Source organism: Nicotiana tomentosiformis, chromosome 5, assembly GCF_000390325.3.
Source record: "Nicotiana tomentosiformis chromosome 5, ASM39032v3, whole genome shotgun sequence".
NCBI classification, from domain to species: Eukaryota; Viridiplantae; Streptophyta; class Magnoliopsida; order Solanales; family Solanaceae; genus Nicotiana; species Nicotiana tomentosiformis.
In genome coordinates, this window is record NC_090816.1 from 6,124,351 (window position 1) to 6,268,529 (window position 144,179).

General features: G+C 36.8%; 8 protein-coding genes and 1 long non-coding RNA gene across 11 annotated transcripts; 4 read left to right on the forward strand and 5 right to left on the reverse strand.

Annotated features, from left to right (window-relative positions):
- The first annotated feature begins 21,564 nt into the window (after positions 1–21,564).
- LOC104091041 (chaperone protein dnaJ 20, chloroplastic-like) lies at positions 21,565–24,584 on the forward strand. The gene is made up of 2 exons (XM_009596291.4): positions 21,565–22,067; positions 24,234–24,584. Exons 1-2 carry the CDS (start codon positions 21,615–21,617, stop codon positions 24,375–24,377), a joined length of 597 nt encoding a protein of 198 aa, XP_009594586.1. The 5' UTR covers positions 21,565–21,614; the 3' UTR covers positions 24,378–24,584.
- Positions 24,585–25,846: 1,262 nt separating this feature from the next.
- Positions 25,847–33,099, reverse strand: LOC104091042 (uncharacterized). The gene is made up of 3 exons (XM_009596292.4): positions 32,008–33,099; positions 27,301–28,399; positions 25,847–27,022 (listed from the first exon to the last, which is right to left on the reverse strand). The coding sequence occupies exons 1-3, from the start codon at positions 32,083–32,085 to the stop codon at positions 26,538–26,540; spliced, it is 1,662 nt and encodes a 553-aa protein (XP_009594587.1). The 5' UTR covers positions 32,086–33,099; the 3' UTR covers positions 25,847–26,537.
- Positions 33,100–36,144: 3,045 nt separating this feature from the next.
- On the forward strand, positions 36,145–38,986 carry LOC104091043 (glycine-rich RNA-binding protein 2, mitochondrial-like). Its single transcript, XM_009596296.4, has 5 exons — positions 36,145–36,277; positions 37,587–37,738; positions 37,843–37,911; positions 38,462–38,568; positions 38,706–38,986. Exons 2-5 carry the CDS (start codon positions 37,609–37,611, stop codon positions 38,832–38,834), a joined length of 435 nt encoding a protein of 144 aa, XP_009594591.1. The 5' UTR covers positions 36,145–36,277; positions 37,587–37,608; the 3' UTR covers positions 38,835–38,986.
- Positions 38,987–42,748: 3,762 nt separating this feature from the next.
- LOC138910757 (uncharacterized) lies at positions 42,749–49,135 on the reverse strand. 2 transcript variants are annotated; one of them, XR_011415890.1, is made up of 5 exons: positions 49,013–49,134; positions 46,658–46,720; positions 44,775–44,883; positions 43,527–44,445; positions 42,749–43,435 (listed from the first exon to the last, which is right to left on the reverse strand). It is a non-coding gene; the product is annotated as an uncharacterized lncRNA (long non-coding RNA). The 2 variants fall into 2 exon arrangements; XR_011415891.1 differs by lacking the exon at positions 46,658–46,720 and having other exon boundaries at positions 49,013–49,135.
- A 1,022-nt stretch (positions 49,136–50,157) lies between these two features.
- LOC104091044 (DNA repair protein RAD50) lies at positions 50,158–85,074 on the forward strand. Of its 2 annotated transcripts, XM_070201936.1 has the most exons (27): positions 50,158–50,457; positions 51,712–51,798; positions 52,027–52,194; positions 58,045–58,220; positions 59,505–59,619; positions 60,641–60,869; positions 61,084–61,262; positions 61,349–61,519; positions 62,747–62,851; positions 62,932–63,039; positions 63,119–63,330; positions 63,518–63,610; positions 65,570–65,697; positions 66,242–66,356; positions 68,050–68,179; positions 68,280–68,489; positions 69,970–70,178; positions 70,372–70,573; positions 80,995–81,164; positions 81,238–81,562; positions 82,114–82,239; positions 82,334–82,386; positions 83,570–83,720; positions 84,078–84,140; positions 84,342–84,475; positions 84,566–84,694; positions 84,832–85,074. In XM_070201936.1, exons 1-27 carry the CDS (start codon positions 50,335–50,337, stop codon positions 84,869–84,871), a joined length of 3,951 nt encoding a protein of 1,316 aa, XP_070058037.1. In that variant the 5' UTR covers positions 50,158–50,334; the 3' UTR covers positions 84,872–85,074. The 2 variants fall into 2 exon arrangements, with proteins under 2 accessions (XP_070058037.1, XP_070058038.1); XM_070201937.1 differs by lacking the exons at positions 65,570–65,697; positions 66,242–66,356.
- A 1,331-nt stretch (positions 85,075–86,405) lies between these two features.
- On the reverse strand, positions 86,406–89,706 carry LOC104100929 (serine hydroxymethyltransferase 4). The gene is made up of 4 exons (XM_009608297.4): positions 88,949–89,706; positions 87,726–88,116; positions 87,531–87,632; positions 86,406–86,907 (listed from the first exon to the last, which is right to left on the reverse strand). The coding sequence occupies exons 1-4, from the start codon at positions 89,624–89,626 to the stop codon at positions 86,663–86,665; spliced, it is 1,416 nt and encodes a 471-aa protein (XP_009606592.1). The 5' UTR covers positions 89,627–89,706; the 3' UTR covers positions 86,406–86,662.
- Positions 89,707–104,502: 14,796 nt separating this feature from the next.
- On the reverse strand, positions 104,503–104,877 carry LOC138891876 (uncharacterized). The gene has a single exon (XM_070175558.1). The coding sequence runs from the start codon at positions 104,875–104,877 to the stop codon at positions 104,503–104,505; it is 375 nt and encodes a 124-aa protein (XP_070031659.1).
- A 3,700-nt stretch (positions 104,878–108,577) lies between these two features.
- On the reverse strand, positions 108,578–109,317 carry LOC138891877 (uncharacterized). Its single transcript, XM_070175559.1, has 2 exons — positions 109,273–109,317; positions 108,578–108,973 (listed from the first exon to the last, which is right to left on the reverse strand). Exons 1-2 carry the CDS (start codon positions 109,315–109,317, stop codon positions 108,578–108,580), a joined length of 441 nt encoding a protein of 146 aa, XP_070031660.1.
- Positions 109,318–121,130: 11,813 nt separating this feature from the next.
- LOC104100928 (adenosylhomocysteinase-like) lies at positions 121,131–123,894 on the forward strand. Its single transcript, XM_009608296.4, has 2 exons — positions 121,131–121,949; positions 122,788–123,894. The coding sequence occupies exons 1-2, from the start codon at positions 121,239–121,241 to the stop codon at positions 123,532–123,534; spliced, it is 1,458 nt and encodes a 485-aa protein (XP_009606591.1). The 5' UTR covers positions 121,131–121,238; the 3' UTR covers positions 123,535–123,894.
- The last annotated feature ends 20,285 nt before the right edge of the window (positions 123,895–144,179 follow it).

A 144,179-nucleotide genomic window follows, 5' to 3' on the forward strand; every position in this document is an offset into this window, starting at 1 on the left:
GTCCGTGTGGATTATAACGCTTGGGCTGTAGGAGCCCCTCTGGAGTCTGCACATCCCCAGTGAGCACAATTGATTATATATATGTATATGGATCGGGTTGCACGCCGCAACGAGCCTTATGGCTATATATATGTGGATCAGGCGCAACGGGCCTGATGGTCATATGTGGATCGGGTTGCACGCCGCAATAGGTATTGTACAATGCTGAGTGATTGAGTGTGCTGAGCATTGAGCATAGTTAGAGGGAATGCGAGACAGTGAGATTGAGTACTCTGAGAGTGTGAGAACATGAGCTCATCATTGAGATGCATTGCATTTGACATGCATACCTGAGATACATGCATAGAGATGCATTTCCTTCTGCTACCCGATTTTGGTGACATTTATGATTTTACCTGTATCTTGACATGTAGGCATAGAAACGTACTTTCCTCGTGCTATTTGAAAATGAAACATCTTACTTGTTATTGAAATGAGTTTTGGGAAAAATCACAGTTTTCAAACTTACTCGTATTTTGGCATTTTCAGTAAAAGATTTGGGTTTTCACTGAGATACTTGAAAAGAAATGCCTATTTTTCTGGAAATGTGAACGAACTGAGCATTTTATTTCAACCTAAGGTTAGGTTTGTTACTTATTCAATACATGGGGTCGGTTGTACTCATACTGCACTTCTACACCTTGCGTGCAGATGTTGGTTGTTGATGTTGCTGTGTTCGATGGGAGCTGGATTTGAAGATGTACCAGCGTCCCGGTTGTAGTTGCCTCTTGTTCATGGTAGCCTTAGATCTATAAAACTCTGTTAATGTATTTTTCAAACAGATGATGTATTTACTTCATTTCAGCTTTGTAAAATCTATTCTTAGTAGCTCATGATTTGTACTATCAGTCCTTGGGAAATGTATAAGATTTAGATAATTTCTTTACTTAACTGTCTTATTAAATATCATTGGAATTAGATAGTTGTTAATTGGCTTACCTAGCGGGTTGGGCTAGATACCATCACGACTAGATGGATTTTGGGTCGTGACAAGTTGGTATGAGAGCTCTAGGTTCATAGGTTCTACAAGTCATGAGCAAATATCTAGTGGTGTCTTGCGGATCGGTATGATGACGTCCATACCTATCTTCGAGAGGCTACAGGACATTTAGGACATACTTCCCATCTTTCTTTACATATCGAGCAGTATTGATTCAGCTTGAAGCGTAACTCTTTGAATTCCTTCCACTCATTCGTATGCGCATGTGAGCGCTCGATATCGGTTGTGCGCCAGCAGCTTGTGATTCCATGGTTGAGGAGCAAGATGTGATTTTGGCATGCTGATGATGGGCCAGTCTGGAGGACTTGAGGCCGGGTTTTGATGGTAGCTTGAGCACGGAGATTTTGATTGTGTGAGCACGTGCTTTTGGGACTTATAGGTCTGTTGGTGTCCCTATTAGTGGAATTTGTGATTGGATAACTATGTGGTGAGTATGATGAGACTGCGAGATGTGTTCAGATTGTTCGAATACGACGATAAGAGTTTACTTGAGATGTAGCAAGGACTATGGGGTGTATGGCTTCTGTCTTGATTAGGCGTATGGTCTCGAGTTATAGGTATATTGAGGGATCTCTCATGTTGTTTAGTTATAGAGCAAAATAGATTCTCTTGTCTTGTTGATGAGTTCAGAATCGAGAAGATTAAGTGATTGCATAGTAGTCGTAACTGTGGAAAGGTATAGAGAGATGTCAGTTTGAGGCAAAATAGGTGGGTTATCTCCTGCGAGGTGTCCTTAGGTTGTGTGATCCCTATGATGTTTTGTAGAGAGTTCTATTTTACCGGTGAATGATATATGTTGCAATTTGAGTTTGGATCGCTTGTGGAAGTTGGCTTAACCATCACGAGGATGAACGTGAGAATTGCAGATGATTTTAGGTACTAGATGGCTTGTGTTGCATGAGCGGATGAAGGATTTAGTGGAATCTCATTGTGGTATTATGGTAGTAATGGGGTATGGTTATTGTAAGTAATCAGATATTTTATTCCATGGCTTTGAGCCAAGTGGGGGAGGCTGCTATCGACGAGTTGATTGCACGGTTATGTGTTGTATTGGTTTCGATTCGGGGTATACTGGTGAATCAGTTATGACTTGCAGAGGTCGAGATCGGGGATGACTCGGGTAAAGGAATTTCTGGATACAGGTTGTATTACACTCTATGGCTATATGGGAATCATAAAATAATTGAGTGGTTATTCACGAAGGATGTAGTGTACATGGAGTAGGAATTTGCTCAGTTGCTTAGGAGTGTGGCTTACTCCCTTGGGTGTTGGTGTGCTAATGGGGCATAGGTCGTTCGGTCCGTTTGGACGGTTTAATTGAGATTTGAGTAGAGTGGATGACTCTCGAGAATGGTTCTAATGGATTCAAGATTTATATGTAGCGATTTGGAATTTTCAAGATTTGTATATGGCTAAAAACTAAGAGTTACATTGGATGGTGTCGAGACCTGTGGCATTTTCATTCAATTGTGGATTATGTATTTCAGCATCAAGAAGGTGAATGAAACAGTTTTAGGTTCATATAAGGTCTCTTTAGAGTGGGTGTCGCGGTTGTGGTGTTCTGGGGTGCTTAAGAGGGAAGTCAGCAGCTTATGGGCCTTAGGGCATTGTGGTTTTATACTAGGGTCTCTTGTGTGGTGAATTTTGGTTAACGATCGTGGTGTTCCAGCAAAGAGAAGTATCAATGCATGATAGATGGTGTGTTGTGTGGGATAGAGATTTTCATGTGCAAGGTCACAGATCAGTTTTGAAGGGAAGGACATAAATACTTAGGCAACATGGACGATTACAGATGAATAGATGAATAATATTACTTCATTGGTATTGCGGCACTCTCCTGGTTGATTGACTGTTGATTTTCAGATATTGCTATGTGGCACGGAAGAATCAGAGAAATATTCCTCGTGGGATGATTGTGTATGAGAGATGTGTCAGACATTCAGGCGGTGGAGTTGGGACCAGATGTGGTTATTTGTGTGTTCTATGGATTTAGAGACTAGGAGCTCTCAGGAGCAGATTGTTTCGTGGTTGTGGACTGTGAAAATGAGGCCAAAGCTAGTTAGAGGATGATAAAATTTGTTACGACTCAGTCATTGTGGACTTTTGGAGGGTTATTTATCTATTTGTGGGTGACCAGAGTTGATTTGGAGTCCATTGGTAGTCCCAATGAGGATTGTATATTCTACACCAGGTCGGATTGGTTGGCTCCATACTGCTATGGTTAAGGGATGTGACATTCGGTTATTGTAGAGCTTATTCGTGTTCTGACATGATATGTAAGTTACCCTTCTATGCTACGAGGAGTTGTGATTCGTTGGTTATATGCACACATGGTGCGGTTCTATTGGGGCCTTATAGCAGAATTTGAGCGAGATGAGTATTTGGGTATTGCATGATTGATTGCGTATTGGTTATGTTATTTCAGGTTTTGTGTGGCATTGTGTCATTTGCTTCTCCATGATTATGGTAATGCATTTTGAGTACTTGATGTCGGATTGTGCGTGGTTATTGATTTTGAGCATGGTGGCTGAGGTATTTCATATGGATAAGTGTTTGGATGGGGTCACGCATTGCAGTGGAGTTGTGTTAAGGTATGAACCTTATGTTAGGTTCGTGTGTTATAGTTCTACGGTGTGTGATGGACTTTCAGCATTTCGTTGTGGCGGTACTTGTTAAGCTTGCGGGGTAGTTATCTCGTTTGGGTCATTTTCTATGTTTGAATACATCTGAATTGTTGTGTATTGGTGCGCGGATTGCACGGTTCGTGGCTCAGGGTAGTATTGGTGTGGCATGTTAGTAGAGTAGCTGGTATTTGATAAAATGAGGTCGTCGGATCTAGGATGGGTGCTATCAGATAAGGTCGACTTGTTGATCTGATGAATGGTTATCAATTCTGCATGTTTCTTTCATCATTCTCAGTGTACGAAGGTTTAGAACGAGGCTTTGTTTGATACGGCTTTTGGTACAGCTTGTTCAGACTTATACAGTGTGTAGGTTGCGAGATTCAGATCTTATAAGAAATTTCGGATGTTGGAAATTGGATTCTAAGGCTTGTGCGCTAGGTTGAATTGAGAAAATTTCAGTTATGTTGTGTTATCAGACCTGTATGGGATAGGGTGACGTGGGATCACCCCGGGGTATATGCATGGTAAGGTTATACGGTTGTTGATAGTTTTGGGAACAACTTTTGGCACGTTCGAGGACGAATGTGTATTTAAGTGGGGGAGAATGTAACGACCCAACTGGTCGTTTTGAGCATTTGCACTTCGCTCGATAGTTTACGGGCATGAGTAGCTTCGTATGATATATTATGACTTATGTGAATCGTCCGTTTTGGTTTTCAGGTTATTCGGAATCGAATTAGAAGAGTGGATTTCATGGTTGAAGCTTTAAATTGGAAAAGTTGACCAAGTTTGACTTTTTTGAATTTGAACTTGGAACGGGGTTTGGATGGTTCCGATAGGTTCGTATGGTGATTTTGGACGCGGGCATATGCCCGGATTTGCATTTGGATGTTTTTAGAAGGTTTCGGCACAAGTTGGCAAAATTGAAAATTAGAAGGTTTGAAAAGTTCAAAAGTTAAATCGGAAGTTGACTTTGAGGATATCGGATTCGGATTGTGGTTCCGGGAATTAGAATAGCTTCGTTGTGTTATTCGAGATTTGTGTGCAAAATTTGGGTTCATTTCGGGTTGATTTGCTATGTTTCGGCACGTTTTATTGAAGTTGAAAAATTCAAAGTTCATAGATTTTGATTTGAGGTGTGATTCGTCGTCTTGATATTTTTATGTGTGTTTTGAGGCCTCGAGTAGGTCTGTATTGTGTTATGAAACTTGTTGGTATGTTCGGACGGGATCCCGAGGGGCTCGGGTGAGTTTCGGACGAGGTTCGAATCATTTTATTACATTTTTGGATTTTTGCTAAGCTGCTGGTTCTGGTGTGATCGCACCTACGGATGGTTTGCGCAGGTGGGATGGTCGCAGAAGCGATAGTGGAGTCGCAGAAGCGTGAAAGGGAGTTGGGGGTGAGGATCGCAGGTGCGGGTGCTTGGACGCACTTGCGCAACCGCATATGCGGTTCAAGTGCATAGAAGCGCGATCGCAGAAGCGGCTTAAATACCGCAGGTACGAGGGATTGTTGGGTCATGTTGTTTTCACATAAGTGAAGTTTTACCGCAAAGGCGGTGGTCGCAAATGCAACGAATTATCGAGGGTTTTGGTTCTTTCTTCATTTTGGGAGTTATGGAGCTCAGATTGAGGCGATTTTTGAAGCAATTTTTTTTCTTGTGGACTGGGGTAAGTGTTCTCTACTCATTTTTTGATTTTATATCATGAATCTATCTTCATTTTTGGCATTTTATTGAGAGTTTCAAAAAAGAAATTGGGGGCTTTAGCCTAAAGTTTCATAATATGAATATTTGAGTTTTGAACATCGAATTGGAGTCGGATTTGGGTGAAACTAGTATGGTTGGACTCGTAATTGAGTGATTGTTGGATTTTGCGAGTTTTGTTGGGTTCCGAGGTGTGGGACCGGGTGTATCATTTGAAATTGTTTTCTTGGGCTTTATTTGATGTATTTGAGTTGCTTTTGGCTAGTTTTGAGTCGTTCGGAGGTCGCTACGTGCGAGAAGGCATCTTTGGAGCATCGCTTGGCTTGCTCGGCATTGGTATTGGCTTGTTCGAGGTAAGTAATTATTCTAATCTTGGGGCTGAGGGTATGAAACCCCGAAATACGTATTATGTGATTGGTATTGAGGTGATGCACATGCTAAGTGACGGGTGTGTGGGTGTGCACCATGTGAATTGAGACTCTGTTGTTTCCATGGCACTGTATAGTGGTACTACTTTGTTGATGTCTGTGTTTTCACCATGTGATAAAGTAATTAAGTTGTCAATCATGCTAGATATCATGTTTAGGCTTTATGACGATACTGTTAGGACCCATAGTGGTCGTTTCTTGCTGTCATTTCACTGATTTCATTGATATTTCGTACTCAGTCATATTCATGCATTCATATCATATCTCAGTCTCAGTTGTTATTTATTGATACATCATATCATTGTTGTCGAGCTAGTTTTATGACATTGTGAGCCCGTGAGTGAGACTGGAGAGATTGATGACTGAGTGAGGTTGGGGGCCTGTTTGTGAGGATATTGATACTATAGCACGTGAGTTGTTCGTGCAGCACGTGAATTGTCCGTGCGGACCCAGATATTGATACTATAGCACGTGAGTAGTCTGTGCAGCACGTGAGTTGTCCGTGCGGATCTAGATATTGATATTATGGCACGTGAGTTGTACGTGCAACACGTGAGTTGTCTGTGCGGATTATAGTGCTTGGGCTGTAGGAACCCCTCTCGAGTCTGCACACCCCCAGTGACCACAGTTGATTATATATATGTATATGGATTGGGTTGCACGCCGCAATGAGCCTTATGGCTATATATATGTGTGGATCAGGTGCAACGGGCCTTATGGTCATATGTGGATCGGGTTGCACGCCGCAACAGGTATTGTACAATGCTGAATGATTGAGTGTACTGAGCATTGAGCATAGTGAGAGGGAATGCGAGACAATGAGATTGAGTACTCTGAGAGTGTGAGTACATGATCTCATCATTGAGATGCATTGTATTTGACATGCATACCTGAGATACATGCATAGAGATGCATTTCCTTCTGCTACCCGGTTTTGGTGACATTTATGATTTTACATGTATCTTGACATGTAGGCATAGAAACGTACTTTCCTCTTGCTATTTGAAAATGAAACATCTTACTTGTTATTGAAGGAGTTTTGGGAAAAATCACAGTTTTCAAACTTACTCGTATTTTGGCATTTTCAGTAAAAGATTTGGGTTTTCACTGAGATACTTGAAAAGAAATGCCTATTTTTCTTGAACTGTGAATGAACTGAGCATTTTATTTCTGAGATACCTCTTTTATTACTTGTACTATGTTGTTATAAACTGTTATGGAATATTGGTATTGGACCTGACCTTTGTGTTAGCTCGTCACTACTTTCAACCTAAGGTTAGGTTTGTTACTTATTGAGTACATGGTGTCGGTTGTACTCATACTGTACTTCTGCACCTTGCGTGCAGATGTTGGCTGTTGATGTTGTTGTGTTCGATGGGAGCTGGATTTGAAGATGTACCTGCATCCCGGTTGTAGCTGCCTCTTGTTCATGGTAGCCTTAGATCTATAAAACTCTGTTAATGTATTTTTCAAACAAATGATGTATTTACTTCATTTCAGCTTTGTAAACTCTATTCTTAGAAGCTCATGATTTGTACTACCAGTCCTTGGGAAATGTATAAGATTCAGATAATTTATTTACTTAACTGTCTTATTAAATATCATTGGAATTGGATAGTTGTTAATTGGCTTACCTAGTGGGTTGAGTTAGGTGCCATCACGACTAGTTGAATTTTGGGTCGTGACACCACCAAAAATGGAGACATACAAATATTACTTTTTGTTGGTGTCCCCACTGAAAATAGCGACATACAAATATAACGTTTGGTGGCGACTTTTAGGCTTACATACAAATATTACCTTTTGGGGTCACCACTGAAAATAGCGACATACAAATATAACCTTTGGTAGCGACTTTTAGGCTCGCCATTGAGAATGGCAACATACAAATTACTTTTGTTGCGTCACAGCTGAAATGGCGATGCCACTTTAAAGAGCGACCTAAAGTTGTACTTTTGGTGGCGATGCAATAGATTGCCACGAATATTATTCTTTAAAATATTATTATTTGATAAAAGATATTGGTTAATTCAAATTATTTTCATTTTGATATTTTACATATAATTTTTGTGAAGATATTGGTCATATTTTAGTTTTATTTTACTATTAATATATTGTTTACAGTTCACTAAACACACCTCCGATATAAGGTAGATTTATGAACAACAAAGTATATATTTACAACCAATTGAGTGAAATTAACTCAATTTGTGATTATTATGATTAAGTGTGATGACCCGATAGGTCATTTACAGTTTTACCATGTATTTCTATGTTTTGAGACCTCGAATATCTCTGTTTATCCTTTCTCGATTTGCGTGCACAGTCTGTGTCCTTTATTCGGAAGGTTTTTATGAGAAAATTGATGAAAATATGAAAGCGTGTCTTAAAACTCATTTGAGTTGGCTACGGTCAATATTTTGTGTAAACGGACCGGTGTCAGTATTTTGACGGTCCCGGTAGGTACGTATCGTAATTTGGGACTTGGACGTATACCCGGAATCGAATTCGGAAGTCCCTAACTTGATTTAACGTAATTTATTGAAAACTAAAAATTTAAAGGTTTAAAGAATTTTTAAGTTTACCGTAGGTTGACTTTGTTGCTACCGGGTTCGTATTACGATTTCGGAACTTGGTATAGGTTTATTTCAGTATTTATGACTTGTCTACAAAATTTAGTACAAAATGAAGTTGATTTGACGTGATTCGGACGTCCGGTTGAAAAATTGCATGTTCTTAAGTTTCATTAAAAATTTCATTCGTTTTGGTGTCCGTTTCGTAATTCTAGGTGTTATTTTGGTGTTTTGATCGCGCGAGCGAGTTCGTATGATATTTTGGACTTGTGTGCATGTTTGGATTGGAGCCCCGAGACCTGGGGTGAGTTTCGGACGCGTGGTGGAGTGTTGAAAAACTTAGGACTTTGCATGTTCTGGTGCAAAGGCCTCAGACGTCGCAATTGCGAGGTCAGGGTCGCATTTGCGATAGTAGAGGGCCTCTGTCAGGTTCGCATTTGCGAACTATTCCTTCACAATTGCGAAAAGGGGCTGGGACAACAGGGATCGCAATTTGTGAAGCTCTAGTGTTCGCATTTGCGAACAAATCATCGCAAATCCGATGACAGCAGAGATGTTGGCTTCTTCGCATTTGCGAACCCCTAGTCGCAGTTGCAAAATCTGCGCCTCGACAAAAGAGGAGAAAATGGGATTTAGCTCATTTCTTTCAAACTCTCAACCCTAAACACTCTAGAGGCGATTTTTCCAAGAGTTTTTCTTCCTAAATTCATTGGTAAGCAACTTTAATCTTTTTTTTTTCAATTACCCATTACATTTCATAAGTTTTCAACATCAAATGTAGGCTTTTCATTGTAGAAATTAGGGATTTGGGTAGGATTAGGGGTTTTGTAGATTTGGGTTTTAGACCTCACATTGAGGTTGGATTTCAAAACTAATTACATAATCGAGCTCGGGGGTAAATGGGTAATTGAGTTTTGGTCCGAATCTCTGGTTTTGACCAAGCAAGCTCAGGGTTGACTTTTGTTGACTTTTCGGGAAAAATGTAAAGATCTTAACTTTATGTATTGTAATTGATTTTCCTAGGATTATTTGATGTTATTGAGTCGATTTTGGTTAGATTCGATTGGTTTGGATGCGGATTTTAAAGGAAAAACCCCGTTTGAGCTTTGATTTGCTTGCGGAGCGAGGTAAGTATGGGGTCTAACCTTGATTTGAGGGAATAGGATCCCTTGAGTTATGTGTTATGTGAATTACATGTGTAGCATCATATATGCGAGGTGGCTAGTGTATATACGCCGTCAAAGTAATTGTTTTCATGCTTTTCCGTATTCCATTAATTATTTTATTCCATGTCCTAATTGTTACATGCTTTAATTGTCTCCTATGCCTTAACTTGCTACTTGTCATTTTTTATCCTCGTATTAAAATGTTAGTTTAGCTTCTTCCATACTTCCATGAGTAATTGCTATGTTCCTTAATTGTCTTACTTGTACACTTTAACCGTCATATATTTGGCATATATTGTTGCTCAGTTATAATTGTAGCATTTTTTGATTTGGTACAAGATTCCTTTATGGTTTTGTTTTCATATTCGTTAATCGTAGAGATTCTTGTGATTTGAGTTGCTGAGTTAATTACATTTATTGATTTTGTTATGGATCGGGTTGCACGCCGCAACGAGTGAAATAAGAGAGGATTGATATTGATATGGTAGGATCGGGTTACACGCCGCAACGTATTTTATATGTGATTTTGATATGGTGAAATAAGGAAGGAATATGATATTGATTCTGATTATATGGTGGGATCAGGTTGCGCGCCGCAACGAATTTTACATGTTATTATTGATATTGATATGGTGAAATAAGAAAGGATTGTGTTTGTATGGTGGGATCAGGTTGCACGCCGCAACGGGTGAAATAAAGGAGGATTGTATTTGTACGGTGGGATCGTGTCGCGCGCCGCAACGGGTTGTGTGTCTTGAATTCATTGTTGTACTGTGTTAGCTTTCGATGCTTTCATACGAGATTCTGAGTACTGCTGTTGTTGGCTTTACTGATTTCGATGGTTGAGTTTATTTTCATAAGTTAACGGCCTTACTTTTCCTGCGTTTCTTTTCTGTTATTATTATTATTATTATTATACTGCGTACAGATTATTGTAAGTGACCCGCCTTAGCGTCGTCACTACTTCGTCGAGGTTAGGCTCGACACTTACAGAGTACATGAGGTTGGTTGTACTCATACTACACTCTGCACTTTATGTCCAGATTTTGGAGTCGGTCCCACCGGCGGTCAGTAGATTGCTCGGATTGACCATCGGACAGAAACCTGAGGTACATCTGCTCGGCGTTCGCAACCTTGAAGTCCCCTTCTACCTTATCCTAACTGTTTCTTTCTTTTTCAAACAGTTTTACTTTCATTCAGACCATTATCTGTATTATTCTAGTCGCTCGTGCACTTGTGACACTAGTTCTGGGATTGTATCTAGATGTTGCGGTTATTATGGTTTTCATACTCTATTTCAGATTTATTTCAGTTATTTCGACTTTTTCATTATTATTTAATTTGAACTGTTAAAAATGAATAAAAATTATTCTAACGTTGGCTTGTCCGGCAAGTAAAATGTTAGGCATCATCACGATCCCGAGGGTAGGAATTCCGGATCGTGACATTAAGTTTCGTCTAGGCTTGATTTAATTTGTTAACTAAATACAAATATGTTATAAGAAATTACTAAAATTCAGAATTCGATATTCAACCCGACTTGATTTTTTACATTCTTAAATTCACTCGCTTGTTGGGTTAAGTAGTGAGAGATATGTGTGATTAAATTATGCTCGTAAAATATATTTATTGCCTTTGTTATTAAAATTATTGCATATAATACAACATACAAGTCTAGCTAGCAGATACGAATCAAAATAATTGATAAATTAAGGAAATCATTGCTTCAATACAATTAGCAAAGGTTAAGGTTTAGTTATATACAAATCTCGAAATGTTCAGTTCTCATGGCTTTTGAGAAGTTAGAAAGTTACACTATGATTTACAAATAATACTTTATAAAGAACTAAGCATAATTAATAATTTTTAATGATAACGACTTAGAATAATATCTTAAAATCTTTAATAAAACTAGGGATTAAGATAATGTTTTTTGGGAATTAATAATTTTATGATTAGTGTACGATAAGGGTATGAGATACTAAATTTAATTAGGTGAATCTTATTAAATTAATAATTGTCATATCTTTGATTTAATCAATGACCAATTATAGCAAAAACGGCAAAAAACTTCCAACGATTAATAAAAGACAAGACTAAACTATTCTTTAAGAAATGACCAGTCATAGTAAATTATTAACTCTTTAGAAATGACCAATCATGTGTATTATTAGATCCTATGAGGCTTTCAGAATTTGGAGTGAATGTACAGATTAATTGTATCAGTGACAAATATGGCATTTAATGTCTTTGATTTTAATTTTACAAATATGGATTTACCGTCAATAATTGTGGTGGTACCGATAGGATTACCTTAACAAAAAGTCTCGGGTTCGAGCCTTGAAAATAAAAATAAAAAATCTTGGTAGGAGGCGGTTATCTTTTTAATTCAGTAATTATTATAATGTATTCTTATATATTATACTAAAAAACTGACAAATTTCGTGAGCAAAGCAGTGACAAACAATGGGCAGATGAAATGAACCCAAGAAGATAATTGAGTTTTTGCTTCTTCTTCTTTTTTTTCTAATGAAATCATACTATAACATGCTTTTCATTCTAATATTGCTGCAAACAAAAATTATGTTACTTATTCCATTGGCCACCTCAAGTTAAAAATCTTGCTTTAGAAAATGATATCTGACTTTTGAGGTATTTGTTAAGGGTCCACAGGAATCACATATTGAATTTTATTTTAAGATTAGAATCAAAAGAAGTTGCATTAATCAGTGTGAAGATGGATTATATATAACTCTTTGTACAATTGTGTTTCTTTTTAGTATATTTTCGTAAGTACAAAGTGATACGTAAGAGGTATTATCTAATATGTATTTATTAATATGTTGAGAAATTTTCTAATAAAAGAATTACACAATCTATTTAGATTATTTTTAGAATAGTTTATCTACCTAAATTAACAAATTTTGTTTAAAAAATTTAAAGATTTATTAACAAATTCTATTTAACATATTTCGAGATATATGAAATCTAAAACATATAACCAAATTGTTATAAAATGAAAATTGTAAAGTAAAGACAAGTATAGAGAGAAACTGGTATATTATTCAAACTTCAAACTTATGTACATAATGAACTGAAAACTCCTCTATTTATAGAAGAAAGGAAGCAGCTGCGAGGCTTTTCACGAAGCAGCTGCAAGGCTTTTCTTTAGCTGCTTGTAAGCTGTCTGCATGAGCTGCTTGCAACCTGCCTGTTTAATAAGAAGCTGCTGCAAATCATTTCATTGAGCTGCTTGCAACCTGTCTGCATCAGCTGCTTGTAGATAAACTTCAACAAAGTACTAAATGAACATCCACAATATAATTATTTTCATAACACTCCCCCTTGGATGTTCATTAAAAGGTATTGTGCCTCGTTAAAACCATACTAGGAAAAACCCAGTGGGAAAAATCCTAGTGAAGGAAAAAGAGTACACATATTTAGTAATACGCATTTCTAGCTGCCTCATTAAAAACCTTATAAGGAAAACTCTGTGGGAAAAAATTTTAGTAAGGAAAAAAGAGTACATCGCGTATTTTACTCCCCCTCATGAAAACCTTATTTCAAATATTTGAGTCTCCGCATTCCAATCTTGTATACCATCTTCTCAAAAGTTGAAGTTGGCAAAGATTTAGTGAATAAATCTGCCGGATTGTCACTTGAACGGATTTGATGCACATCAATGTCATCATTTTTCTGAAGATCGTGTGTGTAGAATAATTTTGGTGAAATGTGCTTCGTTCTATCTCCTTTTATAAATCCTCCCTTCAATTGGGCTATGCATGCAGCATTGTCTTCATATAAAATTGTGGATCTTTTATCACACTCCAAACCATATTTTTCTTGAATAAAATGAATCATTGATCTCAACCATACGCATTCCCTACTTGCTTCATGAATAGTTATTATCTCAGCATGATTTGAAGAAGTAGCAATAATTGACTGCTTTGTGGCGCCATGATATGACAGTACCTCCACATGTAAACATGTACCCGATTTGAGATCGAGCTTTATGGGATCAGATAAATAACCTGCATCTGCATAACCAACAAGATCTGCACTACCTTTGTTAGCATAAAACAAACCCATATCAAGAGTTCCCTTTAAATATCGCAAAATATGCTTAATCCCATTCCAATATCTCCGAGTAGGAGAAGAGCTATATCTTGCTAGTAAATTAACAGAAAATGCTATGTCAGGCCTTGTAGTATTAGCAAGATACATAAGCGCACAAATTGCAAGGGTGTTTCAGGACCAAGGAGTTCCTCATCCTCTTCTGGAGGTCGGAACGGGTCCTTATTTACTTCAAGTGATCAAACAACCATTGGTGTACTCAATGGGTACGCTTTGTCCATGTAAAAGCGTTTTAAGACCCATTCTGTATAGGCAGATTGATGCATAAAGATCTCGTTTGCTAAATGTTCAATTTGCAATCTAAGACAAAGTTTTATTTTTCCAAGATCTTTCATCTCAAATTCTTTCTTAAGATATTCAATTGCCTTTTGGAGCTCTTCTGGAGTTCCAACAAGATTTATGTCATCAACATAAATAACAAGTATAACAAATTCTGATGTCATTTTCTTTATAAAAATACATGGATAAATAACATCATTTATGTAACCCTCTTTCAGTAAATATTCACTAAGGCGATTATACCATATGCGCCCAGATTGCTTTAAACCGTACAAAGATCTTTGTAATCTGATTGAATATATTTCCCGAGATTTCGAATATGCTTCAGGCATTTTAAATCCTTCAGGGATTTTCATGTAAATCTCATTATCAAGTGACCCGTACAGATAAGCTGTAACTACATCCATCATATGTATTTCAAGTCTTGCACGTAAGGCTAAACTGATGAGATATCGAAATGTTATGGCATCCATAACTGGTGAATATGTTTCTTCATAATCGACTCCGGGTCGTTGTGAGAATCCTTGTGCGACAAGGCGAGCCTTGTATCTTTAAACTTCATTTTGGTCATTCCTTTTTCGTACAAAAATCTATTTATGACCAACTGGTTTTATACCAGCAGGTGTTTGGACTACTGGTCCAAAGACTTCTCTTTTAGCAAGTGCGTTCAATTCTGATTGAATTGCTGCTTGCCATTTTGGCCAACCAGATCTTTGTTGACATTCTTCGACAGATCGGGATTCACAATCCTCACTATCTTGCATAATGTTAAGTGCAACATTATATGCAAAACAATTATCCACCACTATTTCAGATCGATTTAAATTAATCCCATCACCAATAGAACTTATTAAAAGTTCTTCACTCACTTGATTCTCGGGTTCATTGATTTCTTCAGGAATCTCAGAACTAATCAAATCTTGGGTCTCTTTAGGAGATCCCTTCATAATATCATTTTGATCATTTGTCAATTTTCTTTTTCTAGGATTTCGATCCTTAGAACCCGAAGGCCTACCACGCTTCAGGTGTGTTTTAGGTTCACTAATTCTTATGCTAGTAGATGGTCCTGCTGGGACATCAATTTGTATAGGCACATTCTCTATCGGGATATGTGACTTAGTTATCCTTTTGAAATCAGTAAACGCGTCTGGCATTTGATTTGCTATATTTTGTAAATAGATGATCTTCTGGACCTCCTGATTACATATAGGGGTACGCGGATCAAAATGAGATAATGATGAAACTTTTCACACAATTTCTCTTTTGATTTCCTTTTTCTCTCCCCCTAATTGTGGGAAATTTGTTTCATCAAATCGACAATCTGTAAATCGAGCAGTAAATAAATCTCCCATCAATGGTTCAAGATAGCGAATAATAGAGGGTGATTCAAACCCAATATATATTACTAACCTTCTTTGGGGGCCCATCTTATTGTGCTGTGGTGGTGTTACTGGCACATATACAATATATCCAAAAATTTGTAGATGGGCAATATTTGGTTAATGACCAAAAACAAATTATGACGGAGAATATTTATTATAATATGTTGGTCTGAGACGAATAAGTGATGTTGCGTGCAAGATAGCATGGCCCCAAACAGTAGTGGATAATTTTATTTTCATAAGTAGTGGTCTTGCTATCAATTGCAGTCGTTTAATAAATGACTCTGTAAGGCCATTTTGAGTATGAACATAAGCTACAGGATGTTCAACTTTTATTCCAACTGATAGACATTAATTATCAAAAGCATGAGATGAGAATTCTCCAGCATTATCAAGGCGAATAGCCTTTATAGGATAATCTGAGAATTGTGCCCTTAATCGAATTATTTGGGATAATAACTTTGCAAACGCCATGTTGCGAGATGATAGTAGGCAAACATGAGACCATCTTGAAGATGCATCTATTAGAACCATAAAATATCTAAACAGCCCAATTGGTGGGTGACCACATATATCCCCATGTATACATTCTAAAAAGGTAGGGGACTCAATGCCAACCTTCATTGATAATGGTCTGGTGATCATTTTGCCTTGATAACAAGCATCACAAGAAAATTCATCATTTGTAAGAATCTTCAGGTTCTTTAATGGATGCACACTCGAATTTTCAGTAATTCGTCTCATTATTATTGATCCAGGATGGCCCAAACGGCCATGCCAAAGCACAAAAGTATTTGAATCAGTAAACTTCTGGTTTACATTAGAGTGTGCTTCAACTGTACTAATCTTTGAATAGTATAAGCCAGAAGATAAAGTTGGTAACTTTTCTACAATGCATTTATGGCCAGAAATATTCTTTGCAATACAAAGATATTCCATGTTTATTTCATCTATTGTCTCAACATGATACCCATTTCGGCGGATATCTATAAAACTCAACAAGTTTCTTCGTGACTTGGAGGAGAATAATGCATTGTCTATCATAAGTTTTGTTTCCTTAGACATAAATACAATAGCTCTTCCGGAGCCTTCAATCAAACTTATATTACCAGAAATTATAGAAATATTTGATTTTTCCTTATGCAAATAAGAAAAGTATTTCTGATCTTTGAATATGGCATGAGTTGTTCCACTATCAATTACACAAATATCTTCATGATTGGTCTTTGATCCAAACATAATTTGAGGATTATCCATATTCTTCAAAATGACAAAAATAAAATAAATATGATAGTAAACATTATTATCAAAGCATAACTTTTATTTATGTACAACAATTACATAACCATACTATCTACTACAAACAACAAAAATTAAAATATTTACATTTCTACAGATTCACTACCGATCACATGACTTGTTTCTCCTTCTGGGAGTACAAAATAATCAGCTACATCCAAATGCATGAAGTCTAAATTATCTTCAGAAATAAAATTTGCTTCAGCATTTTTCTCTGTCTTCTTCAGGGAGGCTTGATACAACTCAACTAGGTGCTTTGGCGTACGACATGTACGTGACCAGTGCCCTTTTTCTCCACATCTATAGCATGCATTTTCTGGCTTTGCTTCTTGCACCGCTTCATGCTTTTATTCCTTCCTTTTCCACTGCTGGTGGTGAGGAGGGTTCTTTGGTGCATTGTTATTACCACGATTAGAGTTTCCTCCCCGACCACGGCCATGACTACGACTGGGGCCACATCCTCTTCCATGCTTAGCTTGGTAGAAGTTCGTCTCATTCACTTCAGGGAATGGACAAGAACCAGTAGGTCGGCTTTCATGGTTTTTCATTAATAGCTCATTATGTTGCTCGGCTACAAGAAGATGTGAGATAAGTTCAAAATACTTTTTAAATTTTATCTCTCGATATTGCTGCTGCATGAGCATATTCAAGGCATGACAAGTGGTAAAAGTTCTCTCCAACATATCATGATCAGTAATATTATCACCACATAGTTTCAATTGGAAAATAATTCTGAACATAGCAGAATTATACTCACTGATAGATTTAAAATCTTGTAGCCTTAGATGAGTCCAATCATAACATGCATGTGGAAGAATGACCATCTTCAGGTGGTCATATCTATCTTTCAAATTATTACACATTATAACTGGATCTTTAACAGTAAGATATTCCATTTTCAGGCCCTCATCAAGGTGATGGCGTAGGAATATCATTGCTTTGGCACGGTCTTGGTTTGATGCCTGATTTTTATCTTTGATGGTGTCTGCCAGACCCATCGCATCAAGATGAATTTCGGCATCAAGCACCCAAGACATGTAGCTTTTGTCTGATATATCCAGGGTTACAAACTCAAGTTTAGAAAGATTTGACATTATTTAGAAAAAGAAAGTTCGTACCTCTAATACTTTCAAAGTATTTTCTCGAGATGGCAGAGTCTCGTGCTGATAATATGTTATAAAATAAAAACTGTAAAGTAAAGACAAGTATAGAGAGAAACTGATATATTATTCAAATTTCAAACGTATGTACATAATGAACTGAAAACTCCTCTATTTATAGAAAAAAGGAAGCAGCTGCGAGGCTTTTCACGAAGCAGCTGCAAGGCTTTTCTTTAGCTGCTTGTAAGCTGTCTGCATGAGCTGCTTGCAACCTGCCTGTTTAATAAGAAGCTGCTACAAATCATTTCATTGAGCTGCTTGCAACCTGTCTGCATCAGCTGCTTGTAGATAAACTTCAACAGAGTACTAAATGGATAATCTTCTTCAGGAAGATTATCTATAGCGGAGTAATAAATGAACATCCACAATATAATTATTTTCATAACACAAACTAATTAAAATCTTGTTTATAGATAACAAAGTTGTTATTTACAAACAAATAAACAACCAAAAGAATTATGAACTAAAACTAAATTTCGTAAAACTAAAATAATACAAATAATTTAATAAGGAGAGTTATAAGCCATCAAGATTATTTCAATGATGAGAAGAACTGATATAAATAAGAAGAAAAAAAGTACTGATAATTAGTCGTGAAACATGCATTTCAAGGAAGAAGACGTTAAATGAAGATTAGACAACAAATTTTTAATGTGACGACTTATTTTATACTGGATTTTAGAATATATCCTAAAGTTCATATGGATTGGCAGTTGGCTACAACTTTATCACGTTAAAGAAATGAAAATGTGTACGTTCCGCTCAACTATTTTATTTTTTATTACTACTTTATTTTTAATACTTAATGATTACGATTTCAAATTAATTAATGCGAATAATAATCAGTTTCTAAATAATGCCAATTAATTCCTTCACTCGAATAATTTCAAAAATGTTAACCAAAGAGATGCTGAAACAAGATCGTGTACACCGTCAGTATAAAACTTACACCATAGGTAGGTCGGAACTTAAAAAAGCGACATATATATATAGCATTACTTTTGGTGGCAACTAAATTGGTTGTCACGAATATTATCACAAATATTTTGATTTTCGATGGTGCTATAATACTAACGAACATGAACTTGAGGACGCCAAGAAGATTTTTCTTCTGAAGTATAACTTTTCTCATAGAAAATATTGGCTAATTCAAATTATTTCTATTTTTATTTACATATAATTTTTATAATTTTTTATGTGCCAAGTTTTAGACCAATGTGAGTGTACATCCACCCATGTTGCAAAATTATTATTATTATTGTATCATTATAAGATTTGTGGCGACTAAAACTTGACATAAAAAATAAAAAAAATTGTGCCACTATAAATTTTATAGTAGTACGATCTTTAATGGCGACTTTAACGGTCGCCACGAATATTATTACCTAAAAGTCTAAAACTTTGTCTCCTTTCATACTCTAACATTAACAAACATGGACGTGAGTTATTGACGCCAAGTATATTTTTCTTTAAAGTATTACTTTTTTTCATAGAAAATATTGGCTAATTCAATCAATTTTTTACACATAATTTTTGTGAAAATCTTCCGCCAAGGCAAACACCAATGTGAATATGCATCCGCTCCTATTGTATTGTTAGTATTGTTTTATTAGCTTTTCTGGCAAATAAACCTGCCACGAATAGTAAAAAGATACGGCACAGAATGGATTCAAGGCAGTTTTATATATATATATATATATATATATATATATATATATATATATATATATATATATATATCATTTTTAAGTTATGAAGTTATTGGTACTGAAATATATTTGTTTGGCTTCTGAGAAGCTAGAGAGTTACGAAGTTACACTATGATTTTCAAATAGTACTATATAAGAACTGACCATAATTAATAATTTTTAATGATAATGACTTAGAATATATAGTATCTTAAATTCTTTAATAGAACTAGGGATTAAGATAATGTTTTTCTCCTAAATGGACAAGATAAAGATATCAAACAAAACTCCATGCAAAAGGGGGGCTAGTTGTTACGCAACTTTGGGCATTAAAAATTTTATGATTATTGTACGATAAGGGTATGAGATACTAATTATTAAGTAAATCTTATTAAACTAATTGCCATATCTTTGATTCAAGACTTTTTAATTTTATTTTATTTTATTTACGATGTTGAATTCTCACGAAAAAGATGTATTTTTCTTCAACTACTCCTTCAAGCTGTCAGTTCTATTGTAAAATAGTCGATTTGGCTAAACTTTCAAAAATTATTTATTTATTTATTTAAAAAGTGTTTCTTGTCAAAAATGAGTTTAAGAAAAGTACTTTAGATCCGTAGTTATATGTGTTTGATCAATTTTCATAGAAGTACTTTAGAAAGGTAACAAGGACTAACCTTGAAGTTTGATCAACTTGTCTTTTTTCCTTTAGATATATTTTCTTCCCACTAACGCTAATATTAATTTTGTTTAGTGTTGATTTAATTAAATGACCGATTTATATTTGATTTCGGTTCATTTTTTGGAAACCCCTTAAGTATAATACCAGGGACGAGTCCTCTAAAGTTCATCTAGGGACAAGACAACATATCCTCATAAAGCACTAGCCAATTATAGCCAAACATTACTTTAAAATCTGGAATTAGTTACTAACTTCATCGTTAATCTATCACTAAATCGCTCGTAGCTAAATAAGATTAGCAACGAATTTTGTTATTTAGGTACAGAATTTATTCGTCGCTAATTCTTATTTTAGCCATGTATAAAATGGCAAAAAACTTCCAACGAATATATAAATAAAAGATAAGAGTAAACTATTCTTATAAAAGAACTTTCAACGAATAATAAAAGAGAAGCCTAAACTATTCTTACTTTAAAGGAAGATAACCATTTTAGAAACACGTGGAGAATAATCGAATTCATAAAGTATAATTAACACTGAGTGGAGGAAAGTCCCATAGATAGTTTGCCATATTGTCTTAACGTGCTCTCTATCCTCACAACGTAAGGGTAAGGTCTTCGTATACACTATTCTTCTCAGATTCCACGGTATGAGATAATATTGGGTATGTTGTTGTTGTTGACATGATCTTACATAGTATTCGTGAGACGAATACCATGTAAGATTAGGTTTTTGAGCTATTTCGAACATTAATTCGGAGGCTTGAAGCATAAGCCTTGTGAGACAAGAGTTTTGCACGTCTACCCAAAATATTTTATAGCTCCTAAAATATTCTCAACTATAGCTCTCAAAATATTGGTCATAAAAAAAATTTAAAATTTGTTACAATTGTTTTCAATTATACACCTTTAATATTCTTTTTTTTAAAATTTCGAGGCAAAATCTGTAGCCGCTAATCTTTGGGTGCGCACTAGGTAATTTGCTTACTGTATCATAACTCGTCAATCACACAGGAGATTGAAATCGCACTAAGCAAGTCCGGTGTAACGAGCTCTGACTAAGAGCCTGCTAGTGATGGGAATCGATCCCGGGTCAGTCAACTCTTTGCGAACCTATACCCTTAATATAAATAAATAATAGTAGTAGTAATTCTTTTGATAGTAATAACCTAATTTATTATATTTTATATTTATTATTTTCTTAATGGACGTTGAAAAAAAAAATGAAACGGAAGGATTAAAAATTGTTCCAGGAAGGTTCTCCATCACCAACTTAAATTTGGAAAAAATCCATTTCTGACTTCTTCTTTTTCTCCTTTTAAAAATGACACAATTACCCTTCTTTTCTCCGTTGTATATCCAGATCCTTATATATATATATATATATATATATATCCAAAAACACTCAGAAATTTCATAATATCCAAAAACTTCAATTTCCTTTCGAAAGAGAGAAATGTGCTGCAACTCCTATGGCTTAATCCCTATTTCCTCACCACCACCCCCCTCTATCTCCCCCTCCTCCCTACACCCCCGTATATATTTCCCAAATTGCCCCTCAAATTCCCAAGTTTTGAGAACCAAATTTGGTTCCTTGAAAGCAAAATCGAAGCTTAACGACGTTGTTTCGTATGTTGAGCTTGATAATAAGAGCTTTTACGATCTGCTTGGTATACCAGAAACGGGGACTTTATTGGAAATTAAGCAGGCGTACAAGCAATTAGCGAGAAAGTACCACCCGGATGTTTCGCCTCCGGATCGGGTCGAGGAGTATACACAGAGATTTATTCGGGTTCAGGAAGCTTATGAGACTTTATCGGATCCTAGAATGAGGGATATGTATGATAAAGATATGGCTAAAGGCCTTCACTTTGCGTTCTCTGCTCGTAGGCGTTACCAAAGCGATGAGGTTAGTAGTTCAGTAACTTTTGTTCAAACTATGTAATTTGTATTATGAAATTCACTAAAATTTATGAGAATATTTAGCTTGGAACCCAGTCAATTGGTTTGTTTATTATTGTATAGTACTTCCTCCGGTCCACAATAAGTGATGAATTTGACTTGGCACACCCATTAAGGAAATACTAAATTGTAGACACTTTTTAGGGATATGTAGTTGGAAAAACAAATTTAATTTTTTCTTGATTATATAAATGGACATTTATTTTGAACCAAAATAAAAAGACAAATTAGTTGCTTATTGTGGACGGAAGGGAGTAATTAACTTGAATAGCAGTAGGAATACATAAAATTCAAATCCCTGGATCCGGCCTCTGAGTAGAAGCTCACAGGCCACTTTTCGGCTTGTCTTTAAAAAAAATAACCACTGTCGTGGAGTTTCACTGGTATAATTTGAAACTTCAGGGCAATGAATATTTTTTTAATTATAGGTACTGAAAAGTAGCTATTTATGAAATTTACCCTACCCTGCCCCGTTTGCCATCCCTAGGCAAATATGAAGATTCATCCGGGGATGACTTGTTGCTTGTATGAATTTTTCTTATGCACTGATGTTATATGGTTTTTTTTTTTTCACAATCATGGCACTTAAAAGTTAAAAGGCATTTACAGTTAACTTCTTACAAGTTACATGTTATAATAGGTTAAATTACATCGGAATTGTAAATGTTCTTTATGCTACTAGTCGCATAAGTTAAATCCATAATGACATAATTATCCGCATCTTAAAGGCTGACATGCTAAAGATAAGAATTTGCTGGTTTGACAAGAATCTTAGTATATTCGGCTAAATCTTGAGATTTTCTTGAGAAAAAAAAGTGTAACGATAAGTCCAGAATATTGTAACACTTACTGTGGAACTGTCACATCATGATGCCTGAGGCACAGTAAGTCCTAGAATGATCATGGTTGGGATCAAGTTATGGGTCTGCCCCATATGCTGGGGGGGGGGGGGGGGGGGGTTTACTGGTTTGCTTACGGGTTCGGTAGAAATTTGTAGTTTTGATCCAGATATTATATTTGTCTAAAAAAGTTCACTTAATATGTATAAATAATTTATCCAGAACCCAGTAAGTTGCCTTTTCTAGAAACATAACTCATAAACTCAAAATCCTAGTTCCGCCTCGGCGCGATCTGGTGAACAATACAACAGAAAAGAAATGTTCTCGGTCAATCCAAAGAATTTAGTAATTGCAGAAAATTACATGCGTCTTGTTGAGTATGATAGAACTGCTCGTAATTAGGAAGAGATGGTTTCGTTATTGGTATTTCTCATATGTATACTTTGATTTTAGATGGTGTTATTTTCTGTCACTGTTGACGTTTGTAATCGATGGCGTTCCCACTGCCTTCCTCTATTTTGGACTACATGAATGTTGTCATAATAGATGTCATTGACTGAGTACGAGATATCCTAATGTTTCATAGATTATAGTTATGCCTCAATTAGTGGAATAAAAAAAAAATCGTCTAAACAGGGCTTTCCAATTTGTCACTCTTGGATAACTAGTTTCACTTGAAGTACCAAATGTGGTTTTCCAATTTGTCATTCTTGGATAACTAGTTTCACTTGAAGTACCAAATGTGGTTTTCCAATCTGTCATTCTTGGATAACTAGTTTCACTTGAAGTACCAAATGTGGTTTTCCAATCTGTCATTCTTGGATAACTAGTTTCACTTGAAGTACCAAATGGGGTTTTCCAATCTGTCATTCTTTTTACTCCTTTCCTCTGTTTTTGTCTTCCCCTCAAACCTGAGACTACTTCCCTAGTAAACTTCCGTGGCTTCAAGAAACTTTAAAATGCAGTGCTCTTTGCTCAGATTCCGTTGCATTAGTGATCACATTGTTTGGCCTTTATGTATCATACTTCTGCCATTATTTCTAAACTACTCTTAGTCCCGATTTATCTCATTGAAACTTGTCCTTTTCATGTGCATCTCGGGAACATTAATTTAACTACTGCCGGGAGTAGTGGGCTAATCTTTTATTTAGAATCACTCTGTTTCTTTCAGATTCATGTAGCTGACCTGTTTGCTAGTATGATCGAATGACATATGTTTTGTTCTTGGGTTCTTGTTATCCTTCTGCTAATTTGGTTCTTTCTTGTGCGTTTAGTCAATGGAGGAGAAAGGCGAGTGGAAAAATCGTTGGCAGTCTCAGTTATCAGAGCTAAAGAGAAGAAGCATGCACAAGGACTCTGGCAACAGTATGTCTTGGGGAGCACGAATGCGCCGGCAAAGGAATGAAGCTTCATCTTAATCGATAATAATCAATACATTTTCCTATTATTTTGTATATATGGGATCTTTTTCTCCTTTTTCCTCTCGTTTTAGTGCTAACCATATATGAATCACCTAAATAGGCAGTGGATTTTGTACATAGTAATGTGAATCAAGAATTTCATCTTCAGTAATATACTCCTGCTTCAGAAAAGGCAGTATTTTATTTATGTTAAGCAAGTTTGGCGGCTTTCCTTCTTGTTGGCTATATGTTTGTATCATTTGCCAGAAAAGAAAAACTGTCTACCAATTCTCTCAGAATTGGGTGAAACCACATGATGCTGTGAAAGGTCCTAGGGTGGAGCTATAGTTTTACTTACGGGTTCAGCAGAATTGGAAGCAAAGCATATAAAATAAAATTATCAAGAATCCAAAAAAAATGTATTTTTTAGAATCCAAAACTCATAAACTCGAAATTTTGGCTCCACGTTTTGATAGTATTTCTTGGAGATGATGAATTGGGAGTAAAGGAAGATGTCAATTCTTGATCATTTTCATTATCATCTTGTATGACTCAATCTAGTGTTCAGCTGTAAGGCATATTATTCTGTAAATAAAGACCACATTACAGAATGTGGCGCTTGGGCTATTTTGGTTTCTCATATCTTCCTATTTATTTAATAACTCAAGAAAGAGACACCCACAATTTGCTTTTGAGTTATTGGTTTGTTGACTTGTTCCCTAAAGAGAACCAAAATATGTTACTTTCTGCAACTTGTCCTGTGATATTTCTCCATATGGATCGATGGAAAGTTGTACACTTGTTGCCTAGCCTAAGGACTGAGAGTTATCTTTAAAATCTTGGACATATCTTTGTTATAATTTTCAGCCCACTCTTTTGGACCTTTCTTATTCTGAAAACTGCATAGAAGAATAAGAAACTTCAAGTTTGTGGTCCACTCTCTAGTTTTGAGGAGGGGCCTTTGTATTTCAGTAAGTGCGGACCATATGATAGTGATTGTTAGCAATTTCTTCTTTTGTACTCCTCGTTTCAAAAAGATTGACTTAGTTTGACTTTGCACAAACTTTAATAAAATAATGAACACTTCTAAGTAACATTTATTATTGTAAAACTTTTAAAACTTGTGCTCTGAAATATGTCATAACATTAGTATGGCTATAGTGCCAATATTTTTGAAACAGGGTGAGTAATAAAAAAATGAAGCGTTGCCTTTGGCAACTATCTCGCAGTCAGCCATATAACTCGAGCAACAAAGGTTTGAGCAGGACTACTGGGCTCTAAATACAACATTTGTACACAAAACATATAAAACTAAGAAAAAAATATATTTCAAGAACTAAATTTAAATACTAAAAGAAAACCTAAACAAGAGAGGGCCTACCTCTAATATACATCCCATAATTTTCATCTAATTAACTTGAAATCTGATGTTAAATGGTATTTTTTTAGATAGTGGAAATCGAATATAAACAAGAAGACCTTGCATCTCAGTGAATCAAATGAATGCAACTACCTCTTTTCTTTTGTTTGTGCTTTTTATCCCATCTATCTTACAACTATAGTAATACTATGTTACAAATCAAAATTGTGGAGTTGTGAAGACCACAAAAGCTAGTTCTTTTACACTCAATTAGAAAGAGCATCCAAGCTTTTAAGCAAATAGAATAAACTTGCATAAGCTTATGCATCTTCCTAGACACACTATCCCGCCGTTCCATCTGTGGGGTTATCAAACATGGCAATAAGTTGCCCCTCCGTCTAAGCTACTGCAACGTACAGTCGTGGTGATTGATAATTCTAGAAGATCTTTTTTCCTTTGGGAAGTTACAGGGGCAAAACAATCAACCCATTGATAATGTAAAGACCCGACAGATTCTTCCAATGTATCATTTTTTGGGTCCGATGGAATTCATAGGTATAGAAGAAGCCGAGATCAATATTTTTGAATCGATGTCAGAACAAACTGCCACCAGCAAGACCACCAGGGCTAGAGGGGTGAGAAAGAATCCAATCAAAACCTAGTGCGGGCCTCTAGAAGCCAGATGACCAGGGCTAGAGGGGTGAGAAAGAATCCAATCAAAACCTAGTGCGGGCCTCTAGAAGCCAGATGCTTGCTCCTGCACAGCTGGCAGAGCTTCGTCCTTGGAAACTCATCTTGTCAGATCATGTTAATAGCATTCAATAAGGTATAACATATGGCAGAGCACAAACATCAGCAGCCTCTATTTGCAAAGCTTCAGACCATACCCAATGTTCCTTATTGACTTCATCTGGACACGTCTCAGCTTTCTTAGCCGGAGTTCTTTTGCTTCCCAACAACCATTCCTGGTCATCAAACCCAGACCAATCGTCCACCTTAGGAACTGCGAGTATCTGGCTTAAAAACTTGGAATCGGGATGAGGAGATCTTTTAGATGCTTCGGCTATTTGATCAGCACCAGGAATGATGGATGAAGCCTTTGCCTCAGCACTGAATAATGGCAGGCCTTCTATACCACCATTCACCTTGTGCTTCTTGTTTTCCACTTTAACATCAGTAGCAACTTCCTGTTTACTGGAGGAAAACAGGTCTGCTTTTGGGTGTGTGTCAAATGTCTTTCCATTCTGTGTTGGCTGCTGAGAGGATGACGGCCGTAGCAATTTAGCAGGCCTGAGTTCACTCTCTGTACAGCAGAACAGAAAAGCAACACTAATCAGCCAAACCAAAAAGTTAAATAGAGCTGAACACGCTTGTTTTAGTTCAAGCAATTTGCATTAAAAATACATCAAATATGGTGGCTACAAATTCCCTAACAGACTACTGCACCCAAAATCAAAAGAACTCTATCAAGGCAATCTATTTCAGATACATAACTCACATAGCTTTGACGCATCCACAGGGTAGGATGTAAAGTCAATACAAGAGAAAATAGCAGGCTGTTAGTAGTTTTTTTAAACTCACCATGCAGGAAACCATTAGTTTCAACATCCTTCCTCTTTCTGTTAATTCCCACGTTGACTGTACCAGCAATGCTTTCCTTGGATATAAGTGGAAGTTTATTGTTAGTAAGACCAACAAAGTCATTCTTATTGATATCTCTTGATGTATCCTCCTGGCTTTTCTTGTGTTCACTTTTGCCCTTTGCCTTCTCTTCCTTTTTCTTCTCTTTTTCCTTGTCTTTCTGCTTTCCATGACTTTTCTTTTCCCTATCTTTATCCTTGTTTTTCTCTCTTGGTTTGTCATCACGTCTTTCTTTAGGTTTTTGTTTTTCCTCTCTTGACTTCTCAACATTTTCTTCCAATGGCCTGGGGATTCCTTCAAATTTGCTTTTTGCCATTGTAGAAAGGCTGGGAGGTATTGCATTAGCTCCAATTTTAAGTTCACCCCTGAAAGCTTGCCCATCCATCTTATTGTTAACAAATCCTTTCTCTTTGTTCTTTTCCTTGTGTTGAGCCAAATTTCCAGAATCCTTGATGCGCACCCTGCCTGTCTCTTCATCCCTTTTGCACTCAACTGGAAATCTCTCCGCCAACTGACTTTGAGCACCCTTCTCTGCATCTCTGATCCTCCTGTCCAACTCTTGCACAAATTTTGAATCCTCTGTCTCAACAGCAGAGAGGCCAAGCTGGATGTGAAACTGATCGGGGTGCTTGCTTTTCTCTGAGCTGATGTTTCTATCCCTATCTCTGAGCTGATGTTCATCTCTCCCTTTATCTGGGCTGATGTTTCTATCCCTATCTCTGAGCTGATGTTCATCTCTCCCTTTATCTGAGCTAATGTGTCTATCTTTATGTTCATCTCTCTCGTGAAGTTTCCCTCCAGTAGAAGGCCCAGGTAGAGCGGCAACTCTAGCCTCCTCAGAGATGCTGCTTTTCTCTTTATCCCTGTCCTTGTCCTTCTTTTTGTCCTTGTGCTTTTCCTTCTTGTCCCTGTGTTTATCCTTTTTCTCTTTCTTTTCTCTGTGTTTCCCATCACTTTTGTCTTTATCCCTTTTTTCTTTACCTTCTCTCTTTTCCTTGTCTTTCTTTTCCTTTTTATGTTTTTTCTCCTTCCTTTTCTCCTACACATATGAAAAGGAACTGTTAGTTTATACCAAACAGGTCGATTACAATTTTTTTTTGGTTTGACAAGTAGGTCAAGTACAACTAGTTAAAAGATCCTTATGCAAAAGGAGGAAAATCCAAAACATGTCAAATCTAGCACAATATTATAAATAGCTGATATAGTGCCAAAATTGGGAAAACCAAATGAGGAACTCAAGTTCAGGTGGAAATCCTAGATCTATCTGGTGAATGCTCAAGAACAAAAGTTTCCAATAGTTGAAGAGAAAAAAAAAAATCAACCACCAGTTAAGAACTTAAATGATCATCATAGCAAACAAAACACTGAGTAGTCACATAGTATTAAATTTGTATGGTAAACATTGTTTATTAGTAAGAAAAGCAAAACATTGAACAAATACATACAATCAAGTAAACAAAACACTGAGTAATCACATAGTATTAAATTTGTATGGTAAACATTGTTTATTAGTAAGAAAAGCAAAACATTGAACAAATACATACAATCAAGTAAACAAAACACTGAGTAGTCACATAGTATTAAATTTGTATGGTAAACATTGTTTATTAGTAAGAAAAGCAAAACATTGAACAAATACATACAATCACTTTTACTAAACCTGGTGCCCCAATATGTTACGCTATAACGAAGTGCAGAACAGGACATAAGGAAAACACACTATTAAAAGGCAATCACATCTCACCACGGCTCCAGCTTAATTAGCAGGATCCAAAAGCAATATACAGGTTTTGCTTCTTGAATATGAGTTTAGGCATCATGGAGGAAACATTTAAAAATCAAATAGTTCCTAATCAGTCTCCTTTCGGAGAGTTATCGTCATAGAAGAAGTCCATAATTAACTTCTACAGTCTCCAGCTCGTGTCATGTGAAATGCCTTTATAATGAATGATGTTCCATATTGGGTTCAGCTACAAAATTATAACAGCAACAGAAAATATCCATGACAAAAAGAGCCCTCATCGTCTACTTCAGATCACGGGAATCACTAATGAACTTATTCCAGCATAATGATTTCACCAAACGGAGGCTGTACAGAAGACCATTCATACACCTGATAAAAAGTGTGACATGCGAAACCAGCTTCTAAACAGATTCCTCAAAAACAAGAAATCAACCACCTTACTTTAGACAAAAGAGGGACGACAAGCAAGCAATTTCACGACTGAAGAATCAACACAAAAAGCCAGACAGTTCAATCCATCAACAAGTTGGCATATCTTACATTTTATTTTATTTTGAAAAGGAGGGACGACAAGCAAGCAATTTCATGACTCAACAATCAACACAAAAAGCAAGACAGTTCAATCCATCAACAAGTTGGCATATCTCACATTAGTCACTTTCCTATGCCAATCTGAACTAGAGAACCTATATGAATGGAAATTCCCATAAGGACATCATGACCAAAGGTCATCCTCATCTTGGTATAGCATATACAATGCTAACAAATAAATGAAAAAATATCAACAATAAAACAAATATGTTCACATGCATTACAGAATAATATGGGCACAAGTATTACCAAAGGCAATAGCATAATGTAGCCGACTCGTAACAAGTCAACTTCACATTTTCAGAGGACACAATCACCTCAAATAACTCTGCCTGTTTGAGCTTGCTCACATTACTAGTTTGAAGCCCGATTAAAGGATGAGGGCTCCAAGTGGTTGACAACCATCTTAAAACTAGTCAATTTATGATGAACTCACAAAATAGAATACGTTGGGACGTACTCAATTTGACAGTGTTACATCGGACTTAGGTGTGATGAAAAATGGGCAAGTGGTTCCATCACATCGCTGCCAAGATGAGGGAATATGAGTAATGGTTCATATGAATTTGGGTAAAGTAGTTACTCCCGCCACATCAGCTCCCGATGTGGTGCAAGATAGAGAAAGAGTTCTAGCATCATGAACGGATGAGGGCAAAGAAGCTTGAGTTCGTGAGCCACACAATAAAACTTTGGGGGAAAAGTAATTGCACGTACACTTGGTGGCACTATAAAAGTGAAGTGAATCAGTTCGGATTTATATCTCGTACATTTACAAAAGTAGGCTATATTGTTGCTAAGAAGATTGATAAAAATTTGTAAGAAGAGGAAAAAGGATCTATAAGTGGTGTTCGGTGTTCCTTGACCATGAAAAAGCACGTAATAGAGTGCCAAGAAAAGTTTTTTTGGTGGGTGGTTGAAAAGAAAGGAATTGACACTAAATATATAAATGTCGTGTAGATATGTATGAAGAAGTAGTCACTAGTGTGAGAACAATTGTATGAGATACAAAGGAGTTCCCCATAATCGTGGGTTTACACCAAGAATCAACATTCAGGCCATACTTGTTTATCCAAGTTATGTATGAGCTAACGAACAATATTTTTCTTTATGATAGAGTCAAAGGTGTATGATATTTGCAGACGGTGTTAATTAACAAAACTACGAAAAACACACACTTGCTTACCCTAGTTATTAGATGAGCTAACAATATAGAGGATAAGGTCCCATGGTGTATGATATTTGCATACGCTATTGTGTTAATTAACAAATGAGAAGGTGTCAACCAAAAGCTTGAACTATGGAGAAGCACTCTAGAAAGCAAGGGTTTTAAAATAAAGGGAAGTAAGATTAAATATATGCTCTTCAAGTTTAGCCAACATTAGAAAAGTAAAGCTAAAACAACCAAACTAAGAGGGCAAGTTTGGACCTTTTCCCAAGTAAATATAGTCCTACTATCGTAAAACAACCAAATTTTCCCTGTCTCCACATTTATCTTCTCCCACAAATCTAGCAATTTCTCAAAAGGTGAACTTCTATGGATATAATCCTACAAATACACTACTCTAAATAGATTCAGATGATAATTAACTTACAATGCCCCAAACTAAGATTCTGTAACTCAAAATAATTCAACTGAAACCACAGCCATGGCCAAATACCCTTTGCTAATAACAAATATACGTAATCCAGCTGAAGTATTGATGGGAAGGAGTCATCAACTCCAAATAAAGGATGGAAAGCATGACAAGCAACCAGCAACTTCCACCAAAAGGATGGAGTATAGTGCATCCAAAGGAAGAAAATTAACATACCATTCAATTGGGTTCAATTAAAAACAAATGTTACTTGTCATCATGTTCTAGAGATTTCGCCTTAGATAACTAAAGATCTCTAAAGCAATCTACTTACGCATCACATCTTATACTAATCAGATCAAAACGGAAAGCAGATCCCTTTATTTTTCCTTTTACACAAATATAAACTATTTTTTCGGCAGTGCTTTTAGAATGTCTTCTTCTGATAGATTAAGACAATTGCTTTTAGAAATGTTGTCTCCCAATATAAAAGATAATCACACTAGTCGGCTCAGAAGCATCCATACTTTTAAATTTCCAATCAATTAATTGACATTAAGTACCATATGAAAGAAAACATCTTTTGGAACAACCCTTGCATCACAATCCACGGCCAATAATCTCCAAATAATATGTTACTGGTCAGCATTATTAGAACATCAGAACATGCCATTTGGCACTGCTTCGGATTATTAGAACACATCCACAAAAAGTGATAATAATATAAGTTGAACAGACCTCTTTCAATAAGTCACCCTCCTCTGGTCTAAGCTTCTTTTCATATCCCCGTGGTGGAAACGGAAAGCAGCGCGACATTGCACAAAATTTTACTCCGAGATAATAATAATACTCCAATTAATTTCTCACAACAGTGTTGTTCCAGTAACGGAACGAACCAGAAATTATACTCTTGTCCATGCACCATGTCCCCACATTCCTTTCAAACTTCAGTTTGCTTCCATTTAATACCTCACTCACTCAATCAACCCAAAATCCACTAATTTAGACTTGCAAAATCCACTAAATTAAACTCGCTCTTCACTTCAAATTTCACAAACAAGAGTCAAAAACACAGTATTTCACAACTCTGTCAAGGCAAAACTGCTAATAACTCTATTAATATCTACAGTCCTCTTCCATTGCTCAAATCCCCTGCCAATTTGCTCGCATTAATGGGCGATCAGTGGATCAATTGCTACTATTGAACTCTTCAAAACCCTAATTAGATGAATATATCCCAGCAATTGAGCTCAATCACTTAGAGTAGGCGATCCGATTTGAAAACCCTAGAAAATTCCACAATGTCTCAGTAACCAATAAGAGTACCAAGCCAAAACAAAAGTGCGTTGAAATTCGAAGGAATCAAAGTGGAAAATTCCACACTTTTTTTGTTCGTTTTATCAAAAAGGCGAATCCAGAGAAAAACCGAAATACCAAAAATGCCGATAAAAATCCCCAAAGTACCCAAAAATAGGTAACTTCAAGCTGAAATCAGAATCAATAAAATCAGATTCAAAAATCTTCTTCTTTTTTTTTCTTTTAGTGAGTGTATATATAAATATATATTTACCTTGCCCGCTACAAAGTGAAGAACATTGTAGGAGGGACAAGATCTCAAATATAAATAACCATAAAAATGGTTAATAATCGATTTTGCAACTCGAGAATCAACTTTTTGTGTTTATTTTTGTGATTTAAGTAAGAGTTTGTGAGAAGAAAAATGGGGTTTTTTGGTTTTTCGTTCTGCGCTGTTTGGTTTTTATGGGGTTCGGAAAATACACGCAAGGGAAAAAGAAAGAGAGAAAAGGGTGAGGGCGTAAAGCCTCACATATATTGAGAGGAAAAAATATGTTTTTGTATAAAGGAGGATGAGAGAGAAAGGGATTTCTCACTCTTACTTCTATGACCGTTGGATGAATTCTCTCTCTCCATTAAATTTGTCTAAGCAATGTAGTATGTGATATAACGGTTTGTCATAATGCAAGTATTAATGGTTATTTTTACGGCTTGAACCCGTGATCTATAAGTCACACGAAAATAACTATATCGTTGTTAAAAGGCTTCGCTCCGAATAACGGATTTGTTAAATAGAGGTAAGATTATGATTTTCTCCTAAAGGTTCATGTTATCGTGACACTTTTTTACTACTTCATACTATCACTGTATAATTATCGCCACCAAGCACTACCGCCAATCATCGCGACACTAGTTATCACCGTACAACCACCATATCCAAACTATATCACCATCGACTAATTACTACCGTCGTCAGTTATTTTATTGCACAATTATCATTATTAACCACCATCACTAATACTTCTATGTCAGCCACCATTGTATAACCATCACAACCAATACCACTAGCGATTGCCATCAATTACTTTTATCAAATCTTCATTGTACAACTATCATTGCTAAATTTGATTTCTAATCACCTATATCTTCGGTTACTACCACGAATCACCTCAACGCCAGTTATTACCATCAACCGTTATTGCACAACTATCACTTATTGTCATTACTGCGCGATCATCGCCAACTATCTCAGCACAATCGCTAGCCTTCTTCACTAACCATGAATATCGCCTCACAACCATTATCAACGACCATTGTTACCATCACTAGCTTCTATATTTTACTTCATCAAGCAAATAGTTTTTACAAAATCATACAATCTAGACTACTTTCCATAGGTCAAAAACAAATTTGACTTTTTTATGTGTACAAAAAATCTTTTTACCCTTAGGTAATAAGAGCAAATCTAGCCAATATTAGTAATGGCAACGGTAGATCTTACACCAACTACTAGATGGGGGCAAAAAGTTGGACCATTTTGCTAAGTCCAAAAGGGCAAATTTGATATTTTTCCCTTAGTAGATTATAAATTTTCAAAACAACTAATTTTTTGAAATTTAAATAAATTAAACGTCGAAAAATAACACATATGTCTTTGATTGTGTTGAAGTTAGTCAATTCGATAAGCAATTTCTAAACTTATGAAAAACATGTTGAAATGTCAAATCCTATATGTATATTATGTTGCTTACGTCTGTATCTTTAGCATTAACATAGGATGTAAGAATCAAATAAATTAGTTGAACATTGGGCAATGTTATGGTTTTCCAAAAAGTTATTTGGGTGATCATTAGGATATGGAGTTGGATGAGAATCTTCCGTCCTTGATTAGATATCATATATTCAAGTCATATGTACGTAAAAAAATCATGATAGGAAGTATTATCCCCTTAAATGAGTCGAACGTACAAATTCATATTAAGCGGTCAATATATACTGAATATCCCTTGATTAGAAAAAGTTATTTAAAAGGTTTAGACAAATCGTTATCCCAATATCATTATAGTATTTGACTTTTCGTTTACCATGGGTAAACTTCAAGAGTGTTGACATACGAGACAGAGAGAATAGTAACTTAATGGAGGTCTATGCATCGAGAGTGAGATTAGTATTCAATAAATTATGTTGGAGGAGATCAGAAAAGACTATGAGATTTCTAATTCAAATTCGTAAATAACATATTAGGTAATTTATTCTCATATATCCAAATTTTAATGGACAAAATTACCTGGTATATATGCTAAGTTGAAGTAGTAAATCGATAGTGAAATAATCAAAGTGGAGGTCTATGCATCGAGATTAGATATCACATATTCAAGTCATATATACGGAAAAAAATCATGATAGGAAGTATTGTCCCCTTAAATGAGTCGAACGTACAAATTCATATTAATCGATCAATATATACCGAATATCCCTTGATTAGAAAAAGTTATTTGAGAGGTTTAGACAAATCGTCATCCCAATATCATTATATTATTTGACTTTTCGTTTACCATGGGTAAACTTCAAGAGTGTTGACATACGAGACAGAGAGAATAGAAACTTAATGGAGGTCTATGCATCGAGAGTGAGATTAGTGTTCAATAAATTATGTTGGATGAGATCAGAAAAGACCATGAGATTTCTAATTCAAATTCGTAAATAACATATTAGGTAATTTATTCTCATATATCCAAATTTTAATGGACAAAATTACCCGGTATATATGCTAAGTTGAAGTAGTAAATCGATAGTGAAATAATCAAAGTGGAGGTCTATGCATCGAGATTAGATATCACATATTCAAGTCATATATACGGAAAAAAATCATGATAGGAAGTATTGTCCCCTTAAATGAGTCGAACGTACAAATTCATATTAATCGATCAATATATACCGAATATCTCTTGATTAGAAAAAGTTATTTGAGAGGTTTAGACAAATCGTCATCCCAATATCATTATATTATTTGACTTTTCGTTTACCATGGATAGACTTCAAGAGTGTTGACACGGAGAATAGTAACTTAATGGAGGTCTATGCATCGAGAGTGAGATTAGTGTTTAATAAATTAAGTTGGAGGAGATAAGTAAAACCATGAGATTTCTAATTCAAATTCGTAAATAACATATTAGGTAATTTATTCTCATATATCCAAATTTTAATGGACAAAATTACCTGGTATATATGCTAAGTTGAAGTAGTAAATCGATAGTGAAATAATCAAAATGGCTCGAACACGTCATAAAAAAACTGCTTAATGGATGCAAAAGCAGAGCTAGTATTTACAGTTTATGAGTTCTTAATTCGTCATAAATTCTTATCTCGTCTTTGTGATTGGATTCACAATTATATATTTTTACATATTTTATAAAAAATTTAATACAAATATATTGTCTAAACTAAAATGACTAGGTTCGTCCAAATCTAAAGGTATTGAGAACCGCATATTTTGTACATTAATACCGTGGCTACCCTTAGCATACCCAACGTCGCAAAACGTACAACACCTCGAAGCAGTCACGAGGCTATAAAAATGCCAAAGATAATTTTTCTCAAAGATCACCGTCTTTATATCCTTTTCTGTATCTGCATTGAGAAGTGGCTTAAACCCTAGCCGCTCCTCATTTGTTTCTCTCTCCTTAAACCCTCAAAAACTCTCTTTCATCAGGTATATCTATTTTAAACTGGATACAATCCTTCTTTTCCCGTTTCTTTATTCAATTTTTTGTTACAATTAGTTTTTTGATCTAGCATTTCTAGTTGTGTTGTCCTGTGAAAGAGTTTTTGTGAGGCTCTTACTTTTAATAATTATGGATGTTTTATCTTTAACCCTTTGTTCTGATCCTAATTTGATAACTTTTGTTTGAAGTTGTAGTCTACATGTTATGTTTTTGTTATGATTGGTGTAGCTTCTTTGCTTATTGTTTGTATGCTAGGTCAATATTAGTTAGAGGTGGAGACAGGATTTGAAGCTTATGTTCTAGTCCGTTAAAGCTATTGGGTTCTAAATTAATAATTTATAATATATTCAATGGATTTCTTAAAACAAATATAGAGTTGTACCAAAGCTACCTGGTTTGGTCGAATCCGCAACTTCAAGGCTAGTTCCGCCCCGGATATTAGTGTTTATTTGCCGTGATTTCTTTCATATTTTTGCCAAAAGTCCTTGCATGCTGTAGCTTAATTTTTTTTTTGTAAATTAGAATAAAAGCATTTTCTTTGAAATTTTGAGGAAATGATCTCTTATGCCCACTTACAATACGAACAAGATCCCCCGTGTTGTTTACAAATCTCTCGTGTTACTTTTTACTAATCTCCTTTGAAAAAGGTCACATTACTGAAATAAAATTTGTAATGTACAAATCAACATCTGCTTTGAATTTTGTGTATTCTTTGAATTAATACATTAGGCAAGATCACACATCTGCTTCGACTTCAGTGACTTCTTTGAATTAATGTTAGCAGAGGTTGGATCCTTAATTTAAACTTGATGGTTTAAGCTCTTGAAAAACTTGAGACTGAACTTTTTTTACATTTAAAATTATGGTTTAATATATATTACTTGTTTAAGTTTAATGATTTTCACATATATATCAATGTTCTGTGTTGATCGTAGCTAGTAAGCTACATCTGTCCAGATATGTGGGGAATAGAACATCACACAACCTGTGGTTTGGTTTTCTCAGGATTCATTGTTGCTGCATATCAGGAACTAGAAAAAATCAAGTTTCCACAATTGGTGCCTATAATTCTGACTTTGTTCGAATTACTGAATAATTGTTCATGGTTCTACTTTTTGTAATTTTGATGACTTATGCTCTTTAAATCAACTGGCGTGATAATTTCATACAGTCTGAACGCATGATTTACTGATATCTTATCTGACATTCTTAAAGTGATTGTGTCTCCCTGGGTTTTCATTTTTTGATACTCCAATAGCTGGATTTGATGCCATGACTTAAATTTTGTGTGTGTAGATTTGTCAATTTATCTGCATAAATGGCTTTCTACAACAAACTCGGTGGTCTTTTGAGGCAGAGCATTTCTGGAAATGCAGTAAGTGCAACATCACCAATGCCGTCAATGCTTGATGCCGTCCGTTGCATGTCGACGAAGCTTTTCGTTGGTGGTATGTTTCGACTGGTCTTTTAAAGTTCTTACTGGGTTGTAGTTACCAACTGGTAATTTTGTGCAACGTGTATATATTTGCTTATTCATCCATATATTTTGTAGGTCTTTCCTGGGGAACTGATGATCAGTCACTGAGAGATGCCTTTGCTACCTTTGGTGATGTTGTTGATGGTAAGCTCCAGAGGCAGATGTCCGCTGCTTGATTTTCAATAATTTTCTTATCTCTGCTGACATAGTTTGAATAAACATAACGAAAAGCAAGCGCGCATAAATAAGGTGGTATCATTGTACTTTGTAAGGATCAGTAGATCATGCCCTGTGTGTCTGTTTATACTCATTGTAGTGTGGTTTTTATGTATAAGTTTATAGGTTTAAGTTCTCAATCAAGATCATAATGATGGAAATTTGATAGGTTTCAGCAGCTCTTGAACGGGTTTTTTTTCATAATCTTTTTTTGGGTAAATTGAGCAGTTCAGATTTGTTAATCATTAGTTAGTTGTTGCTTACCTAGTGATTGGGCAGGGAGCCTTGCAGTACTATGGTTTATTGTGAATTTGTTCTGTCAGGCAAGTTATTACCTCTCTTTCTTGGTCGAGATGGGGTAGGATTGTTAAGTTTGGAGTTGCAATAGTAGTTTTGGTTCCTCTGAACTGTTACTGTTAACTTGCTGCTCAGTTTATGCTTGTTTGAATACTTAGAACTGTGGTTTTTTTTGGTCCAGCGAGGGTAATCGTTGACAGAGATTCTGGCAGATCAAGGGGATTTGGATTTGTGAACTTCTCAGATGATGAAAGTGCCAATGAGGCTATCAAAGCAATGGATGGTCAGGTAAATTTCATTAGGGGAATATCAGAAGACTTGGTCTTAGTCTTATGTTTACTTCATCAGTCGTTGCTGCATATTCTTATTTGCGTTAACTGCTTTACTTTATCCGTCATGGCTGATCGTACGTTATGTCCTTGCAGGAACTCCAGGGAAGGAATATTCGTGTTAGTATTGCCCAAGAGAGAGCTCCTCGAAGTGGTGGTTTTGGCGGCTCCGGTGGTGGATTTGGTGGCGGCTATGGTCAAGCTAGAGACAATGATGGATACTAAGTCACTTTTATTTTTGCTAAGCTGTCAATGTGTGCATGATAACGTTTATCTAAGTAGAGGACCTGGTGGGATAGCTTTGTTGAGTTTATCTATATTGAGACTTCTTTTCGTGCAAGGTTTTGGTATCAATAATTTTTCCTGATTTATGACTAGTCTTTAGTCTTCTCTGTGCTACTTATTGTTTACTGTATGTAAGCATACATCGTCATGTATTGACGAAAGAATGGATGCAATTTGCAAATTTTTGAATCTTAGACATGTAGCCATCTATGGAAAATTTCACCTCTGAAATGCTGTGAAAATGATGCTTATTAGAAGACTATTTTCATCTTGGGAAATCTGTACGCTAGTAAATTGCAGAATTGTTGAAAACGGATGAATTAGCATGTTTAATGAGATACGGTAAATATACCTCTGTACTTTCAAAAAAGGTTTAAATATATACTTCATTATACTATGAGTCCAAATATACCTCTACTGTTATACTTTGGGTTTAAATATACCCCTCATTTAAACGGAGGGATGTGTCATCGTGTCAATTCTAAATATTTCCTAATTAATTAAAAAAAATGCATACCCATACCCGAAATATTTGTAAAAAATGCTTTTAAAAAATTGGAAAAATTGAAAAATATTTTTCTATAAAAACTGGGGAAAAAATCAACAAAATAATTTCGTTTTTCTAAAACTAATGCATCTGTAGTCCACTGCTTTAGGAAAGTCTTTTTTTCAGTTTTTAAAACAAAATCTTTTTTTTTGTTCATTTTTTACAAAACAATTGCTTTAAAAAAAAAGCTGAAAATTATTTTTGTAAAAACTGAAATAAAAAATCAACAAAATATTTTTGTTTTTTTAAAACTAATACACATGTAGTCCACTGCTTTAGGAATGTCTTTTTTTTCAGTTTTTACAAAAAAATAATTTTCAGCTTTTTTTAAAGCAATTATTTTGTAAAAAATGAAGAAAAAAAAGATTTTGTTTTAAAAACTGAAAAAAGGATTTTCCTAAAGCAGTGGACTACATGTGCATTAGTTTTAAAAAACGAAAATATTTTGTTGAATTTTTTTTTCTAGTTTTTTTAAAGCAATTTTTACAAATATTTCGGGTATGGGTATGTATTTTTTAATTAATTATGAGATATTTAGAATTGACCAACAGGACGATGACACATATCCCTCCATTTAAATAACGGTTATATTTGAACCCAAAGTATAGCGACAGAGGTATATTTGGACTCATAGTATAACGAAGGGTATATTTAATTTTTTTTCGAAAGTAGAGGGATATATTTGACACTTTACCGAATGAGATATTACCACTATATTTTTCCTTTTTCATAGCTCCCAAATAAACATAATTGAATAAGAGAAAGTAGAAGCAAGAAGTCTCGTGGTGTACAACAAACTTAAATTCTAAATGGTGTAATTGATAAGATGAAGCAACTATGTTCTATGTCAAGCTTTCTTGTCTTTAGGGATCTTAATCTTGATTAAAAGACAAAACTAACAAATTGCAGTGAGGAGAGGATGTTCGTGAAGAAGATCTGTTAATTCGGGAAGACACGCTCAAGGATATGAACTCAACTCTTTTACTTGAAATATACACTATTAGAGGGTCTACGTCTCATAAGAATAATAAAGTTGGTCGCATTATCGCCCATCGCAAAGGTGGATCTAGGATTTTCAAAATATGAGTGCACATTAAAGAAAAGAAGAAGTATTAAGTGAGAATTGATCTTCGTTCCTTTGCGTAAATAATGAAGTATTCAATTAAGTGCATCATGCAGTCTTTGTAGAGCATGATTGCCAACAGAAAATATTAGACCGATTATATAAAATACATACATAAAATACCTAATTTGACGGAAAGATCATAAGTTTATGTACCACATAAATTACCCTATAGATCCGCCCTTAGCCTCTTGGCTAGGAACTATATGGTCACTATTGCCTACGCATATCTATAGGCATGCTAATTCAATAGCTAACATGTTAAGCAATTTGACCTTTAGTTACGAGCCTTATTTTGAATGGCATGAACTTGTTTTTCTAGGATTTTTTCGCGCCTTGTGATATTATTGGGGTTTCATTTACTCGCTTGATTTTGAACTTGTTTTTCTTTGTTGCTTTATTTCTCTTTCAAAAGGAAAAACACATATGAAATATGTTAACCACGTATTCATTGTCAATCATATTTTTTCCAAATTATCTTGAAAAATTCAGAGCCATTTATTTTTCCAGTATTATTTTTTTCTTCAAAGTTTTGAAAATAAAGGTGATTTTATTGTTTGCATATCAAACAAACACAACTTCATAACTTTAACAAAAAGTTTGGAGCTTGTTTTTTCATAATAAACGGGACTCAATGTTTCTTATTTCTATAAGTTTTATTTTTGTTTCTCGAGATTTGACCAATATTCTAACGGCAAAGGGTCTGATATGCCCCTCTACTATCGTCAATAGTTTAAATAAGCCATCTGTTATACTATTAGAACATTAAAACCCTTGTCGTCTTACTATTAAACACAAATACTCTTATTTTAACATATGTGCCACGTGGCAATACCAAACTCATCCGGTTAGTTTTAATAGAGATCCGACCCGAACTCATCGCCCGACCCTAAAATACTAGACCCTTCACCCTTATTAATGTGTGAATCCTAATTTGTTCACTCATTTTTGGTTCCAGCAATAGAAGCCCTCTGTCCCTCCCTCTATTCCACAACTGAAATGCTATAACTTCTCATTCTATTTCTTTGTTCTTCTTCGTTTATCTGATAGTCTTGGTTCAATGTCTAGTTCTAGTATTACATCGAGAAGGAGGTGCTATTGTGGGAAGATTGCGAACAACTTCACTTTGACGACTACAAATAACCCCGGAAGGATATTCTACAAGTGTATTAAACCTAAAGTAAGTTTGAATTTTGCTTGTGATTCATTACTCGTCGATGCATTTAAAATTTTATTTTTTCTACTCTTTAACATAATTATTGATTATACTTGTAAGAATGAGTCATGTGGATATTGAAAATGGCAAGACGAAGCCCTCCGGGACAAAGCGTTGATAGTAACCAACGATTTCAAGTCTAAAATAGATGCTGCTAATGTCAAAATCAAGACGTTGAATATGTTGTTGGATGCGTGCACGCTTGAAAGGGACAAATTGATGGAAAAAGTTAATGTTTTAGAGGCTATAAATGATGTTAAAGTGAATAAAGCATGGGAGATGGAAGTGAAAGTGATGCAGATAAATATGTTCATTATGGTTGCATTTGCACCGTTAATTAGATTTGTTGTGGCATTGTTGATGAAATAAATTTTGCATTTTGTGTAGTGCAGTAGGGTTTATTTTCATAAATGTTTTGTGTTGGTCAGCTTGGTTGTAGTACCTTACATGGCATGTTAATGTCGATTTTAACAGAATATGGCACAAATATGGTCAGCTTGGTTGTAATACCTTTCATTTTTTTATTTATTGTGTTGGTCAACTTGATTGTAATCACTAATTATAGTACTTCATATGGCATATTAATGCTCAACTTAACAGAATAATGTGGATTTTAACATTAAAAAAATGGGCAGTTGTGGCTCTAATGTAGTAAAAAATAGGGCAGTTCACTAACAGTCAAAATCTGGCATCCACTCTAATGCAGTAAATTCATTCTATGATGCAAAATTATAGAACATGAAGTTCTGAATATAGAACAGCTTTAGAACAAAATAATGACCCTGATGCGGTAAAAAAACTAGGCAGTTCATTAACAGTAAAAATATGGGCATCTACTCTAATGCAGTAATTACAGAACATGAAGTTCTGAATATAGAACAGCTTTAGAACAAAAAATGACTCTAGCGCAGAAAAAATGGGCAGTCAAACCACTGACAGTAAATAACTGAGCAGTAGCTTCACTAACATTAAACAGTCAGTAACAGTCAATGCTATAATTACATATCAGAAGTGCTGTTAATGCAGTAATTACATATCACCAAAAATAGTAAAGATAGTAGGTCAAACTGATGATTGGATGTTATACTGTAATCCCAAAAACTAACACAACCTAAATCATACTATGACATCCAATTTAGTTACCAGTACCAATATTAACAGAACATTAAATAGGAGACTATCATTAAGTTTGTAGTAATTACATCCCAACATAAATACAAAACTACATAGAACAACTTGATCATTTTCTTTTTCTTATCTTCGGCTTCCCAATTTTCTGTTGCCTTTGTTTTTCTAACTGATTTGAAGTTGTAGCTGTTTTACCCTTCCACATTAGGCCTGCTGTGAATATGAAATATTTGTGAGCTCACTAACACCAGTTTGATCGCCAGTAAAGTTGATTGATCTTGTCCCATATGATAAGTTTACTTGCTGCCTCAGTTGAAGTCTTGTCTTGACATCTGATATCACTATTGGCCTAACCACATTTTTATCTATTTGGAACCATACTTGATTGACCAACTCTAGGTGTAGGCATGAAGCTAAATCCACTTTCCTAACTTGATTGTGTCATTTATATTGTTGAACAGTGTATTTCATCTTCTGTTTCATAACCTAACAAAGTTCTTGTCCTTTTCAAAGGTTGTTTTCCCTTGCTTAGTTACTTTCCCTTTGGTTGCTGTTAAAAACCAAAGTTAGAAAACATAAATAAATACAAGTTCAGCAAATGTGTAAATTGTAGATTACTTGAGCACAAGTTATTCCATTATGGTTTAGTTGTCCACGTTTGCCACAAGTCATGACTCTACCTTTTAGGGATTGTGACCACACTCCTTGCCTTTTAACTGCCTTATCTTTCTGCCTATCCCTCTTAACTTCTGGCCTGCCAGCCAACTTCACCAACTCTGGGGGTTCTATTACTTGTGATGGGTCAATTTTTTTTTAAAGTTCTCCTCTAACATGTTGGGGGCTTGTGTCTATAAGTAAGTAGAAATGCCCCCTTACTGTACCACCAGTGCATCTCTGTCAAAGAGTCATCCCTGTTGTGAAGTATAACTCTAATAGCACGAGGACATGGGATTCCTGTACGGTCTCATGCCCTGCATGTGCACTTCTTCATGCTTAAGTTGACGCAATGCTTGCCAGACCCTTCACTAACTTCATATCCTCCTTCTCCATTGGAATTAACTTTACACACTTGAGCAATCTCCATAAATTCATTGTATAGTTTCAGGCTCTTTGGACTGAACTCATTGCTCCATGTCCTAGCTTCAACTTCATATTTTGCCATCATGTTCATAACTTTGAGTCTAATATCTTTCAACATCTTAATGATTGGCTTTTGCCTTGCTTCCAAAAACCATGAATTGAAGGATTCGGTCAGATTGTTATGAACTGACTGATTTTTGCAAACTGTATCTAGTTAAGCTCTGCATCAAGATTGTGGTGGGTACTTCAATAAACTCCTTGCTGCATCCTTGTTCAACTCTCCTAGCTTACTTAGTTGGACTTTGGAGTCTTCTTCATAAGTGCACTATGAACACCACCAAAGTAATTTTTTGCTTTTTTCGGTATTGTATGTCTTGCACTAGTTAGCCTCGATATGTCTAACACAAAACCTATGATGTGCTTGTGGTAGAACAGTTTTAATTGCCTCAATTAATCCCTATAACAAATTCAAAAACACATGCAGTTAGAAATTGACAGAAACAAAAACTGGACAACATACAGTAAAGACAAAAACAGAAAATTGTACAGAAATAGATGATAGAAAACTGGACAACAATAGAAGTAGAAAAAAAATCAGAATGACAACAGAAACATTACTGAAGACTGGACAATAATAGAAATAGCAAAAAAAAAAAAAAAAAAGAGATCGACAGAAGTAGATAACACAAATATTTCTTAAGACTGTACAACAATAGAAATAGCAAAAAAGAAAAGATAAAGACTGGACAGAAGTAGATAATAATAGAAAAAAATCAAAAATATTACATTTTGCATGTATGACATGAAGGTGATTCCTTCTCCTTCCTTAAGGTCTAGAGATCTCTGAAGCAACTGTATGAACCAGTTCCAAGAATGATTGTCTCCTTATCAACAACTGCCCATGCCAAAAGATAAAAATGGTTTTGTGCATCCTGTCCAACAACAACTAGCAATTGACCCTTGGCTTTCCCTTTTAAAAATGTGCCATCTACACCAATAAATGGTCTTAACCCTAATTTGAAACCCATATTCATAGCTTTGAAACAAACATACATCCTCAAGAATCTTCTTTTCCCATTTTCAAGTGCATTTTTTGAAATGTTAATCACTACATCACTTTCTGGATTACTCTCTCTCAATCCAATGGTATAAGCACCGAGTTTGTTGTACTCGTCTACAAAACTCCCATATAAAGTCTCCAATATCATTTTTTTACACTCTTGCACTTTCCATGACTCACATTTAACTCAAAAAATTATTTTTCAAATCAAGTACTATCTCCCTTACCTTATACTTAGGATTATCTTATAGCCTTCCCTTAAAGTAATGTGCAATAGTATTGAAATCAGCAGTACTATTATCATATGCAGTGCCACCATCTTTGAATATTAAACAAACAAAGGGACAGCCCACAATGCATCTGTACCTAACCCTCATTGTGCCACTCTTCCTCTGTTTTAAGACTTTCTTGTTGGCTAGAGCATACAACTTCATAAACTTCCTAGCTTCTGGTATGTCCTTAAAGGCCATGTATTTATATATCTCTTTGTAATTATTCAGATTTTCAGTTACGTTTTTTTTTTTTGTGTTTGGAGTGAATGTAATTCTTTAGAATCATATCCCTCAGAATCAGAACTAGAGTCAAATCCTAATTCACTTAAGCTACAGTCAGTACCAGCCTAATCTAAACAAGTATATGATTCGCTATAATGTACAATACTGGGAATACAATCAATAGGAGGATCACATTCATCCACATCATATAGGTTCACTGCATTATATTAATTAGAAAGCAAGGATATCGACTGTCTAATCCCCACATCCCCTCCAACCCCATACAATTTACCATAATATCTATCAACGATAAGTTGTTGAACCCCTACAAACCCTATCTCACTTGTGAATTCATTGACAATATCTATATAAGAAAGCAAGTTTGAATCATACCCTAACCAAGTGTGCAGTTGATTCTTTGTGCACACAATTTCAGGAAGTGTAACCCATTCACCTTCATAATTGGATATTAAATCAATTAAGACCATCTCTAATAATCTAGCAAATAAGAACGGTTAGCAAACAGCAAAAGAACCAATATAAGCTGAAAGTAAAAAAAAAAAAGGAATAAATATAGGCAGAAAATAACATGGGAGCCATCCCTTCATAAAGAATTCACAAAGTGAGCAAACATGCACTAAAGTCCAACCACCAGAATAGTTTAATGAAGCAATTGCATTCAAGGGGCCCACATTTAGGACCACCTTAGCTAATAAACAAAGAAAAAGCACTAAATCTCCGTCAATATCACGATAAAATAATGGCATTTTCCCATTAAGACAAAAAACAAATCATAATCCACTTAAGAAACCACCTATAAGAAAAAACCCTAAACTAGAAGACAATAAATCCACCTTGATATATACCCCATACGAATTTATTAGCATAACTGAAGCATGCAACCACTACAAATCGGGATCACCTCAAAACGGAAGCATGCAACAACTACAAGAAGACAAACTATAAAGTATATATTACATAAAAATGACGGATAAAGATTAGATGTAGTCTAAACCGAAACTCTAAACCACAAAAAAAGGAATAATATAACAAATAATCAGCAAAATCGATCAACAAATACAAAAATCAAGCAATTTAATGAAGAAAAGACTAACCTTTAGAGCAAGATCATATGAAATCGGCAGTTTGGAGTCACCACTACCGCCGGTCTCTTAAAGCTACGAGAGAGTGAAAAGAAAAAGGAAAAATTGAACTTAGGTATGTGACAGTCGATATTTTAGATAATGGTCTAGTATTTTAGTGTCGGGTAATGGGTTTGGATCGGATTTATATTAAAACTAACCGGATGAGTTTGGTGTTGCCACGTGACCCATATGTTAAAATAAGTGTATTTGTGTTTAATGGTATAACGACAGGGGCTTAATGCTCTAATGGTATAACATATGGCTTATTTAAACTATTGATGATAGTAGAGGGGCATATTGGGCCCTTTGCCGATATTTTAAAATATATTTTGGGAGAAGGTACAGATTTGTCCTTTTACTATTGTTTATATTTGGCCTCCGTTGTACTTTTCGTCCACTCCAGCCCCTACCGTTAACAAACTTTTCAGATTTATCCTTAACCCTAACGGCCATCCAATGTTGCAGGCGACCCCTCAAATTTTTGTCCATGTTAGCTGCCAAGTCATATGGTCCCACTAAATTAAAACTCCTAAAGGCGTAAACTTGACACAAAAGATGTTCTCCTCCCTTTCCTTTCCCCTTCCCCTTCTCTTTCTCAGTTTATTTGTGAAATCTATACGTAGTTTAAAAGTCTTTGATGCCCTTATTTTAAAACTTCCTGCTCTCTTAAATATTACTCTAGTTCTTTACTCTAAAAATTTTATTTTCATATTTATTTTAGTTATATATTTTGCTCACTTGGAACTCTATTTTTTCCAAGTTGTTTGTGTGAATTCAAGGTATATTTATGGGTTAAAATTAAGTAATTACTGATTTACTTCTTCTTTGTTTGATCTTGTATTTTTATGATATTAGCCAAATACGGGGATTGACATTTGAAACATGAATTTTCGGCATAACTTCGATTTGCTTACCTCCAATGAACAGAAGAGAAAAAAAGTCAAAATCACGTGGAAGTGAGTCTTATGAGAACCATCATTCAAAGGTTTGAATACTCCAAATAGTTTGCGTCATACTGCTCAAACATCAAGCAGAGAAACGTCTAAGTTCCCCAAACTGAATATGTTTTTTTTTGGGTTGCTTAATATGATTTTTGGCATATTTTGAGGAGCATGTTCCAGTACATAATTACGAATGTTATCACACACTTTTGCATACCATGAGAGAGTTTGAAGAAAATTAGCCCTACTAAGTGAAGACTTAGATTCATCATGACCTCGAAATGCTAATCCTTGAGTTATAAGAGCCTTACTACATTAACTGCAGTAATTAAGCGGATCCAATACTCATGCTTAAGTTGATTAGATTGCCTCTCAAATGAAGATTGAATAGACCGTTGTTGCCGCAAATCTTGGCATTTCTTTTTTGACTCATTGTGAATGCTACTCGACCCATGTTTATCAAAACTTTTCTTTTTATACCAATTCTTAAACCCTATACTTGAAAATATATCACCTCCACCTTGATGAATATTATTATCTTTAAATAGATAACAATACATACAATAGGCTGCATCTTTACTTACACTGTACTCCAACCAATCATGATATTCATAATCAAACCATTTAGGATTAAATCGACGCATTGATCCAGAAAAATTTATTTTAGGAAAGTTATGAAGCCGATGTTGACAAGGATTTTGTCGAAGGTATTCTCTTCTAATAACATTATGATGATTTGGATGGAAGTCCAAGATCTGAGTTCTTTCCCCCGGGTCAAACTTTAAAGAATCCAAATCAAATTCATTAGAAGATGGTACTTCTATATGGTTGATATTCTCTTCCTAGATAGGTTGAGTATGAGAAGCCAAATTTGATTTTGGTGCTTTAGTAAAATATCTCTTCACTGAATTTTGAGACTGAATTAAAAAGTAGGGATGTAGTTAGAAAAATTGATATATGATTGTTGTATCGAACTAAGCTTAAAGAAGTGTTAGCCAAAGACTTAAGTGCTCAATCTAATATTCATATAATTCACCGAAGACTTCAATTCTAAAGTTTATCAGCAATTATCACCAAAGATCGAGTCAAATTGTTAGCTTTGTTAGATTTTTATTAATCATTGTAACATATGCAACATAAGAGAATAAAATATCAGCAATTATCACCAAAGATCGAGTCAAAAATATCTCAATTCTAAAAAAAACACAATTATTTTCCATAAGTTTATCAAAGCAAATGCAGTAGAAAACTCAATAATTTACATTATTAAAGTCTACATATTCAAGAATCAAAAAACAACAAACAAGAGTCATTAACCTAAATTAAGAATAACCAATAAAATACTATAAAATTCTGAAAAAGTTAGAAAGAACAAGGAATTTACATGGGATGCCAATGCCACGACAGAAGAATAGCAAGCAGGGATTGAAGAGAGAGAGGGAGTGGAGTGAGCAGTGAGGCAACGAAGAGAGAGATAGATTTAGGGATTTTAACCCAAAGTCAGTCACGTTTTTTTGGGGGAAAACATATTAAAAGAGACGAAATGAAACGACGTCGTTTCGTTTCGTTTAAAATTTAAAAAAATAAGTTTGAGGTAAAAAGAATTAGATTGCAGCTGACGGGAATTGAACCTGCAATCTTCTACAAAATGTGAACACCCTTGACCACTAAGCCAATCTTTTGGCTTGTGTCAAGGGGGTTCAACATATTATATCTATACGTAAATAAAAAAATTACCCCTATATAAATAATGCAATTTTCTAACGAAGGGTGTTCGTCCGCCGCCCTAAATCCGCCCCCGGTAAAATCTCTAAGATCACCAATAATAAGTTTAAAGATTTTGACCCAACCTATTGCTACTTGGACTGGCATAGAAGAATCAATTGTTAAGCTTTTGGATTGTCTTCAACGGAAAGATATCCGGTATTCTTTTGCTAAAAGTTTGGACACAAATCTTTCGCTAATTCAAGTGTTATTAAATGTTATTTTATGCGTATAACAACCATTCACTATAAAAGTCAAAAAATATTAGAACAAACAATGTTGTTATAGAAAATTTTTTAATATAATTTTCAAATATCTAAATTTTAATTTTAAAATTCTACGTCGAGCTAATCTAATTTAACTTGAAAGATCGGATGTTATATATAAATTGAAACCGCGTAAGTAGTACGTACCACCAAAATGAACCCAAAAAGGCGAAAGTTTGAGGTTTTATTAAGAGCCCGTTTGGACATAAGAAAATTTTTCCTTTTTTTTCAAAATAATTTCATTTTTTTTCGAAATCAACGTTTGTTCATAAAATTTCAAATTTTCACTTGAAGATGCATTTTGAAAAACTCCAAAAAGTTATTTTTCAAAATTTTCACTCAAATCACTCACAAAATTTCAAAAACAATCCAAAGTTATATTCATGTATAAACACAACTCTAAATTTCAAATACCATTTTGACTTTTTTTTTTTTTTATTTTTTTTTGCCCTATTTTGGAATTTTACAATTATGTCCAAACGCCCGCTAAACCCTTTCTCTCCCTCCCTTTTCCCTCTTTATTAAAACCCCAAGTCCCCAACTGACCAAAAATTTCCTTTTCCCTTTTTCAACAACAAAATTTTCATTTCAACTTCTCGGCATAGCAAAATCTCCACTATAAAAACTGTACTACACGAAACTCCGGCTGCAATCGCAGCTGCAGAAGTAAACAAAGATGAGCACTGTAGATAAAATGCTTATAAAAGGCATACGGAGCTTTGACCCTGAGAACAAAAACGTCATCACTTTTTTCAGGCCATTAACGCTCATCGTCGGCCCTAATGGCGCTGGAAAAACCGTAAATCGCTACTCTTAACTCACTCTATTTACGTACTTGAATTGGTATTTTTTTTCCATGTCAGTGTAATTTCTGCATAAAATGTTTGTTCATTAGGTTTTATTCGTCGCATGATTTTGTTGCTCAACTCCATTCCTGTATTTTCTTTTTTAATTCTATTTTTGATTTTATTTTAGTGTAAGTTAAGTTCTATGCACCTGTGGTGTAAAAAAGTTTTATAGGAATGTATATTTTTAGGTGCTTCCAAAAATATAGCCTACAAAATGTATATATTTTTGTATATATGTGTATTATATGCATTTTATACACGTTTCGGTTAGTGAATGCAATTAGTTTCAGCCTCTGAAGTTTTTGGCACCATGAGCAAAGTGGTTGTTGGATTTTCAGTTCTGTTTGGTGCCTTGTTTGCATTCATGGTCTAGGGAAGAGGCAGTGCTATATATGAGTTGTTATTTCTTTTACGTTTTCCATTTCTTTTGTGTTCAGTTGTCGATCGGTTTCTTTCCTTGTTAATGCGAGGCAATGTGTTCATATTAGTTATTTATGGAATAAGGAATACTATCTTATTCCTTGTAACATCAAAGTTTGTCATTTGCAAGGATTAATTGTGCCTTACCCCATCAGTATTGGATTAGTTGTATTATTTGTACTAATATTATTTGGCTCGTCTATATAGCTAAAATCAAAAGTTATTTATAGATGAAATACAAATTAAAGGTTTTGCTTGAATCTAGGTGAAGATCAGGTTGGGCACTTCGTCTCGATTAGGCGCTTTAGTGCAAGCTATATTTGGAAAATATGTATCAATTGTTAACTAATCTTTATTGGTGAATTTTTTAGTGATTAGCTATAAGAAATTATATTTAGGTAAGAAAATGTGATCATTAAAAAATTTAAGCATGTTTTCTACTTTATAATTTGGTTTAATTATAATATTTCAATTTTTTGAATCAGAAAGAAAGTTTTCAATTCTTTGTTCAACTAGTTGTTGTTTGCGCTTGTAATTACTTATTCATGCATTGAGTATATATTTTAAGTTTTTCTTCATTAGCGCCTTACTTCGCTAAAGTCCACAACTTAATTGTCCTTTGCATTTATCAGAACTTTTCTATGATTTTCAATTTGGATATCTCTGGGTAGACTCCAGTTGAGTAGTTGAAGATGACCATCATCTGATAAAAAAAAATGTTTTCCGTAGGCAGAGTAATTTGTATATTCGTTTCTTTTATAATTATTTTTTCTTGCTGTGAGCAGACTATAATTGAGTGCTTGAAGGTTGCCTGCACTGGTGAGATGCCACCAAATGCTCGCTCTGGTCATAGCTTCATCCATGACCCTAAGGTGCTCATCTCCTTTGACTTACTTGAGAAGGAGTACATAAAATTTTTAATGACCGAGTTCCAATATCACTAGTCAACCAAAAGTTTAAAATCATGTTTAAAGTAGCAGTTTATCCAAAAAACCAGTCAATGATCCCATAGCTGATATGAACCGGATAGTTTGTTTTAGTTATCTTATGTTTATGTTATTTAAAGTTGTTATTAATACCTGAATCCTGTGGTGGTGAAGGTGGCTGGAGAGACAGAGACAAAGGGGCAGATAAAGCTGCGGTTCAAGACAGCAGCAGGGAAAGATGTGGTGTGCATTAGGTCTTTTCAGCTAACTCAAAAGGCAACAAAGATGGAGTACAAGGCCATTGAGAGCGTACTACAGACTATCAATCCTCACACTGGAGAGGTATCACTAATTTATATGATGCTTTTTTTGGTCAATTTTTTTTTTGTCCATGGATTCTTGATTTTGATATTTTCTCTGATTTGGAGATGAACTAACAGGATAGTAGAGTTAGCCAAGGTTATATGGCTGGTGAATACGTAAATTTGACCTTCAAGGGCAATGATAGTTATCTTTGTGTTCATATAGATCAAATAAGAATGTTGAGGTACACATATATACATGTGATGAGGATATATAAAGACAATCGAATGCATGATTTGCTAGCGATAATGTTCTAAAAATAACTAATAAATAAAATATTGATCAAAGGGTTGGCTCTATTAAATTTGTACGTGAAATTGATAACAATCTTATAAAGTTTTTCATCAGTTTAATTCGTTGAAGGAAGGACTTAAGCCTGTCAACATTGGGGTTGAAGTGAGGGTAATTTTGCACACAGGGAGGAGTTGTAATGAGTCATAGAGCTCTCAAGCATATCTTTATTTCTTGGCATTGGTACACCATCCTTTTCTTTTCCTTTTTCGTTCTCACAGGGGCAATTGTAATTTGTATTTTTGTACAATCTATGAAAAAAGACTATTTGTGAGCCAGATTAAATTTTCTCCTTTGTTTCCCTCTCCTCTTATATTTGTCCTGTGATATTGTTTGTCATTTCTGTTAATTTACAGCATGTATATAGTGTAGTATTGTCCCACATTGGTAGAGGAGTAGTATGTCCTTGTATAGTATAGCTATAAATAAGGACCTCTTGTGTAGTATTATTCATTCATTCAATATATCAATAACATATTTTCTCCCGTGCCTTCTCACATGGTATCAGAGCAATTGTGAGAGACTTATCGCTGTGCATAAATTCCAGCGATTCCGGGAAAGAGAAATCAGTATTTTTTTAAGGTTGTTTTCTATCTGCTTCATTTCTGTCAGTGTTGTGCAAAATCCAACACTACCACAAGAGTCGTCACTGTCCGGCGACCAAACCCCAGTGAACAACTCCGGCAGAAGCAGCCTCACGCGCCTCCACGCGCCACCAAAAGCTCACGCGCGTGAGCTCACGCGCCGGCGCGTACGACCACTTCCGGCCATTTTTTGAAAATCTTCCTTCAGAACAGTTGGGTCGCCTGGTAATTCCGATCCTACCCCTACTGTTTTCATTTCATTCCGACAACTTTGAGTTTTTTCCGGCAGCTACAGTACTATTCAGACAGCTACAGTAGATTCCGGCAGCTACAGTTTTCAGTAATCTGTTTCTGTGTTTCCGTACACTGTTTCAGTGGATTACAATTGATTCTTTCTCCTATTTGGCAATAATTTGCAACAATGTCTTTGGGATTTGATGCTTTTGGGTCTAGAAACATGAGTTCTGGAAACTCTAGTGCTATTATTACCTCGGAACCTTTAATGGGAGGTTCAAACTACTTAGCTTGGGCTTCATCTGTCGATTTATGGTGTAGAGGTCAAGGTGTTCAAGATCATCTAATCAAACAGTCTAGCGATGGAGATGAAAAGGCAATAGCACTTTGGGCAAAAATCGATGCTCAGTTATGTAGCATCTTGTGGCGATCTATTGATTCCAAGTTGATGCCCTTGTTTCGTCCATTCCAGACATGTTATTTGGTTTGGGCAAAGGCACGCACCTTATACACTAATGACATATCTCGCTTCTATGATGTGATATCACGGATGACAAACTTAAAGAAGCAGGAATTGGATATGTCTACTTACTTGGGTCAAGTACAGGCAGTCATAGAGGAATTTGAGAAGTTGATGCCAGTTTCGGCTAGTGTGGAAAAATAACAAGAGCAGCGACAAAAGATGTTTCTCGTTTTTACCCTCGCTGGACTTCCTAATGATCTTGATTCAGTACGCGACCAGATTTTGGCTAGTTCGTCTGTCCCGACAGTTGATGAATTATTCTCTCGATTACTCCGCCTTGCTGCAGCACCAAGTCCAACAGTGATCTCATCACAGATACTTGATTCCTCTGTTCTTGCATCCCAGACAATGGATGTTCGGGCATCTCAAACTATGGAGCATAGACGAGGAGGAGGTAGTTTTGGAAGATCTAGACCCAAGTGTTCTTATTGTCACAAACTTGGATACACTCGTGAAATGTGTTATTCCTTACATGGTCGTCCACCCAAAAATGCTTACATTGCTCAGACCGAGACTCCAGGTAACCAAGGATTTTCTTTATCTAAAGAAGAATATAATGAGCTCCTTCAGTATCGAGCAAGTAAGCAGACATCTCCACAAGTAGCCTCAGTTGCTCAGACTGATACTTCTGTTTCTGGTAATTCTTTTGCTTGTGTTTCCCAGTCTAGCACTCTTGGCCCATGGGTCATGGACTCCGGCGCTTCTGATCACATCTCTGGTAATATATCACTTTTGTCAAATATTGTATATTCACAGTCTCTTCCCACTGTTACTTTAGCCAATGGATGTCAAACTAAGGCAAAAGGAGTTGGACAAGCTAATCCCTTGTCTTCTATCACCCTAGATTCCGTTCTTTATGTCCCTGGCCGTCCTTTTAGTCTTGCATCTGTTAGTCGTTTGACTCGTGCCCTCCATTGTGGTATATATTTTATTGACGATTCTTTTATTATGCAGGACCGCAGTACGGGACAGACAATTGGTACAGGACGTGAATCAGAAGGCCTTTACTACCTTAACTCACTCAGTCCTTCCACAACATGTCTAGTTACAGATCCTCCAGATCTAATCCACAGACGTTTAGGACATCCGAGTTTATCCAAACTTCAGAAGATGGTGCCTAGTTTATCTAGTTTGTCTACATTAGATTGTGAGTCGTGTCAACTTGGGAAACATACCCGAGCCTCCTTTTCGCGTAGTGTTGAGAGTCATGCAGAGTCTGTCTTCTCCTTAGTTCATTCTGATATATGGGGTCCTAGTAGAGTCAGTTCATCCTTGGGATTTCGTTACTTTGTCAGTTTCATTGATGATTATTCAAGATGTACTTGGCTTTTCTTAATGAAAGATCGTTCTGAGTTATTTTCTATATTCCAGAGTTTCTGTGCTGAAATCAAAAACCAATTTGGTGTTTCTATTCGCATTTTTCGCAGTGATAATGCCTTAGAATATTTATCTTCTCAATTTCAGCAGTTTATGACTTCTAAGGGAATTATTCATCAGACATCTTGTCCTTATACCCCTCAGCAAAATGGGGTTGCTGAGAGAAAGAATAGGCACCTTATTGAGACTGCTCGCACACTTCTAATTGAATCTCGTGTTCCGTTGCGTTTTTGGGGCGATGCAGTTCTCACAGCTTGTTATTTGATTAATCGGATGCCTTCATCTCCCATCAAGAATCAGATTCCGCATTCAGTATTGTTTCCCCAGTCACCCTTATACTCTCTTCCACCTCGTGTTTTTGGGAGCACGTGTTTTGTTCATAACTTAGCCCCTGGGAAAGATAAGTTAGCTCCCCGTGCTCTCAAGTGTGTCTTCCTTGGTTATTCTCGTGTTCAGAAGGGATATCGTTGTTATTCTCCAGATCTTCGTAGGTACCTTATGTCAGCTGACGTCACATTTTTTGAGTCTAAACCTTTCTTTACCTCGGCTGACCACCATGATATATCTGAGGTCTTACCTATACCGACCTTTGAGGAGTTTACTATAGCTCCTCCTCCACCTTCGACCACAGAGGTTTCATCCATACCAACCGTTGAGGAGTCTAGTGTTGTTCCCCCTAGTTCCCCGGCCACAGGAACACCAGTCTTGACTTATCATCGTCGTTTGCGTCCTCCATCAGGCCCAACTGGTTCTCGTCCTGCACCTGACCCTGCTCCTGCTGCGGACCCTGCTCCTAGTACACCGATTGCACTTCGGAAAGGTATACTGACCACACTTAATCCTAATCCTCATTATGTCGGTTTGAGCTATCATCGTCTGTCATCTCCCCATTATGCTTTTATATCTTCTTTGTCCTCGGTTTCCATCCCTAAGTCTACAGGTGAAGCGTTGTCTCATCCAGGATGGCGACAAGCTATGAGTGACGAGATGTCTGCTTTATACAAGTGGTACTTGGGAGCTTGTTCCTCTTCCCTCAGGTAAATCTACTGTTGGTTGTCGTTGGGTTTATGCAGTCAAAGTTGGTCCCGATGGACAGATTGATCGACTTAAGGCCCGTCTTGTTGCCAAAGGATATACTCAGATATTTGGGCTCGATTACAGTGATACCTTCTCTCCCGTGGCTAAAGTGGCTTCAGTCCGCCTTTTTCTATCCATGGCTGCGGTTCGTCATTGGCCCCTCTATCAGCTGGACATTAAAAATGCCTTTCTTCACGGTGATCTTGAGGATGAGGTTTATATGGAGCAACCACCTGGTTTTGTTGCTCAGGGGGAGTCTCGTGGCCTTGTATGTCGCTTGCGTCGGTCACTTTATGGTCTAAAGCAGTCTCCTCGTGCCTGGTTTGGTAAGTTCAGCATGGTTATCCAGGAGTTTGGCATGATTCGTAGTGAAGATGATCACTCTGTGTTTTATCGGCACTCTGCTTCAAGTCTCTGTATTTATCTGGTAGTCTATGTTGATGATATTGTTATTACTGGCAATGATCAGGATGGTATTACCAATCTGAAGCAACATCTCTTCCAGCACTTCCAAACTAAGGATCTAGGCAGATTGAAGTACTTTCTGGGTATTGAGGTTGCCCAGTCTAGCTCAAGTATTGTTATTTCTCAAAGAAAATATGCTTTAGACATTCTTGAAGAGACCGGGATGATAGGTTGCAGACCTGTTGACACTCCGATGGATCCGAATTCTAAACTTATGCCAGGACAGGGGGAGCCGCTTAGCCATCCTGCAAGCTATAGGCGGCTGGTTGGAAAATTAAATTATCTCACAGTGACTAGACCTGACATTTCCTATCCTGTGAGTGTTGTAAGTCAGTTTATGAATTCTCCCTGTGATAGTCATTGGGATGCAGTTGTCCGCATTATTCGATATATAAAATCGGCTCCAGGCAAAGGGTTACTCTTTGAGGATCGAGGTCATGAGCAGATCATTGGATACTCAGATGCTGATTGGGCAGGATCACCTTCTGATAGACGTTCTACGTCTGGATATTGTGTTTTAGTAGGAGGAAATTTGGTGTCCTGGAAGAGCAAGAAACAGAATGTAGTTGCTCGGTCTAGTGCAGAAGCAGAATATCGAGCAATGGCTATGGCAACATGTGAGCTAGTCTGGACCAAACAATTGCTCAAGGAGTTGAAATTTGGTGAAATCAGTCGGATGGAACTTGTGTGCGATAATCAAGCTGCCCTTCATATTGCATCAAATCCGGTGTTCCATGAGAGAACTAAACACATTGAGATTGATTGTCACTTCGTCAGAGAAAAGATACTTTCAGGAGAGATTGCTACAAAGTTTGTGAGGTCAAATGATCAACTTGCAGATATTTTCACCAAGTCTCTCACTGGTCCTCGTATTAGTTATATATGTAACAAGCTCGGTACATATGATTTGTATGCACCGGCTTGAGGGGGAGTGTTAATTTACAGCATGTATATAGTGTAGTATTGTCCCACATTGGTAGAGGAGTAGTATGTCCTTGTATAGTATAGCTATAAATAAGGACCTCTTGTGTAGTATTATTCATTCATTCAATATATCAATAACATATTTTCTCCCGTGCCTTCTCACAATTTCCTGTTTGAAGCATACTGCATCATATCCAACTATAGCTCTTAGGATTTTGCTTACTGATAAAAAAAAAAGCTCTTAGATTTGCTTAGGGTGATAGGAGAGGCTTAGACTTCTATTCAAGCAGTAAGAACTAATGGTTTGGCAGGGAAAAAGTTTCTTTCCTGAATTCTTAGCTTATTTACTTGCAGAAAGTTTGCCTAAGCTATAGATGTGCCGATATGGACCGAGAAATCCCTGCTCTCATGGGTGTCTCAAAGGCCATTCTTGAAAATGTGATCTTTGTTCACCAAGATGAGGCAAACTGGCCATTGCAAGATCCTTCTACACTGAAAAAGAAGTTTGATGATATTTTCTCCGCTACTAGGTAATTCATGTTTTCAATAATGGATATTTCATTCATTATCAATAGAGTTTGTGTTGGAAAGATGTATTCTTCTGTATCATCCGGTATAGTTATATTCTTTCTTGAATATGCATGAAATTTTAGCCTATCATCATTTTACTCGGTCAAGAACATTGAAAAGAAGACTAGTCCCTGCGGCCCTGCCTCAGCCTTCTAACGTTCTTCTTTTTGCATTTACTCCATGTTGTTATGATCATCATAAACTTTTAACCGGGGAAAGGTATCAAGGGGGCAAGAATCACATATCCACCAGTTAGTACGCTCTCTTTACGCAAAAGATGCACAAAATCTGGAATAGAATCGTCAGTCTTCCCCCGTTTAATGCTGTTTGAATCTAATCCAAGTTCATCTGTATGAATTTCCGCAAGTTGCTGGAGATACCAATGCTTAGAATTCTCTGGGTAGGATTCTTTTGGATTCCTGAATTTGACACTATTTAAGCTGCATTCTTGGTCCACAGTTCTCAAGTTAGAATATCTAAGGTTTAGTGGGTTTACCTGGACCCGTGCATGTCTCAGTGCTGTCAAAACTTACTAGCTTGGTCTCTACAAAAGAAGGGTATTTGTTAACCACTTATTGAGCATCATCGTCAGGATTTGAAATTAGTATGAGATTTTGAGCTTGATACCAGAATCATGACATCTGGAGTAAGCTTTTCACTAAGTTTGGTGCTTAATGAGTACGTAGAATGATTATCTCGGAAACATTTTGCTTTTATGGTTATTTTTAATAAAAAATTAAACGCGTCTTTCTTGCTGCTGATTCAAAGCTTAGTTCATCATCCTATAGTGGAACAACCCATTTTTATCTTTAAACACATAAGTCGTTGAGCATCTGCCCAAAATGTCGTTGTTTCTTGAGAGTTGAGATGCTGTCTGATTGTGATGCTCAAGTCTGTCAAGATATAACTGCATCTCTCTGTGTGTTAGGGGTCTTTTGATTAGGATTATGGTGTAAATAGGTAGGTGATTTCCATGCAATGGCAATTTCTGATGTGCAGTGGTTTAGCTGGCTTTACATAGGGAATATGGGTTTTCTGGTACAAGGGAGTAGGGACAAAGTTTTTCTTGCATTTTTTTTTTTCAATTTTTCTTGCTTGGTGTATATTTGTTTGGTTTCTATCCAAATGCTAAAAAGTTGATTACTCAATGTTCAGAGTTGTTTAGTCCTTGAGATATCGAGCTAATGGGCACACTTACATTTTTCCTTCTGTAAGTTAAATTGTACTTTATTTTTACTGTTTAGGTACACAAAGGCGTTGGAAGTTATTAAAAAGCTTCACAAGGATCAAGCTCAAGAAATAAAGACATATAAGTTGAAACTGGAGAATCTTCAGACATTGAAAGATGCTGCTTACAAGGTTCTGAAGTGACCTCTATTGAAAAATGTGTTTTTTTCCTCTCTTCTCCTTTTTATTCACTCAGGCAGTTGTCCAAAGTCCAAACTTCTAGAAGCTATCACTTAAATCAGTTTTTTCCTTGTTCCTAGTTCAATAGAGTTGATAAAACTTATGCTTGTTGATCAGTTGATGTTGCATATTACTCATTAATTTATGATGTTAGATCCTGTTGCTTGAAAATGGAGGAACTATAATTGAATTTTAGGCGCGATAATTTAGCAAAACAAAGAGAAATTCACCCCACTTTGTCATTAAAAATAAATAAATTTCCTACCAAGAAGAATTTCAAGAGAAATTTCCTATCCTAAAAACCAAGAGGCATTCATTGTGGATATTTGAGCATGGTTGATAAGTTATCGAGATCAGTCCCCACTTTTGGAAATGCCATTTGGCAGATCTTTTGTTGAAGGCCTGTTAATAAGCACCACCATCTTCATGACTGCGCTGTCATATATTGATACTGCCGTCCACTCCATAAAAAGATTTCTAATGAACAGGAATACCTCTGCCTGTTATGTCAGTTTTTTTTGTGAATGATCTGCTTGTTATGTCAAAACTTTGCTTCTGTCTTTCAGCTCGTGGCAAGTGGGCCTGTTCCCTGCTCCTCCTCTTACTCTGCTGTGAGCAGATAGATTCTTCTCCTTATTACCCCAAGGGATCGTTGTTCCTGTATGTGTAAACTAGAAACAAGAAGGATTGTAGAGAGCCAGCGTAAAAGCTTTTGACTGAAGTTTTCTTTAATGCTTAATCTTGGTTTTGAGTTTTGTTGTGGCTTCGAAATGTACATACACTTTTATATTTTCTGTGATCTTCCAGATATTAATACCATGATGTTTTGATCATAGTTGTTTTCTAACCATAGAGCAATGTGAACCTGTAATTCTGATATCAATACTGTTTTTGACTTTAGTTGAGGACTGCACTAGTTAAACGAATGCTACATTTTAAAACGATAGTAATTTGATCTTGTCTTTTAATCTAGTTGCGGGAAAGCATCGCCCAAGATAAAGAGAAAACAGAGTCACTGAAAAGTCAGATGGAGGAGCTTGAAAAAGAGATTCAGACTCTAGAGAGTAAGATCCACCATGCTGAAGCAACTTTAAAGGACCTTCATCAATTGCAGCGAGAGATAGCCACCAAAACTGCTGAAAGGAAAACATTGTTCAAGGAACAGGAAAAACAGTATGCTGCACTTACAGAGGAGAATGAAGGTTTACTGAAAGGAATATACTGATATATATTTATTCTTTCGGCACAGAAGCGATGCACAAATCATATTAGACATTTAGACATCAAGCTGAACATCATTCATGTTGTTAATATCCTGAAGTAAATTCTTATTTTGTGTATGTGTGCATGTTTGCCCACTGAAGTACTTTTTGTAAAAATTGATATTTTCAAATATTTTCACTTTTGAATTGCTAGACACTGATGAAGAGCTGAGTGAATGGAAAACAAAGTTTGATGAAAGGATAGCGCTTCTGGAATCGAAAATTAGCAAGTTGGAGAGGGAAATGAATGACTCAGAGACAAAGAGTTCCCTTCTCAAGCAGTCCATAACAGACTATATCGTGGAGATCAGCAAGCTTCAAGCTGAGGCTGAAGTAATTTCCCTCGGCCTATGTGCTGGTTGATTTCTTAAAGTTCTCCCGCGTCTTGCTTACCTTTCTTTTAAATTTTTGTGCCTTAGGCTCTTGCGGTGTTAAAGAATGAAAGAGACGTCACTATCAGGAAGCTTTTTGACAGACATAACTTAGGTGCTGTTCCAAGTGGGCCGCTCAGTGATGATGTCGCATTGAATTTAATGAATCGTATAAAACTACGATTAGCACATCTTGATAAGGATTTACAAGATAAAAAGGTGGTTCTTTCACTGTACCAGACTATATATACATATATTTAGACATGCTATGTTGTTTTAACTTGTCAGTTTAAGATTTATTTTACTTTGATTCAGCTATGTTGCGAGGCTTAATGCCCTTCTCTTTTGTTTCATTTCTGTTATTCATGTTTCTATCCAATGGCATATACTTGTGTCTTTAAGTGTGTAAGTCTTGCTGCTGTGTGAGTATCAAGTCTTCCTTAATATGATGTTCAGGTTTGGAAGTATTTATTGAATTTATCTTGTTTGTCATTAATTTTTCGCTTTAAACTTAAAATAGTCATCGTTGGGTCTATTATTAGATTTATCTTGCGTCCAACCCTGCATTCCAGGAAAGGGCCAAACATGTCAAGATTGATTGTCACTTCATTCATGAGAAAATCCATTCTGAACTTGTCTTCCCTTGCTTTGTTTGTTCAGATAGCCAGTTAGCATACTAGTTTACCGAGGAACTGTTAGTTATGAGAATCGAGCATCTACGTGGAAAACTTGAGTCTTTAACCTATTTGCTCGTCGAGATTATGTCCAGATTCATTATACCTATGTGTGTCGGATATCTAAAATTCTCATATTAAACAGGATCCTTGTAGATAAGTTAATATACCTTATTAAAGTAGTAAACTCCTGTACAAGGAGCTGGAGCTCTTTTATATTAAGTTTGACCATCAGGACAAACAGTTTTTCTCTTCTCTCGCTTCTCATTTTGTCAATTCTGATTCTTTTCTTGGGTAAGAGTCATGAGACCCTTACTCTCAATGTTCTTAGGTTTGTGATTACCAGTCAACTTCTGTTTTTCTGTCTCAAACAGCAGCATGTATTTTGGAAAACCCACTTTAATTTGGACCGCTAGATCCGCAATGGGATACCAGCTGGATTGTTGGATCCCTATGCCATGTCCAGCTACTTAGTCTAGTTGACTTCTCTATATCTGCTGCCGCAGATTCTCTTGAGTGTCGAATTATACTTGGCTCTAAAAATGTTCCCTTCAATGAGACTACTTTATGTATCTGATAAAATGGATATCGCGAGACATAGATATCAGCGTTTAACTGTAAAAATTAGGTGCTTCATGCTCTCAACTTTGTAATTACTTTCTCTGAAACATAGAAAAGCAATACCTGACATCTGTCATGCTCGCTCATACTTTGCTTCGTCTAAACTTTCATATGAAGAAGCTAACTTTCGCTTGGAGTAATGTTGTTGTAGGAATCAAATGAGGCAGAAATTGCAGCTGCGTGGAATCAATACGAAATTGCAAATAACCTCTGGAATGAAAAGGAGGCGCAAAAACTGGCTAGAGCAGATATTAAGGTTTATTCTTATGGGTAACATTGGTTGGTATGTTAATGATGCGGCATTTTTACACTTTTTTTTTGGTTCCGTCTCTGCAGAATGGCATTTTGAAGCGTATTGAAGAGAAGGAGAATGAGCGTAATGAGTTTGAACGTGAGATTTCTAATGTTAATATGGCTCATCTTGATGAGAGAGAGAAGAAAATGGTTTGATGTCTCTGCTTAATATTTCAACTCTTTTTGATGAACATTTGGTTATGTGGCTAACACATCTTTGTTCTTTCAGCAAATTGAATGCGAGAGAAAGTCTAAGCAGCTTGCAGAAAGAGAATTTGACTCAAACATAAGGCAAAAGCAGACTGAGATGTTCACCATAGACCAAAAACTTAAAGATCTTCATGCTGAAAAAGATCGTATGGCCAATGAGTCTGAGGATAGAATTAAGCTCTCTCTTAAGAAGGCAGAGCTGGAAACTCTCAAGAAGAAACATAAAAAGCTGTAAGTAACTTTTCACTTCATAGTGTTTCATCCACAATTAATGTGTTTATTAGGGCTAAAGTAGAAACAGAAAAAAGATGTAAGTCACTTTTCCTTTTCATAGTGTTTCGCCACATTTTTATTTTGTTTGTTATGGCTATGCTCTTTTGTTCATAAGTGATAATTCTTTTTTTCAATAAACTAACAGAATGGATGATAACAAGGATAAGGTAAAAGGAGTATTGAAAGGAAGGCTTCCATCTGACAAGGACTTGAAGAAAGAAATTACTCAGGCACAAAGGTTCTTTTTCCCTATCTCTTGCGTACTCTTAATATATTTAATCTTTGATTTTTTTTCTTGAGGTTCGATCACCACCATTCTTAGCTTTTAAACAAAGGTGTGACTGCTGTTATTGTTAGATACGAAGCAAAACACAGACATGAAAATGTACTCCACAGTTGTGGGGCAAAAAGTGCATTATTTGATGTTTCTCCTTTGTTGTTTAAATTGTGCACTAATTAGATCCCCGTTGAAAGCTAAAGTGCATGCATGCAAATGTAAGTACTTTATTGTTGATCAACTGGACATATGTATACCCTACTTTAGTCGCATAGGCTTTATAATCTGTTCTTTTCCCAGTTTCAATATTTCCTTTGGAAAAACTTAAAATCCTAGAACCCTAATTGTACCCTATATATTACTGAGAAGGTGATGTCTTAGGATGCATATGTGTCTGGTAGTCAAACAGCTGAAACAACTAGGACAAGGATCAGAGTGGACAACTATACTGCTTATGTTCAAGTCATCCTAGGAGGAGCATGAGATGCTTAGAAGTCACATGGAAGGCAAGCGTTGTGTAGCCAATTGGCATAGACAGCTTGGTGTCTGAGGACCAAAATGGTTTCACCAGAGGGACTTGGGGGTGGGGGGAGAGAGGGGGAGGGAGAGTTCTGATATCTCCTCTGCTTCTCCTGTTCGTAATGAAAAGCTTCAGCATGATGATCAAGAAGGCTTTGAGCTGGAATGGTTGAACTCTTTTGGAAACGTAAGGATTCCTCAAACCTGCATATCTCACATGACCTTAGCCAGATATTGAGCTAACTCTTTGTGAGGCAAATGAGGTGCCAGTAACATCCTTAGGAGTAGTGTTACTCCAGGTTATGAAGGTGTGCATACAACAGTGTAAGAGATGCTTTATGTGTGAAAAGAAAGAATAGACAATCAGTCACCTGCTCCCTCACTGAAAGCTGGCTACTGATCTATGGAGCACGATCTTCAATCTCTCTGGACTCCAGTGGAATATGCCTAACTGTTCGGGAGAGTGCTTCAGGATGTGGGAGGACAGTCAGTGCATAAAAAGATAAGGAAATATTAGAATGCTATTCCTCTTTGCATCGGATAGACATTATGGCTAGAGTTCAAGATATTTTGAAAGAGAAGTAAATATCTAATAACCTTGAGAGAAAAAGTCTGTATACTCTTCTTTTGGTGCAAACAACATCTAACTTGTTAAAGATCCTTGAATTCTTATGAACTCCTAGAGCTTAAACTATAAAGTTTTTATAAACATTGTAACACCTTCTTGGGGTGCAATTATATCTGTGAATAATGATTACTTATTAAAGAAAAGACGGAGATTGTTAGGAGTCTCGTCATGAGGAGATTAAAATTGTTCTTATATGAAACCACTTTATAATGACACAGAGATCAGATTAAACACCAATTTTAATTGTCTTCTGGATGGAAGGTGCTTTGCACCGGCACAATTACAATCATGGGTACACCTCTATGTCTAATATTGAATTTGTTTATTCTGTTTTTAGTAACACTTTATTTATTCCTCAGATGTCGTAGCTTTTAGTTACTTAGTTTGTCTGACATCCTTTTTGATTGCTTATGTCTAAGTTATAGTAGTTTATTTGCTCAGCTACTCTTCAAAATACTTAAATTTTGGTCAAGAACTCTGTAGTTCAAGAAAATAAAGCAGATATGGTTTATCCTACTAATAAGATGGCCCTGCTTGGTCTCAATTCTTTATCCTACTAATAAAATGGCCCTGCTTGGTTTACAATACCTGTGAATCTTTTTTTTCTCTGTGGATATAGTAAACCCCATCCCCTAACACCACTTCTCTCTCTTGGTTGGAGGTAGGTAGAAGTCTTTTCACATTACAGTGATCAGTGAATCTTTATCCTTCATTGTTTGTGCATCTTTATGTTTCTCTTTGATATTCTTTTAAGCTGTACCTTCCTAGCACAGGGCGCTCCAGAGAGAGTTTGATGACTTGAGTGCCAAAGCCCGCGAAGCCGAGAAGGAGGTCAATATGTCGCAGATGAAAATAGAAGAAGTTAAGCATAACTTGTCCAAATATCACAAGGACATGGACTGTAAGGCTCATATCTGAGCTTCTTTAATCTAATTTATGGAATAGTGTCTTCTCTTAGTGATTGTTCAAAAGCTTCTTAGGAAAATTTCCTTTTCGCAACTTAATAAAGTTTCTTATAAGATTCTATTTGAATGGGTTAATATGGTGAATATTTATTGACACAGTTTGAGAAATTCTTTCTAAAGAACTACTTCGGAATAGCAGTCATTTCACTCCTGACTTATCAAAACAATAGCAGTCATTTACTCACAATCTGTATTTTGAATCATATTTAAAGTCTATCAGAGTTAGAAATTCTGATTGTTACTTGTTAAGTCCTTCAAAGATAATTAATTTAACCAATATATAGCTGGATGCAAGGGGTGGTTGACAAAGCAAATTAGCAGTATTGAGGCCTTTTCTTCCCCTTCTTTATTCCTTTTCTGCAAGTTAATTAATCTCTTCAATAAAGTATCTTAGCTTGAGTTCCTTTGTTTCCCATTAATCTTTGAGGTGATAATTGTTTGTGTAGAGGGCTTTTATAGATCTCCCCCTACTGCTTGCAGCAAGAAGGAGATTTCTGGAATCAAAGCTCCAGTTGCTGGCCCAGGAATTTGCTGGTGTAGAGTCCTATCCCAAAATTATGGACTCAGCCAAAGAAAAAAGGGATGTCCAAAAAAGGTTTGTCAAAAGGGTCAATGTTCCATTCCTTCTTCCAATATTCAATTGTAACAGTTTCTGTTTTTGCTAAAATACTCATATATGAAACATTAAGTTTTATATTTCTCTTCAGAGTTACTGCCTTACCGGTTCTATGAGAAGCACTTTTTAGACAAGAGTGGGTTGCTCTAGTGGTGAGCACCCTCCACTTCCAATCAAGAGGTTGTGAGTTCGAGTCACCCCAAGAGCAAGGTGGGGAGTTCTTGGAGGGAGGGAGCCGAGGGTCTACCGGAAACAGTCTCTCTACCCTAGGGTAGGGGTAAGGTCTGCGTACACACTACCCTCCCCAGACCCCACTAGTGGGATTATACTGGGTGGTTGTTCCATTTTGGGAAACATGGAATTAACAGAAAAACTGGAGCGACTTCAAAGGAACTTTCCGTGGGATGCGGCGGATGGAACTAGAAAGTTTTATCTAGTGAATTGGCAGACAGTCACTTCCCCAAAGAAGTGGGGTGGACTTGGAGTGAAAGATCTTAGGGAATTTAACAGAGTTTTAATGGGAAAGTAGTTGTGGAGATTCGGGGGTAGAAGAGCATGCTCTATGGAGGAAGGTCATAGTAGAAAAGTACAACTCAACGGGAGGGGGTTGGAGGACCAAGGCGATCACAACACCTTTCGGGTGTGGCATGTGGAGGAGCATCATGAAGAATTGGGAAGCATTCAGTGGAAACATCACTTACAGGGTGGGAGATGGAAGGAGAATCAACTTTTGGAATCATAGGTGGTGTGGAGAGGATACTCTGAGGGTCTCCTTCCCCCACGTCTTCAGAGTTTCAAACCAGAAAGAACTGATGGTCCAACAGATTCGCAAGGAGCATGAAGGGGGTAGTATGGGACCTCTCATTCAGGAGGAACATGCAAGATTGGGATATTGAGGAGCTCCAAGTTTTGTTGGCGCTGCTATACGGGCAAGACAGGCTTGAGCCATCCTGTGACTCTTGGAGATGGGGCTTGCGTGGCGATGATTTGTTCACCGTAAAGTCCTTTTTACCAGAGTATGTTGGTGAGAGAGGAGACCACTTTTCCATACTCCTCGATTTGGATTCCTAGGGCGCCCACGAAGGTGTGCTTTTTTGCATGGCTAGCGGCAAGGGGAGTGATCTTGACTGCTGAAAATCTCTGAAAGAGGGGAATTACACTTGTTAGTTGGTGCTACATGTGCAAAAGCTTAGGGGACGAAGTTGATCACCTTATGTTGCATTGCCCTGTGTCCTCTGCTTTGTGGAGGGCAATCCTGAATCTTTTTGGTGTTCAATGGGTGATGCCAAGCACTGTAAAGGAAATGTTACATAGCTGAGGCGGTTTTCGTAGAAGAAGAAAGCAGAAGGCGTGGAAGTTCGCCCCGTTAGCTCTCATGTGGGTAGTATGGGGGGAGAGAAATAGGAGAGCTTTTGAGGAGATTGAGTCTCCTTTTTCACATCTTAAGAATAGTCTTTTATCTTTGATCGCTTTTTGGTGCACTCATTTAGCCCCTACTTGTATAGAAGATTGGACGTTGTTTTTGTAGAGAATCATGTTCTGATGTAAATTCTCTACGTCTTTGGTATACTTCGTGTATACGGGAGTTCTCTCCCTTTTGATTAATACAATTTACCTTATCAAAAAAAATGCTTAGATTTTGTTTTTTCAAATTTCATGTGATGATATGCAGCAAGTACAACATTGCCGATGGTATGCGGCAAATGTTTGATCCATTTGAAAGAGTTGCTCGTGCTCATCACATTTGCCCTTGCTGTGAGCGTCCGTTCTCTGCTGAAGAGGAGGATGAATTTGTTAAGAAGGTCTTTCTTTTACCTCTATTTTGTCATTCTTTCCAGTTCTTTTGGAGAGTCATCTTCTGACTACTACTGTCCTGACTCATTTTTTGTTTATGAATTGCAGCAACGAGTGAAAGCTGCTAGCTCTGCTGAACATATTAAAGTATTAGCTATGGATTCTTCAAATGCTGATTCTCGTTTCCAACAGTTAGACAAGCTTCGTTTGGTTTATGAAGAGTATCTCAAAGTTGGAAAGGAATCAATTCCTCTAGCAGAGAAGAACCTGAATGAACTAAATGAAGAATTAGATCACAAAAATCAGGCTCTTGATGATGTAATTTCAGATCCTTTATATTTTATTTTCTAGTATTGAGACTTTACCAGTCATATATTGGAACTGTTACTGTGACTGCTGAAGTAACGACCTGTTTGGCCCACCTGCACCATTTTGGCTTTCATCCCCACCTTTTCTGTTTTAGTAATGACTTATTTGCTAAGTTGCTCGGACTTTTCAGTTTTGGTGCCGCACCCGTGTCGACACAACGTGGGTGTGGGTATGGATAGGTACCGGATCTGCTCAATCGATTTTGGGCACTTTGACTAAAATCAACGGAGAAGTTTGAGACAGATACAATGATTTCTAAAATTAATACAAATGCTAGGGTGAAATTGGGAATAAAAGAGAAACTTTCTGCACTCTACAAGCACCATGTAAGTTTTCCACATAATGTATCATAATTTTGGCATATTTTTATAACTCTATTTTGAGATATTTGAATCATTTTCGAATCCCCGCACACGTATCCGTAGCCCCGAATTTTAAAATTTAGATCATGAAGGATCCAACCTCTAGATTCGCACCTGTATCAGACACCTGTACCCGAGTCCGAGCAACTTAGCTTGTTTGTCCCACCTGCACCATTTTGGTTTTTCCCCCCACCTTTTTCAACATAATTTGATCTTCCTCCTTTTGTTTTCTGAGTCTCCCCCATCTCTCAGTAGAGATGCTACAGTAGGACTCAGCAAAATGGATAAGATACCTGTTCCTAAGGAAATACATCCTATGACCAATTTCTTGTTACATACATCTATGCATGGAGAATAGATGTGGGAGGATGTCCGTCATCCTTTGGTAATGTTAACACTAATAATTGGCCTCATGTAGTCTATGTTCTTGTTTGCAAAGACAAATATGCTTACATATATCAGCTGTATATCTTGTCTCGGAATTCATGCTCACAATACAAGACTAACTTTTGGCATCTTATTAATATTGCTGGTTTCTCTTATGATGTTTTCCATGCTTATTTCACTATATTACATATTTCTCATCCACATGATTTCTCATTATCTATTTAAGTTGTTTTTATTGCACCATTCTTATTATGCTGCTTGGGATTTGGCAGAGAGTTGGTCTATTTTTATCGAGTTCTGGTTTTCTTGGATCTAGAATCATTTCAAAAAGATTTGATAAAACAACGAAATATTTTAGGAGGAGTTGATAAACTCGGGCATTGGCTTCCCTAAGTGGTGATCACTGCTCTAAAAATTCCCAAGTTAGCTTCTTTTGGAGATCCAATTTTGATGAGCGATAACTCAGTCACCACTACTCTCTCTTTGTGGTTCAGCTTTAGCAGAGCATGCAACCTAGCATGACTATGTAGGTTGTAACTTGTAAGTAATGAAGTCAATCAAATAATGCTATTAGTGAGGGCGCACGTTCCTCAGAGCGTGCAAGAGAAGGGGAAATAATGATCATTCAGATAGTCCATTAACTCTTTTTGATTGTACATAATAATCCTTTTTGCTAGCAGGTTTTGGGTGTCTTGGCTCAGATAAAGGCTGAGAAGGATGCAGTTGATGCGCTAATACAACCTGTAGAAACATCTGACAGGCTTTTCCAAGAAATTCAAACTCTGCAGAAGCAAGTCGATGATTTGGATTATGGTCTTGATATCCGTGGGCAAGGCATAAGATCTATGGAGGAAATTCAATCGGAATTGGATGAACTGCAGAGCAAAAGGTATATTATTCTTCCTGTCTGCTAAAGTGCTGCTTTTTTCTTCTTTTCTGTATGTTGGACCAAATTTCTGATCATTTGGTAAACTCTTGTATTTGAATTTTTAATAGCTAGGGGAGTCAGCACCTAAATTGTAGTAATACAAAATTATGCCTTAGACTGTAACTTTTATCACTGTCCTATAACTGACAACCAGGGAAAATTTGTCTTCGGAAGTGGAGAAACTGAAAGATGATCGGAGGTACATGGAAAATGAGTTTTCAAGTTTCCAATTAAGATGGTTTACTGTAAGGGAAGAGAAGACGCAAGCAGCAAACAAATTGAACAATGTTAAAAGGGCAGAAGAGGAATTGGATGACTTGGTGGAGCAGAAAAATAAAGTTGAGCTTGAAGAGAAGGTAATCCTTTCACGGTTTTTATTAGGTTCATGGTTATCATAGTTGCATTTAGCTAGCCAATTGCATTCAAATGTTTATAGTCTTCTTCTTTAATTCGTTCTTTGAAGGGACGAGTTGTTTTGCTCCCTAACATGTATTTGTTTTCATGGAGTCTTTTAAAAGAGCAGTGTACTGAGAGTTACATGAAAATAGCGCCCGTAATCCCTCACCTCTACAACTTGCTCCACGTTTGTTCCTTGCGTATCAAACCTTGCAAGGACCACTCATGACACCTTAAAACTGATATGCTTTTGGTTAAAAAAGTTATTGAGAGAATGGCTCACGTGACATGCACCTGTAACCATTAGTTAAATTCAGAGAGAAGCCTGATGCTTGGAGCCTTCTCTCCCCTTATCTGCCACTTGCCTTGCCCACTTTGGTAACCTAGCATCCTTCCAATACCCAAGTAAAAGTCCAGATCTGTTCTACAGTGAGAAACCTGTTTTTTTTCTTTTGATAAGTCAAGTATCATTTTGTTGATGCCATACCAAGTGTGTCGAAAACTATTTACAACAAATGAGAATGGCTCAACCAGCATTGCCTATCATAGTCTCCATGTTGGAGATTGAACCTTATGTTGGAAGAAGAAACGATGTTTTAGATTTTCTGTGATACATGAATTTTACTTACGTCTTACGTAATTCATGAATTAGTTTATTGGCTTGTACATGTACTAGGAAAAAGTAGAGTTGTAGAACTGATTATGAAACATGTACTTGACTAGGTACATGTTAGACTAATACCTGTAAATACGTATGTTGTATGGCTGACTTTTTTTTTCCTGTTTGCTGATGGTGTTGTATAGTCAATTTATTTGAGTCAAGTTGAGAGAAGTAATAGAATTATATTTTCCTCCACTTGTCTTCAATGTGTGATTGAGTGCTATTCCTCCCCGGATTTCCAACATCTATTCATCTAGGTTGCCTTTTTATAAGAGTGTGTAAAATCGTAGACCAATGTTATTAAAAGCGCACGCTTCTCGCTTAAAGCACAGAAGCGAGGCGAGGTGAGGGGTCTGCGCCTTTCTGCCCTAAAGCGCAGCATTGGTAAATAAGCGCACGCTTCACCCTAAAAAGCGAAAAGCGAGGCGATGAAAAAAGCGCAGAAAAGCTCGCTTAAGCGAGGTCCAGCGGGCTACCTAGGGTTTTCTTAAAAAAAAAAATTGCAAATACTTGCACACACTTCTTCCAAACATCTGCTTCTCTGCTGCAAGCGACGACTGCAACCTTCGACTTTTTCTCTTCTGCTCTTCAGGTAAGTTTCTCTTCTTCTCCTTCAGTTCTTTCTTCTCTTCTCTTCCTCTTCTGATTTTCTCGGCTTCACTGTTCACTGTTCGACTCCTCTCCTCTTTTATCTTCTTCTCTTTCTCTTCTTTTCTATTTTTTTCAGTTCTTATTTATCTGTTCTGCCCTGTTTTATGCTTGTGCTCTGATGTTTTTAATTTCTGCTGTTCACTCACTTCACTGTTCGACTTCTCTCCTCTGTTCTTTTCTTCTTTTCTATTTTTTTCAGTTCTTATTTCTTTGTTCACCCCTGTTTTCTAATTTATGCTTGTGCTCTGTTTTTTTTTTTTTTAATTTCTGCTGTTCACTGCTCTGTTTTCTGCTGTTCACTGTTATGCCATGTTTTAACAGTTCCTATTGTGATTTGGTTTTGCATTTGCTTAATATGTTATGACTTTTGAGGATTATTGACTATCTAGTTTTAGTATCTATTATTTACTTCTTAATTTATAATTGAAACATTTGCTTAATATGTTACTTTTATTGAGTTCTTGGTCATTTATCTATGCCTATTTAATTTTTTTTATTTATGTGTTATATTGCGCTTCACATGAAAAAAGCGCGCGCCTCGCTTCACGCTTCTCGCTTAGGTGAAGCAAGGCCTCCTCGCTTTTTTCCGCTTCTCGCTCTCCAAAACACTGTCGTAGACATCAAGCCTCCCAAAAGTCTAACCAGCTTTCTGCAAAAAATGTTATTTCCCTTTACACCAAAAGTATTAAAGAAATTAAAGAGAACTCTTGACCCTCGATTTTGGACTTTCTACTCCGTCAAAAGTTCGTTCCTTTCACAGGACCGAAAATATGCAAAAATGTGCTGTCCTTTCCCCCCCCCCCCCTCTTTTCAGACGATCTCGAGCTCCACCATGCCATCATTTCCGCTACTTTTCTAGGGTGCACCAACATGATGTTTGAATGTTGTAAATAGCAAGGCCCACATTCTCTAGCAAACTTGCAATATAAAAGATGATCCATATCCTCTACAGTTTGGTTGGAAAGAAACTCCAGATGCTTTGAAAATTAAGCGAAAGCTGAACAGAAGATCAAAATGAATAGTATATTTTTGTTTCATTTCTGGTGTAAAGAAGCTTAGTTCAAGATGTAGAGTCCTTAGTTGATCACATCGGGTCCTTTTAACTGACACAAGACTTGTCTTTTGCTTGTTTTTTACCTTTTTGGAAGTCTTATAACTCGGGCTTGTTTCTCTTAGCACTATCTTTGTGCTGAGACCTACTTTTTTTTTTTTAATCCTAATGAAATATGTTACCATCTAAAAAAACGATGATCCATATCCTGCCTATGCTTTTTTGACATGCAACACCAGCATACCTAGTCAAAAATGCTACTTTCTTCGGTGTGCTAGTTCTCCATATATATATATATAACTAGAAGTATTAAAAAATAAAACCCTAACATCTAAATCGTGCCAAAAGAGTCTTATTTCCTTCGTTTCTCATTATTTTACAAGAGGAAATGCAATTCTCTTTAAAGTGAAAAAAAGCAAATACTAAGAAATTAACTTTTTTATTTTACAAGAGGAAATACAATTATCTTTAAAGTGAGAAAAACAAGAACTAAGAAATGAACTCTTTTTCTTAAAATAAGAATGTAAAAATCTTTTGAAATGTAAACCACAAAATGTATGAAGTAGATACAAGATTGACTGAAACTTAATGCAATTACAATATCCAAACCGCTTCACAGTTTCTCAACTCAAAGGTGGATATGCATGCACCATTAGTTTTTCAATAGTCATACCTATTATGAAATTTTCTTTCCCTCAATCTGCTATTGCCTTAACTATAATGCCCAACCATTGTTGTTATAATTTTCCATTTGGGCATCAATTTCCTCTATGTAAGTTAAGAAAATGAATATTGGACCTAACTCAACTCCAAAAGCTAGCTCATAAGGTGAGGATTACCCAAAACGATATAAGAAGACCAATTACCCATCCCACAACTAATGTGGGACTTATAACATCTTCGGACGCGTAAGACTAGACATCTGGAGCATGACAATATAACATGGGAGCTTAACATCGGGTAAACCAAGAATTGCAATAAGCCTAGCTCTAATACCTTGTTAAGAAAATGATCCTTGGGGTTAACTTAACCAAAAGCTAGCTCATGAGTTAAGGATTGTCCAAAACCATATAAGGAGACGTTGAGGTGTGATTTGTAATTTTTTTTTTATTGAGCTAGAATAGGGGAAAACTCCCAAATTAGCAAATTATATAAGGAAGAAAGAGAGTTAAAGAACAAGATGCAAGAAAGAGAGAGAGAACAAGTAGGGTAAAGGCATAACTCATGCAGCCTAAGTGCTTAAGTGATTATGATAATTTCCTAAAATAGGTGTTTACACCACATAAAGGCTTGTGTTCGACACTCTACTTTTTGGTATACTTCTTGTATACGGGAGTTTTTTCTCCCTTTTGATTAATACAATTTACCTTATCAAAAAAGAAAAAGGCTTGTGTTCGACATGAAAGATACTACCTTCACACCTTGCTTTTTTGCATTGGATGAGGAGGCTCCATCCCTTTTTAAAGTTAGAGTTGATCTCAAAGATAAGGGTTGGTGATTTTGTGATGAGAGAAGCTCCGAACGAGAAACATGCTTGGACTCCTTGTGAAGTTACGTAGTCTTTGTTAAATTGGACTTGTGAGGTTGAAAGGAGAGACAAATATCAAGAACTAGAACTGCCAATCGAGACTTATTAAAAAAGAAAAAATATGTCAATAATCTTTGTGAATATCTATTGAAAAAATTTGATGTCTATGAAATCTTGGAACTTTTCTTCACAACTCTAATTGCTTGGTAATATTGAGCATAAAAGGTTTTTGATGCATACGACAAAGTTTTCCACAACCTACAAACAAGTTTTCCACAAAATATCTCTTATAATTTTTAGTATATTTTTATAAATCTATTTTAGAATTTTGATTTTTTTTTCCCAAATCCCTGTTCCCGTATTCGTGTTCGTATTTGGATCTCGTATCCCCGAATCTTAAAATTTTAATTATAAAGGATCCGACCTCTAGATCCGCACTCGGACCAGATACCCGCATCCGAGTCAGGTTTGCGTACATACTACCCTCCTCAGACCCCACTTGTGGGATTACATTGGGTTTTTTGTTGTTGGTATCAACGCCTATTGGTAGGCCCGACATGTGGGGATGTTAAAGTTGTCCCACGTTGGTTGTGGGATATGGGACTAGTCTCCTTATATGGTATAGTACTAACTTCATGAGCTAGCTTTTGGGTTGAATTAGGTCCAAGTTCCATTTTCTTTACAATTACCATTATTGTGGTTTGTCCTATAGCACTACACATTCTATCAACATGATTCATATGTCCCGTGAGGATTTTGTCAATTGTTTATGGTTGTCTACCACAAGATAAAGAGTAGGTTATTGTTTTAAGATGCAAGTTATTCTTATATGTTGGATGTTGACTATTCTTCCACAATATATGTTTAATTGTGTGGCCACCTCATTTGAAGTTTAAATTGTTATAGAGATTATACTTGAATTTATCTAATATGTCTCAACATGGTCTCTTACGTGCCGGCCTGATTCCTTTTCTTAGGCCAAGCACATAGAAATATTTTTTACAATAGGTGGCGATGATACTTGAACCCAAGATCATTGCTTACTCTGCTTCCATGTCGAATTGTTTGATCATCTCATCTAAAAGTTTTAAGTTGTTAAAGAGGGTGCATTTTTATTTATTTAATTATGTCTGCAACGACATTGATAATGGAAAATTTGTGTGTCAGGCGCACCTCACGTGTTTGAATTTGCCACAAACAAAATAATTTGCATGTATATGACACCTGTATGCATGTATATGAACTAAGCTAATAGTTCTAGAATGATGTTATTGAAAAACTTAATGCAAGTATATGAATTATACCAAAATTTTATGGGGTTTGAAAAGTTTGTCTTTCGCCTTAAAACAATTTGAAATATTCTAAAAATGTTGGAAAATGAAAACCTTTTTGCAAGTTCATGAATTATGCTAAATGTTGTTTCATGTGCTTAGCTTAGCTGAAAATTCTTTGAGAACTGTGAGAAAGCACGGGAGAAAATATATTATTGATATTAAATGTTTAAATACAATACAAGAGGTCCCTATTTATAGCTATACGCTACAAGGAGATATTACTCCTCTTCCAATGTGGGACAAGACTACACTATACATATCTGTAAACTAACTCTCCCCCTCAAGCCGGTGCATGCACATCATATGTACCGAGCTTGTTACACATGTAGCTAATACGAGAACCAGTAAAAGACTTAGTGAAAATATCTGCTAGTTGATCATTCGACTTTACAAACTTTGTAATAATATCTCCTGAAAGTATTTTTTCTCTGACAAAGTGACAGTCGATCTCAATGTGTTTAGTCCTCTCATGGAACACCGGATTTGACGCAATATGAAGAGCAACTTGGCTATCACACACTAGTTCCATCTTGCTGATTTCTTCGAACTTTAACTCATTGAGCAACTGCTTGACCCAAACTAACTCACACGTCGCCATAGCCATGGCCCGATATTTGGCTTCGGCGCTAGATCGAGCAACTACATTCTGTTTCTTGCTCTTCCACGAGACCAAGTTACCTCCTACTAGAACACAATATCCAGACGTAGAACGTCTATCAAAAGGTGATCCTGCCCAATCATCATCTGTGTACCCAACAATCTGCTCGTGGCCTCGATCCTCGAATAGTAATCCTTTGCCTGAAGCTGACTTTATATACCAAAGAATGCAAACAACTGCATCCCAGTGACTATCACACGGAGAATCCATAAACTGACTTACAACACTCACCGGAAAAGAAATGTCAGGTCCAGTCACTGTGAGGTAATTCAATTTGCCAACCAACCTCCTATATCTCGTAGGGTCTCTAAGAGGCTCCCCGTGTCCAGGCAGAAGCTTAGAATTTTGGATCCATAGGAAAGTCAATAGGTCTGCAACCCATCATTCCAGTCTCCTCAAGAATGTCTAAGGCATACTTCCGCTGTGAAATAACAATACCTGAGCTAGACTGAGCGACCTCAATACCTATAAAATACTTCAATCTGCCCAGATCTTTAGCTGAAAGAGATGTTGCTTCAGATTAGTAATACCATCCTGATCATTGCCAGTAATAACAATATCATCAACATTAACCACTAGATAAATACACAGATTAGGAGCAGAATGCCGATAAAACACAGAGTGATCAGCCTCACTACGAATCATGCCGAACTCCTGAATAATTGCGTTGAACTTACCAAACCAAGCTCGAGGGGACTGTTTCAAACCATATAGTAACTTGCGCAATCTGCACACACAACCATTAAACTCCCCCTAAGCAACAAAACCAGGTGGATGCTCCATATAAACTTCTTCCTCAAGATCGCCGTGGAGAAAAACATTCTTAATGTCTAACTGATAAAGAGGCCAATGACGTACAACAACCATAGACAAAAAGAGACGAACATATGCTACTTTAGCCACAGGAGAGAAAGTATCACTATAATCAAGCCCAAAAATCTGAGTATATCGTTTTGCAACAAGACGAGCCTTAAGCCGATCAACTTGGCCATCCGGGCCGACTTTGACTGCATAAACCCAACGACAACCAACAGTAGACTTACCTGCAGGAAGAGGAACAAGCTCCCAAGTACCACTCACATGTAAAGCAAATATCTCGTCAATCATAGCATGTCGCCATCCTGGATGAGATAGTGCCTCACCTGTAGACTTAGAGATAGAAACAGTGGACAAAGAAGATATAAAAGCATAATGAGGTGACGACAGGCGATGGTAACTTAAACCAACATAGTGGGGATGAAACTGGTAGTACCTCAGAAATATGTAAGTGATGACCTGAACCTGTGAAGTATGATTGGGTTTCAAAGAAGGTAACATCAGCGGACATAAGGTACCGCTGGAGATCAGGAGAGTAGCATCGATACCCCTTTTGTGTTCTCGATAAACTCAGAAATACGCACTTAAGAGCACGAGGAGCTAACTTATATATTCCTGGAGTAAGGTTATGGACAAAACAAGTGCTTCCAAAGATACGGGGTGGAAGAGAGAACAAAGGTAAGTGGGGAAACATGACATAGAATGGAACTTGGTTCTGGATAGCTGAAGATGGCAAACGATTAATAAGATACCAAGATGTAAGAACTACATTCCCCAAAAACGCAACGGAGCATGAGATTGTATGAGTAGGGTACAAGCAGTTTCAATAAGATGTCTATTCTTTCTTTCAGCTACCCCATTTTGTTGAGATGTGTACGAACAAGATGTTTGATGAATAATCCCATGAGATTTTATAAACTGCTGAAATGGGGAAGACAAATACTCTCGGGCATTATCACTACGAAATGTGCGAATAGAAACCCCAAATTGATTTTGAATTTCAGCGTGGAAGGTCTGGAAAATAGAAAACAGCTAAGATCGATTTTTTATCAAAAATATCCAAGTGCACCTGGAATAATAATCAATGAAACTGACAAAGTAGCGGAATCCCAAGGTGGAACTGACCCGACTAGGACCCCAAACATCTGAATGGACTAAAGTAAAATGTGACTCTGCTCGATTATCAAGACGCCGAGGGAAATGGGAGCGAGTATGCTTACCGAGCTGACATGACTCACACTCTAGAGCTGACAAGTGAGATAAACCATATACCATTTTCTGAAGTTTTGACAGACTGGGCTGTCCTAACCGTTTATGTAATAAATCTGGTGAATCAGTAACACGACAAGTTGTAGAAGGAAGACAAGATGTGAGTCCATGTGATTTAGCAAGGATAAGGTAATAAAGTCCATTTGATTCATACCTAGTACCAATGATCCGCCCCGTACTGCGTTCCTGTATAAAAACATGGTCATCAAGAAATAAAACAACGCATTTAAGTGATTTGGCTAAGCGACTAACAGCTATGAGATTAAATGTACTATTGGGAACATAAATGACTGAATCTAAAGGTAAGGAAGGAAGTGAGCTTGCTTGACCTATTGCAGTTGCCATGGTTTGAGACTCATTGGCCATTGTGACTTTTGGAAGAGATTGAGAATAAGAAATAGTAGTGAAAAGAGATTTGTTATCAGAAATATGATCTGATGCACCTGAATCAATGACCCAAGACTCAGAGGATGAAGATTGGGAGAAACAAGTCACTCTATTACCTGTTTGAACAACAGAAGCTATCTCAGAAGATGTCTGCTTACATGCTTTGTACTGAAGGAACTCAATATAATCTGCTAAAGAAACCATCCTACTATTCAAAGTATCGGTTCCCATGTCGCTACGAGATGTCTGCTTACATGCTTTGTACTGAAGGAACTCAATATAATCTGCTAAAGAAACCATCCGACTATTCAAAGCATCGGTTTCCATGTCGCTACAATTTGTAGTAGTAGGGTTAACTTGAAATAGTAGAAATAAGTAAATCCTGTAAGAAAACTGAAGAAATAGCTTGAAAGACACTGTTTACGGCAGGAAAACAGAACACTGTTCTGCGCTGGAAACACTGTATCTCACCGGAATCTACTGTAGCTGACGGAAAAACTCAAAGTGGTCGGAATGAAACAAAACCAGTGAGGGTAGGATCGAAATTACCAGGTGATCCTACTGTTCAACTGGAACTTTTTCAAAATCTGGCCGGAACAGTGTTCACGCACCGGCGTGTGACTCAGATCTCGCCGGAATTTTATTTTTCCCGGCACGTGAGGGCGCGTGGACGTGTGTTTTCCAGTGGGGTTGACTGGAGTTTGGTCGCCGGAGCCTGAGGAGTCTTGTGTTGGTGTTGGTTTTTGCACAACACCAACAGAAAGTGATTTGCTTACGGACAACCTTCTAAGTCGCCGGAAAATTGCACGGCGAAGAGGTTTTTCTTCCCGGAAGTCGCTGGAATGATGCACATCGACGGGTTTCTCACTAATGCTCTGATACCATGTGAGAAAGTACGGGAGAAAATATATTATTGATATTAAATGTTTAAATACAATACAGGAGGTCCCTATTTATAGCTATACACTACAAGGAGATATTACTCCTCTTCCAATGTGGGACAAGACTACACTATACATATCTGTAAACTAACAAGAGCGTTGAGGTAAATATTACTTTATCCATGGGGTAAAGTATGATTAAAAGAATGTACCAAGAAGGTAGACAATAGTACAAAACAAAACAGACACCTATAAATAGCTCCCTATTACATATTTCCTGGCAGAGTCAAAAATTCCAAGTACTGATCCATACTTTCTAATAAACACCTATTACACCAGAAAAATAGATTATGCAGACATAAGTTCTTAATTCTAGAAATTTGACTCTTGTTATTCTCAAAACAGGCACTATCTTTTTCATTCCAAATGGTCCAGAGAATACTCAAAGGAATGGTCCTCCAAAGCTGCTTCTGGAACTTAGCTATCTTTTGTTCCAGCCAGCTATCTATTAGGCTCCTGATATCTCAATTTTTCGGACCTTTTAATTTGCCAAACTTCCACAGTGTTTTGCTAATATATTTGTTTAGTGTGATGCATTTGTGGTTAATGGATGTTATAGGACAAACTACCATTCTGCATGGAGAATGTGTGCTTGATTATTCCGGCTTCTGTCCTTCGAAAAGGAAAGCATTAAGGAGATGTCAGAAATATACGTGGAATTTTCTAGTCTGTCATGGTAGTTTTGGTCCTGTGTGCTTTATAAAATACTTGGAGGATCCTTGGACAAACTTGGTCCATTTCCACATCCTTTGGTGCTTGCCATTTTGCAACTCAGAGTAGTTTGCAACTTTATTCTTTGGGAATTATGAAGTCCTTTGTGCATGTGCCAGGTCAAAAAGCACTTTATAGATGAAAAAACATCTGTGCTCTTAGAAATTTCGTTTCACACAAGTTGATTTCAGACAGACTTTATTCATAATTGTATTTTTGTTGCTTTCTTGTTAATTGATCCAACCCATCGCAGGCCTATCTTTGATGTTGTTGCATGAATCTACTTTACATGTACTTTAATGTCTACTTTTTAAAACTAGAAACAGTATGGATTCCTAGTCCACATTGCATTTGTTTATAATTGTGAACTTCAGCATCTTGCAGAGGCTGTTGGTCCCTTGTCGAAGGAAAAGGACAAGCACTTTAGGGACTACCAAAATCTGAAAACAAAACTTAGCAAGGAGTTGGAAGAGCAGGCAGAAATTAGAAGACATTATCAACAAGATGTAGATGAACTTAAGAAGATTACCTCCAAAATTAGAGAGTATGTCCAATAAATTAGATGGAATGAAGATTATTCTTTAACCGGTGATATTGAAATTAGTTTTGTGCTGCAGGTATTATGAGTTAAAGAAAGAACAAAAATTGAATGAACTGCAGGACAAGCGAAGCCTGTCAGAATCTCAGCTTCAAAATTGTGAGTCCAGAAAGCAAGAGATTTCGGCTGAAGTGGCGAAAAGTAATGCTTTAATGCAGAACCAGGACAGTTTGAGACGCAACATTGAGGATAACTTGAACTATAGGAAAACTAAGGCTGAAGTTGATAAGCTCACCCGTGAGATTGAATTACTGGAAGATAAAGTGCTGAAGATGGGTGGCCTCTCCACTATTGAGGCTGAGCTTAAAAAGCTTTCACATGAAAGAGAGAAGCTACTTTCTGAGGTATGAATTGATCAATTTGTGAATGAGTTCGAATACAGTTTTGGTATAAATAACCGATAGACATCATTTGGTACCTTTTGACTTTAGATGGATGTGTTACGCTCGGGAATTTTCTCTTCTTGCTTCCATATTTCTTTCAGAAAAGGTTGGAAAATATACAAGCTTAACCATGATGGAGAGTTCAACTTTAAAGGTCTATAATCTGGTCTAGTTAATTTAATTCTTCTAGCTACAACAGTAGTGTGTCTGAAAGTGGATTCTTTCTAGACACAATTGAGCTTCAGCAACGCGGATTAGAAACAAGTTCAAAGTAGTTTATCACGCATTATCATCAAATAACTTGCATCAGCTACATAGTGAGTGCTGTAGTTTTTATTCGATATTTCTCTTGGATACTATTCCTTGATTCCTTGGTAGGTGTCATTCCTCCTGACTGTTCACTCACACTTTCATTGCTTTGATATTCCTATCTTTCAGTAAAGCACTGCACATGTTTAGATTCATGTGGCAATCTATTGTCTTTTGAATTTACATGATTTTTCTTATTGCAGTTAAACAAGTGCCATGGTACCCTATCTGTTTATCAAAGCAGCATTTCCAAGAACAAAGTTGATCTTAAGCAGGCACAGTACAAGGATATTGACAAACGCTATTTTGATCAGTTAATCCAGCTGAAGGTGATATCTTAGTCCATTGGTGCAATGAAGCTAATTACTTAGTTATTTATGGCATTAGAGTATCTAATAGTGTCATTAATGTACTTTTGGACAGACTACGGAGATGGCAAACAAGGATCTGGACAGATATTACAATGCCCTTGACAAGTGAGCTCTTTGTACTTTAGCTATTAGATTCTTTCTGTACTTTATATAAGTTTACGTGCATTCTCACAGACAGCATGTGGTTCTAGCACTCAAACATTTTTCTTCTAACTTGTTAAAGAATATTCAAAGACTATATTAATTGGAATAGTTCAAATATGTTGTATTTTCACGAATGGAGCACATATTTTTTCAATACTTTTTTCTAAAAAAAATTCTGTTATTACCTTTTTTTTTGTTAGTGAGTTAAAAATTTAAGGGAGATTGCATTAATGTAGTCTTGTTTACTCTTTGTTGAATCATTTACCTCTTTTTCCTTAGTACTGAGGAGGAGAAGAAGAAGAGAATGTTTTGTTACATTGCTATCTACAGGTCCTTTCTTTTCTTCTTTTTGATAACCAAGAAATCTCCTAGGGTCAGCTAGCGCACGGTTCTAAACTCAGTGGATAATGGACCTGCCCTACTCTTCTACTTAAATACTGGGCTTTTGTGTGTATCATGGTTCGAACTCATACACAAATCACGAGCTGCACTTTTACCACAGACCAAAACCTTAAGGTCGCTACCCTTGTGTCTTTTCTTCGTTTAAAGAAAGAACTTCATTCAAAAAGGTAGGTTTGAAAAGTACACCCAAGTGATATCAATCATTTTTTTGTTCGTTTTGAAGTCAACCATTAGATATGAAGCCTCGTCTTTGATACTTTGGGTATCTACTACTGCATGCCAAGTTCTGCTTTTGAGTTATTATTTGCTTGGCAGAGGAAAGCCATTGTTAAACATTCTTATTGCATAGGGAACACCATACATTCCGTGGTGTGGTTGATCATTTAAGGATAGAACAAACTCTATACTTAAGACTTAAAACACAATTGTATATTTTTGCTTTAAACCCCAACATACTTGACGGAATAATAAAGCAATTCATTCTCAAATCTCTGTACAGGTCCTACTCTTTACATGCATCTCCCTAGGTCATGTAACGTTAGTTTCCTAGATCAACGTTGTACAAAATTTAATTCCGTATCCAACTTTTCGAGCTCCCGTCCCTTTTCTTTTTTGAAAAAAATTGTGTCTTATCCAGACGATGACCATTTTTCTATGTCGTACTCTTTTCAGGCGTCTCCTGTACTTAATCATATATGGAATTAAATACTTTCAATGTTCTATTTTTTTTCTCTTGTTTCAGAGCACTGATGCGCTTCCATACAATGAAAATGGAAGAGATCAATAAGATTATCAGGGAACTGTGGCAGCAGACTTACAGGGGCCAGGACATAGATTACATAAGCATTCATTCAGATTCCGAAGGTTCTGGTACTCGATCCTACAGCTATAGGGTACTAAACTATCTTTAAAGCCTGCTATGTAGTGTTTTCTTTATCAGCTGAAAGAATTTAATATGCGATGGTATTTGAGAAGGTGGGATGAATAGAAGTAGTTCTAATGTGAAAGATATTTCCCTATGTATACTCGAACATGGTAAAGGCTGTAAAGAATAAATCCAATTAAAATCCACCTTGTGGTTGGCAAGGGGTAAAGTGGACGTTGAAATTAATCTTGATGTGTAAGTACTAAATCCCCGTATATTAGGGTTTTTTTTGTGGGTAAATTGTGCGCTTCACGCTTGAAGCCCCTGAATGTTTGTCTGACTTCTTTCAGTTTTCCTTTTTAAAACAAATGCTTGTGATTCACAGGTTTTGATGCAAACTGGTGATACTGAGCTAGAGATGCGAGGGAGGTGTAGCGCTGGCCAAAAGGTGATCAATCATCTCATTTTTTTCTTTCACGTGTTCACTTAATTTATATGCCAATAAAAGCTTTGGTTTGACCATGTCCTTTCCCTCTGCTTTGCCTCCTACCCCCCCCCCCCCCCCAAAAACCCCCACCCACCCCCCAAAAAAAAAAACTTTTACTGGACTCTTTTTCAGTTGTTTACTGAAAGCGTTGTTATTCTTCAGGTCCTTGCATCACTTATTATAAGATTGGCATTGGCTGAAACGTTTTGTCTCAACTGCGGAATTCTCGCACTGGATGAACCAACCACAAACCTAGATGGCCCCAACAGTGAGAGTCTTGCAGCAGCTCTCTTAAGGTATGTGCTTGGTGTTCATTTATTAATTGTGAGCTCTTTTTCAATATAGATTCTTTAGAGTTGCCTCTTTTGGTCCTTCGATATCACCAGAATTATGGAGGACAGGAAAGGTCAAGAAAACTTCCAATTAATTGTCATTACACATGACGAGCGCTTTGCTCAATATATTGGCCAGCGCCAGCATGCAGAAAAGTATTATCGCATTACAAAAGATGACCAGTAAGTCTCAGTGGTTACCATTTCCTTCTTGATCTATGGCACTTTTTAATATACTCTGCCTGGTGAATTCTATTTGCTTATTATCAATATCCTGCATCTTTTAACAACCCCCCCCCCCCCCCCCTTTTTTTTTTCAGCCAGCACAGCATAATTGAAGCTCAGGAAATATTTGATTGAGATCACAGGGGTTTCAGTCTCCGGCAGTAGACGCTTCATGCTTGACTTAGTACATACTGATAAACTACTAGTCCAGCATACGGAAACTGAATAGAACAATCTCATTTTTCCATGGTTATATATTTAATCTGCTCTTTCTTGTATTATGTACTCTGTAAATTATTTAATGTAAAATGATTTATGCTGAGCCACTTATCATTGAATTTCCTCGCATTCTGGTTTCTGTGGATAGTAAGCAAGAAACTGAAACAAGCTGGTATATCAGAAGGGGTGAGTCCACTCTTGTTTATCCAAGGCTAAAAAAAGAGAAGTGCAGTGTTTGTGAAGAAAGTTTATTAATTAAAGAAATAGATATGTTCATTACCATGTAATTCCATTGGCCTGCCAATCCAAAGTTTTATCTTGTAATCGGTCACTTAAAATATATATTCCATTTTAAAATAGTCTAAATGCTTGACTTTAGTGCATTATCTGATGCTACTTATCAGTTTACAAGACTAACGATCCATCTACAATTTATTGTGCGGACAGGTTATTTCCTCTTTAGTGTTGTACATTGGCTTGCTCAGTTGGTAAAATCACCTCCACCCACGACTTTTAGGTCCTAGGTTTGAGTCACATTGGAGGGGAAGTGTGGAAAGGAAACACTATAAATCTTCCTAATTTGGGAGGAATTTTAAAAAAAAAATGTGACATCCAGTAGACCAGTATGATGAGTTTGAATAGTGGGGGCAGCGTCACCTGATACCGGTTACACTATTTAGTACAGTGGCGGACCAAAATATTTTTAAGTCGGGAGTGCTCAACCGCCTTAAATCTCAGAGGGCTACTTTGAGATTTGGTGCTCGGCCAATATCTTTGTATGTTATTAGTAGCTTCCACTGTAAAAATATACTGTTTAGGTCCGCCATTGATTAGTCTATTGTAAACTAAACCAGACACCATGTTTTCCTGGAGAAACTAATTTTAAGTTTTTTCCCCTATATTTGGTAAAGATGAAACAAATTTCTTAAAATCTATCCTAAGATACATGGCTCAAATCAATTAGATGTCGGCACTTTCCATGGAGTTGAAGAAATGCCTTTCCGTTCGTTTTCGTTCATAGACGCTAGGGACGAGCCATTACATACGATCTGATGCTTTTGAAGTTTTCTTGACCTCTCCTGTCCTACAACGTTCTAAAGTTGGAGATGAAAATATCAGACTGTCGTTAACTATTTATGGGTATGCAATAGAAGCGATCAGTATATAAGATAAAAGCTATCAGTATATAAGAGACAGAGCATTGCTTGAATTACTAGGATACACAACAACAAAACTAGTAGTCTCCCACGAATGGGATCTGAGGTATTTATGGGTATGCGATAGAAGCGATCAGTATATAAGATAAAAGCTATCAGTATATAAGAGACAGAGCATTGCTTGAATTACTAGGATACACAACAACAAAACTAGTAGTCTCCAACGAATGGGATCTGAGGAGGGTAAGATGTACGCAACCTTACCCCTACCTCCGGGAAGTGCAGAGAGGCTGTTTCCGATGAATTACTAGGATACAAGAAATGAAAACAACATACATTCGTGGTACTCCTTTTTGGACATTACAATCTTACGAACTGCCTTGCAAGACAAAAATCCAATAACCTACAGCACCAAGTGCAGAATAAAGAGGTAAACCATTATTGTTTTTCTTCTGAATTGAATTTAACTTGTAGAGAAAATCTTTTCTTCCATCCAAACTAAAGAAACAAACCAAGAAATACGATAACAGTTGTGATGCACACTGTGAATTTAGTCCTTGTACTTCATCTCGGACAACTTGAAGCCGGGCATGTCAAAGGAGGATGAGAATTTCTCGACGTCAGCCTTGAGTTCTTCAATTTCCTTGTTATTAACAAGACCCTTGTTGAAATCCTTCAAAAGCTTTCCGTACTCCTTCTGGATGTTCAAGGTGATGGTAACAGCCCTGTGGAGGAACTCGGCAATCTGCTCGAAGTCCTTCTCAACCAATCCCCTTGATGTCATTGCAGGAGTACCTGCAAATGGGAACTTCAGTTAGTTAAACATGTCATGAAGGACCTTAACATAATGCATAGAAATAGACTCTTCTTCTTTTCAATGTGAAAGAAGAAGAGAAGAAGTTCTGGGGGAGTTCAAGTTTCAATAAAGGAGGGAGTGAGGTTTGGCTTCTGCTTTTGTATAGAAATAGATCCATTGAACAAAAACATTTAGAAAAATACGATTCTCTCACGTATAACCGTCCATGACCTGAATGCAAAATTGGCACTAAAGACAGTACAAGTAGAAAAACATTAGTGCCAAAGTAAATTTAAGGTGGTTTTCACATTAGTGTCTTATTCCATGTCATTTAAGCTTTTCTTTTTTCCTATCTAATCACCTTATTGACACACTTACAAGTAGGATTACATTATTTTTCATCATTTTATGGAACATGGATCACGTCATTTACTCAAAGGAAATTTTTTCTCATTGACCTTGATATCAAACTCAAGATATTGAAAAGGAAACATACAATTTGCTTCAAGTCATTATTAACTAATCAGATTTACCAGAAGTTCAACGTATAACTTCTCTGGTCTATAAACATTTTCAATACAAATGGTTTATAAAAAGATATCCAAAGTTTTCCAGCTCTTACCAATACGAACACCTCCTGGGGCCAAAGCACTGCTGTCACCAAAAACAGCATTCTTGTTAACAGTAATGTTGGCAAGGTCACAAAGCTTCTCAACCTTGTTACCTGCAAAAAAAGAAAAAGAATGTTCATTTGTATCAATCACTATTTAAATGGTTAGAATACTTCCACAAGATAATGAATAGCAAGAATTTTTACCAGTCAAACCAAGAGGTCTAAGATCCCAAAGGACAAGGTGGTTCTCAGTCCCACCAGTTACAAGCTTGTATCCTTTGCTCATGAGGTAGTTACCAAGAGCAACTGCATTGGCCTTCACTTGCTTAGCATAAGCCTTAAAACCAGGAGTTGCGGCCTGTTTCAGGGCCACAGCAAGAGCACCAATTTGGTGGTTGTGTGGACCACCCTGGAGCGAGGGGAAAACAGCAAAGTTAATCTTGTCTTCGAAGTCATACACCGCATCCTCAGGCTGGCCTTTCTTTGGTGGCTTAGGGCCCTTGCGGTAGAAAATCATACCAGCCCTTGGACCCCTCAAGCTCTTGTGAGTGGTGGTAGTGACCAAGTCACAATATTCAAAGGGATCCGCAGCTTCCTGTTGTCCACAAATAACAAGATTCAGCTTGAAGCACAACAAGAAGACCTAGATCTCGGATTGCATCAATTCAAACGGATGCTAACAATCCACATCAAATCCAAGTGTGGTATCAGAACTGATATCTCAAGAGAAGTTGAAATCATTGGTCCGCATTAAGCCTCATAATGCTCATGTAAAGAGAAATTGAAACACTAGTTGATCCAATTCTAGTTCCCATATCTTAATCTTTTCCTTACTTTAGACCCACTTGTTTAAGAATAATTCTTTATAAACTTCACATGAAATTATCTTAATGAATAATTAATCACAATGAACACATAGATCACAATGCACGGCAGCCAGATCTATAATATTTTCAGGCACTTTACACAAGCAACCGTGCTGATCTAGGATTTGAACTTTATGCATTCTGAATTCTATGATAACGAATTCAAGTGCTAGTAAAACTGGTTCTAAATTTAATATTTTGTACATATTTAGTAAGAAACTTAACACATATCTAGCAAAATGTGTTTAATCAAAATGAACACATAGATCACAAAGCATGGCACCCAGATCTATAATATGATAAGGCACTTTACATAAGCAAACAAGCAAATCTAGGATTTGAACTTTATGCATACTAAATTCTAGGATAACAAACTCAACTGCTGGTAACTAGATTTTGAATTTAATATTCGTACATATATAATTAATTTTTAACACATATATAGATTCTGGGCGAAAGCTACTAGATTTGCCAATGCAGATCTGTGAAACTATCAAAATCCAAATGCAGATCCAAGTAACACCAAAAATGTAAAATGATGAACAGAGCAAAAAAATATACCTGAGCAGCAACAAGGCCACTAATGTGAGCCATATCACAAAGCAAAAGGGCCCCACATTTATCAGCAATTTCTCTAAACCTCTTATAATCCCAATCTCTAGGATAAGCACTACCTCCACAAATAATCAATTTAGGCCTAAAATCCAAAGCCTTCTCTTCCAACCTATCATAATCAATATATCCATTTGTTGAATTCACCTTATATGGCAAACTCTCAAAATAAATCGAAGTAGCGGAAATTTTCTTCCCACCAGAAGTATAATAACCATGAGTTAAATGCCCACCAGATGGTAAATCTAATCCCATAATCCTATCATGTGGATTCAAAACAGCTGTGTACGCAGCGAAATTCGCTGGGCTACCAGAATAGGGCTGAACATTTACACCCCATTTTGTTGGATCCAAATGAAAAGCCGTTAAAGCACGGCTTCTGGTTAGGTTTTCGATTATGTCAATGTATTCATTTCCACCGTAGTAACGGTTACCGGGAATTCCTTCGGAGTATTTGTTGGTTAAGGCACTGCCGAGAGCTTCAATTACGGCGAATGATGTGAAGTTTTCCGATGCGATTAGTTCGATTCCGCGGCATTGGCGGCGTTTTTCCTTTTCGATTAGGTCGTGGATTTCGGGATCTACGGCGGAGAGAGGTTCGTTTCCCCAAACTGAAACTGGATCCATTCGAGGAAAATTGAAAGGGGCAGAAAAAAGTTGGAGAAAGAAATGAAAGAGAGAAAATTAAAGGGCTGTGGGCAAATTGGAGAGGAAGTGGAAATGGATATTTAAAGAGGAAATATTGAGCCAATTGACAATAATGCCCTTGCCAACCTTTTTCTTTTTTCTTTTCCCTTTTTCCTTTCTTCTTTTTTTTTTGTTTATTCTTTTGTTTCATTTTTTATGGTTTTTTTGTTTGTTTTTTGTTTTTTTTTGTGTGTTTTTGGTTGTGGTTAGGAGAGGGGGCAAGGTAGATCTAATGCTCCAATATACATCCATTCGAATTCAGTATTTTTAATTTTATTTAAAAATTATAAAGAAAAACAAAGAACATTGTGGTGCATAAAGTATTCTGTGAAGTATCGCACCCTAAGGGATGTGATGTAAGTAGTTTACCCTGATAAAAATATTAGTGATTTTTTTTAAACCCATCACAAATTAGGAGGATCTATAGTGTTTCCACACTTCCTCTTCTGCATAACTCGAACTCAGGACCTAACGATCGTGAGTGGAGGTGCTTTACTAACTGAGCAAGCCTCACACGAAACCCAGGACCATTAGTGGTTGATTTTACGATTCGAACTCATCGTCTATAGTTCACATAGAAATAACTATTGAGACTATGATATCACATGTTAAATTTGAACATAAAAAGAAATTCAAAATGTTATAGTTGAACCTAATAATTTTAAAATATAATGAATTTAATATTAAGAAATTTAAATATCAAAAGCATGAAATTGAAATCTGAATCAATTGGAGGGAGATGTTTGGTGAAGTTTATCTTGTTTTATTTTTTATAATTTGTTTGGTATAGCTTTTTCTCTGGGGGGGGGGGGGGGGCGAAGGTTGGTGAAAAGGAGGGACAAAAGGGAAATTAAGTGGTAGTTAGGTAGTTGAATTCTTTTGTCAATGGAGGGCTATAGTCCACCTATTTCAGAAAATATATCATGAGAATATTTATAAAAAAAAAAAACAAATTTCTATATTTAATTATATCAGCTTAGCTCTATAGGATTCATAAGTAGAGTGAAATAAGAAAAGAATTTGCTTTTAGAAAATAATAAGAACCATAAATTTCCACCCTCCTTACCTCATCTTTTTTTATCAAGTTGAAACTTTCATAATAGTCATCCCAATTTTTTTATTGACTTTTATTGTATCATATTTCTTTTATTACTTCCGACCTTTTTATTTGTTCAAATTTTTGCATCTTATAATTAAACTGTAATAAGCAAATTTTTATCGTCAAAATTGATTTGAGCTGCCAAATGAGTATGAGATGTTCCCAATATTTAATATTGCTAATTTAATAACTATTTGAGCCTTTAGATTCGAGAGCGAGTCCTTATCAACCAGGTAATGGTGCAAATTAATTACTAAAAAACATATTAATTGGACTTTCGTAATATTGGATGCCAATTATCATTGCCAAGAACAAGTTCTTGTTTGCTCATGACTAGATGTGTGGGACTTGTTTTCATGTCCATGTCCAAGTCTAAAGAGTGAAGTCCAACAAGTCCAATAAATCCAAGTTTAAAGATTTAGTTTAGTGCAAAAATAGGACATTTTGTTGTTTTTCAAGAATAAGATTTCTAGTTTCTTTTAAAGATTCTATTTTCTTTGTTTTTAGTTATTTTATTTCAAGATTAGAATACTAATTGTAGTAATCAAAATAAGATCTCATACCTATAAAAAGAGATTCTCACATCCATGTAAAAGTAGTTAGATGCTTTTGTTGGTGACTACAATAGACTTTAGTTTGAATTGCTCTCATTATTTTGTCATTCGATTATTCAAGAACACTGATTCTTTTTGTAATTTCTTTCGTGTTTTCATTCAAAAATAAAACTTATTTCACTTGCTTCAAAGTCGATATTTGATTGTTTTAAGCATGACTATACGAAGGGGCGGAGCTAGAGCACGGCATGCAGGTTCGGCCGAACCCATTAGCTTTTGTCTAAACTATGTATTTGTTTTAAGAAATTCATCGAATTTATACAATTTATTAATTTAGAACTCAATAACTTAAACAGATTAGATTTTCGAACCCATAAACTTCAAATTCTGACTCTACCTCTATAGTTATTTTGATTGTTTCATATTCACATAACATAATGGAGGAGTAGTTGTCCAGAACATGAAAATTATGTGAACTTGAATAATTTTATTTACTAAATAATTCCACATATGTTAAAAGATCAAAACGGTTGTGGTATTGATAAACATAAAAAATCCATCTTATTATAAAAGTACATGAAGTTGTACAAAGAAAAGGTTTTTTTTTTCTTCTGAAAACAATAACAACAATAATAATAACATACTTAGTATAATCCCACAAGTGAGGTTTGAGGAGAATAATGTGTACGTAAACTTTACCTCTACATGCAAGAGATACTCCTAAAAGAGAAGGGAGGAGTGTGTGGGCTATTTTCCTATTAGTGTAGGGAATATTTACCTTCATATACTACATATGAAACTTTATTACCCTCCATAATCAAGTTTTAACTTAATTATATGGGTACATATAACTTATGAATTATACACAAATTAGTATTAATGAGTATCCCTTTATATTAGGAATTAATTAGGGAATCAGTTATTTCTCATCCCTTTTCTCTCTGTCTCTCTCTCTCTTTCTCTCCTCCTCTATTCTTTCCTCAATTTTTCTTCCTTCATTTTTCTATGCTTTTTATCCTCTATTTTTTTCAAGGAATTCATCAATGAATTTTAATTATTTTAATATAGAGTTTTAACTTAGCAATTTCCTTCATATTTCTTACAATTGGTGTTCGAATTGAAATTGTCAATCAATAAATTTTGATGGTGTTTTGATTCTCCACCATTAACAACCATTAAAAAGCTTCAAAGCTTTGGATTCAAATTTGGGTTTTCAAAAACTATTGTTTGTTTGGATTGGGTGTTGTTGCAAACAATTGAGAATATTCTTTGGAGTTTGTATCTCAATTTTGAGGGTGTTTGGTGAAGATTAGACTTGATTTTGGCTGAATTGCATATTGAAAGTCGTCGTCGTCGTCGTCGTCGAAGAAGAAGAAGAAGAAGAAGAAGAACACATGGCTTACAATATACGTACGAAATTGTATTAAAGTTGTACATAAATTGTATTTAAGTTGTATTCTGTTGCAATTATATTTTTTTATTTGAATATTGTATGAAAGTTGAAAAATAGTTATATAATGTATGAATCGTTATATGAAATTTGTATTTAAGTTATATATACTATTTTTTTACATATAGTTGTTGATATGTTATCAAAATTATTTTAAGAGAGGAAATTTTGATTGGAATTTCAAAGAGGAAGAAGAACACACCACTTACAAAATATATACAAATCATATACAAAAGACATATTGTATAAAATTTGTATGAAAATTATATTTAAGTTGTGGTTGTATTTAACTGGATAAAAATAATGTATGAAAGTTGTAGGTAAGTTATAAATAAATTTTATATTATATGATTAGTTATATAAAATACGTTTTTAGTTTATATGTTGTTGTAGATGTATCAAATTTGTACAATTTTTATTTTTAATTTATATGTTATTGTACCATACAAATTTGTATGTTGGTGTTGTCACTTAAACTATCGTTTATTGCGTGAAGTTTTTTTATTTCATTAGTAAGTGGTAGAATAAAATGAAAATAACATTCTCGCGCAATAATATTTTTTGTGATGACCCGATGGGTCATCTAGAGTTTTAAACCTTAATTCTGTATTTCAAAACCTCAAACATCTCATTTTAGCTTTCCTCGATTTGCATGCGCATTTCGTGTCTTTTTTCGGGAAGCTTTTATGTTAAAAATTGATAAAATGTGAAATTATGCCTTAAAGATCCACTTGAGTTGACTTCGGTCAATGTTTTGAGAAAATAGACCTGAATCTATATTTTGACGATCTCGGTGGGTCTGAATCGTGATTTAGGACTTGGGCGTATGACCAGAATCAAATTCGAAGGTCCCTAACTCGAGTTATCGCATTTTGTCAAAAATTTAAAGTTTAAAGGTTTAATGAATTTCAAAATTTGACCAAGGTTTGACTTTATTGCTACCGAGTTCGGATTTTTGATTCTGGAGCTTGATATATGTTCATTACTATATTTATAACTTGTATGTAAAATTTGGTAAAAAACGGAGTTGGTTTGACGTGATTCGGACGTCCGGTTGTTAAAATAGAAATTCTAAAGTTTCATTAAAAATTTCATTTGATTTGGTGTCCGATTCATAGTTCTAGGTGTTATTTTGGCGATTTGATCACGCAAGCGAGTTCATATGAGCTTTTTGGACTTGTGTGCATGTTTGATTTGGAGCCCCAAGGGCTCGGGTGAGTTTCGGATAGGCTACGAAGTGAAATTGAACTTAGAAAATAGCTGGTGCTCTACTGTTTCTGGTGCAGGCCTCAGACCTCACAATTGCAAAGTCTGGCTTTGCATTTGCGATAAGGCAGTCAACCTGTCAGGTTCGCAATTGCGAGCTACTCCATCGCAATTGTGAAGAGTAGTTGGACACCATGGGTTCGCATTTGTGAACAATTGGTTCGTATTTGCGAAGTAGTACTGGGAGGGAATGGTTCGCAATTGCGATCAAGGGGTCGCAATTGCGGAAGTCCTAAGTTCGCGCAATTACAAAGAAAATCGTTACATTTGTGATGGTAGCAGAGATAGGGGACTTTCGCAATTGCGAAGGATTTCTCGCATTTGCAGGGTTCACAATTGCGAACCCAGGTCGTATTTACGACATCTACCCCTAGACTTAAGCTAAGTTAGATGAGATTTTTCTCATTCTTTCAAATTTTCAAACCTAGAAACCTTAGAGGCAATTTGTCCTAGAGCTCTTATTCCCCAATTCGTTGGTAAGTGATTCTAACATATTTTTTTTCAATTACCCATTACATTTTATAAAGATTTCAACCAAAAATCTAGGATTTTCATGATAGAAATTGGCGATTTGGGTAGAATTAGGGATTTTTGTAAAATTAGAATTTAGACCTCAAATTGAGGTCGGATTTCAAAATAAATTGTATAACCGGGCTCGGGCGTGAATGTGTAATCGGGTTTTGGTCCGAACTTTGGTTTTGGACCAAGCGGGTCCGGGAGTTGACTTTTGTTGACTTTTTCAATAATGACCTAAATTGAACCTTTCTCATTCGTGGGTAGTTCTTAAGGCTTATTTTGAATCGTTGGTTGATAATTTGCTAGATTTGGTTGGTTCGGAGGCTTGTTCGAAAGGCAAAGCTATGGTTGAGCTTTGAGTTGATTTTTGGAGTGAGGTAAGTATCATAGTTAACCTTGAGTTGAGGGATTAGGACTTATTTTACCTATTTGCTACGTGTTTAAATGTTGGGTACAACGTATATGTGAGGTGACGAGTACTTATGCATTGTTCTTGGGCTAAACCATGCGGTTGAAACTTGTTTCTCGTGATTTATTTCCTTCTTTGATTATGATATCCATGTCTAGACTAGTTTATTACTTAATTGATCATTCTTTCCGCATTTATGAACTAATTGTGATAATTGAATATTATTGGAAGTTGAGGCTCGGTATTGTGGAAACTGTCACGACCCGGAATCCCCACAATCGGGTCCATGATGGCGCCTAACATTATACTTGCTAGGCAAGTCAACGTTAGAGATTTATTAGCCAATTCTCTTACATTTAGGTGATTATCAGTAAACAAATTATAATAAGTCGAAATGAACGCGGAAATATAAAAATAACAACTTTGAATATATACTATTACTACCCAGAATCCAGAGTCACAATTCGCGAACATACTAAGATTTTACTACAAGTATTTGCCCGAAAGAAAAATATAACTTTTTGCAAAATAAGGGAAACAATAAAGTATGGGGGTATAGGAAGGGACGCCAGGGCCTGTGGACGCCAACAGGACTACCTTGGGTCTCCTAGCAGTGAAGCCTACAGCCAACCTCTCGATCAGCCCGAACCTGCTCCAAAATCTGCATAGGAAGTGCAAAGTGCAGTATCAGTACAATCGACCCCATGTACTAGTAAGTGCCGAGCCTAACCTCGACGAAGGAGTGACGAGGCTACGGCGGGACACTCACAATGTAATCTTCATACAGTATATAATAAAAGCAAAAAGGAAGACAGAATAAAGTAAAGCAGTAACTTGCAAGAAATAAATACAGTACTCAAAGTATTTCATCAGTGTTCAGCTATTACCAATCCTCGAGTGCAAATTAAGACTACCGTACAACTAACACAGTCAAGGAAAAGTATAAACATATAGATTGTTGCGGCGCGCAACCCGATCCCACCGTACATATCATATTCCTCCCTTATTTCCTCTTAATAACATAAACATCAGAATATAAATAAAAGTGTTGCGGCGTGCATCCCGATCCATCATATCACAATAATCACAACCACAGTTTACCCTTATTTCACCACAATCCACTATTATTACACCCGTTACGGGTTGCAACCCGATCCCACCGTACAATATCAATTTATCCTTATTCCTCCTCAATATATCACATTTATTTCATCTGTTGCGGCGTGCAACCCGATCCTACCATATCAATATCAATTACTCAATAAGTACAGAAATTTCACAATTCAACACAAAACCCTTCACGATACTTAACTTCAAACCAAAGCAAATGGAAAGCTTGTACACAATGAACTTCACACAAGTAATACTACTCAGCGAGACCAATCCAAAATATATCATAAAAGCACCAATGAAACAGCTTAAGCAAATAATAGGAGACAATGAAGCTACGGGATAACTAATACATTCAAAAAGGAGAAACAATATCTAACAAGTAGCAATTAGGCATAGAAATACAAGTAAAGCATGTAAGAGTTAAGGCAGGGAAAGAAACAATATAAGAAGAACGGGAAAGAAACAGGCAAAACAGATAACTTGGTGGCGCATAAGTACTCGTCACCTCACATATACGCCGCTCACATATAGCAAATAGGTCGAGGGTTCCTAATTCCTCAAGTCAAAGTTAGACACAACACTTACCTCGCTCCACAGGCCACTCAATGCTCAATTACAGCTTTTTCTCTAGTATCCACCTCCAAACCATCTGTATCTAGCCACAATTAACTTAATAACATCAATTATTGCTAAAGGAATCAATTACAATGCATAAATTTTGATTTCCCAAACTTTTCCCCAAAAAGACAAAAATCGACCTCGGACCCGCTTGGTCAAAACTCGAGGTTCGGGCCAAAATCCATTCACCCATTCACCCCCCGAGCCCGTTTATGCAGTTAGTTTTGAAATCCGACCTCAATTTGAAGTCTAAATACCAATTTTCCAAAAATTCCTAATTCTACCAAAACCCCCAATTTCTACCATGGAAATCCTAGATTTTGGGTTGGAAATTCATGAAATGTGATGGAAAATTGAAAGAAAGTGGGTTAGGATCACTTACCAAAATTTTGGGGAAGAATTGGTCTTGGAAGAATCGCCTCTAAGGTTCAAGGACTTGAAAAGTTGAGAAATGAACCAAAATCCCGTCCAAAAATCATTTTGATCAGTTGTAGGTATCGCATTTGCGACCTGGGGTTCGCAAATGCGAGCCCCGCAAATGCGAAGAACCTATCGCAAATGCGAAGGTCTCCCATTCCTGCTAGCTTCGCAATTGCGAAGAAAATCTCGCAAATGCGAGCATGATCATTTCGCAAATGCGACCATTTGATCGCAAATGCGAAAACTATGAGGACAACCATTCTTCGCAAATGCGAGAAATAGCTCGCAAATGTGGAACCTGCATGGGGTCACAATTACGATGCTTGATCTCGCAAATGCGAGATCAGAGGTCTGCACCAGATATTGCAACACCAGCTATGTTCTAAGTCCATATTTCACTCTTTAGCCTATCCGAAACTCACCTGAACCCTCAGGACTCCAAAGCAAAAGCACACAAGTCTAAAAATATCATACGAACTTGCTCGCGCACTCAAATCGCCAAAATAATACCTAGAACTACAAATTGAATACCAAATTGAATGAAATTTTCAAGAAAACTTTGAAATTCTTATTTTCACAACCGGACGTCCGATTCACGTCAAATCAACTCCGTTTTTCATCAAATTTCACAAAAAAGTCATAAATATGGTATTAGACCTATATCAGGTTCCGAAACCAAAAATACGGATCCGTTATCCAAAAATTCAAACTTTGGTCAAACACTTCAATTTCATTAAGCTTTCAACTTTCAAATTCCGACATAGTCCGATATCTCGGGCTAGGGACTTTCGATTTCGATTTTAGGCATATGCCAAAGTCCCAAATCACGATACAGACCCACCGGGACCGTCAAAATACGAATCTGGATCTGTTTACCAAAAAAATCGACCGAAGTCAACTCAAATAAAGTTTTTAGGCAATTTGTTTTTTATTTTTATCAGTTTTTAACATAAAAGCTTTCCGCAAAGACGCCTGGACTGTGCACATAAATCAAAAAAGGCTAAAACATAACTTTTAAAGGTGTCATATCACAGAATTAGGTTTAAATCATAAGATGACATATCGGGTCATCACAGAAACGTTGTTAATGTAAAGTTTATTCTTGATTATTCTTTCTCCCAAATGTCATATATTCATTGCTTCATGGTAGTGGAGAGAGTGTTAATGCACAAAGGGTGATGCTGTGCCGATTATTATTCTATTTGTTGATTTATACATAGTCATGAAGAGAGTTAAAGCACGAAGGGTGATGTCGTGCCGTATTTATCATTTCATGATGAAATTGAGTGTAAAAGCACGAAGGGTGATGTCGTGCCGTATTTATCATTTTATGAAGAGATTGAGATAAAATCACGAAGGGTGATGCCGTGCCATTATTACTGTTTCATGGTGAGATTGAGGGTAAAAGCACGAAAGGTGATGTCGTGCAGTTTATATTCATTATGTTTATGTATTTCATTGGCTGAAGGTTTATTGACTGTTTCATGTTGTCATTCCCTATTGTAGTTACCGTATTTTGTACCCTCTTGCATGTCCTCTCCCAATAGTACATGTTAAATCCTTATTTGTTGTTATGTTGTGCGAATATTTTCGTCCGTATATGTTTAATTACGTGTTTGTCCTGTCATAGCCTCGTCATTATCTCGTCGAGGTTAGGCTCGACACTTATGGAGTACATTGGGTCGGTTGTACTTATACTATACTCTGCACTTCTTGTGCAGATTTTGGTACTGGTCTCAGCTGTACGTGAGGTGCATCAACTCGGATTAGCATTTGGAGACTCGAGGTAGATCTGCTGGCGTCCGCAGACCTTGAAATCCCTTCCTCTTTCCTTATTTATTGTTCATCTCATTCGAGACAATTGTATTTATTTCAGACTCTGTGTGTAGAACCTCTAGAAGCTCGTGTACCTCTGACTCCAGATCCGGCTTGTACAAGATAGTGGATTATTATGCTATTTCGTACTTCATTTTAGCTTCATTTTTGTCTGATTGGTTAACTTGTTCAAAGTGTTTAAAATTGGTACAAGAATTACTCTAACGTTGGTTTGCCTAGCAAGTGAAATGTTAGGCGCTATCACGGTCCCGAAGGTAGGAATTCTGGGTCGTGACATTTTTGAATAACTAAATAATGTATAATTAATGGATCAAAACAATGAACCAAAAACCAAGAAAGAATTATATGCAATACAATTAATTAGCTTTGTCATTCTTTTGAATTTTATATGCATTATTCAAACATAATACAGTTAATTCCTTTCGTAGGAAAAATAATATAATTGAGAAAGAAAGAATGAAATGCAAGGACAGAGTGCTAACGATGTATAACACAATAACAAGCTTCATGTTTGGAGAAAACAAATTAAAAAAACAGAAAAGAAAAGAACAAAATAATGAGGAGGAAAAAGAAGTGAATATACTTATTAAAAAGAGGGGAATCTATAATGGAGAAAACGATGAGAATAAAAAAATTTGAACGTTATTTCAGTATATCACAAAAACTCGGGTAAGAGCAATTCAACTCCCCAGAATTGAGGTAGAAAAATAAGGAAAGAGGAGATAAGAAGAAAATAAGGGGAAAAGGTATAATTGAATCCCCTAATTTAAGGTATTAAATATGTAATGCATATAATTTGTAAGTAATCCTTATTTAGGATGGGTAATATACAAAATTAGGATAATTTTGATAAATAAGCTTCAAATATTGTATAGAAATGAAAAAATCCATTAGCGTAGCTGGCTCCTCTTAGGGGCGGAGGTAGAAGCTTAACTATAGGATTAGCCGAATTAATATTTTGCTAAATAATATATATTATGTGTTAAGAAGTTCGTTAAATATATACACATATTAAATTTAAAAATATTTATTAACACTTTAAGTCGTCCCATAAAATTGAAATCTTAATTATGGCTCAACCTCCTCTAGATTCTCAGACGGAAATGCAATGCACGACGCCGTTACTCCAACGTTCAAAAACCGACGAAACTCGTCACTATGTGTCATTATTATGCCGTAGAGGGCATTCCTCTTTCTCCCCTAATGAACCAAATGTATATAGTATAGTTTCTATTTTTTATATTTTTAACGGAATTTGAACAAATTTCACGTTCAAACTATACCCTTGACATACTTATTGAATATATGAATCACGTTAAAACTTTATATATATTCAATAGGGTAACCATTGTTTTGAGAAAAATAAATGAACATCTATTTCTGAACTATGGTAACAACAACTTTAAAGTTCAATATCTGATATGGGTCATTAGCCCAGACGATATTATCTCATTTTTTGAAAGTGTCCGCCTCGGACATCTGTAACGTCCTCCTTTGATATTTTAATCTGGGAGAACTAAAAGACTAACCCATTCGGGGACTTTCGCGGTCGCCCGAGGGGAAGACCTACCAAGATAACCTATTATCTAGGCCTTTGCGCGTCGACTAGGCGTCGCCCTACAGCAAGAGGCAGAGCTAAGATTTCAACCTTATGGTTTTAGGATTTTAGAACGATGAATTTAAGTGTTAGTGATTGGGTTCTAAATTTAATATTTATACATATTTAATGAATTCTAAATAATAAATACATTATTTGAGCAAAAATTACTGGTCAAACCCGTTGTTCGATTTGTGCCTCCACCCATGCCGGCGGCGCACTCCACTAAAAGAAATAATAAAAAATATGATAAAATAAGAACACCAGCGTCAGCAGTAATAATATTTTAAAAAAAATTAAGAGGGTGAGATTGGCATTACAAGAAAATAAATTAAGTGCTTTTTTAAGGAAATGGGAGTGACTCGCCCACGTTTGAGCATTCAGATCCAATTACCGACACCAACCCAGCAGATATTTTGCCGATTCTTCTGCTTTTGTGAAATCAACACACAACCGACGGCCTGTCGTTGCCTTTAAAATAAGCACTCCCCATGTGGCGGTGGTCTACAATTAATTAATCAAGATCCATTACTATGCAGTCGCCACACACCATAGGTCTCTACTTTAATTTCATTAAATCCATACAATCATGTAATAGTGACAAAAAAGAAAAAAGAAAGTGTAACATATCAAAGAGAGCGATGACACAAATTATCATTGACCTCTTACATAACATATGCGAGCTTTACATGGATAATTTGATAGTCTTTTCAAAAGAAAGAACCGATCAGATCAAAAATTTACTCAAGTCGTCAGTCTAGCGACTCTACCGCCCAACAAGCAACTTAACTCGCTAATCAGAGACTTAGACGGACACGAGCTCAGTCGTGCCATAAGGAAAAGACAATTGAAGTAGGCGAATGGAAAAAAGAGAGCTACTTTCTTTTCTAGCTTTGGCGGGAGGAATGAAAATTCTATTTTATACGAAGGCCTATACATAAAAAAAGCACTTTGCCTAGAATCCCAAGTTGCCTCCCCTTTCCTCTGAGGCCGATCGCATTCACTTTTGGAGCCCCTCGCCTTTGAGTACGGCAATAGCCCAGACACTTCCCAACTCTTGGGGCGCCTTTAGCTTTACGATAGAAAGCTCGCCAGAGAAAGCCAGGTGCCGTAGGTAAGCTCTATTTGGCCCGGAGCATTGATTTCCATGTCACGCCCCGACAATCATAGTTACCATTAGTCACTTCATTACCATTACCATTAGTCACTCCATTTTATAGTCTCAAAATACCTACACAATCATAGTCAAAGTGCAACGAGTGACTCAAATACAACAAGGCTAGTTTGACTTTCCCAACACCCATATACAACCCACACTATGTCTACGGAGCCTCTAATAGATACAAAAGAGTACGATGAAAGTGCCGGCAACAAGGCTCCGGCTATACCTCCAAACATAATACATAAGGAACAAAAGATATACGACCCCGATATAAAGTGTGGCTCACCAAGTCAGCTGGGAAGAGGGTGTACCGCTATCAATGATCAAAGCCGCCTGCTGTGGAACCACCTGCATCCATTAAAGGATATAGCCCGGGCAAAAGGGACGTTAGTACACATGGAATAATACTAGTATGAATGACTAAACACCCTCTCAATAGAACGAATGATAACACAAGGGAGTACAATCATAAAATCAATGGGAGTCTCAAACAATACCAAGACATCAAGTTCGGAGCAAGACAAGTTTTCAAGTAAATTTTCATATTCTAGGTTGGGAGATCTTACCATCGATATACCACCGCGATCTTAGCACAGAGTCCGATCACGGCCCGTTCGGATAGGACGTCTCACCCAAAAACATCAACCACAATCACAATCATTATGTCAATCTCAGTCATTGTTTTAATTATAATCTCAAGCACAATCACCACTATGTGTGCGACATGGCATCCGATCATGACCCGACCGGCAAGGCCGTCTCACCACAATGCCGTGTGGATCGACATCACCCTTTTCTAGCAATCATCTCATCCCAATAAAGGGAAATATTCTCATCACATCAATCTCATCCCAATAAAGGGGGGAAATCACAATTCACTCCTATACCAGCACGTGTAGTTTCGGGGTTAGGTTATTTCAACCTACCCTTCCTCGGTGATTAACAACACTCCCAGGGTGTTTATTTATCTCAAAGATTGAAAACTCATTTCATTATCTTTTATATATATACTCAGCTCATGGGCACCGATGGGCATAACACAATGTCACTCTTGGCTCGTTGGCCGTATTTCATATTTCATGTTTATCTCTTTCACTTTCGAACATCATCACAGATCATCAACAACAAAGCATTTCTATTTAAGACTTTAAGTCCACATATGAGCAAATAAGAATGTTAAGCACATTGAGACTTCTTACACAACTTGGCATAATAGCTTTTATTTGAATCACAACTTGAAGTTATAACATTTAGATATGCAACCCATACTTCGAGCACATTTTCAAATAGAACATAACATAACAAGACCATTTGGAATACATGTTGAGCATATATCTTTTGACACAAGGCTTATTCGGAATAATCAATTTATAATGAACAACTCGGGACTTACAAGGATATTGTGGGGGTTCAATTCTAAGATAAGAGTTTAGCCAACATACCTCGCCTCGAGCTTTTAAAATTACTATAATGTTACGAAAATATTAGCCACTTTGATCTATTTAGAGATATAGCAAAATTGAACATAAATTAGGAAGGAGTTCATAGTTCGAGCTCACTTGAGAATTTTATCAAATACTAGGTGTGCTTTAAGGTTTCAAGGTCCTCCTATGGTGGATTTATTCATCCCACTACCCAAAGTTTACCCAAATGAGCTCAATAATCTTCCCACTACCCTTGATGGTACATGCATGCATAATGAACAACTCCCACACCCAAAAATTGCTTGGCTTATTACCTATTTTCAGTTAAATCTCGAAATTGAAGGCTAGGGCAAGAATCTTACCTCCAGGATGAACACCTAGTGAGTTTTTCTTGTAACTTCTTCAACTTTGAGTAAGAATTGATGAATGATAAGCTTAGGAACTTCCACTCTCACTCTATGGCACTCCCTCTCTCTAGAAATATAAGTTTGAACCTTCTAAAATGATCCCTAAGATTATTTTATAAGAATGGGGTCGGGTTTATAAAACCAAAAAAATGAAACCCCGATACAAATCTGTGGTCGCATATGTGACCGCATAATGCTTTTGCGGTCCGCAAATGGACCGCACAATGGCCCTTCAGAACTGTGCACTTCTGCCTCACTCTGCGGCCGGTCTGCGGTCACATAATGTACCGCAGAACTCCCCTCCGGAAATTTTCATGCTGGATCTGCGATGGGTTGTGCGGCCCGCGAAATGATTATGCGGCCGCATAATGGATCACATAATGGTCCAAAAAATTGCCTAGATTCCTGCTTCAGTCTGCGGTAGATCTGCGACCGCAGAATTGACCGCAAAAACGCCCTGCACTTTCAAAAAAAAATTTCAACTCCCCAACGCACTATTCAACCCAAAAAGTCAGAGCCGCGGCATCATCAACGCATAAGTCTACCCCGGCATCACGAAACTTTGGGTTTTAGGTGACATTTCACGGGGTCTTACATACTCCCCTACTTAATATCATTCTTCCTCGAATGAGTGCCAAAATACGCCATTAGAATACCAATGTGACTCAGCTGCTATTACACACCAACGGTTCCCAAATTTTGACTAACTCTCTAAATTTCCAAATATTTCGCCAAAGCCTCCCTTATAATTAGGCCTATCCACCTGCCAGAGAATCCCAAAACTAGTCCTAACAACATATACATGAACCAACGATGCAACATAACATAAAAACAATGCCAATCATGGCCTCACGAGCAGTATATTACCAAAAAGGAACACCCTTAATATCAACTATACAAATGATACATAATTCACAGGGAAATTTCATATAATCGATTACATAACTATTCAAACAAATGAGGGTACTTATTCTTCATCTCTTCCTCGGCCTCCCAGGTGGCCTTTTCAATCTGTTGGTTTCGCCATAATACTTTTACGAAGGCAATTTCTTTGTTTCTCAGCTTACGGACTTGCCTATCAAGAATGGCAACTGAAATTTCTTCATAAGTCAATTCCTCGTTAACCTCAATAGCCTCAACTGGAACAATAAGCAACATATCCCTAACCACTTTCTTCAACATGGATACGTGGAATACCGGGTGCACTAAAGACATCTCTGGAGGTAGTTTAAGCTTGTAAGCCACCCGACCAATCCTCTGAATGACTCTGTACGGTCCGACATACCTCGGAATCAACTTCTCTTTCTTACCAAACCGCATTATACCCTTCGTGGGGAAACCTTCAAGAATACCCAATCATCCTCTTTAAACTCCAAATCCCTACTACGCACATTCGAATAGGACTTTTGACAACTCTGAGCAGTTTTTAACCGTTTTATAATGATCTTAACCTTCTCCATAGCTTAATGCACGAGGTCTGGCCCTATCAACTCTGCTTCCCCAATCTCGAACCATCCAATGAGAGATCTACATCTCCTACCATATAAAGCCTCGAACGGTGCTATCTGAATGCTAGCATGATAACTGTTGTTATAGGCAAACTCTATGAGCGGTAAATGATCATCCCAGCTACCCTTAAAGTCAAGAACACAAGCGCGTAACATATCCTCAAGTGTCTGAATAGTTCGCTCTGCCTGCCCGTCAGTCTGCGGGTGAAAGATTGTACTAAGATTCACCTGAGTACCCAAACCTTGCTGAAATTTCTTCCAAAAATTAGCCGTGAATTGTGCCCCTCAATCTGAGATAATAGAAACTGGAGTGCCATGCAACCTGACTATTTCCTTGATATACAACTGAGCGTACTGTTATGTTGTGTTGGTAGCCTTAACAGGTAAGAAGTGAGCTGATTTCGTGAGTCGATCCACAATCACTTAAATCGGGTCGAACTTGCGAGTGCGAGGTAGTCCTACCACAAAGTCCATCTTGATCATCTCCCATTTCCACATCGGAATTTCTATGTTCTGTGCCAACCCGCCGGGCCTTTGGTGTTCAGCCTTCACTTGCTGATAATTTGGATATCTTGCCACAAAGTCCGCTACGTTCCTCTTCATATCATTCCACCAGTAGACTCCCCTAAGATTATGATACATCTTTGTAGAGCCCGGGTGCACGAAATACCTGTAAGTGTGAGCCTAGGTCATGATTCTTTCCCGGAGATCATCTATATTTAGAACACTTAGTCGCCCTTGGTACCTTAATGTACCATCATCCATGCCAAGAGCAAAATCCATGGTCTTATGTTTATGAATACCCTCCTTCAATTGTACCAACAATGGATCGTTGTATTGTTTCTCCTTGACTTCCACCAAAAGCGACGATTAAGCCCTATTTTGCACAATCACCCCTCTTTCACTAGAGTCCGCAAGACTAACTTTCAAACTAGCCAACCGATGAACCTCCTTGGCCAACGGCCTTTGATATGCCTCCAAGTGAGCCAAATTGCCCATGGATTTCAGGCTAAGAGCATCTGCCACAACATTAGCCTTCCCCGGATGATATAGGATATCGATGTCGTAATCCTTGAGTAACTCAAGCCATCTTCTCTGCCTCAGATTCAATTCCTTCTGTTTGAAAATATATTGAAGGCTCTTATGGTCCGTGAATATATCTACATGGACCCCATACAAATAATGATGTCAAATCTTTAATGCAAATACCACCGCCGCAAGCTCTAAGTCATGTGTTGGATAGTTCTTTTCATGATTCTTGAGTTGCCTAGAAGCATAAGCTATCACCTTGCCATGTTGCATTAATACATACCCAAACCCGATGCTTGAAGCATCGCAATATACCACAAACCCATCCGTACCACAAAGTCATGTGTAGGGTCAACACCGGTGTCGTAGTCAATCTTGATTTAAACTCTTGGAAGCTTCTTTCACTAGTATCTGACCATTGGAACTTAACCGCCTTCTACGTCAATTTAGTCAATGGAGAGGCAAGAGTAGAGAACCCCTCCACAAATTTCATGTAATACCCTTCTAGGCCTAAGAAACTGCGAATCTCTGTTGGAATTGTAGGTCTAGGCCAATTCATTACAGCTGCAATCTTCTGAGGATTAACCTTAATTCCTGCTTTAGAAATGACATGACCCAAAAACGTGACAGATTCAAGCCAAAATTCACATTTCAAAAATTTCGCATATAACTTGTGTTGATATAGAGTCTGTAGAACTGCCCTGAGATGATCAACATGATCCTCTCGACTTCGCGAATATACGAGGATATCATCAATAAACACTATCACGAAGGAGTCAAGAAAAGGCTTGAAGACTCGATTCATAAGATCCATGAAAGCTGCGGGGGTATTTGTTAGCCCAAAAGACATTACCAGAAATTCAAAGTGCCCACACCGGGTCCTGAAAGCTGTTTTCGGAATATCCTACTCCCTAATCTTCAATTGGTGATACCCAGATCTTAAATCAATCTTGGAGAAGTAATTAGCACCCTGCAATTGGTCAAACAAGTCATTTATCCTTGGCAGTGGGTACTTATTTTTTGATTGTGACCTTGTCGAGCTGCCGATAGTCAATACACATTCTTAGTGACCCATTCTTCTTTATTATAAAGAGAACCGGTGTGCCCCAAGGTGACACACTCAGTCGAATGAAACCTTTCTCTAACAAATCCTTTAATTGTTCCTTTAGCTCCTTCAATTCTGTCGGTGCCATTTTGTAGGGTGGAATAGATATAGGCTGCGTGCCCGGCATCATATCAATCCCAAATTCAATCTCCCTATCTAGTGGAATCCCAGGGAGCTCGTCCGAAAAGACCTCCGGAAATTCATTCACAACAGGCACAAACTCAAGTGTAGGTACCTCAACATCGGTGTCCGTAAACAGGACCAAATGGTAAATACACCCCTTGCTAATCATCTTCATAGCCTTAAGGTAAGAAATAAACCTACCCTTCGGCACCACATCATCCCCCTTCCATTCAATCACTGACTCATTTGGAAATTCAAACCTAACGGTTCTGGTTCGACAGTCAAGCTTGGTAAAACATGAATAAAGCCAATCCATCTCCACTATTACATCAAAATCAACCATCCCCAATTCAATGATATCGACCATGATGTACTGACCACGCACCGTGACAACACAATCTCTATAAACCAGCGCGGCCACAATAGACTCACCAACCTAAGTAGATACGGAGAACGACTCATGAAGCTATTCCGATTTTATCCCAAATTCCATAGCAACATAAGGAGTGACATAGGACAAAGTGGAACTGGAATCAATAAGAGCATACACATCATAAGACTGGGCAGTCAATATACTTGTGACAACATCTGGAGAAGCCTCTGAACTCTAGAGACCCTTCATAGCATAGAAACAATTGGGCCCTCCCGAACTCTGTGTACCACCCCTAGCTGTACCACACCCCGCGGGTGCTGGAGTGCCTCGAGCTGGAGGAGGTGATGCGGATGTAGTAGCTGTAGAACTGGTTGGTTGTGTCATACCCCTGCCCGCACCCTAGCGGGACGAACGACAATCTCTCTGGATGTGACCCCTCAATCCGCATCTGTAACATATGGGTAGGTCCATGTAGTAGACCCCTAAGTGCATCTTACCACACCTAGGGCATGGGGACCTCCGCTGCTGCTGGAATCTCCCTCCAGGATGACCCTGCTAGTAGGATCCTCTGTTGCCCTGACTGGGCCTACAATGACTCTGTTGCTGCTGACTGGGTCCTGATGGTTGTGCACTGACTGAAGACTGAGCAAAAGACTGGGATGGCCCTGATGACCCTCCCCTGAATGTTATCCTATCACCACCACCACCAGGAGAACCACCAAAGTTGCTTGCGGATCGGGCCTTGCTGCTACTCTCCCGCTCCATTATATTCTTTAATTTACGGTCCTCTATAGCTTGAGCAAATGCCACCATTTTACCATAGTTCATATAAGAACTCAAGGCAGCTGTAGCGGTCTCATTAATAACCAAGGGGCTAAGGCCCTACACAAACCGGCGCACTCTCGCCCCCATAGTGGGCAGCATGTATACATCATACTCGGACATGCGCGCAAATCTCATATGGTACTCCCACACACTCAGGCTACCTTGCCTTAAGCTCTCAAACTCAGTGGCATGGGCTGCCTTAGTCTCGGCATGCAAGAAATGATTAATGAAAGCATCAGTGAACTCATTCCACCTCGCCGGAGGGCTCCCCTCCTCACGGGACTCCTCCCACAGTTCGAACCAAGAATATGCCACCTCTTTCAGGCGGTAGGAAGCCAGCTCCACTGCTTCTGTCTCAGTGGCACCCATAACTCGAAGAGACTTGTGCATCTCATCAATGAAGTCCTGGGGGTCCTCCTCGGGATTAGTACCCGTGAACACTGGAGGATCTAACTGAAAAAACTTGTTCACCCTGGAACTAGCAGATTCCCCTGACTGACTAGAAGAAGTAGGTGCAACATTAGATCTCTGGGCCTGAGAAGCCACTATCTGAGCCAACATCTCTATGGCTCCCCTAAGATCCCCCTAAAAAATATCGGGACTGGAAGCTGGGGTTGAAGGTGGAACATGGATATCCGTTGGAGGAATCTTTGCACCCTCAGTAGGTGCATGAACCAGTGCGGTCTGATCAGGTGTAGTAGAATCAGGCAGTGTAGTAGTCGGGGGATTAGTCTCACTCCTCGGCTGCTCACCCGCATCATCAAGTAAAGAATCAACTGCCACTCTTGGGGCGGCATTGGCTCCTTGGCCAGTTCTTGCTTTCTTCCTAGGTGCCATGTACTGAAAGTTATAGCAATGCACGAGTTAGAGGAGGAACAATCTTACAATCAGCTTTATCGCACGATCTAGAACATCAAAGAAGGATGTTATTCCTAAGTGCCCAAGTAGCCTCCTAATTATAGATGTGGTCGACAACACACCAATAAGAAGGGCTCTACTAGACACGACTCCGAGATATCCTAGGATACTTTAAAACCTTAGGCTTTGATACCAACTTTGTCACGCCCCGACCACGGGGAGCGCGACCGGCGCTCAACCGAGATACCTCGGCCGAGCAAGCCTGTACAATACCTTCTACCCAACTCACCCATAAATAAAGAGAAAATATATTTATATCATTAATTAAATATTGAGTGGATTTCATGAACGGTGCCAATTCCATTACCATTAGTCACTTCATTTTATAGTCTCAAAATACCTACACAATCATAGTTAAAGTGCAACAAGTGACTTAAATACAACAAGGCTAGTTTGACTTTTCCAACACCCATATTTATTTTTATTAGTGTATATAACTTAGATTCATATTTTAGGTGTTATGAAGATTAAAATAAAATTTGGTTATTTAAATACTCCTATTTCTTAAGACCTTCAAAGGATGCGCTCTACCTCACTAATTCTCCTCCTATGCGAAACAATTGGGGTTATTTTCTTGAAAATTTCTCAAAGTTAGTTAAGAGAATCGCTGAATTTTGCATTTTTGGACAAGATTTGTTTACAAGTATCGCCACATTGTCTCACCCTTTTCTATCTGAGAAAAAAAAGAACATAAAATAGTCCCTTAAATATAAGCATATATATATTTTGATTCTCATATACTATAATAACAGTGTTTTAAAGGGCGAGGACGTGAGGCGGAGTATTTTATTTAATACGGGGCGAGGCGAAAGCCTCGAGACATGGGGTGTAAGCCTCATAGATCTTTAATTTTTTAAATTTATAAATTAATAATATAGCATTATAAAAAATATATATAAAAGATACATTAAAAGTTCATGAAAACTAAAAAGAATTAAAGAAACTCATATAAAATAAAATATCATTTTACAAGTATAAATAATGTAATATTGTTAAAGTTACTATAAAATATAAATTTACTATAACGTCTTAACTTTCAAACGATTAAAAATCATAATTTCTTAAAAAATATTATCAAACTGCATATTTTACCTTCTTAAAAGTAAATACACAATAAATTTTATCAACACTGTAATTTAAAATATTATCCTTCATGAGAAATATAAAATTAATTTTAAAGAGTAAAATAATAAATATATGATAATTTACTGAGACGTAGAACTAAGACATGAAGATCTATCAAGTAGTGATATAAATTTTGGTTATCTATTTTCAGAAGAAATATTCAAATGATATTCACGTATCCTCACGATGCTCTTAATTAGTAAATATGCAATACTATGGTTTGTTATTTGAGTTATTCACATTTTTCATATTCCTATGGATACAAAGAACTTTAATCATTCATTTGTTGAAGAACTTTGAGAATCAACGATGTTAATTAGTGAATTCAACACAAAATTACATAGGAATTATGGGGCAAGTACCGAGCGTTGAGTGTTAAGCATGTTTAGGGCGCACAATCGGGCGCTTGGAGGCGTAGTCTCACAGAACTAAGCCCCACATATGAGTCTCAAGGCGTTTTAATAGTGCCCCGCTCCTGGGCGAGCCCCAACACGAGTCCTATAAAAATCTTTTAAAACATTGTATAATAATACTCAGATAATAACTTTTTATGTCATATGGAGAACTTATAGTATCTCTGCAAAAGATGTGATTCTTTTTACCTTGATTAGAAAAAATAACCTTATACATATTTTATTTCGTGCATGAGAAATTGGTTGTTGGCATTCCATTTTTGCAAGTCTCTAGGTATTGTGAGAGTAGAAGTTGATTTCAGATTTAAAAATATTACACAAAATATCAAGTGGATCAAGTGTTCATCATTTGGCCATCTATGTTGTGATCCCTTTTTTCCTTTTCCTTGAGCTTTGAGTGTAGCCATGGTGTCACGATCCGAAATTTCCACCTTCGGGATCGTGATGGCTCCTAACGTTGGCTTGCCTAGCAAGTAAAATGTTACTTGCTAGGCAAGCCAACGTTAGGCAAGCCAACGTTAGAATAATATTAGGATAACGCTGCTAATCCTAATATTTTACTTGCTAGGCAAGCCAACGTTAGAATAATAGTAGCCATTTTAAAATAATTTTAAATTTAATTAATAATAAAGAAACAAATGCGGAAGTAAAGTTTGAATTGTAGTGAATAATCCATAGTAATAGCGATGTCTAAATACCATCCCAGAACTGGAGTTACAAGTGCACGAGCTTCTAGAATAATACAAAAAAGGTCTGAATAAAATTTAAGCTGTTTGAAATATAATACACAGCTGAGATAAGATAGAAGGGGACTTCAGAACTGCGAACGTTGTGCAGTTATACCTCAAGTCTCCACTGGTAGCTGTATCCGGAAAAATCTACAGTACGCCGCTGGGACCAACTCCGAAACCTGCACAAGAAGTGCGGAGTGTAGTATCAGTATAACCGATCCCATGTACTGGTAAGTGCTGAGCCTAACCTCGACGAAGTAGTGAAGAGGTTAAGGCAAGTCACTTACATTAACTTGTACGCAGTAATAGTAATAGCCACAATAATAGAATTAAATCAGGTAACTCATTTCTAATAGTTGAAGCCAACTCAGCAGTTATAACCAATTATTATTTCAATCAATTTCCGTTGCAGCGTGCAACCCGCTCCCACAACATATTTATTTTCAATCCTCCCATATATTTATTTTTAAACAAGTATATATAGACTTTTAAATAAGTTTGTTGCGGCGAGCAATCCGATCCCCCAATATGGACTTTTAAACATGTCTGTTGCGGCGTGCAACCCGATCCCCCAATATGGACTTTTAATAAGTCTGTTGCGGCATGCAACCCGATCCCCCCAATATGAACTTTTAATAAGTCTGTTGCGGCGTGCAACCTGATCCCCCAATATATTCATTTCAATTAATTCTGTTGTGGCGTGCAACCCGCTCCTCCAATATATCCATTTACCAATTCTTATAGAAGAAATTGCCCCAATAAATGCAACAATTAATATGAAAATTTTAAGACAATAAGCATACAAAAATTATGATTTAATTATGAAACAAACAATGACAAATAACAATTTATTATGGAAACCATGAAAAAAATAGGCAGTTTACTATTTAATATGCTAAATGTCAAGTAGCAATTAATTCACATAAATCAAATCAGCATGTAGCAATTATTGCAGGAATTCAAGAATTAATATTTGACGAAGAATAGGAGAGAAACAATTATCATAACAATTAATTCGTGTATTAAAACAAATTTAGGATTTTCAAATAATTATGCAAACAATTAATTTGACGACGTATAGACACTCGTCACCTCGCCTATACGTCGTTCACATGCATTTCACATAACAAATAATTTAAGGGTTCTATTCCCTCAAGTTAAGGTTGACCACGACACTTACCTCGCTTTGCAATTTCAATCAATTATTCGACCATAACTTTTCCTTTTGAATTTATCTCCAAAAGCGTCAAATCTATTCACAAACAATTCGATATACTCAATACGAATCATAGGAATTAATTCCATGTGAATTTACTAATTTTCCGGATAAAATCTGAAATTCACTTTAAAAATTGACTGTGGGGCACACGTCTCAAATCTCGAAAAAACTTACGAAATCCGAACACCCATTCCGAGACAAGTCCAACCATACAAAAATTATCAAATTTCGATGTCAAATGGACCTTCAAATCTTAAATTTTTATTTTTGTAAGATTTTATAAAAATCTGGTTTTTCTCCTAAGTTCTGTTTCTCGGATTTTTACTCATCGCGATCGCGAAATTCGTTCGCGATCGCGTAGAACAACTTTTGCCCAGGTTCGTTTAACTCTACGCGATCGGGTAAATGTCCATGCGATCGCAGAGAATATTTTCTAAATCTTATGCGATCGCGTACATGCTTATTCGATCGCGTAGCACAATTCCAGTGCTTCAGCTTCTGCCTCATTCCTTCTACACGATCACAGCTTGGTCCTCGCGTTTGCAATGCCTTAGCTTTTCCAACTGTGCGATCGCGTACAATACTATGCGATCGCATAGTATACTTTTTCATCCGTGCTCAACAAGCCTTCGCGATTGCGGATGAAGACACACGATCGCGATTAAGGAAACCAGAACTGGAAATACCAGATTTTTCCAAAGTTTCAAAATACCCGTAGCCTATCCGAAACTCACCCGAGCCCTCGGGGCTCCAAACCAAACATGCACATAAGTCCTAAAATATTATACGAACTTACTCGCGTGATCAAATCGCCAAAATAACACCTAGAACTACGAATCAGACACCAAATCAAACGAAATTTTCAAGAAAACTTTAAAACTTATATTTTCACAACCGGACATCCGAATCACGTCAAATCAACTCCGTTTCTCACCAGTTTCGGCAGACAAGTCATAAATATTATAGTGGACCTATACCGGGCTCCGAAACTAAAATACGGACCCGGTGTCAATAAATCCAACATCAAAATTTCTTAAAATTCATTATACTTTTAAACTTTTAATTTTTCATCAAAAATCCATATCTCGGGCTAGCTCGAAATTCGATTCCGGGCATACGCCTAAGTGCCAAATCACGATACAGACCTACCGGAATTGTCAAAACATTGATCTGAGTCTGTTTGCTCAAAATATTGACCAAAGTCAACTCAATTGAGTTTTAAAGCTCTATTTCACATTTTAATATATTTTTCACACAAAAACTTTTCGAAAAATTATACGGACTGCGCATGCAAGTCGAGGAATGATAAATAGTGCTTTTCGAGGTCTTAGAACACAAAATTACTTATTAAATTTAAAGATGACACTTTGGGTCATCACACATGGATTCTTTATAAGACTTCAAGAAATTTTGCAAGAAATTTCTCAAATAGCAGAAGTATAAATGGGGAACGAGGCTCCCAAATGTACCGGGACGGATCTGGCAAAATTCTTGGCGTCCTTAGTCGGAAGCAAGACCCGAAGGGCGAGCTTATGGCAGTTAGCTTCTAGCACTAAATAATATGTCATTAGGGGTTTTAAATTGAAAGGAGGCAAGCAAATGACGGGAGGTGCTACAGTATTAGTAAAGGATTCGGACGGACTTACTAGCTTTAGTTTAAACTTTGTATTTATAAAAATTTATTAAATAATTATAAATATTTAATTACAAATACAGTATTTAAAATAAGCTATAAGTTCGATAACAAATTTACAACCCATAAACCTCGAACGATGGTGCTTTTAACCGATTGAGAATGGCTCAACCGATTGAGAACTATGCTACTTATAAGACAATTTCATTTGCTTAATTCATGTTTCGATTTTTAGCTCCCTTTTTGGTAGGTGAAGGACCACTACTAGTCCACGACAAGAATACTTGCGTTTTTTTGCCCCCTTTTTGTTTAAGTAAAGACATATAAGAGAAAGTTCCGCTATTTAAATTTTATGGGTTCAACCTTTAAGATTTATAATATTAAATTCGTTATATTATTAAAGTTAAAGGTTCACATCAACTATTTATTACAATTTTAGTAAATTTTTACTCATAAATTTATGTTTCATGTCGAATATATTGGGCTCAAATGAACCCGATACTAAAGAGCTGAATATTGCCCCCGAATTTGTTATGACGTTAATATTTCTTACCAACCGTATTTCCCCACCATCTTTCTGAAAAGTATTAAAAGATTAAATTAATTAAATTGAAGCCTTCCCACCACAAGAGAGAAAAAAAGTATTGTATTCCTTTTCAACGAAATATGGTTGCTTAAGAAATTCAACTCAACCACTACTACCAACTTTTTTGCCCATTTTTCAACTTGTCCAATTATGGAGGAAAATACTACTCTTTACCAAACCAGGAAGTTGGTGAAAATAGAAAAACTAATTAATACTATTTGGAATACCACGAAATTGGAAAAAAGAATTCAGATGTTCTCGGATGCTAAGAATGTGGTTGGTATGCTCATTAGAAGAGTAGCAGTCACATCATATTTAAGATTTGAATTTTATGGGTTCAAATTCGTAATTCTATCGCATCCATCTGATTTATTGAATTTAAAATAATCATCTATCTACGAAGAATTAACCCGTATAGCCGTCCACCTAAACTCTTAAACTAAAAATAGTCAGTAGATATTTAATATATATATATATATATATATATATATATATATATATATATATATATATATATATATAACCGTGTATAATTAATATATAATCTATATATGCTAGCTAGAAAAAATAAACATTGAATTTGGCCGGCTATATGTGTAACAATTCAGATCTTTATACAAATAGCCGGCCATATTCACTGTTTACTTTTTCTAGCCATCTACATACATTATACATTGAGTATACATATTTATATACATGTAATACATAAATTATACATATATTATATCTTCACCAGGTATTTTTAACTTATGTGGTTGGGTGAGCGGCTATTTGGGTTAATTCTTATTTAATAAATTTTTTAATACATAGATATAGTCTAAGCTTGTTCATAACTTAGCTAATTTTATAAAGAACTCTCTCTTACATGTTGTGTTAAGGGTGGCAAGTGGGTCGGTTCGGGCCCGGGACCGCGGGCTAAGTGGGCCAGGACCGGTAGAACCGTTATAGGTGGGCTTGGACCGGTCTCGTGGGCTTGTTCTTGAGTAGGAACAGTTAGGACAGGGACCATTTGGCCCGTCAAGGGACCGGGACCGGACCGGTCCCTTGGCGTGCCAAACGGGCCCAACGGTAATTTTTTTTAAAAAAAACTAGCCGTTGGCTATTTAAAAAAAGAGTTGTTGGGTTTTAAAAAATAGCCGTTGTCTATTTAAAAAATAGTCATTTAATACTCCCCAACTTTGTTTTAAACCCCAAACTTTTTATAATTATACTTTTTCCCTATTTTTAACTATAAATACTCTCTCATTCTTTCATTTTTCTTACAAAATCAATATCAATCTATCACAATCTATCTCTAATTTTCTTCTATACTTGCTACTATTGCTTACTTTATTCCAAAAATAGTAAAAGAATATTGAGGTTGTTACAATTTGTGAAAGAATTGTGACTTTGATGAATTGAAGTCTTCAAGTCTTCAACGATAATCAATTTTCAACAAGTTGTTTGTCAATTCGATAAACTCGTTCCAACTCTTAAGTATTAATATTATAGTTTTGTTTGTTTTATTTATTTGCTATTAGTTGATTAATTAAGATGTCTTCCTTAAAAATTATTTTTGATAGAAATAAGAATAAGGAAAAATCCAAGACTAGCGAATCTAGTGGTACTGTTGTTCCTCCTCTCTTACCCCCGACTCCCTGAACCAAACCCCATATCCGTCCTACACCTGCTATTCTTGATACTGATAATAGTTTATTGTAATTTATCGAGAGTCAATTTTGCCATAATATTGCACCCGGTGAACAATTAGACCATGAATTAATGAATGCTCTCTATTCTAATAATTATAATACTATTGATGAAAGTGATGATGAGGAGATTGATCTTGATGAAACTCAACCATGTGATGATACACCCCACTAGTCCTGCTCTTGATTTTAAAAGGCGTGGGCGTAAGGCAGGGCATTTTACATATACCTCAGCGAGGCGTAAGCCCCGAGGCGCGGGACGTAAGCTCCATAGGTATTTAATTTTTAATATTTTATAAAATAATATAATGACAGTTAATATTTATAAACAGGTAAAATTGCATAAAAATTGAAAAACACTATATATATGTGTGTTCCATCCCCACAAAAAACTAATCAAACAATCTATTATACGTTACTTACAAGCACAAGTAATTTGAATCTAAAAGAATAAAGTTTTCTATATGGAGGAACAAAAAAGATGATTAACCTGCAATTTGAATTTTGAATTTGCTGCTATGAAGAAAAATGTAGTTCTCTTTCTATTTGTAAAAAAATTTAAATATTTGTTGCTTTTGGGAGATATTAGCAGACTAGCGGACAAGATAAAAAATTGGAAAAAATCATGAATTAGAGCTTAAATCAATAAAAAGATCTTTACTTTTAAATTTAATACTTTTGAGTTCCTTTTTAAATCTTTTGAGTAATTACCAAACTGACTTTTGAGAATTTGGGTATTATATGAAGGACTAATTCAACAAATTTTGTTTTAATTTGAAAAAGTCTCTAGGGCTTACTCCTTATTAAAAAAACGCGTCCCGAACGCCCGGGCGTACGCCCCAAATTGCGGGGCGTACGCCTCTTGAGACTTTCGCCCCACACCATCGCCCCGGGGCATTTTTGGTACGCCTCGCCCCGGGGCTCGCCCCAAAAACGCCTTTTAAAACAGAGATGTTAACCCAACTAGTGATAACGCTGCTAATCCAAATGATGATCCATCTGACACTCTTGTTACTGCCCCTACCTTTTCTAGACAACCTACCAAACGATGGAAAACATCTCCTATTTGGTCATTTTTTACTCAACTAGTTTCACAAAATAAGGTTAAGTGTAAAACTTGTGGTATGAAGTTAGCTTTTAAATATTTTGGATCGCCGGGGAGGGGGGGAAGGGGGAAACAAAAAAAAATACCCTAAAGATAGAGTGAGATATGAACATATGAAAGTTTTGGCCGAGGGGAAAAGTGTACCTAGTCCTAGTGAGGCAGACCCTAGTATCAGTTCAAATCAATTTCAACCGGGAATTAATACTATTACTGGTGGTATTTTATATTATGATCCAAAAAAAGATCTGGAAGAATTGACAAAAAATGGTAATTGTTATATGCTTACTCTATAGTTTTTCTTCTAACCCTTCGTTTGTGCATTATATTAAAAAAAAAATTAATCCTACTTATAAAGGTTTTCCTCGCACAACCATAAAGAGCGATATTTATAAATATAAGCATGAATACGAACAATATTTTCGCTATTTATTTACCTAGTCCTATTTATAATGCTTATCAAGTTGCATTATCTTTTTATAATATTTTTGTCTTTAAATTTGAATTAAAATATTTAGGTCATAATTCTATAATAAATTTACAAGGCATTGCCTTAGATATTTTTTTAACATCTTTTTATCTCTAATTTCTATTTTAAAAAAAATAACACTATTTTGTCGTTGGGCCCACTTAGCCGGCGGGCCCGGCCCGTTTAGTCTGGAACCATGAATTCGTGGGTCCGGTCCCGGACCGGTTCCTACAAAAAGACCGTTTAGCCCGGGACCGCTAAGTCCGTTTATTTAGGGACCGGGACCGCAACCCACATGGACCGTTTAGGGACCGGACTGACCCACATGCCGCCCTATGTTGTGTCTTGGGAGCACATCTAAGTTGGATCGTAAATGGTGATGTACTAATTATAAGATGAACTAAAAAAAGGTAGATTAAACGAAGCCGGTCAAGCCAAATTTGCTAAGTTAAATACAACAACAACATATCAGTGTAGTCCCACAAATGGAGTATGGGGAGGGTAGAGTGTACGCAGTCTTTACCCCTACTTTTAAGAAGGCATACAGACTGTTTCCGATAGACTCTCGACTCAGAAAAATTTGCTAAGTTAAATCAAGAGTACTAATTAACTTTTTAATGCGTAGAGTTGGTCGTATGTACTTAATGCTTGTTTAGCATAGTACTTAAACTATTTCCTCTTATAGGTGTGGATCCTAAATAAGTTCTTTGGATTTAGAATTAGTGCATTTCATTGTATACAAGGGCGGATCTATGTATGGATATGGGGGTGGTACGCCACCCGGTCGCTCAAATAAAATTTTGTATATGTACTAGTATTTTTCTCAAAAATCCTACATAAGGAATGAGTGGTACCCCAAGACACTAAATGGATATATGTGCCATGGTTGAAGTGCTGAAATTCCATTTAATGGACCGAGGATCGAGACTCACTGTAATTTGTTCCTAGTTATTCCTTTTGTTACCTTTTCCCCTTTCATTTCTTTTCTTTATGCTCCTTTTTTTAATTTTTCTTATTTTTTTCATTTTTGTTATTCACTTTTTTTGTGCAATCTCATTTTTATTATTTATTTATATTGTTTATTTGCTTCCTTTATCTTTTTCTGGATCTTTAAATTTTATTTGAATGTAATTTTAATTATTTTCTCTTTTTATCCATTTGTTATTATTATATTAATTTTAGAGATTTTTTAGAGTGATTGAAGAGGCGTATGATATATTCGTTTATGCATATTTAAAAAAAAAATTGGATTGAATAAATTCAAAATGGACCGAACCGAATCGAAATAATCTAAAACGGATCGAATCGACTAAATGTACATCTTAATTTAATCTTCTTCGCTAGTGATCGTTTTGCATTAAATAGTGGCACCCATAGCAATCAAATATTGGATCCGCCTCGAATTGTATATATACATTATATAGATGTGTTCAATATAGAAGGAAATAGATCTCCTCATGAATCTCCAAACTAATTAGGTGTACCAAATAACAATGACAGCCTGATGAAGCTCCAATTCAAGTGGTTTGAGTATGCCACAGGTTATAAACGTCAAACTTAAGGTAGTACTTAACTCTTTCTATTTCACGAGTAGTACATAAGAGATACACAACATATGGCCTTGTCTAACGACTATTTTCGATTCTTAATCGACTTAGGTTTCTCTCTTTGCAGTAAGTTGAATATGGTTACGAAAGTGACTTCGGTTCGCCAGTTCAGCTCAACTTCTCACTTTACGTTAGCAAACCAATAAGTTGGGCTGCGGCTCTGCGCACTTTCTTTCTATGTGGGATGATACCAAGTATAAATATCAAACTGTAAACAAGCAAAAAAAATAAAAAAATACAATTAAATGGTTGTAGATTGCAAATGATAAGCAAGAGATAAATAAAAGAAGGCAAGACCAACATATTATGTGGCACTTTCTCGAACTATACATAATGTATGATGCCTTGTGCAGCGAGCTATCTTTTTTTTATAAATATAATGGCCTTAATAGTAAGATAAAATGTACCTGAATTTGAAAACTTTAAAGGCGATTGCCTACTATTATGAATGGTGGTTGTGTCCTTGCTAGTGGTGTGCATGTCAATATAGCAATAAGGGCAAATCGTGGTTCAATTCAATAATTTATTGTTTTATTTTTTGTTTTATTACTAACTATATGGATGTTAATTGTTTTTCTAGAATTAGTTTAATACTTATTGCTTGTCAAAAAAGTTCAATACAGTCCAATTTAATTTTCCAATTCCATACATTGAACTCAAGGGAAATGATCTTACTCTAATTTCTTTGGTAATCAAATCATGAATTTACTCTCAAAACCGTGAAAATGAAAGGAATTTTTACACAAATAGCCGGTCATATTCATTATTTTTTTTTTAGCCATATACATAGATTACACATTGATTATATATAATTATATACATATAATACATAAATTATACATATCTTACATCTTCACCGGCTATTTTTAGTTTAACTGGTTGGGTAGTCGGCTATTTGGGTTAATTTTGCAAAATAAAAAAAATTACAAACACAACAGTAAAAGTTTAATTTTTTTTAACCATCTCTCCACCGTAATAGGGTCTATTACCCCGATCCAGACGGTAAAACCAACCCCTTTTACAGATTTCCCAACCGATCTTCAGATCTAAAAAGCGGCTTTCTAAACAAATCTCAGCCGTCCATTTCCATTCTTAAACCTATTTATATCGCTCTCCTCTCCCCATTACCTCTGCGCTACACTCTCTTCTTTCAAAAACCCATTGAAGAGAGGCCTCCATTTCCACTCTCTCTGTACCTTTTTTTTTTTTATCTCTCTCTCTCTAACCATGGCTTTGCTCGTCGAGAAAACCACCTCTGGCCGTGAGTACAAGGTCAAGGACATGTCTCAGGCCGACTTCGGCCGGCTCGAAATCGAGCTTGCCGAAGTCGAAATGCCTGGTCTTATGGCTTGCCGGACCGAATTTGGTCCGTCACAGCCATTTAAAGGTGCTAAAATCACCGGATCTCTACACATGACAATTCAAACCGCTGTCCTTATCGAAACCCTAACTGCTCTAGGCGCTGAGGTCAGATGGTGCTCTTGCAACATTTTCTCTACCCAGGACCACGCCGCGGCTGCGATAGCGCGTGATAGCGCCGCCGTGTTTGCGTGGAAGGGCGAGACGTTGCAGGAGTACTGGTGGTGTACTGAACGCGCCCTTGACTGGGGCCCGGGAGGTGGACCCGATTTGATTGTTGATGATGGTGGTGATGCTACACTTTTGATTCATGAAGGTGTAAAAGCTGAAGAGGAATATGCTAAATCTGGTAAATTACCAGATCCAAGTTCTACCGATAATGTTGAATTTCAGCTTGTACTTACTATTATTAGGGACGGGCTAAAAACTGATCCTTTAAAATACACTAAGATGAAGGAGAGACTTGTTGGTGTTTCTGAGGAAACTACTACCGGTGTTAAGAGGCTTTACCAAATGCAGGCTAATGGAACTTTGCTTTTCCCTGCTATTAATGTTAACGACTCTGTTACCAAGAGCAAGGTTTGTTTTCATTTCTCTTTTTGTTGCTTTTGTTTTAGATCTAATGAATTTTGTCTTGTTTGTGTGTTCATTTGAGTTTGGATCTGGAAAATATACTTGTGAGATTTGGATCTAATATGAATAGTTGATAGTTATTTGGATCTAAGACAGGGGAACTCTGCTTTAACTTCAGATCTGCTTGTTAAGTATAGAGTAGTTGAATTAGTGAAAGATTAACTCTTTTGATATATGAATTTGGACAATGAATGCTGTTTCATGTATAGGAATACAGGATAGTGTTTAAGTTCTGTTCATTACCGATGTAAAAATCTTGACACAATCTGGTGATTAATAGCATTAATTTGTAAACTATAGTTAGTGGTAAATAACTTGCTATAATAGGTTAAATTACTCTTGATAATGTAAAGAGATAATACGTTTTCTATTTCTCAGGAAAAATATCATTACATTAGTAGCATATATTTTGTTGTGTAGTTTGTCTTTTTAGAGGATAAGAAGGATTTGCCTCTGGATTTACAGCTTTAAGTGAACATTTTCCTTTTACTGTATTATAGTTTGATACTGGAGCTTTGATAACCCCATGTACCAAACTCTACAATGTGAATTGTTGAGATACTCTTTTTAGTGTCAGATCTTTTACTCGTGAAAGAATAATGCAACCATTTGCAAAATTTACTGTTTTATTGAATTAGTGGGAATAACATATAAAGGATTAGTATGATTCTGTCCTTAGTTGTTTGATATGGGTAACGTTGTGCATCTCTGTTTACAATTTTAAAGATTTTATTTATTATATGGCTAATAGGTTAACAAAATATATTGATCTTGGTCTATACAGTTTGATAACTTGTACGGGTGCCGCCACTCACTGCCCGATGGTCTCATGAGGGCTACTGATGTTATGATTGCCGGAAAGGTTGCGCTTGTTGCCGGTTACGGAGATGTTGGCAAGGGTTGTGCTGCTGCCTTGAAGCAAGCTGGTGCACGTGTGATCGTGACCGAGATTGATCCAATCTGTGCTCTCCAGGCCACCATGGAAGGTCTTCAGGTCCTTACCCTTGAGGATGTTGTTTCAGATGTTGATATCTTTGTTACCACAACCGGTAACAAGGACATCATCATGGTTGACCACATGAGGAAGATGAAGAACAATGCCATTGTCTGCAACATTGGTCACTTTGACAATGAAATCGACATGCTCGGTCTTGAGACCTTTCCTGGAGTGAAGAGGATCACAATCAAGCCCCAGACTGACAGATGGGTCTTCCCAGACACCAACAGTGGTATCATTGTCTTAGCCGAGGGTCGTCTCATGAACTTGGGATGCGCCACCGGACACCCCAGCTTCGTCATGTCATGCTCTTTCACTAACCAAGTCATTGCCCAGCTCGAGTTGTGGAAGGAAAAGAGCACCGGCAAGTATGAGAAGAAGGTCTACGTTTTGCCAAAGCACCTTGACGAGAAGGTTGCTGCACTTCATCTCGGAAAGCTTGGAGCAAGGCTCACTAAGCTTAGCAAGGATCAAGCTGACTACATTAGTGTACCAGTTGATGGTCCTTACAAGCCTCCTCACTACAGGTACTAAGCGAAGACAAAGAAGAGACTGCAAAAACAGCACATTCTTTCGGCTTTGATTGTTATGCTTTTCATGCTTTGGATTTTGTTAGGACAACAGTGTCTTTTTCCTTTAAACTATCGTTGGGGATATTTTGGGATGTTTGGAATGTTGTTGCTGGAAAAGAATTGGTCTCATTTCATCTGATGGAAGACCAAAATGTGCTGAATAAGTTTTGAGGAATGGAGGTGGTGTGCTTGATATTGTAGCAGTTAGATTTCTTTTGCTTTTGGTTTATCCTTGTTATTTCGAGGAATCACAGAGTAGCATGTTTGCCTTTATCAGTAACTGTTTGCTTTAATGAGTTTTAATCCCCTCGATGTTTGGTGATGTTGCCGAGTAAAATATTTCCCGTCAAAGCAGAGTATTGTGCATGCATTGGGTGTGACAGTTCTCTTGGGAGTTTAAGCTCCAAAGTAATATTAAGGGGTCGTTTGGTTCATAGGATAAGAATAATAGGATAAGGATAATAATTCCGGGATAGAATTTGGGATCAATTTTATCCCATGTATGATTTCTGGGTGTTAGCCAATCCCATAATAATTTTTACACCAGGGGTCATTTGGTAGCCGGTTAGAGAGGAGTTATCCATGTATTAAAATTAGGATAACTTTATACATTGTTTGGTTAAAAGAAGGGAAAAAAATAATCTCCACATAGAAGCTAACATAAATTATACAATGTTTGGTTGTTTTTTCCTCTTTTCCACATAAAATGTAGCATTGTTAATACAATGTTTGGTTCATGTTTTTCTTCTCCGCATAACTAACACATGTATAAGTTATGAGGGGATTTATGTTATTTATGCATGGTAGAAGGTGAAATTAATTATACATGTAGTAGTTATGCATGTATTAAAACACAAAATAACAAGAATACCCTTTATTCAAACTTGTATTTTTTTTAATTTAAAAATATATATTTAAACTATACTAACAATTTTAATAAAATAAAGTAAGCTAATAAGAAATAACACTCACATTACATTTATATTACTAATCCTTATATAACAGCATAACTAATTCATGCATAATTAATCCCCACATAACTCAACCTTGCATAACTTATCCCTGCATAACTAATCTCTGCATAACTAATATATGTATAATTAATATCTCTGCATAACTAATACATGTATAACTAATACCAGCATAATTAATACATGTATAACTAATACCTGTATAACTCTAACCGGCAACTAAACAATCCCTAAAATGGTGGGATTAGTTATCCCGCCATTATACCAAACGACCCCTAAGTGAACTAAGTTACGGTAAGAGAACTCTACATCTTCAACCAGTCTTGTTGGAATTCACTGCCCGACTAATCCAAAATTCCGTACCCGACTATTGTCCTTTTGGGAGATAACAAGTCTAGCTAAGGACCTGCTTCAGTAACATTTAACTCTTTTTTTTTTGGTTTTGTTTTTGAAGTAGTATTCATAATTTACATGTACGCTACATTTAACTAATTATAATGTTGCTTTATATACAACTCTTACTTTGATTTTAAGGGTGATCCTCATTTGGACTTTTGGAACTTTTTGGATTGACTTCGCAATATGTCAGATATGTGTTTTTAAATAATAAATTATTATCACTTACATAGATAAGTTAATTTTTTTTTTTAAAAATATAAATACTTGATACCAGTAAGTATTTTTTTCGGAGATGCTCATTTTCACTTTGGTTAAGTACTAATAAGTTCTTTATTAATTTTATTTTTGTAAGGATTGCAAAATGGAGAATTATTGAGTCACACCCTTTAGGTTGAATGTCCCTAATCATAAAAATCTTTATTTTTCTAACTCCTAACCTTACTTGTATCGGTGGCAAAATGGATATAAATAATAGTTATCCATCCAAATTATCCACTAAAAAATGGGTTAGATAATAAACTTTTAAAAATGGGTCAGATATGGATAACCAGTGAGTTTAACTTTTACATGCGTAAAGACTCAAATTGAGGATTCCTCAAATTTGGGAGACTAAAAATTCTCCCAGAAGTAATCACGTTCAAGAATCTATGGGTAATATGGATAGGTATCCATATTATCCGCCGATTAACCAATTGTCTATCCTTATTAAATATGGGTGGATAATATATTTTATCCATTTTGACCCGCCCATATACGTGACCCTGTCGGCTCCTCGGTCATCAGGTCATCAACTTCCTTGACCTTACAACACTGGGCAGGCGTCCGTCCCCGTACATGGTCTTACGACTTTGCATAGACCTGTGTTTTTGGTAATTAGTCGCCGGGCCTGGTCACTGAGACCCCCTTTGTGAGGAGGCACCTCTTCTCCCGAAGTTACAGGGTTATTTTGCCGAGTTCCTTAGAGAGAGCTGTCTCACGCCCCTAGGTATTCTCTACCTACCCATCTATGTCGGTTTCGGGTACAGGTATCGTCCTAACCCTACTTATATGTATTTAAGTAACGAATTATGACAAACTTTCTAGTATTATATCCATTTTTTTTGGCTTGAATGAAAATAAGAAGGTTAAGTAAAATTATTTATCTTTTTTGTAATTGAATTAAAAATGTGAACCTGAAAACTGGAAAAATAATCTATATGATTTTTTTGAATTTGGTTGATGGACTCGGATTTGCCTAAATATTGGTGGATCCATTGGATACGACCTTGTGAGCAATACTGACCATGACAAAAATTATTTTTTGGCATTTTAGGGTCATGAAACAAAAATTAATGATTATGTCTATTTTTTATGTGTTTATATACATGATGATTTTCTAGCTTTGGTTGACAGATTTCAATTGGCCTAAAAATGGATGGATCCATCAGATACAATATTGTGAGCAATAGTCACTATGTCTAACGTCATTTTTAGCGTTTCAGAATCATAAGAATATTATGCACAGCCACATGGAACCTACTCGTGCTATGCATGACCACTTAGATTCTACCGGTGTTCAAAAAGTTGACGGACTCCGATCGACTTGATATTTGGTGGGTTCATCGAAAATGGTTTAGTGACTAACACTCATTGCGTTGCTATGACTAACATCGTTTTTGACATTTTTGGGTCATGAAACTGGAATTAATGATTGTGTCATTTTTTTGTGTGTTTATATATGTAATGATTTTCTTGAATTTGATTGATGGAGTCCAATTGACCTAAATATTGGTGGATCCATCGGATACGGCCTTGTGAGCAATACACACCATGAATAATATTATTTTTCAGCATTTTGGGGTCATGGAACATGAATTAATGATTGTGTCCATTTTTTGAATGTTTATATACATGATGATTTCCCTGAATTTGATTGATGAACTCCGATTGGCCTAAAAATTGGTGGCCTAAAAATTGGTGGATTCATCGGATACGACCTAGTGAGCAATACTAACCATGACTAATAACAGTTTTTGGCATTTTCGTGGTCATTAAATAGTAATTAATGATTTTGTCCATTTTTTCCAGTGTTTATATATATGATGATTTTTTTGAGTTTGGTTGACAAACTCTAATTGGCCTAAAAATTGGTGGATCCATCAGATACGGCTTTACGGACAATTCTCACCATGATTAACGTTATCTTTAGTGTTTAGGGGTCATAAGATTACTATGCACAGCCACATGGAATCTACTTGTGCAATGCATGACCACTTGGATCCCATCAGTGCTCGAAATATTGACGGACTCCGATTGACCTCATGAAGGTAAAACAATGAGTATTAGTCACTAGGTCGTTTCCTATTAACCTATGAAAATTCAGGCCAATCGGAGTCCATCAATTTTTTTTTCTAATACAAATCAACATGTACTAATACAAACGAAAAGGTGGATTAATCACAAATTCGTGTTGCATGACCACAAAAGAGATTTTTACCTTCCTATATACTATTTGAAACCTTATTACCCTCCCTACTCAAGTTTTAATTTAATTACATGATCATATACAATTTACCAATTATATACAAATAAGTTTTAAATGAGTATCCCTTTATATTATAAATTGAATAAGGAATATGAGTTATTTCCTTATCCCTTTATACTTGCCCCCCTCCCCCTCCCCTCCCCCCAACACTCTCTCTCTCTCTCCACCTCTCTACTCTTCTTCTCTATTTTTTCCCCATTTTTTCTTCATTTAATGTTCTTTTTTTTATGCTTTCTTGTTGTATAGAGTTTTAATGGAATTCATCAATGGATTTCAATCGTTTTAACTTGCAATTTCCTTTCGTGTTACACAATTGATATTCAAATTGAAATTGTCAATCAATAAATTTTGTGTGACGACCCAAAATCCTCTCAGTCGTGATAAAACCTAACCCAACCCGTCAGGTAAGCCAATTAAAAACTATCCAATTTAGATGAGATTTATTAAGAAAAGAAAGGATAATAAAACTGTTTTTATACAAGAATTCTCAAGGACTGGTAGTACAAATCATGAGCTTCTAAGATTAAAATTTACAAAGTTGGTATGAAATAAATACATCATCTGTTCGAAATATACATAAATAGATTTTTATAAATTTAAGGCTACCACGAACAAGCGACAGCTACAATAGGAACACAGGTACGTCTTCAAATCCCGCTCCCGTCGATCACAGCAACATCAACATCCAATATCTGCACATAAGGTGCAGAAGTGTAGTATGAGTATAACCGCCCCCATGTACTCAATAAGTAACAAACCTAATCTTAGGTTGAAAGTAGTGATGAGCTGGAACACAGGTCAAAGTCTAACACCAATAGCCAACATCAACTCATAACAATATAATGAAAGTGGTACAAGAAATAACTCAGAAATAAGATGTTCAGCTCGTTTACAGTTTCAGAAAAATGGACATGCTTTTCAAGTATAACAGTGAAAACTCAAATCTTTTACCGAAAATACCAAAATATGAGTAAGTTTGTAAAATCGTGATTTTCCTTCTAAAACTTTTTAACAGGTAAATGTTTCATTATCAAATGGCATGAGGAAAAGTACATCTCTATGCCTACATGTCAATGTGTATGAGAAGTCATGAATGACGTGAAACCATACAACTTGAGGAAAAATGCATCTCTATACTTGTATGTCAAGTATGCATGTCAATGCAGTACAACATAGTGAACAACCATATGCATACTTTCAGAGTATCAATCCACTCAGTTCTCCCAATCACTCGGTACTCGCACTGACACTCAATAGGTACCTGTGCTCACTAGGTGTGTGTACAGACTCCGGAGGGGATCCTTCAGCCCAAGTGCTATAATCCGCATGGACAACTCATGTGCTATAGTATCAATATCTGGATCCGCACGGACAACTCACGTACTGCACGGATAACTCACATGCGTACAGACAACTCACGTGATGCACGGACAACTCACGTGCTATAGTATCAATAACCTTACAATCAGGACCTCGGCCTTACTCAGTCATCAATCTCTCCAGTCTCTCAGACTCACTATGTCACGAAACTAGACCAAAATGATGATATGATGTATCAATAAATAACAATAGAGACTGAGATATGATATGCAATGAACGAACAAGACTGAATATGAAATTACAATATAAGCAAATAACTCAACAACAGTAATGACCTCAGTGGCTCCCAACAGAATAAGCATGTAGCATAGATATAGTTTCTAACATGGATCATAACTCAATAACTCTAGTACGTAGATATTTCATGATTACAGATAAGTTCAGGTTACTACACAATACTACCGAAATAACGGAGTTACAATTCACACGGTGCACTCCCACACGCCCATCACCTAGCATGTGTGTCACCTCAACAACAACCACATAACACGAAATTCGGGGTTTCATACCCTCAGCACTAAGTTTAGAAGTGTTACTTACCTCGAATAAGTCAATTCCAATACCGAGCAAGGCAAGCGATGCTCCAAAATGCCATCTCGCGCGTACCGACCTCCGAATGGCTCGAATCTAGCTAAAAGCAACTCAAATACATCAAATAAAGCCCAAGAAAACAATTCCAATTGATAAAGGTCAAATCTTAATCAAAAACTCAAAATCGACCCAAAAGCCCAACACGGGACCGCACCTCGGAACCCGATGAAACTCATAAAATCTGATAACCCATTCAATTACGAGTCCAACCATATTAGTTTCACTCAAATCCCACTCCGAGTCGACATTCAAAACTTAAAAACTCACTCTATAAGACTTTAGACTAAAATCCTCAATTTTCTCTTTAAAGCCCATAATCCAATTACCAAATGAAGATAAAATATTGAAATATAATCAAAACCGAGTTTAGAATACTTACCCCAATCCTTATGATGAAATTTGCCTCCAAAATCGCCTCAATCCGAGTCCCACATCTCAAAATATGAACAAAACGACCAAACCCTCGATTTAAAGCTTCTGCCCAGTCATTCCGCTTCTGCGGCGTCGCTTCTGTGACACGAGCTCCGCTTCTACGGAATCCACTAGCCAGTCGACTCCTCGCACCTGCGGATCTCCATCCACTTCTGTGCAACTGCAGGTGCGAAGCCAAATGCGCTTCTGCGCTCCTTCTCGCTTCTGCGCCTAAGGCCCTCGCTTCTGCGGGGCCACAAATGCGCTCCAATTTCCGCTTCTGCAATCTTCCCCAGCCAAGCCTACTTGTGCTTCTGCGATCAACTGTCTGCATCTGCACCCATTCTTCCGCAGATGCGGAAACACCAGAACCACCATACCTACAGTAATGCAACATGAAACGAAAATGATCCGAACCTCATCCGAAACTCACCCGGGACCCCGTCCGAATATACCAACAAATTTCATAATATAACATGGACCTACTCGAGGCCTCAAATCACAGATAACAACATTAAAACGATGAATCGCACCTCAATTCGAACTAGAATGAATTTTGAACTTTCAACTTCCAAAACTCGCGCCGAAACATATCAAATCAACCCGGAATGAACCCAAATTTTGCACACAAGTACCACATGAAATAACGAAGCTATTCAAATTCTCGGAACCATAATCCGAACCCGATATCTTCAAAGTCAACTTCCGGTCAAACTTATGAACTTTTCAAACCTTCAAATTTCTGACTTTCGCCATTTAGCGCCGAATCCTTCTAGGAATATCCAAATGCAAATTCGGGCATACCTCCAAGTCTAAAATTACCGTCCGGACCTAACGGAACCCTCAACACTCCGTTACGGGGTCAAATTCATAAAAGTCAAATTTGGTCAACTCTTCTATCTTAAAGCTTAAAGCTTAAATCATGAAACTCATTCTTCCAAATTGATTCCGCATAACCTGAAAACCAAAACCGATGATTCACATAAGTCATAATACATCATACAGCGCTACTCATGCCCGTAAACTACCGAGCGAAGTGCAAATGCTCAAAACGACCGTTCAAGTCGTTACATTTTGAAGGTGTTTGACTCTCCACCATTGACAACCCTTAAAAAGATTTGAAATCAAATTTGGGTTTTCAAAAATCATTATTTGTTTGGATTGGGTAATATTTCAAATAATTGGAAATATTATTTGAAGTTTATATCTCAATTTTGAGGGTGTTTTAGTAAAGATTAGACTTGATTTTGGCTGAATTCCGAATTGAAACTCGACGACGACGACGACGACGACGAAGAAGAAGAAGAAGAAGAAGAAGAAGAAGAAGAAGAAGAACAAATGACATACAAGTAAAGTTGTATTATAATTGTATGTAAATTTTATTCTGTTGTATATATATATATATATATATATATATATATGAATATTGTATGAAAGTTAAAAAATAGTTGTATAATGTATGAATCGTTGTATAAAATTTATATTTAATTTATCAATACTATCTTTTTACATAAAATTGTTAATATGTATTAAAATTGTATTAAGAGAGTAAGTTTTGATTGGAATTTTAGAGAGGAAGAAGCAAATACCACATATAAAATATATATAAATCAGATACAAAATATACAAAATACATATTATATAAAATTTGTATAAAAATTATATTTAAGTTGTATGATATTGTAGTTGTATTTAACTGGGTAGAAATAATGTATGAATATTGTAGATAAGTTGTATAATATATAATTAGTTGTATAAAATTTAATTTTACTATGTATAAATCAAATACAAAATATACAAAAGATATATTGTATAAAATTTATATGATATTATAGTTATATTTAACTGGGTAGTAATAATGTATGAAAGTTGTAGATAAGTTGTATAATATATAATTAGTTGTATGAAATTTATTTTTGTTATGTATATTATTGTAGATATTCAAATTTACATTAAATTTGCACGAAATTTATTTTAAATTTATATGTTGATGTACCATATCGACACATGTACACTGATTCATATTTGTTTCAATGGAAAAACTTGAATATTGATGGGAACTGAATGATTTGGGTGGAGTGAAGCAAGAAAAAAGGGAGTTAGTTTAGAAGTTCCTGGTGGATGTCGATACATGAGTATATTTTGATATATGAGTTTTATTTACAAATAACTTGCCTTGAATCTGTAGCTATTTGCAAGATTCCATATATTTTGAAAATAAATTCTTGTTAGAAAGAAAGTGTGAAACTATAAGGAAAAATATTTGGGAATCAGGCAGATGTGGTGAATCAGACAAATAATGTCTTGAATCTCATTATCAAATGGTTAGTGCTCAATGTGTATGTTCTTTCGTAAAGGAAAAACTACAAATACTAGTAGAAAAACAGTTAACACTTTTGGGCTTGCAAAAGAAGAAGTGGTCAGTGGTATAATCAAGGAAAAGAATGTGTCACTCCTGATTGCTGTTGCTTTTGGACGTCTATGTATTATTCAATTTCAAGGTATTAATGTTTACATCAAACATAAAATTGATTGGTAACTCCTATTTATTTTCCTACTACATGGTAAAATATGTAGTGTGGCTTCACTACCCAAATAATTTGGCACTCAATTAAGGGAGTTTTGAGTGCACAGAGGCACCAGAGAATAGGGAAAGAGGAGAGGAGAGAAAAAAAGAAAAAGAGAGTAACAAAATTCCCTAATTTAAGGCACTAATAATGGATTGTATATAAATTATAAGTAAATTTTAGTTAGGGTGGGTAATATACATTTTGGTAAATAAGTTTAAGATATTGTATAGGAAGGAAAAAATCTCACCACAAAATACTATAAACTCGAAAGTTATGGCAAAACGATGAATATTGGACACTAATCCGTTTTCTATAGACCTACGAAAAAGCAGGCCAATTGGAGTCCGTCATTTTTATTTTTTACAAAATTAGCATGTACTAATACACACGTAAAAGTATATATAATCTCAAATCCGTATTGCATGACACCAAAATACCAAAAATTAAAGCCAAAAATCATGAAAAACTGATGAGTATTGGCCACTACGCTATATCCTATGGATCTATTTCAGGCCAATCGAAGTCGGTCAAAAAATTATATAAAATCAGCATGTACTAATACACATATAAAAATAGGTATAATCACAAATTCATATTGCATGACCACGAAATGTAATAAAATACACCCATAAGTCATGATAAAATGATGAGTATTGGTCACTAGGCCGTTTCCTATAGACCTATAAAAATTCAGGCCAATCACAGTTTGTTAATTTTTTTTACAAAACCAATATGAACTAATACGCACGAAAAAGTAGATATAACCACAAATTTATGTTGCATAACACCAAAGCACCAACAAATAAATCTGAAAGTCATCGAGAAGCGATAATTATTGGTCAACTAGGTCGTTTCTTATGGACTTACAAAATTTCAGGCCAATCGAAGTCCGTCTAAAAAGTTCTAAAAAATCAACATGTACTAATATATATGAAAAATAGATATAATCATAAATTCATATTTCCTGGCCCCAAAATACAAAAATATGAACTCGAAAGTCACGACGAAGCGATGAGTATTGGTAACTAGGCTATTTCCTATGGACCTACAAAACTTTAGGCCAATCGAAGTCTGTCAAAAAAATAATCTTGGATTAATACACATTAGAAAATGGATAGTCACAAATAAAAATAATCATGTACTAATACACATGAGAAAGTGGATATAGACACAAATTCGTGTTGCATGACCACGAAACGCCATAAAATAAACTCGAAAGTCATAGTGAAGTGATGAATCTTGGTCACTAGGCTGTTTTCTATGGACCTAAAAATTTCAGGCCAATTGGAATTCATCAAAAATGTTTTATAAAATTAGCATGACCGCGAATAGCATAAAATAAACCCAAATACGATGAACTAATGAGTATTGGTCACTAAACTATTTTCTATGGACTTATAAAATTTTAGGTCAATCGGAGCTCGTCAATTTTTAATACCAAATTAGCATGTACACACGAAAAAAGTGAATATAATCACAAGTCTGTGTTGCATGACTTTAAAATACCAAAAATAATTTACCCGAATTTTATGGTAAAACAATGAGTATTGGTCACTAGACCATTTTCTATGGGTCTATGAAATCTCATGCCATTCGAAGCCCATAAATAAAAAAAATTCTATAAAATCAGTATGTAACAAATCGACACTGAAATATAGTTATAATCACAAACCCGTGTTACATGACCCCGGAATAAAATATAATAAAATCGAAAGTCATAATGAAGCAATACGTATTGGTTTCTAGGTTATTTCCCATAGACAATGTCAAGCCAATTGGAGTCTATCAAATTTATTTTAATAAATAATCATGTACTAATATACATGAAAAAGTGGATATAATCACAAATTCGTAATGTATGACCACAAAACTTTTTAAAATGAACCTGAAAGTCATGGCGAAGCAAAGAATATTGGTCACTAGGCCGTTTCATATGGATCTAGAAAGTTTTAGGCTATTCAGAGTCCGTCAAAAGAATTTTACAAAATAAGCATGTAATAATACACACGAAAAAATGGATATAGTCAAAAATTCATATTGCATCACCTCTAAATAAACCAGAAAGTTATGGAGAAGCCATGAGTATGGCTCACTAGGCCATTTCCTTGAACCTACAAAATTTCAGGCCAAACGGAGTTCGTCAATTTTATTTTTACAAAATTAGCATGTACTAATACACATAAAAATATAATCACAAATTCGTATTGCATGATCCCTAAACACCAAATAATGAACCCAAAATTCATGATAAATCAATGAGTATTAGTCATTAGGATGTTTCCTATGGACCTATAAAATTTCAGGCCAATTAGCGTCCGTCAAAAAAATTTCACAAAATCATCATGCACTAATACACATGAAAAAATGAATATAACAATTTCGTGTTACATGACCACGAAACTCCATAAAATGAATCAAAATATTATGTAATATAATGAGTATTGGTTATTAGGCCGTTTCCTATAGACCTATAAAAATTCAGGTCAATCGGAGTCCGTGATTTTTTTTTACAAAATAATATGTATTAATACATACGAAAAAATAGATATAATCATAAATTCGTGTTGTATGACTACAAATATCATAAAATGAATCCGTTAGTCTTGGTAAAACAATGAGTAATGGTCACTATGATTATATCCACTTTTTTTCGTGTGTTAATCTACATTCTAATTTTGTAGAATTGTTTTGGCGGACATTGATTGGCCTGAAATTTAGTAGGTCCATAGGAAATGACCTAGTGACCAATACTCATAGTTTCACCATGACTTTTGAGATCTTTTATGACGTTTCGAGGTCATGCAATATGAATATGTGATTACATATATTTTTTCGTGTGTATTACCACATGCTGAATTTGTAATTTTTTTTTGACGGATTGTGATTGGCTTGAAATTTTGTAGACCCATTGGAAACAACCGAGTAACCATGACTTTCAAGTTCATTTTCTGTTTTTTCGAGGTCATGCAATATAAAATTGTAATTATTTCTATTATTTCATGTGTAGTAGTACATGCTAATTAAATAGAATATTTTTTGACGAACTCTAATTGGCCTAAAAGTTCGTAAATCCATAGGAAATGACCTTTGACCAATACTCATAGTTTCGCCATGACTTTCGAGTTCTTTTTAGAGCATTTTGAGGTGATACAATATGAAAATTTGATTATATCCACCATTTTATGCGTATTACCACATGCTGATTTTGTAGAATTTCTTTGACGAACTCTGACTGGCCTGAGTCAATAGAAAATGGCCTAGTGATCAATACTCATCGCTTCGCCATGACTAACATTTTTTGGTGTTTCGGGGTTCATTTTTTAGTGTTTAAGGGTCATGCAATACGAATTTAGGACTATATCCACTTTTCCGTGTGTATAACTACATGTTGATTTTGCAAAAAAATTGTAACTACCTCCGTTTGGCCTAAAATCTGTAGGTCCACTGAAAACGACTTAGTGACCAATACTCATTGCTTCGTAATGACTTTCGAGTTGATTTTATGATGTTTCGATGTCATGCAACACCAAAAAATGAGGAAATGTCATGGAGAGGTGATGACTATTATTCCTAAGGTAGTTTTTGATGGTCCGACATAATTTTAGGCGATCTAGGTTCGAATGCCCGGTTCATGCAGATGGCATGGGCACATAAAAATCTAAAAATCGGGAAGAATTCCAGTTTTATGGCCCTAAAACACCAAAAAATGAGTAACAGTCATGGCGAGGAGATGACTATTATTCCTTAGGTTATTTCTGATGGTCTGGATAAATTTTAGGCGATTCGGGTCCGGTCGCCCAGGCCCATGCAGATGGCGTGGGCTATAGCATACGAAAATCTAGGAATCGAGCAGAATTCTAGTTTTATGGCCCTATAATGCCAAAAACGAGGAACAACAGGAGTGGCGATGCCTATTATCCCTTAGGTCATTTTTGATAGTCCGGTAAAATTTTGGACGATCCGTGTTCGGCCACCCGGGCCATACAGATGGCGTGGGCTATATCACATGAAAATATGGAAAACGATTAGAATTTCAGTTTGATGGCCCTAAAACGTCAAAAAATAAGGAACAATTTATGGCGAAACGATGACTATTGTTCCTTAAGTTATTTTTGTTGGTTCAATAAAATTTTAGGCGATCCGAGTCCGGTCTCCCGGGACCATACAGCTGGCGTGAGCTATAGCACATAAAAATCTAGGATGCAGGCAGAATTCCAGCTATGTAGACCTAAAAGGCCAAAAAATGAAGAACGATGATGGCGAGGTGATGACTATTATTCCTTAGGTCATTTTTGATGGTCCAACAAACTTTTAGACGATCTGGGTCTGGTCGCCCGGGCCATACAGAAGGGGTGGGCTATAGTATATGAAAAATTGGGAACTAGACGGAATTCCAGTTTTATGCCCCTAAAACGCAAAAATAGAGGAACGATCATGGCGAGGCGATTACTATTGTTCCTTAGGTCGTCCGGAATTTTTTTTATGTGATCCGGGTTCGGTCTTCCGGGCCCATACAGATAGCGTGGACTATAGCACACGAAATTCTGGGAATCAAGCGGAATTCTAATTTTATGGCCCTAAAATGCCCAAAAACGAGGAACGGTCATGGCGAGGCGATGAATATTGTTCCTTATATCATTTTTGATGATCCAACAAAATTTTAGGCGGTCTGGGTCTTGTTGTCCGGGCCCATACAGATGGCTTGGTTTATAGCATACGAAAATTTGGAAATCAGACGAAATTCCAATTTTATGGCCTAAAAATGCCAAAAACTAAGTAACGGTCATGACGAGGCGATGAATATTATTCCTTAGATAGTTTCTGATGGTCCGAAGAATTTTTTGGCGATCCGGGTCTGGTCTCCCGTGTCCATGTAGGTGGTGTGGGCGCACACAAAAATTTGGAAACAGGCGAAATTCTAGTTTTATGGCCCTAAAACGCATAAAAATAAAGGTGCAGAAGCGATGACTATTGTTCCTTAGGTCATTTCTGATGGTCCGACCAACTTTTAGGCGATCCGGGTCCTGTGGCCCGAGCCCATGCACATGGCGTGGGCTATAGCAGACAAAAATTCGGGAATCTGACGGAATTCTTATTATATGGCCCTAAAACGCCAAAAAATGAGGAATGCTAATGGCGAAGCGATGACTATTATTTCTTAGGTCGTTTCTGACAGTTCAGCAAAATTTTAGACTATCCAGGTCTGGTCGCCCGGGTCCATGCAGATGACGTAGGCTATAGCATACGAAAATCTAGGAATAAGGTACAATTCCAATTTTATGGCCCTAAAACGCCAAAAAACGAAGAACGATCATGGCAAGACGATGACTATTTTCCTTAGATAGTTTCTAATGGTCTGGAAAAAATTTAGGCGATCCGCGTCCGTTCGCCTGGGCTCATACAGATGGCGTGGGCTATAACATATGAAAATTTAGGAATTGGGTGGAATTTCAGATTTATGGCCCTAAAACGCCAAAAAATAAAGAACGGTCTTGGAAAGGCGATGACTATTGTTCCTTAGGTCGTTTCTGATGGTCTGGAAATATGTATTTTGACGATCCGGTTCCGGTAACCCGAGCCCATGCAGATGGCATGGGTTATAGCACACTAAATTTTAGGAATTAGGTGAAATTCTAGTTTTATGGCCCTAAAACACCAAAAAACGAGGAACGGTCATGGCGAGGTGATGGCTATTGTTCCTTAGGTCGTTTATTATGGTCCGCAAAATTTTAGGTAATCCGGGTTCGGTCGTCCGGACCCATGTAGATGGTGTGGGCTATAGCATATAAATATTCGGGAATCTAATGGAGTTCTAGTTTTATGGCACTAAAACGCCAAAAAATGAGGAACGATCACGGCGAGACGATGGCTATAGTTCCTTAGGTCATTTCTACTGGTCCGACAAAATTTATTGTGATCCGGTTTAGGTCACAGAGGCTAGTGCAAACGGCATGGGCTTTAGCACGCGAAAATCTGGGAATAGTCGGAATTCCAAGTTTTTGGCCCTAAAATGCCAAAAATGAGGAACGGTCATGGCGCGGCGATGCCTATTGTTCTATAGGTCAATTTCTATGGTCCAGTAAAATTTTAGGTGATCCAGGCCTGGTCTCTCGGGCCCCTGCAGATGGCGTGGGTTGTATCACACGTAAAAATGAGAATCGAGCGAAATTCTAGTTTTATGGCCCTAAAATGCAAAAAAATGAGGAACGGTCATGGTGAGGCGATGAATATTATTCCATAGGTCATTTCTTATGTTCAGAAAATGTTTTAGGCGATCCTGGTCTGGTTGCCCGGGCCCATGCAGATTGCGTGGGCTATAACACACGAAAATTTGGGAATCGGGCGCAATTCCAATTTTATGGTCCTAAAACGCAAAAAAACGAGGAAGGATCATGGCGAGGTGATGACTATTGTTCCTTAGACCGTTTCTAATGTATCGAAAAGTTTTTAGGTGATCTGGGTCCGGTCGTCCGGGCCATGTAGATGGCGTTGGCTATAGCATACGAAAATCTGGAAATCTGGCGGAATTCTAGTTTTATGATCCTTAAATGCCAAATAACGAGGAACGGTGATGGCGAGATAATGACTATTGTTCCTTAGGTCAGTTTTGATAGTTCGACAAAATTTTAGGCGATCCAGGTCTAGTTGCCCAGGCCCATGCAGATGGCGTGGGCTATAACACACGAAAATCTAGGAAAGGAGCAGAATTCTAGTTTTATGGTCTTAAAATGTCAAAAATTGAGGAACGGTCGTGGCGAGGTGAAGACTATTATTACTTAGGTAATTTCTGATAGTCCGGCAAAATTTTAGGCGATCTAGGTCTAGTCGCCCGGGCCCATGCAAATTTTAGGCGATCTGAGAATCGGCGAAATTCCAATTTCATGGTCTTAAAATTCCAAAAGAGGAATGGTCATGGCGAGACGATGACTATTGTTACTTAGGTCGTTTCAGATGATCCGGAAAATTTTTAGGCGATCCGGGTCTGATCGCCTGGGCCCATGCAGATTGCGTGGGCTATAACAGACGAAAATCTAGGAATCTGGCGCAATTCCAATTTTATGACCCTAAAACACCAAAAAAATGAGAAACGATCATAGCGAAGCGATGATTATTGTTCTTTAGGTAGTTTTTAAAGGTTCGACAAAATTTTAAGTGATCCGGGTCCGGTCATTCGGGCCCATACAGATGATGTGAGCTATAACACCCAAAAATCTTAGAATCACATGGAATTCCAATTTTATGGTCGTTAAACTTCAAAAAGAGGAACGATCATGGCGAGGCGATGACTATTATTACTTAGGTCATTTCTGATAGTCCGACAAAATTTTAGGCGATCCGGGTCTGGCCGCTCGGGCCCATGCAGATGTGTGGGCTACAACACACGAAAATCTGAGAATTAGGTAAAATTCCAATTTTATGACTCTAAACTGCCAAAAATGAGGAATGATCATGGCGATGCGATGACTATTGTTCCTTAGGTCATTTCTGATGGTCCGACAAAACTTTAAGCGATCCGCGTCCGGTCGCCCGGTCCCATGTAGATGGCGTGAGCTATAACACACAAAATCTAGGAATCAGGCAGAATTCCAATTTTAGGGCCCTAAAAATCAAAAAAACGAGGAATGGTTATGGCGAAGCAATGACTATTAATCCTTCGATGGTTTCTGATGGTCCGACAAAATTTTAGGCGATCTGGGTCTTGTCGCCTGGGCCCATGCAGATGGCTTGGGCTATAGCACAAGAAAATATGAGAATCGGGCGCAATTTTAATTTTATGGCCTTAAAACGCCAAAAAATGAGGAACAATTATGGCGAGGCGATGACTATTGTTCGTTAGGTCTTTTTGATAGTCCGACAAAATTTTAGGCTATGCGGGTCCGGTCGCCCGGGCACGTGAAGATGACGTGGGCTATATCATTAGAAAATATGAGAATTAAGGCGGAATTATATTTTATGGCCCTAAAACCTCAAAAAATGAGGAACGGTCACGACGATGCGGTGACTATTATTCCTTAGGTCGCTTTTGGTGTGCTAGTAAAATTTTAGGCAATTCGGGCCAGGTTTTCCAGCCCCATGCAGATGGCGTGGGTTATAGCACAAGAAAATCTAGGAATCCGGTATAATTCAGGTTTTATGGTCCTAAAACACAAAAAAATGAGGAACGATCATGGCGAGGTGATGCCTATTATTCCTTAGGTCATTTCTTATGGTCCTACAAAATTTTAGGCGATCCGTGTCTGGTCGCCCGGTCCCATGCAGATGGCGTGGGCTATAGCAAACGAAAATATGCGAATCGGCGGAATTCCAATCTTTTGGTCCTAAAATGCCAAACAACGAGGAACGATCATGGAGAGGCGATGACTATTATTTCTTAGGTCGTTTCTGATGGTTCGACAAAATTTTAGGCATTCCGGGTCTGGTCGCCTGGCCCATGTAGATGGCAGGGGCAATAGCATACAAAAATATGGGAATCAGGCGGAATTCTAATTTGTTGGACCTAAAACGCCAAAGAATGACGAATGGTCATGGCGAGGCGATGACTATTGTTCCTTAGGTCATTTATGATGATCCGGAAAAACTTTTGGCGATTCGGGTCCGGTCGCTAAGCCCATGCAGATGGTGTGGGCTATAGCATACGAAAATATGAGAATCGGACAGAATTCCAGTTTTATGGCCCTAAAACGTCAAAAAACGAGGAACGATCATGGTGAGGCGATGACTATTGTTCCTTAGTTTGTTTTTGATGGTCCGACAATACTTTTGGTGATCCAGGTCCGGTCGCCTGGACCAATGCAGATGGCGTGGGCTATGCACACAAAAAATTAAAAATTGGGCGAAATTCCATTTTATGTCCCTCAAACGCCAAAAAACGAGGAGCGGTCATGGCGAGACGATGACTATTGTTCCTTAGGTCATTTCAGATGGTCCGACAAAATTTTAGCCGATCCGAGTCCGGTCGCCCAGGCCCATGCAGATGGCGTGCACACGAAAATCTGAGAATCGAGCGGAATTCCAATTTTATGGCCCTAAAACGCCAAAAATCGAGGAACGGTCGTGGCACGAAGATTACTATTGTTCCTTAGGTCATTTTTGATGGTCTTGCAAAATTTTAGGAGATCAAGGTCCGGTCGCCCGGACCCATTCAGATGACATGGGCTATAGCACACGAAAATTAGTGAATCGGGCAGAATTCTAGTTTTAAGGCCCTAAAACGCCAAAATCTGAGGAACAATCATGGAGATGCGATGACTATTATTCCTTAGGTCATTTTTGATGGTACGACAAAACATTTTTCGCGATCCGGGTCCGGTCGCCTGGGCCTATACAGATGGCATGGGCTGTAGTACACGAAAATATGTGAATCAGACGTTATTCCAATTTTATAGCCCTAAAACGCCAAAAGACGAGGAGCGGTAATGGTGAGGTGATGCCTTTTGTTCCATAGGTCATTTCTTATGGTCCGGAAAAATTTTAGGCGATCCGGGTCCAGTTGCCCCGGCCCATGCAGATGGTGTGGGCTGTAATATACGAAAATATGAGAATCGGGTGGAATTCCAATTTTATGGCCCTAAAATGGCAAACTACGAGGAACGGTCATGGTGAGGTGATGACTATTGTTTCATAGGTTGTTTTTGATGATCCGGAAATTTTTTAGGCGATCCGGATCTGGTCGCCTGGGCTCATATAGATGACGTGGGCTATAACATATGAAAATCTAAGAATCAGGTGCAATTTCAATTTTCTGGCCCTAAAACAGCAAAAGACGAGGAACGACGATGGCGAGGCAAGGACTATTGTTCCTTAGTTTATTTTTTATATTCTGGCAAAATTTTAGGCGATCCAGGTCCGGTCGCTCGGGCCCATACAGATTGCATGGGCTATAACATATGAAAATCTGAGAATCAGGTGCAATTTCAATTTTATGTCCCTAAAATGCCAAAAACGAGGAACGATTATGGCGATGCGATGTCTATTGTTCCTTAGGTCGTTTCTGATGGTCCAACAAAATTTTAGGCGATCCGGATGCGGTTGTGCGAGCCCATGCTGATGGCATGGGCCATAACATACAAAAATCTTGGAATCAGGCAAAATTCCAATTTTATGGACCTAAAATGCCAAAATACGATGAACGGTAATGTGAGGCAATGGCTATTTTTTCTTAGGTCGTTTCTGATGGTCCGGAAATTTTTTAGGTAATTCAGGTCCAGTCGTCGGGCCCATGCAGATGGCTTGGTCTATATAGCACACGGAAATCTTGGAATCGAGCGAAATTGCAGTTTTATGGCCCTAAAATGCCAAATAACGAGGAACGGTCATGGCGAGACAGTGACTATTATTTCTTAGGTCGTTTTTGGTTGTTTGACAAAATTTTAGGCAATTCGGGTCCGGTCACCTGGGCGCATGCAGATAGCTTGGGCTATAGCACACGAAAATCTGGGAATCGGGCACAATTCCAATTTTATGGCCCTAAAACGCCAAAAAATGAGGAACGATCATGGCGAGGCGATGACTATTGTTTCTTAGGTCATTTTTATGGTCCGGCAAAATTTTAGGCTATGGGGGTCCGGTCGCCCGGGGCCGTGTAGATGGCATGGGTTATAGTATACGAAAATTTGAGAATCGGGGCAGAATTATGACCCTAAAACCTCAAAAAAGAGGAACAGTTATGGCGAGGCGATGACTATTATTTCTTAAGTCGTTTTTGGTGTGACAGTAAAATTTTAGGTGAGCCGAGCCCGGTCGTCCGATCCCATGCTGATGGTGTGGACTATAGCACATGAAAATCTGGGAATCCGGTAGAATTCAAGTTTTATGATCCAAAAATGCAAAAAAATGAGGAACGATCATGGCGAGGCGATGACTATTGTTCCTTAGGTCATTTCTAATGGTCACACAAAATTTTATGCGATCCGCGTCCCGTCACCCAGACCCCTGCAGATGGCGTGGGCTATAGCATATGCTAATCATGGAATCGGGCAAAATTCTAATTTTTGGTCCTAAAACGCCATAATACGAGGAACGGTCATGGAGAGACAATGAATATTGTTCCTTAGGTTGTTTCTGATGGTCCGACAAAATTTGAGGTGATCTAGGTCTGGTCGCTCGGGTCCATGCAGATGGTGTGAGGTATAGCACATAAAAATTTGGGAATCGAACGGAATTTCGATTTTATGGCCCTAAAATGTCAAATAACGAGGAACGATCATGGCGAGATGATGATTATTGTTCCTTAGGTCATTTTTTATGGTTCGATAAAATTTTAGGCGATCTAGGTCCATGCAGATGGCGTGAGTTGTAGTACACGAAAATATAGAAATCAAACGTTATTCGAGGTTTATGGCCATAAAATGAAAAAAGACGAGGAACGGTCATGGTGAGACGATGCCTATTTTTCCTTAAGTCATTTTTGAAGGTCTGATAAAATTTTAGGCGATGTGGGGCTGGTGCCCGGGCCCATGCAGATGGCGTGGGTTATAGCACATAAAAATATGAGAATTGGATGGAATTCTAGTATTATGATTCTAAAATGCCAAAAGACAAGGAACAGTCATGGCGAAGCGATGCCTATTGTTATTTAGGTCGACTTTTATGTTACGACAAAATTTTAAGCAATCCGGATCCGGTTGTCCTGGCCCATGCAGATGGCGTGGGCACATACAAAAATTTGGGAATCGGGCAGAATTCCAGTTTTATAGCCCTAAAACACCAAAAGGCGAGGAACGGTCATGGCGAGGCGATGCCTGTTGTTTCTTTGGTCGTT

Coding starts and splice junctions, on each gene's coding strand:
- LOC104091041 (XM_009596291.4), top strand. CDS start 21,615: ATGTGCTGCAACTCCTATGGCTTAATCCCTATTTCCTCACCACCACCC. Junction 22,068..24,233: donor GGCGTTACCAAAGCGATGAG/GTTAGTAGTTCA, acceptor TTGTGCGTTTAG/TCAATGGAGGAGAAAGGCGA.
- LOC104091042 (XM_009596292.4), bottom strand. CDS start 32,085: ATGTCGCGCTGCTTTCCGTTTCCACCACGGGGATATGAAAAGAAGCTT. Junction 28,400..32,007: donor AGGGTGACTTATTGAAAGAG/GTCTGTTCAACT, acceptor TCATATGTGTAG/GAGAAAAGGAAGGAGAAAAA. Junction 27,023..27,300: donor AACTAATGGTTTCCTGCATG/GTGAGTTTAAAA, acceptor TCTGCTGTACAG/AGAGTGAACTCAGGCCTGCT.
- LOC104091043 (XM_009596296.4), top strand. CDS start 37,609: ATGGCTTTCTACAACAAACTCGGTGGTCTTTTGAGGCAGAGCATTTCT. Junction 37,739..37,842: donor GACGAAGCTTTTCGTTGGTG/GTATGTTTCGAC, acceptor TATATTTTGTAG/GTCTTTCCTGGGGAACTGAT. Junction 38,569..38,705: donor TCAAAGCAATGGATGGTCAG/GTAAATTTCATT, acceptor ATGTCCTTGCAG/GAACTCCAGGGAAGGAATAT.
- LOC104091044 (XM_070201936.1), top strand. CDS start 50,335: ATGAGCACTGTAGATAAAATGCTTATAAAAGGCATACGGAGCTTTGAC. Junction 63,040..63,118: donor ATGAGAGAGAGAAGAAAATG/GTTTGATGTCTC, acceptor TTGTTCTTTCAG/CAAATTGAATGCGAGAGAAA. Junction 68,490..69,969: donor AAAATCAGGCTCTTGATGAT/GTAATTTCAGAT, acceptor TTTTGCTAGCAG/GTTTTGGGTGTCTTGGCTCA.
- LOC104100929 (XM_009608297.4), bottom strand. CDS start 89,626: ATGGATCCAGTTTCAGTTTGGGGAAACGAACCTCTCTCCGCCGTAGAT. Junction 88,117..88,948: donor GTGGCCTTGTTGCTGCTCAG/GTATATTTTTTT, acceptor TGTGGACAACAG/GAAGCTGCGGATCCCTTTGA. Junction 87,633..87,725: donor TAGACCTCTTGGTTTGACTG/GTAAAAATTCTT, acceptor CTTTTTTTGCAG/GTAACAAGGTTGAGAAGCTT.
- LOC138891876 (XM_070175558.1), bottom strand. CDS start 104,877: ATGCGGTTTGGTAAGAAAGAGAAGTTGATTCCGAGGTATGTCGGACCG.
- LOC138891877 (XM_070175559.1), bottom strand. CDS start 109,317: ATGCCGCCCCAAGAGTGGCAGTTGATTCTTTACTTGATGATGCGG. Junction 108,974..109,272: donor TTCTTTACTTGATGATGCGG/GTGAGCAGCCGA, acceptor AAGTTTTTTCAG/TTAGATCCTCCAGTGTTCAC.
- LOC104100928 (XM_009608296.4), top strand. CDS start 121,239: ATGGCTTTGCTCGTCGAGAAAACCACCTCTGGCCGTGAGTACAAGGTC. Junction 121,950..122,787: donor ACTCTGTTACCAAGAGCAAG/GTTTGTTTTCAT, acceptor TGGTCTATACAG/TTTGATAACTTGTACGGGTG.